The sequence below is a fragment of the Phascolarctos cinereus genome, unplaced genomic scaffold, assembly GCF_003287225.1.
Source record: "Phascolarctos cinereus isolate Bilbo 61053 unplaced genomic scaffold, phaCin_HiC Scaffold_7;HRSCAF=346, whole genome shotgun sequence".
NCBI classification, from domain to species: Eukaryota; Metazoa; Chordata; class Mammalia; order Diprotodontia; family Phascolarctidae; genus Phascolarctos; species Phascolarctos cinereus.
In genome coordinates this window covers 191,174,580-191,318,758 of record NW_027556180.1, presented here as the reverse complement: position 1 = coordinate 191,318,758, position 144,179 = coordinate 191,174,580, and the positions used below count along the sequence as shown (strand labels likewise).

Sequence of the window (144,179 nt, the reverse complement as noted above, 5' to 3'; positions counted from 1 at the left end):
TGAAAGGTGAGGTTTTGTTTTCCAGGTACAGGACAATAATCACCTTAGTAAAGGTGATATAGTAATTCCATTCTTATTGTCCCAATATCTTCAGTTGGGTAAAAAGGAAGCATGCCAAAGATTCAATAGTCTCTGCTATTATAGGTATATTTCAGGAAAACTAGGGGAACATTTGAATCTTGAATAGGTTACCCAGGATCTTTTTCCTATGGTAAATGTGTGTTAAATGTTTAATCATGTGTAAAAGACTTTAAAGTTTGCAAAGTGCCTTACATATATTTGTTCATTTGGGTCTCACAAGAACCATTTGAAGTGATTATTAAAACTAGTTATACTTATTTTCTAGAAGTCAAATCTGAGGATCAGAGGTTAAATAACTATTTTATGATCAAACTGAAAGAAGGCATCAATGGTGGTATAAGAAGTATTCCCAACTTCAAATTAAACACTTTATCTACTATAACATATTCCCAAAGTCCCTCAACTTCCCTGCCTCCTTTGTCACTAGCTAGCTGAGTTGACATTCAGGATTAGATCAGCCAATGATGGTATATATAACAAGCAATTAAATGCATTGCTGGTCAGCCTAATGCTGATGGACAGCTCAGCCAAAGGCACTAATAAAAACAGGCACGGGGAAAGCCAGAGAAAGAGTGGGGTCTTTTCCCTCAAGAGTAAATTTTACTTCAAGGATATTGTACTAGAAATGACAAAATTGTTGTACCCTATATATGTTTTTCATTTAAAAATATGTTCTCTCAGTCACACAAAGTGAAGAGCATTGTGTTTCCTGTTAGAGCTGAATGCAAGAAGTAGCAGTAGTGATGACACTTGGTCCTCTAAGAGTAATAGTAATCTGTTCTAAAGACCTTAACATCCTAGATTCAGTAAAACTACATCTTGCCAAACAGTGAAGATTTAATGTCAAAAGCTGAGAAAAATGAGACAAAAATCTATGCTCTAAAAGAACTTTCTGTTGACACAAGAATGGCAAAGATAGAAAGAAAAGATCCATATACATTAAAATAGTTACAGCACTTTTGATTGTAGCAAAGAACAGGAAACAATAGGTAACCATAAATATAAGAAGTTAGTCAAATTTTAACATAAAAGATATCACTGTGTCATAAGAAAAAAATTAATGGTGATGATTCAGAGAAGTATAAATAGATTTATATGAACTAATGTACAGTGAAATAAACAGAATACTAAAAAAACCATACCTTACAATACGTAAATGGAAAGTAAAGCAAGTATACTTACAAGGGAAGTATAATGATCAAGGATGGCCACAAAGAAGAATTGAGAAAATGTATGTTTTCTCCTTCCTTGCAGAGATAGGAGGTTATAGTTAGGAAAAATTGCATATACTCTTAGAAATGTTCTATACATTGTTTTTTTTTCTGAACTGCTAATTTTATCATTTCCTTTGGAATCTGTTCATTGTATAGGGGGAAGCAGATATATAGAAATGAATGAGATAAAAACAAGATAAAGCAAAAAATGTAAAGAATTAATGTCACAATGGGCCCTTACACAGAGGTATCTAATTGTTAGTTAATGATTTTGTTATCCATTATTATTAGTATTAAAGAAAAAGGTAAGTGTTTACATTATCCCCATTTTACAGATGAGGAAATTAAGGCAGACAGGTTAAGTGACTTGCCCAGGGTTACACAGCTGGTAAGTGTAAGAAGGTAAGATTTGAACTCAACTCTTCCTTACTCCAGGCCCAATAGTCTATTCATCTTACTACAAGCTTCCACAAACAAACTGTAACAATGTGAAGGAAGGGTAAAGTTATCCGGAGTAAAGGAGTTTCAGGACAATTCTTAGAAATCAATATTATTTAATGAAAATTACATGAAATTCTTAGCCATTCATGAGTTTTCTGTGCAGCTGTACTACTCACAGTGTCATCAGTAATCTTACAGATGCTGCTGCTTACAGTGATGATCCCCAATTAAGCAAAAATTATACTCTAAAAGCTAGCAGTGATTTTTGTACTCAATCATTAAATTAAAAGGAAATTATTTTTATAGTAAGAAGAACTATAACATCATAATTTAATCATTCCTGGTTTAATTTTTGTTTAAGTGAAAATTTCATTGGTTATCATCAGTTTGTCATTGGAGACATCTATTTCCCTAGAACAGGCCTGCACAACATAGAGCCCATGGGCCTCTTGCAGCCTGCCAAAAAATTTCGGGCAGCCAGGGAAAAATATAGAGGATGTAATGTAAGTAAAGATGTAATGAATGCATTATCCATGCCCAACTTAACATACCTTCCAATCATCACAATTGTGCCCATCATGGAACTTGGTGGGTGGGTTGTCACTGTGCACTCTCTTGTTTTTCTTGTGGCCTGTGGCAACCAACCATCATCAGTCTGTGCTGAGAAGAGTGAGAGTCATATGTTTTCACTTGTTTTCACTTGTTTTTGGTCAGTACTGGTGTTGAACAGGTACAAAGTGGGTGCAGCCACATGAAGCTGAAACTCACTCTATGATGAGTGATAACAACAAGAGGGCTTCTTCTCCTCCCTCGCTGCATGGCCACCCTCCAAGTTACATGAGCGTCTGGTGCTCTATCCAAGGTCAGAGATTCAATTCCGTATTTCTTTTTTGTATGTGAGCAGTTGCTGTGCAGAATTTTTTGCTTCTAACGTTAAAGGTTTTTTAAAATTAGTGATAAAGAGAAACAGAAGATCAACTCAGAACATAGAGTGTTTAATCCGGAATAGACAAATAGATACTTGTGTACTTACATGCGACAAAATACTGTGCCTTGTTTGCTGAAAAGTGATAGCCATTCTGAAGGAATACAATCTGCATCACCATTTCAAATCAAAACATCCTGACTTAAGCAAATTGTACACCAATTGAAAACAAATTTAAAACATTGAAATTACTGAAAAATCCCAGTGAAAAAATGATTTTCAAGAAAGTAAACTCAGAAAATGAGGCAGCTACTAAGGCTAGTTTTCAGATTTCTAAAGAAATTGATTTCAAACGTGATCATATAGTATGATAAACTGATTGCTGACAACAAGTGAGATACATTCTCTTTACTGAATGTAAACAGTAAGAAAATCTGAAAAAAACATTAAAATTTATACCACTTAGCAAAGTAATTTTTAAACATTAATATGCTTTCATGATAAATAAAAATTTTAAGTAATAAGTATAATTAGTTGATACTAATTGAAATTTTCCTTTTTAATATGATTTATTTACAAAATAGTTTAATCATTAATTGTACTTTTACTTGGAAAGTGAGCCACTAAAAACTCCTCTGTGGCCTGAAAAAGTTTGGCCCATTTTAATCTCGGCCCCTACCTATTACCAAGTTGTGCAGGCCTGCCCTACAATATTCTTAACTCTCTTACTATGGATTAGATATTTCAAGAAAGTAGGCTGGTCACATATCAAAAGTAAATCTAGCAGATGGGTTATATAAGTATAAGTATAAGTACCACCCTGATATCCACACAATTTAAATAATTGGGAAAAAAGAAGGAAACAAAGAAATTAGTGCCTTCAACAACTGAAACAATATCTTGTGGTAGATGTAGAAAAGCATGGACAAGAATCACATAGAGGTAGAAGGTATGGAAGACATGTGATCTAAACTGTTTAAGGGAATAATACCCTTACTGATAATATAATTGATCCAATCATTACTTCAGGTATTGTTAGTGAAATATTTAATTCTACAGGCATTAATCTAGGATAAAATATTGTCAATGGAATACCAGTCATATAAAAAGAAATATTAGGGAAAAAAGGGGGAAAAAATTTGCTATATTAGATGTACCTTGTAGGATATTCTTGTTTAGAAATGAATGATGTTGGGGGTTTCTTTTCAAGGTTTCTAATATTACAGACTTTATTGTATTACATAATGCATTTTGGAGTATACTTTAGTCACATTTTAGGACAGAGACATAATGGAACATTTTGAAAGGATAATGGAGATTCTTAATTGCTTTTCTCAGCCGATCACAAAACAAAAACCTTCATTAATGCCATCACACACACACACACACACACACACACACACACACACACACACACACAAAAATCAGCATTTAAAAGCCAATGTGCATATGTCAATTTCATTTGTATAGTTCTTTTGATCAAAGATAGTTTATCTGTATCTGCCCCGGGCAACTCAATACTGCAGAACAAATAGATGCACTTGGGAAGAGCTGCTGAAATTTTAAATATTTGAATATGTACCTTGAAAGACTGGAGCGAAAGATTGACAGCATCCTTAAAGAATTATGGAGTGAGGCATGCCAAGTATTCAAAACTGATATCTAAGTATTTGACATCGGGAATGAAAGAAGAAAAAAGAAAAGGAGAAAGCAAGGAAAATACAGGACTGGAGAGTTACATAGTTGAGGTGTCTGGAACTATAGTGACTCATTTTTTCTGAATCCTGAGAATGAAGGTAGTGCCCTCACAGAAACAGGAAAGTTCAGAAGATAGTTCAGGGAGACTTAATGGAAGATGAGGAGTAAGCAATACAGCTGAGTTCTTCCCAACAATTACTCCAACAAAGATCTAGGCCGCAGAAGTACTTCAAAAATATAAGGAGAAACCACAGCAAGGCATTTTTTTTTTCTGACCTAGACTTGTGTGTAGTTCTGCAGAAACTGAGCAGAAGGTTCAGACTACACTAGTTCACCACCTGAACTGGGGCCCTTGACTGTGTGCCAGTACAAGAAACAATTGAAGATCTGGTAGCAACTGGGACCAATGCTGCATATGTGCAGGAGGTAGGAATTGATCCCAGCAAGCAGCTGTGTCACTCTAACTCCAGAGCTAGCTTGGATCCAGTGAGGACTGGGAGGAGGAACTACAGCCAGGTTTAGGCAGACCTGCAAGCTGTGTGTTGGGGAAAAGACAGGTCTGTCTGAACCTAAAATAAACACAGAATGATGATATTTTAAACAGTTGGCTCAGTACATAGAATGACTTGTTTTTCACAAGTGTATAGGATCATCACATCCAGTGAATGTGTGTTGCCTGTAGTGGTACCAATTAGGTGTGCACAAGTTATATAGTACTTCAGACTGGCATTCATGTTTTCCATGATCATTATTGAGAATGTTATCTTGGAGGAAAGAGGAATTCTTTAAAGAAAATGAAAAATATGGAGAAGATTAACTGCAATCTGAAATATATTCTAATTATTTTTGTATATTTAGAGAAAGCTTTTATCACTCTAACACATGTTCTGCCTTAAGAAGGAATTCATTTTTACCATTTCCCTAGAAAATGGGGCTTCAAGTCACAAGATTAAAGTATTTAGAGTCCAAAAGGCACCATTGAGGTCACCTAGTCAAATGTTATAAAAAGATATCTTTTTTTAAAAAAGAGAAAATTTAGCCTCAGTGAAGCTAAGGAACTTGGAAACCAAGTTCACAGATTTAGTAAAATGGCAGATCTAGGTGGAATTACACTAATTATTTATTGTTATGGTATTAAAATATTTGCCTTATTATTACATTAGCTTCTTTTTTCTTCTGATATAGGCATTTTTACAGCTCATTCTTTGGAGATCAGGCCATAAATTTTTATAGCACCCCACTATTCTTTTTGTTGTTGTTGTTGTTGTTTTCTTTTTCTTTTTAAATTTCAACATTAACTTCTACAAGATTTTGATTTCCAAATTTTTTCCCCATCTCATTGCTCCCCCCACCCCAATATGGCATGCATTCTGAACAGCCTTTCCCCTAATCTGCCCTCTCTTCTATCTCTCCCCCTTTCTCTTATCCCCTTCCCCTTCAAATTTCCTGTGGGGCGGGATAGATTTCTATATCCCATTTGTTGTATATCTTCCTAGTTGCATATGAAAATATATTTTTTTAACATTTCTTTTTAAAACTTTGGGCTACAAATTTTCTCCATTCCTCCCTCCCCACCCACCCTCACTGAGAAGGCAAGCAACTCAATACAGGTTATATATGTGTAGTTATGCAAAACATTTCCATAGTAGTCATGAGAAAAATTAAGTATATTTGTCTTCATCCTATCCTGGCCCCCCCATTTATTCTATTCTCTCTTTTAACCCTGTCCTTCCTCAGAAGTGTTTGCTTCTGATTACACCATCTCCCAATCTGCCCCTCCTGCTCACTCGTTCCTTCCACCACCACCACCCACATTTTCCTGTAGGGTAAGTTAGATTTCCATACTCAATTGTGTGTGTATGTCATTCCCTCCTTAAGCCAAATCTGATAAGAACAAGATTCACTCATTCCCTCTCCTCTTCCCCCGTTTCACCTCCACTGTAAAAGCCTTTTCTTATTCATTTTATGTGACATAATTTACCCCATTCTGCTTCTCCCTTTCTCCTTCTCCCAGTATAATCCTCTCTCAACCTTTAGTTTTATTCTCCAGATATCACTCCTTCATCATCAATTTACCCAGTGTCCTCTGTTTATCTACCTACCTATCTATCTATCTATCTATCTATCTATATATCTATCTATCTATCTATCTATCTACATACACATATTTTTTCCCTACAACTACCCTAATAATGACAAAGGTCTCGTAAGTTACAAATATCATCTTTTCATAGAGGAATGTAAACAGTTCAACAGTCTCGTATGATTTCTCTTTCCTGTTTACCTCTTCAGGTTTCACTTGAGTCTTGTATTTGAAAGTCAAATACTCTATTCAGTTCTGGTCTTTCATCAAGAATGCTTGAAAGTCCTCTATTTCACTGAATGTCCATTTTTTTCCCCAGAAGGAATATATTTAGTTTTGCTGAGTAGGTGATTCTTGGCTGTAATCATATCTCTTTGCCATCCAGAATATTATATTCCAGGCCCTCCAGGCCCTTGATATAGAAGCTGCTAAATCTTGTGTTATCCTGATTGGGTTTCCACAATACTTGAGTTGTTTCTTTCTGGCTGCTTGTTGTATTTTCTCCATGACCTGGGAACTCTGGAATTTGGTTACAATATTCCTAGGAGTTTTCCTTTGGGGATTTCTTTCAGGAGGTGAACGGTGGATTCTTTCAATTTTTATTTGCTCCTCTGGTTCTAGAATATCAGGGCACTTTTCCTTGATAATTTCTTGAAAGATGATGTCTAGGCTCTTTTTTCATCTTGGCTTTCAGATAGTCCAATAATTTTTAAATTTTCTCTCCTGTGTCTATTTTCCAGGTCAGTTGTTTTTCCAATGAGATATTTCACATTGTTTTCTATTTTTTCATTCTTTTGGATTTGTTTTACAGTGTCTTGATTTCTCATAAAGTCACTAGCTTCCAGTTGTTCTATTCTAATTTTTAAGGAAGTATTTTCTTCAGTAAGCTTTTGGACTTCCTTTTCCATTTGGCCAATTTCGCTTTTGAAGGCCCTTCTTCTCCTCATTGGCTTTTTGGACCTCTTTTGCCATTTGGGTTAGGCTATTTTTTAAGGCGTTATTTTCTCCAGTATGTTTTGGGGTCTCCTTTTCCAAGATGTTGACTTGCTTTTCATGATTTTTTTGCATCATTCTCAGTTTTTCCTCTACTTCTCTTATTTGCTTCTCAAAATCCTTTTTGAGCTCTTCTATGGCCTAGGACCAATTCATATTTTTCTTGGAGGCTTTGGATGTAGGACCTTTGACTTTCTTGTCTTCTTCTGGTTGTATGTTTTGATCTTCTTTTTCACCAAAGAAAGCTTCTATCGTGTGATTTTTTTTTTGCACAGGTTGATCATGATCCAGCCAATTAATAGAGTTATAATCTCTTTGTTAAGATAGGAGTCTGCTTCCAGTGTGGAGAATGTGCAATCCAAAGCTTTGGGGATTTTGTGCAGCTGTTTTCAGAGATACTTCTAGGGCCCTGTAAATTTTCAGTTCTTCCAAAGTGGTTTGATCAAGGGCAAGGTGTTTACTCCTTTCCTGGCCTGTGCTCTGGTCTATAAATGACCACAAACACTCTTTTCTGCCTTAGAAGTGGGAGGAGGATTTTGTCTTCATCACCACTACAAGCACCACCATGCCAGCACTCCCCCATGCCCCAGGAGCACCGCTCAGAACTGTGACCCAGATGCAACCTTGAGCAAAGCAAGAGAATCCTGCCTCAGCACCAGCAATAACATCCCTGCAATCTCCCTCTTATCAGCCACTTGATTCCCCCTCAATCTGTACTCTGGAAGCAGTCACCACTCTGGGGTCATGCTCAGAGTCTAGGGCTGGGAGCAAGCTTCTCTCTACCTCAGTCACAGACATTTCTTACTGACATTCTAGGTTGTCTTTGGTGTTTGTAGGTTCAGAAGTCTGGAAACTGCTAAAGCTGTCCATGATTCAGTCCTCTGAAGGCTGCTCCAGGTTCACTGAGGAATGTTTTACCTGGGCACCCATGCTGACCTGCATTCCTCTCCCTGCCCAGCATGACAGACTTTTCTAATCAACCATCCAGTTTGTCTTGGGCTGGAAATTTGTTTCACTGTCTTTTTGTGGGTTCTGCTGCTCTAGAATTTGTTTAGAACCATTTTTTACAAATATTTTGAGGTTTTTGGGGGAGAGCTCAAGCAAGTCACTGCCTTTACTCTGCCATCTACTCACCCTGCTATTCTTGACAAAGTCATAATTAATAAGTATCAACATCTAGTTTTAAGAACAAGGTCGTGGGAGAATCTGACTCTCCTCTGCATTAGCATAGAAAAATATTTTCCCCAAATACCTAATATATTGAGGAAAGGATTTCCCTTTATAAAAGAGAGAAACTTTCTGGATTCAATATTGTGGTGTCCAGTGTATTATATGCACAGAAGCTTGCTGAATGCAGATTGTTAAATTTTAATTGTGAGCAATGAAACTGAAGAAATTTGTTATCACTTCAAATTAGAGATTTTTGTTTGTTGATTTCTAGATGTAAGAAAGTGTTAATAACGATGATTGTACTTAAAGTTGTGAGTTCACATATTTTTCCCTCGAGAGCCCGTTGTGAAGCATTTATCATAATACCTCTTTCTATATTCTACAAATATTGCTTAAGTTGTGTAGTTCAGTAAAACTCTTAAGGAATTATGTTATCATTAGACTTTAGGCTAACAACAACAGTAACATTAGCTGGTCTCTATGTAGTACTTAATGTTTTGCAAAGTATTTTATATACCACTATCTCATTTAAACTTCTAAACTCCCTGGTATATGGAATAGGCTAACCAGAGGTTTGTATGTGTTTACATGATGAAATCAGACTGCACTTTTCCAAAATGAGTTATTCCTGTTCCAACACCTCTTCCTGGGGACCTACCACTACACAGTTTCTCTGATCTATAAAACAAGTGGATTGGACTAGATTTATTTTCCAACATAAATCTGTTTAGCTGGGTTTTTTTTGTTTTGTTTTCTTTTGGGTTTTTTTTTTGCAATTGGGGTTAAGTGCCTTGCCCAGGGTGACACAGCTAGTAAGTGTCAAATGTTTGGTCTGAGGCTGGATTTGAACTCAGGGCTTCCTGATTTCAGGGCCAGTACTCTATCCACTGCTGCACTTAGCTGCCTCCCCACTTATAAATCTTTGATCCTTTGACTTTAGATACAAACCTTCACCAGGTTTCTAAGTTTCATTAACTGGACAGAAACCTCATTACCACTTCAATAATTATTACAGGATAATTTGAAGAACATGTGAAGTAAAGGGACAATAATTAAGAATGGAGTGTCTAAGGAATGGTCACAAAAAGTAACAGAAAGGAGAAATACTAATGGAGACTAAAACAGAAGAATGATGGGTAGGAAGAGTTGCTAATAAAAGAGGATAAAATGTAGCAATTAATATTTTTATTTGACAACTCATTACTAAGTAAAATATTTGACTTATATTGCAGAAGGGTAACATTGTTTTTAAAGAGCAAATGTGTTCATAAGCTATGCAGAAAAGTAAAAGAGAATTGTATGTTTGCATACATTAACACATTTTATTTTATTTCATTCAACTGTATCTGTCATTTCATCACTGTAAGAAATTCCCAGTGAGGAATCTGTATCTGTCAGGTAGATTAACAACTTTTCTGCAATTTATTAGTCTTAGATAATTGCCAGAGGGCATCAACAGAGTAAGTGATTCTTAAGGTTCATTCAGACTGGGTCAGAGAGAGGATTTGAATTCAGTTCTTCCTGACTCTGAGATTATATCTAAATCTACTATGCTATATTCTCTGTCAATTTTTGTTGCTTCCCACCTCAGTTAACTTAAAACATCCTGCATTAATCATGTGATATTAGGTATTAAATTATGAAAAGCCTGAAAAACACCATTGTATATTGGTAACGCTATAACCCCAGTATCATAAATATTAATTTTTCTACAGGGTAGTGTATGACAGAAGTTGGCAAAACTATCATAAATTTCTTTGAACATTTAAATGAAACTCAAATTTACATAAATTCAGAGTGGAATACAGAGATGCAGTGAAGAGGAAAGACATACACATCATCATCATCATAGTCATAGGCATAGTAGTAGTAGTTGTAATAGATGGTTACAAACTGTCATTTTGCTGTGGAAAACAACAGCAAGAAAATAAGTAACTATGGAGGGTAAAGGGAATGTTCCATTAACCTGCAGGATTTTTAGTAGATTTATGTTTATTTCAGTAACAAGAAACAACTACTGGTGACCAAAAGCAGAATATTCTTTTTTCAAGAGAAGAATGGGCTCAGATTCTCATAATGTAGCGAATAGCTCACTAATGTTCAGACTCTTTAAGAGTCTGCCCAATGTGACAGATGTTCTAATAAACCTTGTGTTTGGCTGAAAGAAGGCTTGGGTCTAATTCTTTTGCGCAGGACCCAGGTGTAATGATTTGGGGGTCCCAGAACCCTAAACCCCTAAATCTCAACATTTTAGTGGCCCATAAGGGTAAACTGCCTAACCCCAAGTTCTTCTCCAGCCAAGGCTGGAAGATATGCAAGCCTCCACTCTTCTTGCTCTGTAGTTGGGGTTGCTCTCCAAGCACCAGGGCTTGGAGGTGCTTTTCAGGCAGACAGTTATGAGGCTGTCTCACATTTATCCTGATGCTCTCAGGCTCTCAGTCCACTGGTTTAGTTTGAGGCCATAGACCTGGGCATGCCTTCTGCAGCATAGAGGACAAGGACTGACACCCTATCTGAAAGCATATGCCCAATTCTGTCAATTCTCTGGGTGCTAGGGAATTGGGAAAAACTGTAGTTGCTTTTTGGTTCTCTGAGGCTTACTTATTCCCTTCCCTCTACACCCCTGAATCCTTCTTCATGCAGGTTATGGGGAAAAGTTGGAACAGCTAAAATTATCTTCGCAGATTCTGGAGGTTTTGTGATTGATCATTAAGGAGTTTTGAAATACTTTCCTATTACTGTGCTTACTCCCTTGCCTTGAGTATCTGTTAACACCTCTCATAGGAGAATAGTTTCACATTTTGCCCCTCACCTTTGATTTTGCCCTCCCCCACATAAGGAAAGGAAGGAGGGGGAAGGGACAGCAGGTACAGCATGGGCCCCTCTGGCAATGGCTTTGATGTCTAGGTCAAGTTTTACCTGAAAGCATTACTCAGGTTCAGCACATCCTGCTGAAGGTAAAGAAGCTAGCCTCCAAACTTAGGCAAGAAGACTCTTTTAAAGTTGTAGTATTAACTGTTAACGATGAGATGTTGATTCTGTGCACAAAGTAATTTGGAAATGCATTTAACAAAACTGAATTCACCTGATTGGTAATGAGTTTATTTCAAGTTTCAAATTGGTGAACTTTTTGTATCAGTTATGGCAAATGGCTTTTTATAATTTGGTTACCTTTAAATAATTTGTCTATTATTGGTAATTATTTTATTTTGTAAACTTGCTAAAAAGTTTGTTTGGTTTTGTCTCGCTGAGAATTTGCAAATATACAGAAATAATCTCTAATGATTGGCTTTTTACACCAGGACAAATTTAAATTTGAGATGTAAATTCCTGGACAAAATTTTTTTCCCCCTTAACCTCTGATTAGCTTCACTATTTGAAACAAAAAAAAATAAAAGCTTGTTATTTGAAATAAAAGCTCATGGGGTTTTGAGTTGTCTGATGGATCATAATCCAATGATAATCAATGATCCACTATCTGAGAGAAATGCCACAAGCTACTCAGAGAATGTGATACTGGTGGGAAGTAGCATGGGGAAAAGCTGAGAGGACAATTTTAGTCCTAGTCTAAGATGGGATCCTCCTGGCTCAGTTTCCTATTGTGTTCCTTTGAAAAGTAAGATTACCATTTTGTGGGTTGGCGGGGAGGGAGGTGGCAGCACCATGAAGGCCTTAGGCACCCTGAGAAAGTATAAGGTAGTTGGAAGCTGCCTGCCTACTCCCAAGAGGCCAGTGCTGCCTCTTTACCTGATATGGATCTTTGCTCCTAATCATGTTGTAGCAAAGAACTAATTCTGGGACTTCATTTCCCAGCTGAAAAAGATAAAGTCTTCTGGAGAAATTTTATACTGTGGACAGGTCTTTGAAAAGTCCCATCTTAGGGTAAAAAACTTTGACATCTGACTGCACTGCAATTCCAGGAGTGAAACCCACAACATATATAGGAAGTACAGGGACCTGACCACTGCTGGTGCCGTCCCTCAGTGCCATGGAGATATGGGAGCCCATCACCGTGCCCAGGCCCAATCCATCTAGATCATGAAAGTAGAAGAAATTCATGCCAGCAAGTGCCACCAGCCTGCAGTCAAGCAGTTTTATGACTCCAAAATCAAGTTCCCTCTGCCCCAGAGTTCTGCATCACCAGCACAAACCACACTTTACTACCAAGAGGCCTAATACATTTTCTGAGGTGCAGAGACAAGGAAGTACCTGTTTTATTTGATCTGCTTAAATAAATTTCTCAATTGGAAACCCAGGAAAAAAAAGAAAAAAAAAGAAGAAAAATAATGTTACCTACCTGGCTATTCCTGAGTCTGGCTACAATGTGGATTTGATATAGCATGGTTGGAAAACTACCTGAATCCAAACAGGGCTAAAGATGTTTTATCCTGCCATATCTGGGCCCTACAGTCTTTTCTGTCAGATTTGTATTTTCCAGACTACAGGCTCCACCTACAGTTGATAGCAAACAGTGGGAACCAACCAATGCCCCCCTATCATTCCCTGGATGCAGCCTGTGCTGGGCTTCAGTCAACCTCTTCTTTGGGGCCCCTTTGAGGCAGGGACAATTCTATGCCCCTTGCCAGCAGGAAGCAGTTTCAGAAGTCAAGACCTTTGCCCGAGGCTATAATTCTATCAACTGGCAACTACAACAGTGAAGGGCTTTCTTTGATTTTATGAACTATAAGGATTGGTTGAAGGAACTTTGGGAATACCTAGTTTGGAGAAGAGAAGACTTGGAAGGCTATCATATATTTCTTCAAGTACTTGAATGGGGAGCATAGTGAAGAACAAGTTTGTTTCAAAAGGGAAAATATATAAGGTGGATGACAATTAGAGCTGCACAAAGGTAGAGTAAGCTACATTGGGAGGAAACAGGTTCAATCAAAGCCTGAATTACCATTTGCAGAAGGTTAAGTCAGCCCAACTGGCCCCTGAATTCTCTTTCTAACCTGAGATTCTGTGCTTGGGATTCTATGATAAAAGAAAGGTGACAATACATGTGTTGGAAAATTCTAAGTGAATTACTACTACTCTCCCAGCTCCTAAAGAAAACCAAAATCTAGAGAGAAGCAATACTGTTTCTAAATCTTCATTAGGATGACCCATAAGCTTTAATTATTCTACAGACTTCTCTACATTTACCATTCTAATTAGCTATTGTCAATTATTCATTAACTTTACTCCTGGATGAGATTCAGGGTAATAGCTGGTATTCCCAAAACAGAGGGTTTTTATCATTTAAATGCAATACATAGTGCAACAATATTGCTTGAAGAACTACTTTGACTGAATAAGTTATTTTTTACTATTTTTAAGTACTGTAACAATAAAGGACATATGAAGAAAGACAGCATTCAGAGAAAAAATGATAACTAGAAGAACATATACAATAATTTTTACATATGTGTATATATATACATGCATATGTGTGTGTGTGTGTGTGTGTGTGTGTATGTATGTATGTATATATGTCCAATAACAGCAATCTCTAGGGCAGGGTGGGGGAGGGTAAAAAAAAATTTACCTACTAATTTTAGTGTATATTTGAAAAGAATAGCAAGTTGTACATAATAGATTTGGAGTTTCAGGTACAATCATCTTTTTTATTGTACTGTATTATAGAAATACTTGTTTTATTCTATAAACACATATTAATGTAATAATAAATACATAATAATAACAAAATGAAATATAAAGGGGACAAACATGTAAACAATATATATACCAGAAAATTTGAAGATAATCTCAAAAGAAAGGAGTATATGCAAAGTGCCTCTGAATATCAGTATTAATAATAATTAATAGTTGTTAATAAACTATATTATTTATTAGTCATTAAAAAGAAAGAGAGAGGTACAGCTAGTTGGCAAAGTGGATAGAGCACCAGCCCTAAAGTCAGGAGGACCTGAGTTCAAATCCAGCCTCAGACCAAACACTTCACACTTACTACCTGTGTGACCCTGGGCGAGTCATTTAACCCCAACTACCTTAAAAAAAAGAAAGAAAGAAAAAGACAAGAATGACTTCTGGGAGCCAAGAGGGTGAAGTAAGCAGTAAGTTGCTCTCGTTTTCCCCTATTGACCTTGAAAAACCGGCAAAATATCTCCCCAGGAAAAATCCTGAAACAGTGGAGCCAGCAGAAAGAAGAGGTGCAACAGTCTTTTAGCTCGAGAGTCTTGGGGATTAACCAGAAAGGTCCCTCCTGCACCAGTCCAGGATTGGAGGCATGATGGCAAGCCAGTAGCAAACCCCATCTCAGCAAACCCAAAGGAGATCGTGATTCCCAAGACCCCCTCCTCCACCCCTTCTTCTCCTTCATAGCCGGACACCAGCAACAGCATGGACATAGAGCAGCCCTAGGCTGAGGCCTTCCTCAGCCCTTTCCACCTGGCACTGTGGCAGCAAGGGGATCTGATGAGAAAGCTGAAAGAAGACAAAGCCTCCCAGGTCAATAGCAGCAGAGCTGTGGTAGAGCTTAAGGCCCATAAGAGGATTTTGGAGGCCAAGGAGTTGGTGCTTCAGCCCAAAGATGACATAATCATCTCTGTTAAACTGGAAGACACCCTCAAGTGGAAGTTCTTCTATTACCAAGAGTTTGCAATTTGCGGGGGGGTCAGCGGTCTGTATGACCTGAGGCTTGTGGGGTGTACCTTGAAAAATAACATCATCCAGCTGTGGTGGCAGCATTTTATCTAAGAGAAGCACATCTTGGAGATTGACTGCATAATGCTCACCCGAGAGCCTGTTCTTAAAACATTCGGCCACATTGACAAATTTGCTGACCTCATGGTGAAAGATGTGAAAAATGGAGAATATCTTCATGCTGATCATCTCTTGAAAGCTCACCTGCAAATGCCTGATAAGAAATGTTCAGCTCAGAAAAAAATCTGATATTGAAAGCATCTTGATCCAGCTGGACAACTACAGGCAGGAATAGCTCTCAGACCTCTTTGTGAACTACAATGTCAAGTCACCCACGACTGTAAATGATCTGCTTCCCCTGCCATGTCATTCAACTTAGTGTTCAAGATTTTCATCAGGCTGGAGGGAACATGCCTGGTAACCTGAGTCTGGAGGTGACCCAGGGGATCTTCTTCAACCTCAGGAAGCTTTTGGAATTCAATCAGGAAAAGCTGCCCTTTGCTGCTACCCAGATTGACAGCTTCTTCCAGAATGAGATCTCCCCTCAGTCAAGACTGATTTGGACCAGAGAATTCACTATGGCAGAGACTGAGCACTTTGTTGACCCCAAGGAGAAACACCACCCCAAGTTTTATTCAGGTCAGTGACCAGCCTCCACACAAGATGAGCCTTGGGAATGTTGTGGAGCATGGTGTGATCAACAATCCTGTTTTGGGGTATTTTATCAGCCAAATCTAACTCTACCTCACCAAGGTTGGGGTGTCCCCAGAGAAGCTTCTATTCAGGCAGCACATGGACAGCAAGATGGCTCATAACACTTGTGGTTGGAATACCAAGGTGAAAATGTCCTATGACTAGATTGAGATAATTGCATGCACCCACCACTCCTGCTATGACCTCTCTTTCCACTTGAAGGCCACCAAAGTCCCACTGGTAGCAGAGAAGCTATTCAAGGAACCCAGAACACTGAATATGGTTCTGTTTGAGTCAAGCAAGGTTACCATTGACAGAACCTACAAGAAGGATGCCGAGCTGATCCTGGACTACCTGGCTGCCTATGATAAGGACTTTGTCACCAAGATGAACAGTCTGCTCAAAGAGATGGGGGAATTTACCATTGAAACAGAAGGGAAACCATTCCATGTGACCAAGAACATGGTTAGCGTGCAAAGATTCCAGAAGACACTACACGTAGAAGAAATTTTTTTCTAATTATCACTAAGTCATCCTCTGATCTTGGCAGAAAAATGTAGATGATGTTTGAACACACATTCTGTGTCAGAGATAGGAGGAACAGAGATCTTTCTTCAGCTTTCCTGTCACCGTCACTTGGTTCAAATGTTCCATCCTCCTGCTGAGCCAGAACCAGGAGTTCAAGCCCTTCCTCAAGGAGTTATCTGAAGTCCTGACCAGGAATGGAGTGTCACACAAGGAAGGTAACTCCTCTGGCTCCATTGGGAAGCTTTACATCAGGATGGATGACATGGGGTTGAATTTGGGATCACCAGTGACTTTGATACTGTGCAGGAGACTCCTCATACCACTATGCTGAGAGACCAGGACTCAATACCCAAGATTCACCCAGAGACCACTGACCTTTCCAAGGTCATCTGGAGTTTGGCCAACAACTAGATCACTTAGTCCCATGTGGAAACCTCACACCCTCTTTTAAGGGGCAGGAGACAGGCAAGAAGGACAAAATGGAAGAGTAAAATTCATGGCATCATCTTGTTCTGCTCACACCAGTAACCCATAAATTTGTATCATGTGACTATCCATACCAAATTGGGGCAGGGTCTTAGCCCCCTCAACACAAATGACAATTAAATTAAAGGCTGTGCACAGCTTTTTGAAAAAAAAAATCCACCTATAACCTCCTGAAAGGAATCTCAAATTGAAAATGCCAAGTAACATAATCAAATTCCAGAATTAGCAGATCAAGGAGAAAATACTGCAAGTATTCAGAAAGAAAAAAAAATAGCTATTGTGGAACCACACTCAGGATTCTGCAGGACCTTGCAGCTTCTACATTAAAAGATCACAGGGCTTGAATTACAATATTCCATAAGGCAAAAGGATCTTGGATAACAACCAAAGATCAACTACACAACAAAATTGAGCAGAATTTTTCAGGGGAGGAAATGGACATTCAATGAAAAAGTGGACTTCCAAAGCTTCCTGATGAAAAGACCAGAGCTCAACAGAAAATTTGATTTTCAAAAAGAAGACTAAAGAGAGACATAAAAAGGTAAACATTAAAGGAAAAAACAATGTTACTGAATAAGGGCAAACTGTTTATGTCCCTACATAGGGACATCCTTATTTCACACCTGATGTTATTGGGAATGCTTCTAGCTTATCCCCATTAATTATAAAATGCTTACTGATGGTTATAGGAAAATACTACTTATTATTTTAAGAAAGACTCCATTTCTTCCTATGCTCTCTGGTATTTTATTTTATTTTATTTTATTTTATTTTTTTTTAGGCAGTTGGGGTTAAGTGCCTTGCCCAGGGTCACACAGCTAGTAAGTGTCAAGTGTTTGGTCTGAGGCCGGATTTGAACTCAGGTTCTCCTGACTTCAAGGCCGGTGTTCTATCCACTGCACCACCTAGCTGCCCCCCTCTAGTATTTTAAATAGGAATGAGTGTGGTATTTTGTCAAAAGCTTTTTCTGCATCTATTGAAATGATCATGTGGTTTCTATAAATTTTGCTGTTGATTATGATCAATTATGCTGATAGTAATCCAAATATTAAACCCACCCCACATTTGTGGTATAAATCTTTCCTGGCTGTAGTGTATCATTCTCATGATAAACTGATGTAGCCCTTTTGCTAATATTTTATTTAAAATTTTAGCTTCTATATATATTGGGGAAATTGATCTATAATTTTCTTTCTCTGTTTTGACTCTTTCCAGTTTAGGTATCAGTAACATATTTGTATCACAAAAAGAATTTAAACTTAATAGGATGCTTATTTCCTGAAATAGTTTATAGAGTATTGGAATTAACTGTTCTTTAAATTTTGAATATAATTCACTTCTAAATCCATCTTTCCTTGAGATTTTTTTTCCTAGAGAGTCCATTTATGATTTGCTCAATTTCTTTTTCTGAAACCGAATTATTTAAGTATTTTACTTCCTTTTCTGTTAAATGAGCAATTTATATTTTTGCAAATATTCATCTATTTCATTCTCAAATTTATTGACATACATTTGGGCAAAATGTTTCATAAGTATTGTTTTAATTTCCTCTTCATTGGTGGTGAATTCAAGCTTTTCATTTTTGATACTGGTAATTTGGTTTTCTTTCTTGTTTTTAACCAAATTAACCAAAGTTTTATCTATTTTACTTGTTTTCTAAATCACTATTGATTAGAGAAATGAAAATCAAATCACCTCTGAGGTACCATATCACGCATATAAGATTGGCTAACATGACAAAATAGGAAAATGATAAATTCTGGAGAAATTTAAAACACTAATGCATTATTTGGGGAGTTTGAACAGATCCAACCATTCTCGAAAGCAATTTGGAACTATGCCCACAGGGCTATACAACTGGACATACGACTTCTAGCAATGTATCCCAAAGAGATCATACAAATGGGAAAAGGACCCACAGGCACAAAAAATATTTAGAGCAGCTCTTTCTGTGGTGGCAAAGAATTGGAAATTGGGGGGATGCCCATCAGTTGGGGAGTGTCTGCACAAGTTGTGGTATATGAATGTAATGAAATACTATCATTCTATAAGGAATGATGAGCAGGCTGACTTCAGAAAAAAATAGAAACACTTCTATGAACTGATGCTGAGTAAAATGAGCAGAACTAGGAGAACATTGTACACACTAACAGCCACATTGCATGATGATTAACCTTGATAAACTTATCTCTTCTTAGAAATGTAATGATCTAAGATACTTCCAAAAGATTTGTGATGGAAAATGCTATCCACATCCAAAGAAGGAATTATGGAGTCTGACTACAGATCAAATCATATTATTTGCTCCCTCTCTTTTGTCTCCCTTCATTCTTGTGGTTTTTCCCATTGGTTCTAGTTCTTCTTTTCAACATGACTAATGTTTAAGTAAGTTTAATGTATATGTAGAGGCTATATCAAATTCCACACCATCTTGGGGTGGTGGAGGGAAGGGATGGCGAAAAATTTGGAACTTAAAGTTTTGTGGACATGAATGTTGAAAACTACAAACAAATAAATAATTGAAAAAAATAAAAGGAGAGAAAAATGAGATAGTGAAGGAAGAATATCTTACTACTCTTAGAAATGTTCTTTTCCGGGGCAGCCAGGTGGCACAGTGGACAAGGCATCAGCCCTGGAGTCAAAAGGGCCTGAGCTCAAATCCTAGCCTCACGCACATGGTACTTACTAGCCATGTGACCATGGGCAAGTTACTTAACCCCAATTGCCTCACAAAAAAAGGTTCTTTTAAAGAATGGAAGAAATATATATTTAGGAGGAAACATAGGGGAGAAATTCATTCCTGAGTAAGGGGGATAGAAAGAAAAAATTGACTTAGAAAAGGAAAGTAATTGGTTTGAAGTATATTCAACAATGGTTAGAAGCTACACCCTCCAAAGAAGAAATAGCTCACTTTGCATCAAAAAATGGTCGTAGGTGTACACAAGTGACATCAAAAGAAGCTCATCTAGAGGTCACTGGCCAGAGGAAAAAGAAACTAATTGTGGGGACTGTTAACTCCTTGTTGAAGTTAACTGAAATGGGCATTTCTCAATATGACAGGATCATATGGTGGTATTTTTTTTTTATTTTTTATTTTTTGCTCTTACAATATTACCTAGGATTTGACAGAAAACATTCTGAGACTTGTCTAACATAATACCTACCACTCAGTCACTTCTAATGATTTATCTGGAGACAAATTATACTTAAAGAAGAATTCTGGAATATATTGCTATGGATTATAAACTTCTGGGCAAGAACCTGATGACATTACATGCACAGGAGGCAGGTTCATCAGTGCTACGTTTAAGAAAGATATTTTGAGAAAAAGGATTAATGTATAGGAATACTATCCTCTTGTTTTTTTTGTCAAATGCTTTTTTAAGCTGAAAATGGAAGGTGATAAAGAAGATTGCCAACGCATATCCATAAAGCCAGATACCTCAGGGAATGTTAGGTATCATAAGGGAAATAGAATATCACTAGAAATAACAAGTTGCTCACAAGAGACAATACCCAAGAAGAGGGTAAAAAAAAATAAATGAAACCATAGCTTCATATGTGCAAGTATCATGTCCACAAATACAGAAAGCATAAATTATGAAAAGGTGAACTACAAATTTTAATTTGAGCAGGAAAATTTTGACCCAAAAGTAAAAAAAGTGACTGTGGGAAGTGATCCATGACAACAATATGTTGATGAAAGATTATATTAACAATATCCCTTTAGGAAATATGGTTGTATATGGAAAAAATGGATAAGAACATGGAATATGTTGAGGGAGAACCAGAGGAAAAATATATATAAATAAAATCCTAATGGAATGATAGTAGGGAACATTTGACCAAAAGGAAGAAAATAATGATGAATTCAGGAAACCTGTCACAGACCTTACAGTAAGGCATGATGTAGTAAATTATATGTGTGTGTGTGTGTGTGTGTGGTGTGTGTGTGTGTATGATCTAGATATCTCTTGGCTAGTAATATTGGTATTTACCTAATCTTACAAGTATTTAGTTTATTATTTAAGAATGAGATAGCTTATATGAAAAAGACATCACTATAACCTATGGTGGAATATATAAATCAACAAGCATTTATGAGATACCTACTATTTACCAGGACATGCTTTAGATAGAAGACTAGCCTTAGAACAAGGACAACTTGGATTTAAGTTCCACCCTTGGTACATCCTGGCTGGGTAACTCATAATTCACTTAAGCTGGCACTGCTCTAGGCAACTCTAATACCATAAGTTGCAGAAAAAGTTATTGTTCTACATTGTTTTGTTATTGGATTTTTTTTTTGTTTTTCACTCACAGAAAGTTCTTTGTACTAATGCAATCACAGGTCTGGTTGCTATCTTTCTCCCTATCTATACTGTGCAAAATTTTGGTAATAAAAATAAAATAATCTCTCCCCTCAAAAACTTACTGTAAAAAAAAAATGGAGTGGGGAGGATAATGAATACATTTCCAATAAATAAAATGCAATTTAAAGATGGTTTTCTTTGTATCATCTATTTGCCTAGCATGTTATCTGACATATAACAAGAAATTAATTCACTGTTTTATTTGATCAATATAGGTAACTCTAATGTAAACAAAATAAATCCAAGTAAATTTATGGGTTTACTATTATCAGAGGAGGTGTATGGCATTATCAGGAAAGGATTCATGAAAAAGATAGAATTTGATCTGAGTTTTGAAGTACTTAGGGAATCTAAGGGGCATAAAATGAGAAGAAAGTTTATTCCAGTTATGTTAGACACCCTGTATAAAGGTAATGCACAGGAAATAGATTGTTGTATGTGAATAAGGGGAGGGTGTATAGCTTGCCTAGAAATGAGAGTGTTTGAGGGTGAGGAATATATAACAAGTCTAAAAATGTAGGGTAGGCTGAGATTGTGAAAGGCTTTAAAACGCTGAATGAAACAGTTTGTATTTTGTTCTAGAAGCAATAGGAAACAGAGGAATGACATGATATGGGAATGATTTAAGACATTACTTTGGGAATAAAACTTCAACTGCTATTTGGGGGATTAACTAGAGAGTATAGAGATTTGTGTCAGACAGAAAAAAAATGAAACCTCTCTTAATAATCCAGTCAAGAGTTGATGAGGCCCTTAACTACAGTCATGACTATGTTACTAGAGACAAGGGGATAAATATGGGAGATTTTGAGGAGGCATAATGGATAAGACGTGGCAAATTATTGTGGCAAAATTATTGCAAAAAGCAAAGGGGGTTTCTGAGATTGAGAGACAAGCTGACTGGAAGCATGATAGTATTCTCAACAGAAATAAGGATCTTTGGAAAAGATTCTTTGAGGATGGAGAAATACGAACATATTTGCTGGAAGTAGGAATGGCCATCTATTAGAGGACCCAATAGATAGAAAGAGATTGAATACTCTATAGAGAAGGGAAATGATTATAGAATCAAATTTTTGGAAGAGAAAAAAAGGTAAATGGATTAAAAAACAAATTAAGGCAAAGTTTTGGCCTTAAAGTAGGAGAGAAGAATTCTGACATCAAATGCCCTCCATTTTCTCTGTAATGTAGGAGATACCAATGTATGATGAAAAAGTAGAGGGAGTACTGTCTAGGGTATAAGTAGAGAAGATATGTGGATATACTGTGTAAAATATGAGAATGAATTGCAGAAGAGTTAAAGGATTGTGTTTTATCAGCAAAGTCCAATTGATATTTGATAGCATTATTTTTAATGGACAAGTTACACATAATAAAGAATAACTGATTTGTATGTAATCACCGTTTTCCATTCTTTACATTGGGAAATATTTATATGTGTGTTTGTCAAGGTAATTATGATAAAAATATTATTCAATGTCTAATAAGTTGAAATTTTATGCTTAAATATAGATTTTAGGAAGCTTGGGAGAAAGCGAACATTTCATCTCTTCTTTTTCATGTCATGAAAAAATTAAAAGCAGTGCATAAATTAATATAAATCCCAGCTTTCAGGAAAACAGATTTGAGAGAGATGAGAAAATGGAGGAATAGGAATAAAAGAATGATAGCAACAAATTCTTTGACTAATACAGATTTTTAAAAAGCATTTCAGAAGACTGAAGAAAAGGCAGGAAGCTGAAGGTGAATGGAAAAGAATAATATGGCTTATAAGAAGAATGCTGAAACAACATAGCCGAGAAAGCAGCAGGTAGCAGAATGATAAGAACAGGAAAAAAAAAAGACATGTCTTTTGTGCTGGAAACAAGACATGAAAGGGGATAATGTGCTATTTGAGATCTATAGGAAAATTAGAAATACTAAATGCTATTTAGTTCATATTTCTGCTTTTCCTTCAACAAGGAAGGACACTTTAAAGATATTTTTCTGGAGATGAAACTAAAAGTGATGAAATGACTTCTTCCAGGGTACACAACAAGTGTCATAGCTGGATCATGAATCTTGGTTTTCTGATTCCAAATATCAGTGTTAAAGAAACTGACTGGTCTCGTACTCCTCTAGGATAACATTGGAGGATCTAATGAATTCATGTCATGAGAGGTATCAAATTAAAACTTGTGTGAAGAAATAAATTGATGACCTTGCTAAAATATAATACCCAGAAATGAACACAATCCCCCTCCCAAAAAATAATTTAATTGGGTCACCGAAAAAATGGGACTATTGATTCTATAATTTTAGGGAAAAAGCCATGACTTACATATAAATTTGTATCATAAAAACATAAAAAGAGAAAGAAAGAGAAAGTGAAGGACATTCATATGGCACCTATTATGTACCAGACACTGCAGCTTCATAAATGTTATCTCATTTGATCTTCACAACAACCCTGAGAAGTGGGCAAAACCTCTCAGTTATAGAGAGTGGAAGAGAGCTGGACTAAACAAGAGACAGAGAGGATCAGTAGAGAAAAGAAATGGCAATTTTGATTACCTAGCATTAAAAGGTTTTCACGAACAAATGTGTTACAGTAAGAGTGAGAAAATAAATAGTAAATCTTTGCCCCAAATATCTGATAAAGGTCTAATATAAGGATGTATAGGAACTTGATACAATTACATAAGAATATGGTCCATTGTGTAATAAATGAATAGTCAAACCATAGGTATAGCAGGACGTTTACAAAGGAGACATTAGAACCATCAATAACCATAGGAAAAATGCTCCAAATTACTGAAGAGAAATGTGAACTAAGAGTACATTGAAGTTCTACCTCATATACATCAAATTGTCAAGGATGAGAAAAGCAAAACAAAAATCTGTGTACTGATGTAGAGAGAGGGGATTAGAACCAAAAGGTCAATTTATACAATGATTACAACATTAAAGAAAAAGCAACCTTGAATGGCCAGAATTCTATTCAATGCAATGATCTTTTCTCTGACTCCATTACTCTAGAGGACCAATGTTGCATCATGCTTCCCACATATTGACTCAGATGTAACTGATCAGAGGAACAGACTCAAACCTACAATGTCTTGATTTATTTTGCTTAAATATCCTAACTTGTTACAAGGAATTGTGTGGGGTTTTTTGGGGGGGGTGTAGAAGATGAGAGGAAATTAGGTATACCTATCACATTCTTCCCCTACCTAAACCAAAAAGAATAAAAACATCAATGAAGCATTTTGGGGGGGGGTTGGGCAGTGGGATTAAGTGACTTGCTAGGGTCACACAGCTTAGTAAATGTTATGTGTCTGAGGCTGGATTTGAACTCAGGTCCTCCTGAATCCAGGGCCAGTGCTCTATCTTCTGTGCTGCCTAGCTTCCCCCAAAGGAGTATTTTTAAAAGTACAGAAGAGATCAGAAGAAGTTCAGATGGTGACAAAGACAAGCAAAACTGCTGGGGCCTAATGTTTTGAGCTGGATACTTAAAAAAAAAAAAGTTATACATAACAAGATTTGTGGTTTCATATGCAAACTCCTCTCCCCTTTTGTGTTTTACTTTGTATATACAAATGATCATGTTTTCTGTTTGTCAAGTTCAAAATAAAAAAAAATTAAATTTTAAGGAGCATGAAATATCACACATACCCTTCACTAGATCCTACCATTTCTTCAAGCTATTTTAGTACTCTCCTCCTTTCACAGCCAATTTTTTTTTAAGTTTTCAGTACTCCTTGCTTCACTTCTACCTGGCTTTCAACCATATCACTCAAACTGAATTGCTCTCTCCAAGGCTGCCAATGATCTGATGGTCTGTTCTCATTCTTCATCCTTTGTCCCCTCTCTGCTGCATTTCACACAGCTAAATGCAGTATTCTGGATACTCACTGTTCTGTAAGTTTTCATATTAATCCAGATTTTCTTCCTAACTAAATGAATATTTCTTTTGAGTGTCCTTAGTTGTCTCAAAATCATAGCTGGCTCATCTGCCTTTTGTGTAACTCAAATGGGATATACTAGAAACATGTGGTAAGCAAACTGATCAAATCAGATTTCATTTCCCCTCAGAAATCTTCCCCTTCTCCTGACTTTCTTAAAACTGTTTAGGGCCCCGCCATCCTCTCAATCACTCAGGCTCATAACCTCAGTGTCATCCCCAACTTCTATCTCATTCATTCCATATAACCAAGGATTTTTTGTTTGTTTGTTTTTCTCGGTTTACCTTCATGACATCTTTCCACTATATCCTTTCTTTCCATTTATAAAACCACCAACATGGTGCAAACTCTCACCAGCAGCTCCTTATTAATTCCAGAACCAAATAGAAAATGTTGTATTTGGCATTTAAACCTCTTCACAATCTGACTCCTCCTGACTTTTCCAGACCTTTGTTTCACGTTGTTCCCTTACCACATGCTTTACAACTCAGCAATATCTGACTTCTGATGTTCCTCATACATACCACTCCATCTCCAAATTCTGTGCCTTTTTACTTACTGTCTCCCACTCCTGAAATGGTCTCTTTTTCCACCTCTGCCTACTTCCTCCCCTGGCTTTCTTCAAGATTCAGCTCAAATACTTGTGTGGAATGTTTCTACCTCCATTATTAAATCAGTATATTCCCTTTGAGGTTACCTTCCATTTACATTGCATACAAGTTTTAATAAGTAGTTTTGTACTTATTGTCTTAAATATTAAAATTTGAGATACTTGAGATAAGAGATTAGGATTTTCACCTTTCTTTTTATCCCTGGAGAATATTATTGTGCCTGGCTCATAGTAAGAGCTTAATAAATCCTACTTGTTTGATTAATTCTAGCTTCATTAAACACCATTTCATCCTTGCCCTTCTTGTTGTTCCTGAAACAAAATGCCCCTGCCTTTGCAGTGGTCCTTTTCATAGCTGCTTCTTAGAATACCTTTCTTCAAGACATATCTGGAGTTCCAACTAAATTAAGAAATTTGTGATTCCCCCCACCCACTTCCAATATCCTTCCTCCTTAGCTTTCTTATACTGCATTCTCTTATATTTATGTTTATTCTCTTTATTTTGCATATACACACATATATACTATTTATAATATTCAGCTGCATATGAAATTATATATTAATAAGTGTATGAATATGTGAAACTCCTAAATGATAACTCAAATTTATGCGTGTCTGCATAAAACTTTTATTTATGCATGTGTATGTATGAATGTAGGTTTTTATGTAGGTGGTTTATGTATACATTCAAACACATGTATTATGAATACCACTACATAATTATATAACAAACCAATACATTATCATACATTTTTTATTAATATAGAGATATACTATTTTACACATGCATACATACATATGTATATGTTTCTATACACATACATGCCCACATATATACATGTGTTTGTATATATTCACACATATATACACAGAATTATATGCTAGTTGTCTTCCCTATTATAAAGTAAACTTAAAGAGTGCGGAATATGCCATCCTTTGTATTTTTACCTCTAGTACCTAACACAGTGCCTGATCTTTAGTGGGAGTATAATAAAAGTTTACTGATGGATTATCTTGGGTATGAAGGAAATACTTTCTGTTACTTGATTTCCAGTGGAAATGAAAATCACCTTGACAGAGAATTGAAGAGCTTCACTTTTTTTCATCAGTCATCATTATTTCATTCCCTGCAAGCAAAATTCTTATCCCTTTTGTGATCATCATTTTCCTTTTGAAACAGTTTTTAAAATTCCTTATTTCTTCCCTTTGTTTCTTGCAATAGTTCCAGGTCATTCTGAGCTTCAGTCTTGCAATTAACATACTTCCCCCTTCCCTCCCAGAATTCCCTCAATACTTCCATTCCTACACATCTATGATGTGAAGTTGAAGGTTTATGATGAGGTGTATGTGCTTGGAAAGTAGTACTTGACCTATTTCCTCGTGTTCTTCCATCTTTTTGCTATGTTCCACAAACTATGTGATCACAGTGGATTGATTATCTGAATTTTTTGTGGTGAAAGTGGGGAGAGTTAGTGCTCTGCTTGAAAGAGGAAAACCTACAAAGTCAGTACTCATAAACCAAATATAGATTCTAGATTTAAATTTTTAATATTTTGCATAATACACTACAGCATCTCATACATTAATTCTATATTAATTCATCATTGTACTTAAAGTCTTAAACAAAGTGTTGGAGAATTTAGAGTTTGGGAATGAATGCCAGGTCTAGGTGTCTGTAGAATAAATACTCTTTCACAGCCAGTGAAGATCATAAAGTCTTTTAGGAGAGATATACCAAACATGTATAAGAAATTGAGGAGACTCATGATACTTGTGGTTCAGGTAGACAGTCACATGGTAGGCAACTTGGTTTAATCTCTTCAATAGATAATTCATACAGTCTCATATTGCCTTTCTGTAGGTTCAAGGAAGGCAGAACCTGAGCTAATTACCCAGTGGGACCGAGGAAGTTAGTATAGGGGTTATAAGTATCTTATAAAGACCATAAATAATTCATTTAAATGAATAAAAATAGTGGCAATATGGTCTCGAGATTTGCTAGTTAATTCACATTAAAGAAGACATGAAAATCAGAGACTACTAATGGTATTTGTCACTATCTTGTCAGCTAAGGAAGAAGGAAAATGGAAGATTTTTTTTAATAGGTAATGATATTCTCTTATATACTCCTGAGTTTTTATGGGTTCCATTAAACACCTGGAATATTGCCAACCTTCCTAAAGAGTATCATAATCACTCGGCAGATTTAATGTTAAAAGAATAGTAGTTATTAATCAAACCATGGTATGAAGTTGGATAGCCTATTGAGCTATTCTATCACGACAAATATGGCAACTAGACAATAAACTGGAATCCGAATTGAAAAAGAAACATGAAAGAAGAATAACAGAACTTTTGGAACTTTCACAGAAGTTTCAATGATTCCTAGTTTTCCCTTGGAAAAAAACTCCATCTTTTCAACACTGATTTCTGTGATTCTTAAAATATTCTTTAAAGAATCAAAATTGTTGGTCAGGTAGAATACAATGGATAAACAAATAGTGGCCATAAATAGGACCTAGTTTATTATAATCATAGAGAATCATGACTAGCAAAGAAAATGAAAGCATGAGAAAATAAAGCTCTCAGAACAGATGGACAATCAGCTTGCTACACTTGCTGCCCAAGTGATGTTAAGAGGAAGATTTTGCACATTGGGTCAACATTTGGTAGAAAATTTGTCACAGAGTGTGAACAAGGCTTATAAAAGGATTAGAACATGATCTGCACTGTTAGAGGGAGTAACCAAACCAGTGAGATCAGAAATTCATTAATAGATTCATAGATTAGCTATCATCCAGAAGAATAAAACTCAGATGGTGGGGAGACTTGGCTATACTATGCCTTATTAACAGTTAAAGGGGACTTGGTAAATTATATAAAGGGTTATTATATGCAAGAAATATCAGACTTGATTTGCTTAGCCCTTGTGAGTAATTCTAGGAATAACAAATGGTAGCAGGAAAAAAAAACACCTTTCTCATAATTACAGTGGAAAAAAGTGTGATGGCCTGGCTCAGAAGGTGGTAAGTGCTCTACAGCTTCAAGCTATGGCTAAAACAATTGTAAAGGGTATTGCAGAATGGATTTCTGCTTACTTGCAATTTGGCTGATATAAGTTTTCAGGTGGCTTCCAATGAACTAGGTTTTTAGAGCATATAAAAATCAAATGTAAATTCATTGCTTTTCCCATTTATCTTGTAGTGGTTTAATTAAATGGCTTTGAACACTGAGTTAACCATCTTAATTGTTGTTCCAATCCAGACACACTTGACTTCAAACTTTGTTTTTAGAAGGGTTATTTCTACCTCTTATGAATAAAATGTTAAATAGTACACCGAGTGGCCATTTAAAATATCTCAGATGTTGCTAAGGCTTCATATTTTAATTTGCTGCAATGCTATGGAAGAAAGACCATGAACTTCTTTCAGAGGTAAAGTTTAAATTACTGTTAGGTTGCTTTAGGGCAAAGTTATAACTGAGAATTGTATTTGAAAAACTGAAAATCTAGGAGATGATGGAATATGTAATATATATTTGCAGTTTTAAATTGATCTCATTTAAATTTGGTTACTCCATTTTAATTTTTCTCTAATCCTCAAATTTAAATTTTATCTCTTTGGAGAACTTGGATGTATACTATGGACAAAAATATGATTAAAATGTATTGAAATATTTCATTAATGCAAGAAACAACATAGAGGGTTTATTTCAAATATCTTTAAGGAGTTCTTAACTAGCATAAGTATATAATAAAAAATACAGAGCACTGGTCTACAGAATAATCAGCTTCAATTCTGATAAACTCTTCATAAACCTGAGATTTTCCAAATGGAATAGAAAAAAAAATTATCCTAGGGATTTAAAGACTACCCCAGAGAAGAAAGCATATTTGGGAGAAAAATAATGTATGTTTTCTTTTCTTTTTGTTCCTTTTTTAAAAATCATCTGATGGTAGAAACTAGGTAAAAGCAGAATGATCACATTTAGCTTTCAGATAATTCCAGTGGTGTAGGTACATTAGCTATCACAATAAATCAAATGAAGAAGTTTGAAGTTCCTGTCATTTATCCTCCCACCCACCCCCCTTTTTTTCTCTAACAGAGCAGTCCAGAATCATTACTCAGTTTGGCTGAAAACTTTCATTCACCGGCTAAACATTTGATGCTTGGATAATATTTTACTCCAATACAAACCATATTACATATGCTTATTCAGATCTCTTGTCAAGCCCCCAATTCTTAAATAATTCATAATTCATTTAAGCTACAATAGCAATAGCACTAATCTGAGGTATCTTTTAGCAGACCAGGGTAATATTTGTAATAGGTCAAATTTATTTTTAGACTTCTTTCATCACTTTCTCTACCAAGGCATTGCTGCTATCCTAAATCTCCCTCTTAGGAACAGATTAATCAGTACTACGTTATTCCACTATATTATACCCTGTTTAAAAATTTCCGTCCTGTTTTATCCATTCTCCATCAATACCACCAAATGAAATATTCCTTCTATCAGACTGGACTCTAGAAGGAAAGCAATCTTACTGCATTGTTTTTAAAATAAAAAAAGTTCTTAAAAAAGTGCAAATAAATAATAGCTCTCAAACTGTCTCAGAAGTATTAGTTTTCAACAGACATTTAACTTAATAAAGTATTATAAAAAACTTTATATTTTATATAAGCATATCTATTTATATGTAAAATATAAATATATTATATAAAGGCATTAGATATAAGTATATAAGTATAAAATAATATAAAACAAAAATAGAAATTGTTAAATTTAATACAAATTAATTATTTCAATATTGCATAGTATAAAACAATTTGAAATTAAGCATGGAAGATATATTTGCAAGTAGGGGGCCCAGATTTGTTGTACCAGCTTTGACAACAAATGTCTTTGCAGTCAACTCTCTGACTAAGGTCTTTCTAACTTCATTTCATAATGTATTCCCTATCTTTACTTCTAAAGCCACAGATTCTGCAAGAATATCGAAGTTACTCACAATAATTCTCTTAACTGTGGGAAAAGATGCAGATGTAAGTAGGCTGCAGCTTAGTGCCATTTGTGAGTAAGATTCAGTTGAAAGTCAGTGATTTCCTGGATGTAGGAAACAAAGGTTGGGTGAGTAGTATATGGTTGAAGAACGAGAAAACAAATGTAATTAAAATAAAGGCATTTCAGGGCAAAACAAATCAGAAAATTTTCAGGAATGAGTGAGCAAACTAGCTGGAAGTTCATATTCCATTCTCAAAATAATTACTGGATGTAGAATGTGTTATTACAAATAAGACACTGGGGCCAGCAGATATTGATGAGAATGTTTCAAGTGAAGAAATGAACTTCTGATTGAGGTTTAAGTCTAAAGATATCTGTCCAAATTGGAAAAAAAGCAACAAAAACAACAACAACAAAAACACTGACAACATTTTATATTACTAGTAAGGACCTGGGATTGCTAAGTTCATTGGTTATCCAAGAAAAGTAACCTAATACATTGAGTGGTAACTGTAAGAAAATAACAGAACATTTGAAATGTAGCTTTGGAAGTAACATTCTACTATTTTTTTTTCCTTTAGCTAGAAAGATAGATTGGATTATAGATACCATAAGATGGGAGAAGATTTATTTTCAGGGTCAGAGAATTACTATTTTTCCCTAGATTTCAGAAGAATCTTCCAGAAGAGGGGGGAGAAAATAGCTTCTTTGAGAGATATGTGAAAAGTACTGAGGCATGAAAGTCTATATTCTGAAAATTTGGAGAGGGACATAAAGGAAATATTTTGGAAATTTTTTTTATGATTTTCATGATAGTATACCTTTTTAAAAAGCAAATAATGAAACTGGTGGGGTAATTGTTTTTCATATATTCCTGAAAAACCAAGACATCAACGTGTTAGAGTAATTATGGTTCCCTCTGTTTAACCAATTAACTTGGTTGACGAGCTATATGACATAGGGGAAAGAGTAATGCATTGAGAGTCATTACACTTTTTGGGCTTAGATCTTTTGTGAATTAGTGGTATGAGCTAGGGCAAGTCACTTCCCCAAAGCAGGGTTTCTCTTTCTTCAGTTAGCAGAAGTGGGGGGGGGGTGGACCTAATGATGTATAAGGCAGTTAGTTTTCATCCCTAAAACCCAACGACTTTGATCCCTCTATACATTTTATCATCAGTATATAATTGTTACAAATTCAAGCATTTTAAATGACGTTTGCAATAGAATATCAAGAATATCATGGACCTTGTATGAGTTACTTCTTCCATTTTTTCACAAATATTAAAAATAAAGCCTTCAAAATTAATGTGACTTTGAAATAAAATGAAATTATATAGTTAAAATATATGAAATGTTGACTTATTGAGTGCCAAAAAAGTTAGAGGAATAAAACAGATAAAGAACATGACATGAATTCAAAAGTGATTTATAATAGCTTCATTCAGTGGTTTTGATATACAGAGTGACAGAGAGAAAAAGAGACACCAAGAAAAGAAATAGAGACAGACATAAAAAAGAGACATGTTGAGACAGAGGCAGAAACAGAACAAACAGAAATATACAGATGTAGAAAGAAGCAAAATCAGATAGAGAGAGAGACAGAGAGGCATAGATACAATCAGAGACAGAGAAACAGTCAGATGAGGGAGGAAGTAGAGAACTTATTCTCATAGGGCTGTTGTGAGGATCAAATGAGAAAATACATGTAAAAGAACTCTACAAACCTTAAAGCACTATGTAAATATTAGTCATTTTAATCATTATTAAGAAATCATTTTAAAACATTTTTTCCAGAGAAATAAGTTCTAGCATATCCATCTTCTGACAAATCAATATTATTTTCATTTTGTATACTCAATTTCTGCCTAACTGAACAACTATGGATAAATATTAATATTTTTAAAAGAGTAACAACAGAAAATTTAATGTATATATTTTAGCTTTCATCTATTTCTTAAGTGTCTGTCAATGTCTGATGAATAATACATCAAATGAATCTTCAAATTTTGAATTTGGAATTTAGATAAGTAAGTTCATAAAAAGCAAGATAGCAATGAACCCAAACTTGGATACAACATAACCTCTCTCCACACATGCATTTTTGATGGTAGTTATATGACATTTTTAAAAATTTGTTCAATCCTAAGCATTTAGTTAAAGAGGTTAGGAATTTAAAAGTGATGCACAACATGTGAAGTTTGGTATAGGGTGAACTTTTGTATATAACGCTCACATAAATAGATGTCATAAATTATTTATGGTAAAATTTTTTTGCCTCTTTCCTGTACATAGTTCTTGTATACTATAAAATGTGGGAGATAAGTTGATTTAAATATGTCAACAGTTTATTGAAATTTTCCTCAAATTAGTCAACTTACATGCTATATCATGTAGAATTAATGTTTTATTTAACTGTTCAGTCTAGATAACCTTGAAACATAAATAAATGCAAATGGGACTAAATGTAGGAGCCAGAAGGATGGTGTTACTCCCATAAAAATGAAGTAATAATTATAATTTGGTTGAAGATAATCTAAACAATTCACAGGGCTCTGATATTCAGGATCATAATTAGTATCCAGATACCAAGGAATCAATAATTAGTAAAGGATGTTTCCTTCTAATAGTGAATATAATTATAAAACCTTACTACTCTCTGCTGGTTCATGTCACAATATAGCATAAATAGCTCCAACATTTCACCTCCGGAGTCCTATCATGATTCCTTCTTCCTGAGGCTCAGGTCTCTCCTTAACACCCATTATAATAAGGGCTATAATCTATAGGGGATAGGTAGCCTCATTTCCCGGTACAGTTACACTCAGATTTGGGTTCCTTTTGTAAACTCACATGCCTCTTCCTCCTTCTGCCCTGAATTTTCTCTTTCTGTAAGAATTCCTACTTATTCCTCTATTGACACTTCTAAAGATTATTATGCTATTTAATAAGCTTTTAAAATCTTTACTTCAATACTTATGCTTATTCTTAGTAATTTTTATATATTATTTCAGGACACTAATAATGATCACAGAATTTAGCATTTTATTTTTTTAATACTACCTTGTCTTTGATTCAGATATTCTTTGGGGGTGTTCATCCCAACAAAATTGTACAAGTCTCCTGAGCAGTCTTATGTTGTCATTTTTACAATGTGCCTAGTATACTGCTAAATATATAGTATGCACAGAAATACCTGTAAATAGATTAGTGAGAAATAGTTCAATTCCATCTCTCTATTTCTATGCAAATGAAACAGTTTTATCTAAACTGATAGATTGAAGAAGTAGCATGAAAAGTCCTCCATTTTCAACAATCTCAAATGCTTTAAAACAATATTTAAAAATACATGTTTGGGACAGAGCCAAGATGGCAGAGTAAAGGCAGGGACTCACTGAGTTCTCCTCCAAAACCCTGCAAATAATTTTCTTTCTCTGTTTTGACTTTTCCCAGTATAGGTATCAGCATCATAGGGTATCATGAAAAGAATTTTAGTAAGATGACTTCTTCAGCTATTTTCCCAAATACTGTATTGGAATTAATTATTCTTAAAATTTTTGATAGAATTCACTTGTAAATCCATCTGGCCCTGGAGATTTTTTCCTGGGGAGTTCATCAATAGCTTGTTCAATTTCTGTAATTTCTAAGATGGGGATATATAAGTATTTTACTTACTTTTCCGTTAATCTGGGTAATTTATACTTTTGTAAATATTCATTTCACTAAGATTTTCAAATTTATTGGCATACAGTTAGGCAAAATGTTCTTAACTATTGTTTTAATTTCCTCTTCTTTGGTGGTGAATTCAAGCTTTTCATTTTTGATAATGATATTTTGGGTTTTTTTTTTAAATTAAATTGACCAAAGGTCTATCTATTTCATTGTTTTGTTTTCCATAAAACCAGCTCTTTGTTTTATTTATTAGTTCGACAGTTTTCTTAATTTCTATTTTCTTAATTTCTCCTTTGGTTTTCAATATTTCTAATTTGGTCTTTAATTAAGGATTTTTAATTTGCTCTTTTTATAGTTTTTTTTTTAGTTGTGTGCCCAATGATTAATCTCTTTTTCTATTTTATTCATGTAAATATTTAGAGATATAAAACTTCCCCTAATAATGGCATTCACTGCATCCCACAAATTTTGGAATGTTTGTCTCATTATTGTCATTCTCTTCAATGAAGTTATTGTTTCTATAATTTGTTGTTCGGCCCAATCACTTTTTTCATATTAGATTATTTCATTTCCAATTACTTTTTAGTCTATGTTTCCATGGCCCTTTATTATATATATTTTATTGCATTATGATCTGAAAAAAATGAATTTAATATTTCTGCCTTTCTGCATTGGATTGTGAGGTTTTTATGCCTTCCTACATGGTCAATTTTTGTGTATCTGCCATGTTCTGCCGGAAAAAAAAAGTATCTTCCTTCCTATCCCCATTCAATTTTCTCCAGAGGTCTATCATACCTAACTTTTCTTACATTCTATTCACCTCCTTAACTTCTTTCTTGTTAATTTTGTAATTACATTTATCTAGTTCAGAGAGGGGGGGTTGAGGTCCCCCACTACTATAGTTTTGCTGTCTATTTCTTCCTGCAACTCCCTCAACTTCTCTAAGAATTTTGATGCCATACTATTTGGTGTATATATATTTAGTAATGATATTACTTCATTGTCTATGGGGCCTTTTAACAGGATATAGTTTCCTTCTTTATCTCTTCTGATAAGATCTATTTTGGGTTTTGCTTTATCTGAGATCAGGATTGCTACCCCTGATTTTTTTACTTTAGCTGAAGCATAACATATTCTGCTCCAGCCTTTTATCTTTATCCTGTGTGGGTCTCTCTGTTTCAAATGTGTTTCCTGCAAACAACATAATGTAGGATTATGGTTTTTAATACATTCTGCTATCTGCTTCCATTTTATGGGAGAGTTCATCCAATTCACATTCACACTTTTGATTACAATCTGTGTCTTTCTCTCTACCCTTCACCCCCACCCACTGGTTATGCTTGTCTTTCTCCTCTCTAGTGATTTGCTTTTGATGACTGCCTCCCTCAGACTGCCTCATTTCTATTAGCCCCTTCCCTTTTCTTCCCCTTTACTCTTACCACTTCTTCCCTCCCTTCTGTCCTCCCTCTTTTTTCTTTCCCCTTTTCCCTCCTACTGTCTATAGGGCAAGTTGGATTTCTATACCTAACTGATTACGTTATTCCTTTCTTGAGCCAAATCTGGTGAGAGTAATGTTCAAACAATGCTCATCTCCCTCCGTTCTTTCCCTCTGCTTATCAGGTTTTTGTGTCTTTTCCTGTAATGTAATTTACCATTGTCTGCCTCCTTTCTTTTTCTCTCAGTAGTTTTCTTAGTTAGATCAGATTAATGCATTTACTTGGATCCATTTAACCCACTTGATTAGATTTTCTTTTTTAGCATTATATCAAAGTCAACTTATATCCACCCCCTTTATGTATGCACTTATAAAATGATATAATAACCATACAGTTCTCAAGAGTTACAAGTGTCATCTTTCCCTGTATGGGTGTAAACAATTTGCCCGTATTAATAACATGTTATATCTTTCTGCCCCATTTCCTTTTTTATGTCTCTCTTGAGCCTTGTATTTGAAGATCAAATTTTCTGTTGAGGTCTATTCTTTTTATCAGCAAGGTTTGGAAGTCACTGATTTCATTGAGTATTCGTCTCCTCCCCTGAAGGATCATGCTCATTTTTGATGGGTAGTAGATCCTTGGTTGTAATTCAAGATCCTTTGCCTTACTGAATATCGTATTCTATGTTCTATGATCTTTTAATTTAGAAGCTGCAAGGTTCTGTCTAATCCTGACTGTGGTTCCATATTTAAATTGTTTCTTTCTGGTTGCTTGCAGTATTTTCTCTTTGACCTGGTAATTTTGGAATTTAGCTACTATATTCCTTGGCATTTTCAAATTGGGATCTCTTTCCAAATGTGATTGGTGGATTTTTTCTATGGCTATTTTACTCTCTGGTTCTAGGATCTCAGGCCAGTTTTCATATATGATTTCCTGAAAGATACTGTCCCCAGCACTTTTTTACATCATGATTTCCAGATAGAACAATAATTTTTAAATTGTCTCTCCTGGATCGATTTTTCAGGTCCACTGTTTTAACAATGAGGCATTCTACATTTTCATCTATTTTTTCATTCTTTTATTTCTCTTTGACTGATTCTTACTCTCTCAGAGTCATTAGCTTTCATTTGCCCAATTCTCTGATTTTTAACAAATTCTTTTCTTCTATTATATTTTGTACCTCCTTCCCCATTTGGCCAATTGTATTTTTCAGGGGCTTGTTTGCTGCAGTGTACTTTTATTTTCAGTTGGCCAATTATATTTTTTAAGGACTTGTTTTCTACAGTTAACTTTTGTCTTTTTGTCCTTTTCCTAGCTATTGACTCTCTCTTACATACTTCTTGTTTCATTTCTAATTTTTCTTCTACCTCTCTCATTTTACTTTTAAAATCCTTCTTGAGCTTTTCCAAGAAGGCTTTTTGGACTTTTGACCAGCTCATATTCCCTTTTAAGGTTTCAGATACGGGATTGTTGACAGTGCTGTACTCTTCAGAATTTCTTCCTTGATCTTCACTGTTCTCATAATATGAATCTATGGTACATTTCTTTTTGCTCATGGTGTTTGCTCATTTCCTGGGCTTTAAAGTGATTGAGCTCCCCTACCGGGGAACAGAGGGCACTGACCTAAGCTTCTTGTATGGGGAACCTAAGCCCTGGTCACTGGCTTTGTGTGTTGTGGCCTCCAATGTTGGCAGTTGGAGGCTGTAGGCAGCTTACCAGATGCTTGGTTGGAATCAGTAACACTCGAACTCCAGGGATAGGATTGGGTAGTGCGGCCTTTGGAGATTTCCTCTTCACCTAGGCCTTTCCTTCCTTTTGTTTTCTTCAGCTCATTTCAGAGAGATGTTGCAGGATGTTTATCAACAAAACAGTTGTCATAGTTGTTGCTGTTGTTGTTGTTGTTGTTTTGATGCTTTTTCTATGTAATACCTTCATACAATTATTAGCATATCTTCGGGAAACCAAAGGTAAATCAGAAGTGCATTTCTTTTCCTTTTTTTTTCTTTTTTGAATAATAGAATTCCAAGAACAAAAATAGATCTCCAACTCATATATACACACACACACACACACATACACACACATATATGTATATGTGTGTATGTATACATATGTACATATGTATACACACATACACATATATATTTATGTATACATGTACATATGTATGTCTATGTATAGGGAAGTGGGTCAGGGAGCTTTTTAGCAAGGCCAACCTGAAAGTCAAAATACTGACCTGCCCTGAGGGGTCTCTGTGCCTCTTACCTCTGGAGAAGATAAGGGGTCCAAAAAGATTCATGACTTCATTCCCTATAGAAAATGTCCCAATATTTCCTGGACAGGAAATGGCAGAGACTCTAATGGTATTTATTCCTCAGTGATTACCCATACCCCAAGAGACAGTCATCCCATAACATTTCTGCTTGTGGTGTTTCAGTGGGGGGAGGTGGGAAGGGGAGAGCTGGTTTGGAAAAACTCAAGGCTACCAATGGTTTCCATTAAAAAGGAGAGGAGCTATACCTCTGATTCTAAACAAAATATTCTTCTCCCTCTGCTCCTGGTGCTTATAAGAAGTGAACTTAGTGTAATTCTTCTCACTCAGGTGAAGTCTAGATCTTACTGGCTGCTGAGGTTGGTGGGGTGTGTGGGTGTGTGGACTCCAATCAACATAATGTTCTAGGTGAGGAGAGCCTTGGGCCAGAGGTACTCTCTTGACAACCTGCCTTGAGACTTAGCTAGCAGTACCTGATGCAAGGGCTTGGTTGGGATTAAAGAGGTCTTGGGCTGTCTTCACCCCAGGGTTTTCTTAGCTGACTGGGAAGACATCCAATAATGTCTCCCCACTCACCTCCAAAGACTCTTCCCCTCTCAGTCTCCTAAGTACCTGGCTTATGATAATCAAGACAAAGAAAATTATACACCAATTTCACTAATGAATAAAGATGCAAAAAATTTAAATAAAATATTAGCAAATACATTATAGCAACTTATCACAAGAATTAGAAAAAAGTATCAGCATAATTGATTATATCAACAAGACACCACATGATCATCTCAATAGATGCGGAAAAAGGTTTGACAAAATACAAAATCCATTCCTATTAAAAACATTAGAGAGCATAGGAATAAGTGGAGTCTTCCTTAAAATAATAACATCTACCTAAAACATTCAGCAAACATCGTATATAATGGGGACAAGCTAGAAGCATTTCCAATAAGATCAGGGGTGAAACAAGGATGTCCATTATCACCACTGTTGTTCAATATCATACTTGAAATATTAGCTTTAGCAATAAGAGGAGAAAAAGAAATTGAAGGTATTACAATAGGTGAAGAAGAAACAAAGCTATCACCTTTGCTGATGACATGGTGATATACTTAGAGAATCCTAGAGAATCAAGTAAAAAACTACTTGAAATAATAAACTTTAGAAAAGTTGGAGGCTATAAAATAAACCTACATAAATCATTGCCATTCTATATATAACCAACAAGGCTAAACATCAAGAGATATAGAAATTCCATTTAAAGTTACTGTAGACATTGTAAAATATTTAGGAGTCTACCTGCCAACACAAAACCAGGACCATATGAACACAATTACAAAACACTGTTTACAAAAATACAATCAGATCTAAATAATTGGAAAAACATCAATTGCTCATGAGTAGGCCGAGCTAATGTAATCAAAATGACAATTCTGCCTAAGCTAATGTACTTACTCCATGCCATGCCAATCAAACTATGAAAAAAAAATTATGGAATTATAAAAAATGATAACAAGTTGCATTTTGAATAATGAAAGGTCCAGAATATCAAAGGAACTAATGAAAAGAAATGCAGAGGAAGGGGGCCTAGTCCTTCCACATCTTAAATTGTATTATAAAGCAGCAATCATCAAAACTGGTTGGTACTGGCTAAGAAATAGGGTGGAGTATCAGTGGAATAGGTTAAGTATGCAAAACACAGTATTCAATGACTATAGTAATCTACTATTTGATAGACACAGGGAGCCCAGCTTCTGGGATAAGAACTCACTCTTTGTCAAAAGAATGCTAGGAAAACTGGAAAAGAGTATGACAGAAACTGGACATAGACCAAAATCTCACACCATATACCAAAATAAAGTCAAAATGGGTTCATGATTTAGATATAAAGGCTGATAATGTTAGCAAACTGGGAGAGCAAGGAATACTTTACCTATAAGATCTATGGAGAACAGAAGAATCCATGAACAAATAGGATAGAGAACGTTATGAAATGCAAAATAAATAACTTTGACTACTTTAAATTGAAAAGTTTTTGCAGAAACAAAGTCAATGCAACCAAGATTAAAAGGAAAGTAGAAAATTAAGAAAGAAATTTTGCAAACAGTGTCTCTGATAAGGGCCTCATTTTTAAAATTTATAGAAAATTAAGTCAAATTTATAAGAATACAAGTCATTCCCTAAATGAGAAATGATCAATGGATATGAACGGACAGTTCTCAGATGAATAAATAAAAGCCATCTACAGACATATGAAAAAATGCTCTGAATAACCATTTATTAGGGAAATACAAATCAAAACAACTCTGAAGTACCACATCACACCTATCAGATTGGCCAACATGATAAAACAGGAAAATGATAAATTTTGGAGATGTGGGAAAATTGCAACACTAATTCATTTTTGGTGGAGTTGTGAAATGATCCAACCATTTGGGAGAGCAATTTGGAACTATGCCCAAAGGGCCACAAAAATGTGCACACCTTTTGAACCAGCAATAGCACTTCTAGGGCTATATCCCAAAGACATCACACAAATGGGAAAAGGACCCACACATAGAAAAATATTTATAGCAGCTTTTTTTGTGGTGGCATAGAACTGTAAGTTGAGAGGATGCTCATCAATTAAGAAATGGCTGAACAAGTTGTGGCATGTGAATGTAATGGAATACTATTGTGCTGTAAGAAATGATGAGCAGGCTGACTTCAGAAAAACCTGGAAAGACTTTAATGAACTAATGCTGACTGAAGTGAGCAAAACCAGGAGAACGTTGTACACAGTAACAGGCACATTTTGCGATGACTAATATTGATAGACTTTACACTTCTCAGAAGTACAAAGATCTAAGACATATCCAAAGGCCTCATGATGGAAAATGATATCCATATCCAAAGAAAGAACTATGGAGTTTGAATGCAAATTGAACAATACTATTTGCTGTTTTTTTCTTCCACTATTTTTTTTTCCTCTTTCTGGTGGTTCCTCCTATTATTCCTAATTCTTAATTACAACATCACTAATGTGAAAATTTGCTTAATACAAATGCACATGTATAGCCTATATCAGATTGCATGCTGGAGGAGGGGAGAGAAGTGTGGAGGGAGGGGGAGAAAATTTAAAACTCAAAAGCTTATGGAAGTGGTTGTTGATAAATAAAAATAAACTAATTAATAAAAAAAAATTCTGAGATATTACCTCATACTTATTAGATTGGCTAATGGTATAGAAAAAGTAAAGGACAAATGTTGGAAAGGATGTGAGAAAAATGAGACGTTAATGTACTGTTGGTAGAGTTGTGAACTGATTCAACCATTTTGTAGAGTAATTTTGAACTATGCCAAAGGGCTGTAAAACCATGCATACCCTTTGACCTAACAATATCACTACTGGTATATATCCCAGAAGAGATAAAAAAGAGGAAAAGGACCTATATGTACAAAAATATCTATAGCATATCTTTACTAGGGGTAAAGAATCAGAAGTTGAGGGGATGCCTATAAATTGGTTAAAGGGGGAAAAATTGTGGTACATGATTATGTTGGAATACTATTGTACTATAAGAAATGATGAGCAGGATGCTCTCAGAAAAGCCTGGAAAGCCTTGCATGGGTTGATGAAAAGTGAAATGTACTGGGTACAAAGTAACAACAATAAAGTAAGATGATCAGCTGTGAATGACAGCTATTCTCACAATGCAATGACCCAAGACAACTCTGAAGGATTGAAGATAAAAAATGCTATCCATCCCCCAGAGAAAGAACTGATGGTGTACAGATTGATTCATCTGGTTTTTTTTTTACTTCTTTAAAAAGTTTTTGTCTATGTTTTCTTTTATAACATGACACTTATGGACATGCTTTGGATGACTACACATGTATAACCTATATTGAATTGCTTGCCTTCTCAATGGTGGGGGTAGTGGGGGAGGGAGGAAGGAGAGAATATGAAACATGAAGTTGTAAAAGCAAATGTTAAATTTTATTTTTACATGGAACTGGAGAAAAAATAAATAATAAATAAATACACAAAATACATGGGAAACATTTTGTCAATCATTTACTATTCATAGCAAATAGATTCTCACCCATCCAATGATATTGCTCACCATTAGCTCTCTTGGTACAGATGTCTATAACTCTTGATATATTATAGACATATCTATGAATCATTCCTTTATACTTTGATTTGTCATGGTGTGTCTGGATGACATACTGGCTTAAAGGCTAAGAGACATATTAAAGATTTCTATAGTCTTAGACATACCTTGAGTATATAGACCAACATTATTGTGAACAATTAACTCCAGATTTCTTCTGGTTTTAGGTATTGCTTATTCTAACAGATTAAATTTACTTATTAAAAGTTGCTTATAAAGCACACTGGTATTATTCAAATCATGCTTCCCAATAGATTTCATATTACATAAGCAAAAGTGTGTTTGAATGAAAAGAAAAAGTATATTTAGCTTGGGCTTGTTTAATAGAAATCACACTTACACATACAAAGATCTTTTATTTTTAAATCCTCACATCTGCTGGTTCCTGAAATCACTATATTCTTTTAGGTCTATATCCTTGCAGATTGTTAAGCCAACTCACTCCAAGACCCATTTATATGCATCAGAGCAAGCAGACAGAGACACAGCTTCTCTAGCTCATGGTTTCTTATAAAGACCCTTTTCTAATTCTTTCACTATTGTTGCTCTCTACCAGACTTATAAACTGTTCTATAGACTGACCTTCCAAGTCCAGGGTCTGTCTAATCAATGACAAGATAGAATAACTTGCTTCCTGAGAGGTACTGCTAGTAGAGAATGTGCTTTTTAATAAGTTTCAAAGTGATAAATTATATCACTCAGGAAGTCATGCTTTATTATGGAACTTAACTTCATGAAATTTAATTTCATTCTGTATTGAAGTATGAACTCTAAGGCCCAGGTAGATTCTCTCTACCTATCAAGAGGCCCCAGCTTTAGGCTTAAGAAATACTTGCACCAAGAAGGGTTACATGAGCAAATTAAAGATTTTTTTTAAACTTTCTAGATCATTATGCCCATGCAAGAATCCTGGGCAAAACCTCTTAACAGAGCTTATGTATAGCTAATGTTTAGGGTCTCCCTAAAAAGGACTAACAGGATCACTTAAAGATGGTGAAGTAAAAGCAGTGATTTTGCTTGAGCTCTCCCCAAAACCTCTCCAAAAACCTGCAAAAATTGGCTCTAAACAAATTCTAGAGCAGCAGAACCCACAAAAAGACAGAGTGAAACAAATTTCCAGCCCAAGACAACGTGGATGGGTGATTGAAAAGGTCTATTGTGCCAGACTGGGAGAGGAATGCAATTCAGCATGGACATTTAGACGAAGACCAGGCCTCAGTGAACTTGGAGCAGACTTGGACTACCTGAGAGCCAAGATCCAAAAAAGAGGCTAGATATCATCTTTCAAGAAATTATCAAGGAAAACTGCCCTGATATTCTAGAACCAGAGTAAAACAGAAATGGAAAGAATCTGCCAACTACCTCCTAAAAGAGATCACAAAAGAAAAACTTCTAGGAATATTATAATCAAATTCAAAAGTTCCCAGGTCAAGGAGAAAATATTGCAAGCCACCATAAAGAAACAATTCAAGTATTGTGGAAACACTATCAGGATAGCACAAGATTTAGCAGCTTCTAAATTAAGGGACCAGAGGGCTTATAACATAATATTCCAGAGATCAAAGGAGATAGGATTACAACAAAGAATAACCTACCCAGCAAAACTGAGTATAATCCATCAAGGGAAAAAATGGATTTTCAGTGAAATAGAGGACTTTGAAGCATTCTTGAGGAAAAGACCAGAGCTGAATAGAAAAGTCAACTTTCAAATACAAGACTCAAGAGAAGCATGAAAAGGGAAACAGGAAAAAGAAATCACGAGACTTATTAAAGTTGAACTGTTTACATTCCTATATGGAAAGATGATATTTGCAACTTATGAGACCTTTGTCAGTGTTAAGGTAGTTAGAAAGAAAAAAAGTTATATGTATAGATAGATAAATGGATAGATAGAGTGCATGGGGTGAGTTGAAGATAAAGAGGTGATAAGTAAAAAATAAAATTAAGGGGTGAGAAAGACAAGGACAAGGAGAAAGGAAGAGGTAGAATGGGGTAAATTATCTCACATAAAACAGATAAGAAAAAGCTTTTTGGAGCAGAAGTGGGGGAAGGTCAGAGGGAATCAACGAATCTTATTCTACTTGGATTTCACTTAAGGAGGGAATACCATACACTCTCAATTGGGTATGGAAATCTATTTTACCCTACAGGAAAATAGGGGAGAAGGAGATAGGAAAGTGAGGGGATGACAGAAGGGAGGACTGATTGGGAGGGGGTAATCAGAAGCGAACAGTTCTGAGGACAGACAGGGTCAAAAGAGAATAGAATACAGGGGGGATGGGATAGGATAAAGAGAAATACAGTTAGTTTTTCACAACATGACTACTAAGGAAGTGTTTTGCATGACTACACATGTATAAGCTATATCGAGTTGTTTGCCTTCTCAATGAGGGTTGATGGAGAGGGAGAAAGGGAGAAAATTTGGAACCCAAAGTTTTAAAAACAAATATTAAAAATTGTTTTCACGTGCAACTGAGGCAATGGGATATCATAATCTATCCTGCCCTATAGGAAAATAGAAGGGGAAGGGGAGAAGGAAGGGGAGAAGGTGATACAAAGGAGGTCAGATTAGGAGAAGGTGAAAGGGTATTCAGAATGCATGATCTCTTGGGGTGGGTAGAGGGGTGAGATGGGGAGAAAATTTGGAATGCAAAATCTTCTGTAAGTGAATGTTGACAAATAAAAAATAAATTAATTAAGAACTAAGGGGGGAAAAAAGACCTAAAAACAAAACAAACAACAACAATCACAACAACAACAACAAAAAACCCAGGATCACTTACTGAAGAGTTACCCACTGTAAAAAATCATAAATATCAGGTATAGTTCAACTGTTTATTTCCTTCATCATAAAAGAAATGCTAAAGATTGATAAATGAGCACATGAAAAAGAATTAAAATGTGATAATCCCTAATTATTATTCTGCTCTCCTCAGAAGTTGTGAATTACAGGAGAATTGTGAGACTTTTGAACAGGCATTTTACCTTCACCACAGATCTTCTGATTACTGAGATATGGTTATCTTCTCCAAGAAGGGTTCAAATGCGGGAAGACCTGAGGCTTCTCAACAAATCCAGACTTCTTAAAATTCTCAGATGGGCACCTGGGCTATATATGTCCATCTAAGAATTTCTATTCAGTAGAATATACGGGGTGTATGGTGCGGGGTAGTGGAGGAGGAAGGACACATGCAAATACAGTAAAATCAATAACTGGACAGAGGATTCTGGGAAGATAGTGAAGCAGGTCAGAATATTCCAAGGTCTCCAGATTTCCCCTAAAAACAAAATAAAATAGTGCCTCAGAGCAAATATAGAGATGTAAAAATAAAGAAGAGCTAGGGCAGAACAGTGATCCTTCTGAGACAACTGGAGAAGAACCAAAGAAAAATGCCAGGACTGAGGTTTGGTCACCATGAAGTGTAAACATCTCCAGATTAGTGCTGATTAAACAGCAAGCTGTGAACACTGGCTTGGAAGGTAGGCTAGGCCCTAGACACAGGAATTTTCATCTTCCAGTAGTTGGGTGTAGGAGTGAGGGAAGATTGAGAGAACCTCCTCTGATAAGAGACACCAAGCTCATCTGCACTGATGGGTAAGGAGAAACTAGCAAATGCCTGCTGAGCACAAAAGCAGTGGGGCAGGGATGCCACTGGCTGTGGGCACTTACAAGAGGGCAGAGTTCTTGGTTTTGGTTCCAGGCCAGAGGAGAGTTGAAGGAGGATCTGTGGCCAAAGCAACCATCTCCCATCCCCAGGATCTGAGGTGATTACAATAATAAGCTGCCACAAATTAAAAAAAAAAAATATATATATATATATATATATATATATGCAGGCAAAGGAGAAAGAACCCAATTATAAAAAAAAACAGTTATTATGGAAATAGAGAAGGCTGGTGTTCAACTTCAGAAGAATATACTGAGGTTAAAAAAAAAAAGCTTTTCCTACCCCAAAGAACAATGTCAAATGGTCACCTACCCAAAGAGAATTCACAGAAAAACTTAAAAAGGATTTTAAAAATCAAATGAGAGATATTGAGGGGGAAAAAAAGAACAATTCAAGAAAAACAAGATTACATACAGTAAGTTAACCAACTGGAAAAGGAGATCCAGAATCTTTTTTTTTTTTTAGTGGATAATTTTTTTATTGTAGGTACAATGGGATATCTGGACAGTTTAGATGATTCCCATTTCATATTCTGGTGCATATCAGACATAGACTTTCTTTTCTCCATCAGGCCAGATCAGTGTGTTGACCTTGGCCCTATCAATGTCATACAGCTTCTTTACTGCCTGCTTGATCTGATGCTTGTTAGTCTTGACATCCACAATGAAGACCAGGGTGTTGTTGTCCTCAGTCTTCTTCATAGCAGACTCAGTGGTCAAGGGAAACTTCATGATGGCTTGTTCTTCCAAGGAGCACTTTTCCGAGGGCAGTTGGGCTGCTGGGGAAGCCTTAGTGTCTTGGGTCACCGGAAAGATGGGAGACATTTGGATCTTCTTTTTGTGGCTATGAACATCCTTTACACTGCCTTCTTGGATTTCAAAGCCATCTTGGGGGAAAGGGAGATCCAGAAACTTAAGGAAGAAAATGACTCCTTGAAAAGTAGAATTTGACAAGGAGAAGCCAGCAAAGTTATAAATGATCAAGAAATAATAAAACAAAATATAAAGAATGAAAAAAAATAGAAGAGAATGTGATATATCTTATAAGAAAAACAACTGACCTAGAGAACAGATAAAGAAAAGGAAACTTAAGAATAATTAGACCATCTGAAAGCTATGATCAAAAAAAGAATCATGATACTAGAAATAATTAAAGAAAATTGTCCTGATGTGTTAGAATATGTAGGGAAAATAGAAATAGGAAAAAAAAATCCACCAATCACCACTGGAAAGAGATCAAGGAAAAGCTACGGGAATATCATAGTCAAATTCTGAAATCTCCAGCTCAAGGAGAAAATATTACAAACAATGAGAAAAAGAAATCACATATGGCAGAGCCACAATTAGAATCACATAAGATCTAGGAATGGCAACACTAAAAGACTGCAGATCTTGGAACACCACATATTGAATAGCAAAAGAACTGGGCTTGCAGCTGAAAATATCACACCTGGCAAAGTTAAGCATAATTCTGCAGCAGCAGGGGAGTGGGGAGGACCTTCATTGAAATCATAGACATTCAGGATATTGTTACAAAAAAAAAATAACATAAGAGAAAATTTAAAGTGCAAGATCCAACAGAAATATAAAGTACACATCAAAGACTAATTGCAAGGGACTCAATAATGACAGACTTTTTAATTTTTATATGAGAAAATGTAAAATGTATGTCTAAGATTGTTATCAATAATTGGGTAGTTAAAAAGAAATAATAAGGTAGATTTGAGTATGATATGATTTTTAAAAAGTAAAACTGTTTAGAAAGAGGTAAAAAGAGTAACTGTCTAATACAAATGAGGTATGAAAGGAAGAACTGACACAGAGAAATTAGATGGGAGAGGAGGACTGGTAGTTCTGGAACCTACTCTCATTGGCAATTGGTTAAAGGGAGAATAATACAAATATATTTAGAAGTGCATAAAAGGTTTCTAAATTAAGAAAGAAATAAAAGGATAAAGGGGTAGGGAGGTGGGAGATGATAAGGAAGGGATTTTTAGAATGAACCCTACTCACATCATATCTGGCTTAAAGAGAGAACAATATATACATTTTGAAGAGAATAAAATTATTTTAAATTTATAAAGAAATAAGAGGGTGAGGGAATAGGATAACAGGGCATATAGAAGGGTATCTAGATGAATGGGAATGGATAAATAGGGACTAATATATCTTTGGAAGGCTGTTAAAGTCTTCTAAATTCAGATAGAAATAAGAGGGTAAGGAGAAATAAAAAAGGAAGGAGGGTAGATTAAGGAATAGGTAGGCAAGGTAGCAGGTAAAAGTAAATTAGAAGAAATTAGGAGGGATAGGAAATAAGAGATATATGCAAACACAAAATAAAAATCAGGAGTAGAATTTATTAGAGAAACAAAAAAAAACAGAGGTAGTAATCAGGATCTTGGGCAAAGTTAAAGCTAAAACAGATTTAATCAAAAGAGAAAAACAGGGAAACTACACTGTATGTCAGTCATATTAAATCAATATTGTTTTAACTATTTAAAATAACTAGACAGGGTCAGCTAGGTGGTCCACTGGATAGAGCTCTGGCCTTGGAGTCAAGAGGACTGAGTTCAAATCTGACCTCAGAATTTGACATTAACTGGCTCTGTGACCCTGGGCAAGTCACTTAACCACAAATGCCTCAGAAAAAAAAGCAAAAATAAAATATAATAAAATAAAACAACTAGGCAGTATAAGATTGGAATACTGCTGTAGTGTAGGAAAGGAGGGGACTTAAAAAAAAATTGAAAGACTTGGACTTATAAAGGAAGATATTATCCACTGTCAGAGAAACAGTACCAACAAGTATGGCAAGGTTTTACATAGATGCATATGAATATATATTTCTATTTGTAAGTATGATTACAGATATCTAAGTATGTATATGTATGTGTATAGGTTTATGTATAAATATGCATATATGTACGTGTGTATATATGTTTGTATCTCTCTATCTTAATTGTGACCTTCTGGGGGTAGGGAAAGGGTAGGGAAGAAGGTAGGAAAAAAGAACAAAGTAAAAAGTGCTCAGTAGAGAACAAAAGAAAACTTACAAGGAAGCAAAGAAAAGATGGACAGCTCTGAACATAATGTGTAGTTTTTAACATATAGGCTTTCTTGAAATGGAAATGTACTGCTGTATAGTTTGAATTCTCTCTTATATTCTACTATGCACACGGCAATGCTTTTTCTTTTTCTTATTTTGCATTTAGGATTCAATATTTAAGCTTATAACTTTTTTTCTTTCCTTTTTATGTATTCAAGTTTAAAATAAATTAATAATAATTTGAAAAAAGAGATAACTGGGGATTTGAGCTTCAGTCTCAGGCTCATCTAGGCAAGTATACCTATTTACTGCCATATTTGTACATCTGGCATTGATAATGGGGAACCAAGAGGACAGCAAATTTATATTCCTTTAATAAAAATCATAGGGATAAACTGCCTACAGCCCAGTTGACATAATCCAAAGAAATGATGAAAAGGGGCTTAAAAAGGATGTAGTCATTCCTTTTAAAGGCTATTAATAGATGACTCAGGGCATTTCTATTTTCCACAGTTGACGCCTTTCCTTACTCTACCATACAGAATAATATACCAGGTCCATGTAAATTAAGCTGCAGCTCTCCTGGCAGCAAACAGACTGTGATCTGAAAACTATAGTACATTAAACGGTTTTCTTTTTTTTTTCTTCCTTGTTCCTTCCTTTTCCACCAGGGAAACCCATCAACAACTCCTAATGTAATGTGTCTTGCTGTCTAATATCTGAGTTATACAACACAATTTCAATCCCATGTTTCCAAAATTCCTGGTTAATGTTATGATAATCTTTTCATTGTCTACATCTTGAAGGCAAGGCATTAAAATAATTAGTTCTTTACTGGTATCCAAAAATCTACATTTCTTTGTGCTACATATTTTCTTTAAGAAATAGCACACATAACTCTATTTTATTGTTTTGAATTAATGGAATCCGTCCACCGATAATCATTAATTATGTGCCTAGTATGTGCCAGAAACTGTGTATATAATTACAAAAAATGAAGTAATCCTTCCTTACTTGCCAAGGCCTTATGTTCTGATAGAAGAGAAAACAGGTACATATAAAAATACATATACAACATAAATACAACATGAATAAATGCAAACATATATGAAGTTGTTAAATATAAGGCAGTTTGGGAATCAGAGAGTTAGCAATTGGGGATTCAGGAGATGTTTTGTGCAGAAGATAGTTCTTGAGTTCTTTCTTAAAGGGAGAGGAAAATTCTGTAAGACACAGGTTCTCTTCTCTGTAAGAAACAGTTTATTCCAGATATAGGGGATGCTAATAGTTAATGCAAAAACTCACAGAAAAACAATAGAGTGTCAGGTGAGAGAAAGAGAAAGAAGGCGGGTTTAAATAGCATAGACTGCAAAAGGGAAAAAATATCCCATGAGCCTACGAAGATGTTGGGAGTCAAGTTTAGTCTTTAAAAGTGAACAGAAGAGATGATATTTATTTCCCTGAGGCAACAGGAGAGCACAGGAGTGGGCTGAGTAGGGAAGTCCCATGATAAGATTTGTGCTGTATTTTGATAACAAGTAGTGATAAGGTTGAGACAGGGATACCATTTAGAAAGCTGTAGAAATCCTTTAATGAGAAGCCTGACCTAAAATGGAGAGAAGAGGTCACATAAAAGAGATGTTATAGAGGTAGAAATTGCAAGATTTGACAAGTGATTGGATAGGCAAGGTAAAGGAGCATAAGGAGTAGAGAAAGGATCAGACAACAGGATTATAAATTGCTTTGTCAAGACATAAAACTCCCACTATGATAATTACCTCCACTGTGGTGGCTCATAACATATCTATGACTTAATCTGTTAAGTCCTGGCAGTTCTTTGGGGCATAGAGATACTAAATTACTGATCTAAGGTCACGTAACTATTAAGTAACAAAATCAGAACCTGAATCTAGATCTTTCTTGTTCTAAACCCTGAAATCTATCTATTAAGCAACTGGCTGCCTCTTTTCCTATATGAACATAGTAAAAACACGTGCTATTTTATTGAGCATGCACATGAATGTAATTAGATTTCCCCCTTATTTCATACTTTTATGGTGAGGATTTTTAAATATAATAATAATTAATAATACCAAATAGCATTTAACTATTGCTATGAGTATTACATATATATTGTTTTATTTGATCCTTACAATAACCCTTTGAGAAATTTATTAAAATATGAGTTAAATTTAATTATTAAAGAGTATGCTGCAAGGAGCTACATGGAATAAGATTTATCCTTGTCTATTTAGATGAAAAGCAGAGTGTAAAAAAGCAGTCAGAAGAAAAGAATTTAAGTGGACTTTATATAAATACATGTACACATACATATTTTTTATTCTAAATACAAAAAAGTTTTCCTATTTTATAATAGTGTGCTAAAACTTGCACCATACCACAAATGCTTTTTTACAAGATAAAAAAAATACAAGCTGATAAGGATAATTTACCAGGTAAATGCCAAGCAAAAACTGGATAAATAAATGTATCTACACAATGGGGTGATATTGATCTTTGGGTGAAATTACTTAGTGAAATAATAAAAGAGTCAAAAATCTATATTTGTTTTTAAGACCTTGAGCCAAAATTCACATCTTTCATCTCCTTTTTAGTCAATGAGCCAAGATTCACATTTTAACTCCCACCTTACATGAGATTCTTGGAACAGACTCCAAGACACTGAAAGCTCTTCATCCTTGGCTTTCTAGCTATGGATTTCTCACTAATCATTAGGATTGCAAATTTATAATCACTGCCAGAATCTTCAGGCAGAAAATTGCACTTTAAGATAGAACTCAGCGAAGCTGGATTTCAGCTAGCTGAGAATGAAGAAATTGCTAAGTTTATGAGGCTTAAGAACAAGCTAATTATATACTATTCTTACTAAATACTTGTGTGATTCAAACATATATCTTTTAAACCTACTCTATTTGTGGGGGCATGATGGAGCAGAGAAAGAATAGACAGATTGTCAAAATAAAAAGGATATACTTACAAAAAGTAGCAGCAGTAATAACAAGAATAAATAGATGATTGTTTGGAAGAATTTATTGTGAGGAACTTAGAGGAGAAAGAAAAGTTTGTCATTCAAGATACACACTATCAACTTCCAATATTGGAAATGGCTCCACCCACTTTTATTCCCAATCCAACAGCCACCTGGCAATCTAGGGACCTTGGCAGACAGTTAAGTGACTGAGTCAAATAAGTTCAGGTCTAGCCAAGAACTCAGCTACTGACTTCTAGTAATGGAGTTAGTTATTTAATAAACAAGCCAACTATTTGCAGGCCTAGGACCTAATGAAAAAGACCTATGACTTAAACAGATCCTTTACTAAGTAAAAAAAAAGCTATGAGAAACATGAGTGACTGGGAGGCTTTTTAAAAACCTATCTATCTATCTATCTATCTATCTATCTATCTATCTGTCTATCTGTTTATCTATCTGTCTATCTGTCATCAATTTGTCTGTCTGTTTATTTGTTTATTTATTTGTACTCTTAGTCATTCTGCCCACATGGGATGATTTCAACAAAAGTAACAAATAAAAAAGATAAGATGGTGAACATCTTAAAAATAAATTTTGAGGAGCAGCTAGGTGACACAGTGGATAGAACACTGGCCCTGGAGTCAGGACGACCTGAGTTCAAATCCAGTGTCAGACCAGATACTTGACACTTAAAAGTTGTGTGACCCTGGGCATGTCACTTAACCTTATTGCCTAGTAAAACCAAACAAACAAAATACATTTGCATAATGATTTTTCAATGCAATTGAATACTGCATAATACTATACATTTTATACAGTTAAAAACATTATAAAAAAAAAGTTCCTTAGGCTTCAAAAGACTACAAAAGGGTTCCATGACAATAAACAATGAAAAACCCCTTCTTTAATTGGTAGTCTTTTTCAAGCAGTTAAAAATGACTGATTTCTACACATACAAATGAGTTTTTCATGTTCTAGTGCCTTTCACCAACTGAAAAACATATGAAAGATGAGTTTTCACAAATTAGATTACCCTGGCAATTTAATATAAAATAATGCTATTTGGATTAAAGAAAATTTCATATTCATATCCTACATGGGATTTTTTCACTCTAAAAGCCAACATTATAGACAAATATAAATGTTGAGAGGACACACAAAAAGCTATCTTATTGTCTTCTCACTTCATACATAGATAAATTCTGTGTAAACATGATGAAAATATGTACCTTTTTCATGAGAAAGATATAGATTTCATAATTATAACTTAAATGGAAGCTCAATTTTATACTAAAAATATTAAGCCAGATATGCTAGAAATATGGATCCTATGCTAAAATAATTTAAGAGATATAGTACATGGGCAATTGGAATTGCATAAGAAGGCAAAAGAGATATTTAAGCAAAATTTAATTTCTTAAAAATCCAACAGAATTATTCAACAAATACATCTTTTTCATGTGGTTAGTACATATTTTGATATCTTACTATTTCATTCAATGGTAAGAAGATTATAATATGAGTCTCTCAATTTAACCAGTGTTAATACCACGGAAAACAAATATTTGAGGAAAAAATATATGAGTGCTTATGAGTGTAGGCATTAGTTTATTAATGAAAGAGTCATATGCTGCCCATAAAACAGTTCATCAAAATGCTTAATTCAAACTAGTATGTTCTTACTCATTGAGGAGAGATTTCTACCAAATCTGCAAATAATAACAAAACCTTCATCTGGGAACATACATTAAGATTGCTAGTTGCCAATGTCCATTCATAAACAATGAATAAGGTAATGAATAGAAAAATTCCTCAATAATTTGATTAGTGTTGTAAATGATTTTTATGACAAAATATTAACTTCTACACCTGGCCCCAATATAAATTAATCAAAACCCAAAAATTACCATTAGCAATATTTCTAAAAGATTCCTTAGCCTAAACATTTTCAATCATCTAGCACAATATGATGGGCAATGAGTGCCTTACACAGACGCAACTGCTTTAGTGCCGAATTATTGTCTTGGACAGTTGCATAATAGATACAACACTGACCTTGTAGGTGTGAAGATCCAAGTTTCAATCTTCAGTAAAACTCTTACTGGCTCTGAAGCCTTAGATAAGTGTCTTCTATGGGGCTCAATATGATCATCTGTTCAAATAGGGTTTGGTACTTGATCCCCTCTATGGCCATTTAATACCGTAAAGCTACGATATTGTAAATAAGATGGCCCATATCCTTACCATATTCTTTGCTTTCAGGCATTTATTCTTCACACTCCCCTCCCCTCACAAACAAAACAAAACCCTTAAACTCTAGCCTTGGGTCTCCTGCTGAGATAGCTGAGGATTGTATTTATTTATTTATTCATTCATTCATTTATTTGTTTGTTTGTTTGTTTATTTTAGGCCATGCTTTGCAGGGCTTCAGGCTTCATGCCATTTTAAGGCTGTCTCTTTGCCAGGCCTCTATCTGGATACCCTATCTCATGATTTCTAGCACTTCTTTGTTTAGTTCTGCCTCTTTACACTGTAAGTCCTTAAAAGCAGGGATTGTTTTGCTAGTTTATATTTGTATCTGCAGGGCTGAGCACAAAGCCTGACAGATAGCAAGTACTTAGTAAATGCTCTCACATTCTCACTGTTGTTGTCTCTCTCTCTCTCTTTAGCAACTGTTCAATCCAATTGCTTCATTTAGTTAACACTATTATTATATCTTTTAAGAAAACATATGGTGGAGCAGAGCCAAAAAGGAAGAGTAAAGTAAAAGCTCACCTGAGCTTTTCCCAGGACCCCTCAAAATACCATTGAAAATGACCCTTAAACAAATTCTAGAACACCAAAACCCACAAAATATGGAGTGAAACAAATTTCCAGTGCAAGAAAACATGAAAACTTGGCAGGAAAGTTCCATCCACCTGGCCACAGCAAACCAGAAGTAGCCCATTGGAGTAACTGAATGAGCAGCAGCTGTGGTTGTGGAAGAAGCTGTTTTGGAGCCCACAGACAGTAAGGGGTCAAACAACTAGACAGGAGATTAAAGGGCATCTATTTGCTAGCCCAGAGGCAGTACTCTGTTGCTTTGCCCATACTCAGATCTGGGTCCTGGGTGGCAGTTCCAGGTTGAGAAGGAGCACTAGCACAGCAGAGCTTGCAGCCACAGTAGAGGAAGAACCCACCTCATAGTTTCAGGGCAGAAAAGAGTGCTTCTGGTCACTCATAAACCAGAGCACAGGCCAGTAAAGTAGTAATTACCTCTCCTTAGATCATACCACTGTGGAAGAGCTGAAAATTACAGATGCCTTAAAATATCTCTGAAAACAGCTGTACAAAACCTTTGAAACTTGAGACAGTGTGCCCTCCACCCTGGAAGCAGAGTCCTACTTTAACAAAGAGTTAAAAGTCAAGTAATTGGATGGGAACATAAGCAAACAAAAGGAAAAAAAATCTATTTAAAGTTATTAGAGTGAAAAGGAAGATCAAAACACATACTCAGAACAAGACAACAAAAGCAAGGCTCTTATATCCAAAGCCTCCAAGAAAAAAAGTGAATTGGTTTTAGGTAATAAAGATATCAAGAAGGATTTTGAAAATCAAATAAGAGAGGTAGAGGAAAAATTGGGAAGAGAAATGAGAATGATGCAAGAAAATCTTTAAAAAAATGAGCCCACAGCTTAGTAAAAGTAAAAAAAAATAATATCCTGAAGAAAATAATCCCTTAAAAAAAGATAGGCCTAATGGTAAAAGAGGTCCAAAAAGCTAATGAGGAGAAGAATGTCTTAAAAAGCAGAATTGGTTAAATGAAAAAGGAGATCCAAAGGCTTAGTGAAGAAAATAATTACTTGAAAATTAGAATGCAGCAAATGAAAATTGATGAATTTATGAGAATTCAAGAAACAATCAAACAAAAACAAAAGAATGAGAAATAGAATACAAACTGAAATATCACATTGGAAAAAACAAATGACCTGGAAAATAGATCCAGTAGAGATAATTTAAAAATTATTGGACTACCTAAAAGCCATGATAAAAAACAGCATAGATGGGGTAGGACCTGAGTTCAAATCTGGCCTCAGACACTTGACACTTACTAGCTGTGTGACCCTGGTCAAGTCACTTAACCCCAGTTGCCTAACCAAAAAGAAAAACAAAAGGAGCATAGGCATCATCTTTCAATAAATTATCCATATTCTAACATTCTAGAACCAGAGGTAAAATTGAAATTGAAAGAATCCACAAATCACCCCAGAAAGATATCCTAAAATGAAAACTACCAAGAATATTTTAGCTAAATTGCAGAGCTCCCAGGTCAAGGAGAAAAAATTGCAAGCGGCCAGAAAGAAACAATTCAAGTACAGTGGCTCTATGATCAGGATAACACAAGATTTAGCAACTTCTACATTAAAGGAGCAGATATTCTGGAGGCCAAAGGAGGTAGGATTAAAACCAAGAATCACTTACCCAGCAAAACTGAGTATGACCCTTCAGGGGAAAATGGACATTCAATGAGATAGAGGACTTTCAAGCATTCTTGAGAAGACCAGAGCTGAATAGAAAATTTGACTTTCAGATACATGACACATAAGAAGCATAAAAAGGTAAAACAGGAAAGGAACTTAATAGAGTTCAACCATTTACATTCCTATATGGGAAGATGGTATTTATAACTCATAAGACTCTTCCCATTATTAGGGTAGTTAGGAGTATTTATAGATAGTGGGAAGAAGTGTGAACTGAATAAAAATGCATGACATCTAAAAAATAAAATAAAATTAAGGGGTAAGAGAGGAATGTAGTGGGAGAAAGAGAAAATGAGAGGTAGAAAGGGGTAAATTCTCTCACATAAAAGAGACAAGAAAAAAGCTTTTGCAGTGGAGGGGAGGGAAGTTGAAGGGGAGTGAATGAACCTTACTGTCATCAGAATTGGCTCAAAGAGGGAATAATATGCACATTCAATTAGGTATAGAAATCTATCTTACTTAACTACAGGAAAGTAGGAGGGGAAGAGGATAAGAGAAGGGCAGGATGTTGATAGAAGAGAGGGCAGATTGGGGGAAAGGGTAGTCAGAAGCAGAACATGTTTGAGGAGGGACAGGTGAAAGGAGAGAATAGAATAAATGGGCAGAATAGGATGGAGGCAAATACAGTAACTGAAATTTTTAAAAAATGAAGCAGGTTCCTCAGATAAAGACCTCATTTCTCAAACATATAGAGAACTGAATCAGATTTATAAAAATTAGAATCATTCTCCAGTTGATAAATGATCAGAAGATATAATCAGTTTTAAGGTGAAGTAATCAAAGCTATCTGTAGTCATACAAAAAATATCTAATTTGTTATTGATTGGAGAAATGCAAATTAAACAATTCTGAGTTACTACCTCATTCCTGTTAGATTGAGTAATGGGACAGAAAGGTAAATGACAAATGGAGGCGATATGGGAAAAGTGAGATATTAATGCACTGTTGGTGGAGTTGTGAACTGATTCAACCATTCTGTAGAGCAATTTGGAACTATACCCAAAGGGCTATAAAACCATGCATACCCTTTGACCTAACAATTATTACTATTAGGTATATATCCCAGGAGAGACAAAAAAGAAGAAAAGGACCTATATGTAGGAAAATATCTATAGCAGATCTTTACTAGGGGTAAGGAATTAGAAGTTGAGGGGATGCCCATAAATTGGGGAGTGGCAGAACAAATTGTGGTAGGTGATTATGTTGAAATACTATTTATTATAAGAATTGATTAGCAGGATACTCTCAGAAAAAGCTGGAAAGACTTGCATGAGTTGATGCAAAGTGAAATGTACTATGTAGAAAGTGACAGAAGTATTGTACGATGATCATCTGTGAATGACGTAGTTATTCTTTACAATACAATAATCCAACACAACCCTGTAGGACTTATGATGAAAAATGCTATCCATTCCTAGAGAAAGAATTGATGGTGTCTGAATACAGATTGAAGCACACTTTTTTTTAACTTTCTTTTTCTTCAGTTTTTTCTTATCTATGTTTCACCACAACACAGAAATTATGAATATGTTTTGCATGACTAAGTGTGTATAATCTATATAGAAGTGTTTGCCTTTTCAATGCAAGGTGGAGTAGAGAAGCATGGAGGGAGTGAATTTGGAACTCAATGTTTTTTAAAAGTATGTTAAAACTGTTTTTATATGCAACTAGGGAAAAACTAAATACTAAATAAAAGCTTTTTAAAAAAAGATGATGCCCCCATACACAAAAAAAGAAAGAAAACACATATAATAGACACCTGGTTGGAAAAAAGCCTCAGTATTTGTCTACCAAACCAAATGCTTTATTTGAGTCAACAAACAATAAACACTGTGGTATTTTCTATTTTCTATACATTTCAGTCAGTTAGGTAAGTATAATGATGTGGTCAGCTATAGAAAAGCAATTATGAAAGCCTGCTTATTCCTTTTTTTTATACTGTTGTTAAAAGTGTCCTCAATGAATTTGTAGTCTCAGATAGATAGATGGATAGATATAGATAGATAGATAGATAGATAGATATAGATATATAGATAGATATAGATGTAGATATATATATAGAGAGAGAGAGACAGAGAGATTTATTTATTTAGCAAAGTAGGTTTCTAGGTAAATACTTATGGATATTCTGAGCCACCAATTTTTGGGGGGTAAGGGAGAAAAATAAAATTTGATTCATTTTACAATCCTCTGAAATCTTCCCTTCTTTGATATACCTTAAAATCAATTCTTCGATGCCCTACAATCAGAGTTTACTCATGCATAGATCTCCACACTGTATGCTTGGTCTAGTCCAGCTTATCTCATCCTTATTTTTTTTAATTATATTTCTACTATATCATTGCTATATATTGAGAATAAATGATGTCTCCATTGTAATTGATAGAGAAAAAAAGTATATTAAAAACCTTACAAGTGTGTTTTTAGAAGGGGGGTCCATTTTTAGTCTATTTATTGTCCTCCTTCCAGTTACCAGCTTAAATATTTAGGGAATTATTTTGCTTAGTTGGATCTGTCACCAATCTCTGTGTAAACTTATTTCTTTCCTCTATTGCTTTTTTGCTATTTTATGATGAAATACTACTACTCATAATCTTCTACCACTATACCCTATAATATCTTATAAGCTAGTTTATATGGATGATTCTCTCAGGTGTCTTATCTCTCTATTTGAAAAGGAAATCAAATATCTGTTGGCTAATGTCATTCCTAGAATTTTGATTTATTCTTTTTGGTGACTGATTCAACTTCCTTAGAAAACAGCAATTTCTATTCTTTTATCTATATCTCAATAATTTTCATTATGAATTTTGAAAAATATTTATCAGGAACACTGTAATATAAAATGACTCATTATCATTTAAATTAACTTTAAATTATATATATATGTATGTATGTATGTATGTATGTATGTATGTATGTATTATCCTAGGATTCAGGTGAACAATGAAACTAACTTTCCTAATCCTTTTTTTTTCTGCTTCTCCAAGGAAGAATTATTGACATTTAATGACAAGTGCAACTTCATTTTGTCTTTTGATTAAAAAAAAATGAGTCTCAACTTTGATATGATCTAGTTCCTTAAATAATATGTAAACTCCTTTGTTATTGGACAAGGTACTTAGATTTAAATCGTTAGTGGCTATAAATAATCTTTAAAAACTGCTATTCATAGCAACATTTTCCAGCACTCTGCTTGTCAATGATGGAGAATTGAAGGCAAACTATATAGGACTCAAGGCCATTTATTTATGAAAGCGCATATATGACTGTGGCCAAAATTTATTTCCACTAATTTTGCAGCCTGCTAATTGATGATGAGCCTCTTTGTATAATTAGATAAAATTCTTCCAAAAGAGTCATAGCCTATTGCTAAGATCATACTTGAAGGCTGTGATTGTGGTAGAAGTTGCTTGACTTTGTCCTTCACAGGCATAACTATTGAAAGACATTTATTGAACATTATTTAAAAATTGGAAATTGGTTTTATGTCAGTGGCCAATTTGAGATTATTTCATCCTTTTAAGCTCTTAACAACTTCTCAAATCCAAACCCACTTGCTTGCTTTTCAGGCTTTTTCTCAAATTATTGTTGATCTCAAGTACTTATTCAAGTTATAGGTTCAGTAGGGCTAACTCAATAGGCTATCCATCTAAATGTATGTCACAAATTTTGGAAAAATACATTATCATCCACTCTTTAATTATTTGAATAATTTAAGAACTGGCAATTCATGAGATTGTCACTGTTGCAGAACACAATTTAATACAGTAAATGGTCATCTTTAAAATATGCATTACTTTGCTACCAAACTATTAATGAATCTTCCCAGGAAATGATTTCTTACAACTGATATACCTGCTGACAGGTTCATTCTGCACATGATAATTACATTACTTATTTTACTCATTATTTATTTTACTAAATAAAGTTTATATCACACAATCTGGCATTCAAGGCTTCCTGAACTGTAAGGATTACCTACTTCTTAATCTTATTCTGTGATACTTCTCTGTGTGTACATATGTTTCAGGGGAATTACATCACATAATTTTTTACCTGTACACATTTGCTCATACCATTCCTCATGCCAGGAATTCCATACCCATTCCAAGCACAAGTGCCATGTACAAATCCCACTTATCCTTCCAGGAAGAGTTAAAATATTAACTTCTCCATAAATCCTTCCCTGTTAACCTTAGTTAGAAGTCGTATTTCACTCAATACTAAATATCACTTTGTATATCCCTTACGGCATGTGGTAGTTTATATCTTGCATTTTATTTGTGTACCGGTCTTTCTCCCCCCTTGCCTACAAATTCTTGTAGTGAAAATGTTTGGCATCCTACTCATGGCCTTGCACAAAGTAGATGCTCAATGAATATTTGTTTAAAATAGTTTAAATTGTGAGATAGAGCCAAGTTGGCAGAGAGACTTACCTGAACTCTTCCAAATTCCCTTCCATATACATTTAAAATAATAACTAAAAAAAAATTCTGGAGTGGAAGAACCCATAAAAGGTCAAAGTGAAACAATTTTCCAGACCAGAACAACTTACAAGGTTGGCAGGAAAGGTCTGTTACAATGAGATGAGAGTGGAGTTCAGTGCAGTGCAGGCTGAACTGGAGCAGAAAAGGATGCAGCAAAACGGGAACAGGCCTTGGGAATGACTGAATTAGTAACAATAGTGACTGGTTTTAGAGGTCTTCCTCACAAATAGTAAGGAGGTTGGAGAAATGGTCAGAAGGAGATTACAGGGATCACTTTGCTGGCATTGGGGACAGGACTGTATTCTTTTGCCTATACTCAGATCAAAGTCACAGTCCTATGTGGCAGTTCCAGGGTGAGAAGGAGCAGTAGCACACTAGAGATTTGTGGCTGCAGGGGAATGGAGAGATGCTGATCACAGTTCCAGGGCAGAAAAGTATGCTTGTGGTCACTCACAGACCAGAGCACAGGTCAGGAGTAAAAAACACACCTCTCCTTCAATCTTACCATCTTGAAAGAACTGATTACTGATAAGTACCAAGAAGTATCACTGAAAACAGCTACACAAAACCCCTGAAGTTTGAGAGAGTACACCTTTATCCTGGAAGAAAAGCCCCAATTAAGGAAAGAGTTAAAAGTAAAAATGGGAAAAAAATGAGTGAACAATAAAAAAAATTCCGAGTATAAAAAGTTATGATGGTGAAAAAGAAGATCCAAACACACACTCAGAATAAGACACCAAACGGAAAACACCTACATACAAAGCCTTAAATTAAAAATCAAGTAAGAGAGGTGGAGGAAAAAATTAAGAAGAGAAATAAGAATGATGCAAGAAAATTATGAAAAAAAAGGAATGCAGGAAAAAGAAAACTACTGAAGAAAATAACACCTTAAAAAAGAGAATGGTACAAATGGTAAAAGAGGCACAAAAATCCAGTGAGAAGAATGCCTTGAAAACAGGATTTGCCAAATGAAAAAGATGGCCAAAAATTCAGTGAAGAAAACAACTCCATAAAAAGTAAAATTGGCCAAATGGAAAAGGAGGTAAAAAAGGTCTTTGAAGTAAATAATTGCTTCAAAATTAAAATTGAGCAAGTGGAAGCTAATGCCATTATGTAACATCAGGAAACAATAAAACAAAAGCAAAAGAATAAAAAAATGGAAGACAATATGAAGCATATCATTGGAAAAACAACTGGCATGGAAAAAAGATCCAGGAGAAATAAATTAAATATTATTAGACTACCTGAAACCATGATAAAAAAAAACAACCTTAGACATCATCTTTCGAGAATTTCAAGGAAAACTGCCCAGAGAGCAAAGTATAAACTGAAATATCACCTCCTGAAAGAGATCCCAAAATGGAAACTCCCAGTAATATTTTGCCAAATTCCAGAGCTCCAGAGTCAAGGAGAAAATATTGCAAGCAGCCAGAAAGAAACAATTCAAGTAACTTAGAGCCAGAGGTATAATAACACAAGATTTAGCAGTTTCTGCATTACATGATCAGAGGTCTTAGAATATGATATTCCTGAGGGCAAAGGAGCTAGGGTTACAACAAATAGTCATCTATTCAGCAAAAATAAATATAGTCTTTCAGGGGGAAAACTGGATATTCAGTGACATAGAGGACTTTCAAGCATTCTTGATGAAAAGATCAGAGCTAAATAAAAAATATGACTTTCAAACATAAAGCTGGAGAGGACTATGAAAAGGTAAATGGGAAAGGGACTTAATAGAGTTAAACTGTTTACATTCCTACATGGCAAGATGATACTTTCATCTCATAAAAACTTTCTAATTATTAAGGCAGTTATAAGGAATATAAATTGACAGAGAGCACAAGAATGAGTTGAATATGATAGGTTGATATCTAAAAAAGTAAAACTAAGAAGTGAGAAAGAGGAATGCACTGGGAGAATGTGAAAGAGAGAAATAGGAATGGGACAAAGCATTTCACAAAGAAGAGGTAAGAAATAATTTTTACGTTGAAGGGGAAGATGGGGGAGACGGCAGGGAATTCTTAAAACTTACTGTAATTGGAGTTGGTTCAAAGAGGGAATAACATACACACTTAACCGAGTATAAAAACCTATATTAACCTACAAGTAAGTAGATGGCGAAGGGATAAGAGAAGGTAGGTGGAGCTGATAGAAAGAAGGGAAGGTTGGGAGATGCAGCAGTCAGAAGCAAAACAATTTTTGGGAGGGACAAGGTGAAAAGAAAGAGAGAATAAAGGGGTGGGAAGGGTAAAGTGAAATACAGTTAGCAATCATAAATGTGAAAAAAAATGAAGGGTTCATTTTTCAAGCATATAGAGAACTGAGTCAAATTTATAAAAATAAGAGCCATTCCCCAATTGATAAATGATCAAGAAATACGATCAGTTTTCAGATGAAGTACTCCAAGGTATCTGTAGCCATATAAAAATAAAATACTCTTACTCACTATTGATTGGAGAAACGCAAGTTAAAACAATTCTGAGGTACTACCTCACACCTTTTATACTGGCTAATATGACAGAAAATGAAAATGATGGGATGAGGGAAAATTGAGGAACAAATGCATTGTTGGTGAAGTTGTGAATTGATTCAACCATTAACCTATACATACAAAAATATTTATAGTAGCTCTTTTCTGGTGGCAAAGAATGGTAAATTGAGAATATGGCTGAACAATTTGCAGTATATGATTGTGATGGAATACCATTTTGCTATAAGAAATGATGAGAAGGATGCTCTCAGAAAAGTCTTAGACAGATTTACGTGAACTGCTGCAAAGTAAAATGAATAGAACCAGGAGAAACTTGTACACAGTAACAGCAATATTATGAGATGATCAACTATGAATGACTTAGGTAATCCAGCAGTACAATGTTACAAGAGAACTTTGAAGGACTTGTGACAAAAAATGCTATCTATCCCCAGAGAAAGACCTGATGGAGTCTGAATACAGACTTTTCTTGTGCTTTTGTCTATATATTTATACAACATGACTAATATAAAAATGTTTTACATGACTGCATATATATAAACTGTATCAAAGTGCTTGACTTCTCAGAGAGGGGAGCAGGGAGAGAGGGAGAGGATTTGGAAATCAAAAAAAAATTATAATTAATGTTAATTTTTTTATGTAATTAGGGAAAAATAAAATATTAAATAATAAATAAAGAAAAAAGTTCAAATTTATATAACACTTTAATCTGTTAAAATGTTTTCTTCATAACCCTGTACATGGGTAGCACAAGTTTTATTATGCTCATTTCCCAGATGAATAGTACTTGTAGTAAATATCTACAGTGGGATTCACAACCAAATCTCCTCATTTCAAGGCCAAATCTCTATCCATTACACCAAGATATGTGCATAAAATGTGCTGAATTAATGAGCAGATAGATGTATGCATTTTTTTTATTCTGAGAATTAGCACCTTACCTAATTCAGTATTATTTGTAAAAAACTAGATGAGAAAATTGTCATGTATATCAACCAAATCATCTATATAGATATTAAGTAAAATAGAACTCAGAGTTGATTCCTCTACATAAATGTATTTTTTCACCAATCTGTTTGCACTCTTCCTAACTAGGTTAGGCACAATTATAGAGCTAATTTATCAATCACTTTAAAGTCTTTCATACTTTCTTACCTTATCAATGGAAATGACATATGAGACAAATCCAAAAACCTCTGTGAAATCAAGAGACAGCTCCACTACTGCTTTGTCCTTGTGTATACATTTTTGTTGTCACATCCTCATATGCTTATATGCTCTGACAATAAATCTAGATAAGAATCCAAATATCACAAGACAGTGAAAAGAAAGTTAAGAGAAAATACTTTTCTTTCCTTTATCTTTATTTGCTAATTTGTTGTGAGTCTTCTAGTTTTTTCACTGTTAGTAACATTTGATGTTGAAATTCCTCATTTAAATGTAAATGTGAAGCTAAACAAAATAAAATATATGCAGAGATATCATGTTTACAAAATGGTAATGATACTTGTGAGGTAGTTATGATAGTAAAAGTAGTGCATGAAGGAGGTATTATGTGACAGGCCATGTGACTTAGTGGTAAGATAAAAGGCCTAGAAGTCAGAAAGTTCTTGTTTCAAGTCCTTCTCCTAACAAATACTGTTACATATGATCCTGGTCAAGTGAATTAACCTCTCTCAGTGTCCTTGGCAACTCTCCAAGACCATAAATAATAAAGAAAGTACTGATCTGCAGTAGAAGAGGGAATTCCTACCAAAAACTTCCTAGATTGCTGAAAAAAAATAAAGGTTAAGTTGGATATAAGTAATCTAACATATTGCCCAGTTAAATTCCACAGATGATGCTCTTCATGGGAAAGGTTTATGATAGTATGTTCTATCCAACAGAGGGGAGGCTTCTGACAAAAATGGCTATTTTCCAACAAGAGAAGGTAGTACATAAGGATGTAAAGCTATTCTCCTCAGTAAATTGCCTGTTTGAAGGTTACAAGAGGACAGAAGGCAAGTACAAATGCATTAAGTACCTTTTATGTGCCCACCATTAGGCTAAGTACTTTACAGATCTGATCCTCACAACAACTCAGTGAAGTACCTGTTATTATAGCCAAATTTTACAGTTGAGGAAATGAGACCAGACAAAAGTCAAATGACTTGCCTATAGTTACATAACTAATAAATGTTTGAGAATGAATTTGAACCCAGGTTTTTCTGACTACAGGCTCAGTGCTCTATACCCACAATTGATCCATGTAGTTACCACTGACAGACAATTCATTGTAGAGAAAACTTCTCACCCTAAATACTCTTAGAAGTAACTCAGAGGAATCAAGGATGCCTGTAGTACTTTTCCTTAATATCTTAAGTGAAACATTTGGATGAACAGAGAGCCTCAGAATGTGGCACTGGGCAATATGACTACCTGAATTATTTCCTCAGATGCATGGGGTGTGATATTTTAGTTAAAGTAATGATAAAAACAAAGGGTTAAAGGTGAGGAAACGTAGAATATATTTGGAGAATATCAAACAGTTCAATTCATCTGACTGACCTAAAGTCGCCATAGCATCAAGTTTCAATGTCTGATTTTTCAGAAGATATCTTTATTGAATGCATCCTGGGGTATGAATGTAACAAATTCTAGAGCAGCAGAACCTTCAAATAGACAGAGTAAGGCAGATTTCTAGCCCAACAGAACTTGGAAAATAGACAGGAAAGGTCTGCTGTACCTTCCTGAGAGAAGAGTGGCCAGTGCCCTGCCCCAGATTGTCAGAGTAAGCCTCAGGGGACTGAAACACTGGAAACATCAATGGTTTCCAGTATTTTTAGCCCACAGACTCCATAGACAAATTTAGAAGGTCAGTGGGAGGGGTCTGTTGGAACTGGGTGAGTGAAAAGCCCACTCCTGCTAAGGGCAGTAGGGCATGTCAATACATGCCAACCTCAGTAAACCAGAAGCAGACCCTGGGAGTGACTGAATCTGTAGCAGCAGAAGCAGCAATGGCAGCAGCTGCTCCTGGAGCTATTGGTCCACAGACTGGATGTTTGAAAGTCACCTAATTCTGGGAGTCAAGATGGTGGAGTTAAGAGTAAGGTGCTCTCACCCTCCCTTATTGACCTTGAAAAACTCAGAGAATACTGGCCCAGAAAAAATTCTGAAATAAGAGAGTCAGCAGAAAGGCTAGATACAGCAGTCTTTTAACTCATGAGGATAGGGGGATTATCGGGAAAGGCACCTCTCACTGTGACTGAAGGGAACCATTACAGGATGAAAAGCATCCCAGCAAGCCAGTGGCAACCCCATCTTAGAAAATCAGTAACCAGGTCCCAAGGCTCCAGTAAAAGAAGTCTGGGACAGTGGCCCCTGTGTAACAGAAGCAGAGACTAACTTTAAAAGCCAGGGAAAAAAAGCAAACAACACAAGCAAACAGCAACATGGAAAAACAGTGACAAATGATTAGTGTCCCTTGATGACATGGAATATCAAAACACAAATTCAGGAGAGCATAACATTGTCAATATGCCCATATCTGAAAACTCTGAGGGGATTATGAACTGGTATCAAGCCCAAAAAGCTATCTTGGAATAGCTCAAGAAGGATTTTACAAGTCAAATAAATGTCAAAGAAAAATTGAAGAATTCCATTTAAAAAGCTAATGACTCTATGAGACATCAAGAATCAGTCAAACAAAATTAAAAGAATGAAGAAATAGAAAAAAATATAAAACACTTTACTGGAAAAACAAATGACCTGGAAAATAGATCCAGGAGAGATAACTTAAGAATTATTGCACTATCTGAAAGCCATTGATGGAAAAAAAAAAGACCCTGGAAAGCATCTTTCAGGAGATCATCAAGGAAAACTACCCTGGCTCCCTAGAATCAGAGGGTAAAATAGTCATTGAAAGAATCCATCAATCACCTCCTGAAAGAGATCCCAAATTGAAAATGTCAAAGACTATTGTAGCCAAATTCCAGAATTATCAGGTCAAGGAGAAAATCTTTCAAGCAGCCAGAAAGAAACAATTCAAATATTGTGGAAACATAGTCAGGATTACGCAGGACCTTGTAGCTTCTAAATTAAAAGATTAGAGGAGTAAGAATGTGATATTCTGTAAAACATAGGAACCTGGATTACAACCAAGTAACAGCTACCCTGCAAAAATGAGCGTAACTTTTCAAAGGAAGAGATAAATATTCAGTACAATAGGGGACTTCCAGACTTTCCTGATGAAAAGACCAGAGCTCAATGGAAAATTTGATGTTCAAATATAAGACTCAACAGAGGCATAAAAAGGTAAATAGGAAAGGGAAAAAATGTTATTCACTAAGGTTGAACTGTTTACATCCCCATATGGGAAGATGATACTTATAACGCTTGAGAATGGTATCTTTATTATGACATTTAGAAGGCATACACACAGAAAGAGGCAGTGGGTTTAAGTTGACTTTGATGTTTTGATAAAAAAAACCTAATGAAGTAGTGAAAAGGAACTGTAATGGAAGAAGAAGAAAGGAGGAGGCAGAAATGAGTAAATTATATCACATGAAGAAGCACAAAGACATATTACAGTAGAGGAAAAGAAGGGAGGGAGATAATAATCACATCTGGCTCAAAAAGGGAATAACATACTTAGGTATAGAAATCTAACTTGTCATATAGGCAGTAGGAGTGGAAAGGGGGATGAAAACGGAAAGGAAGATAGGAGGGAGGGAAGAAGTAGTAAGAGAAAAGTGAAAGAAAAGAGGAGGCTGATAGAAGGGAGAGCAAATTGAGGGAGTCAGTGGTCAAAAGCAAAATTCTAGTGAGAAGAGAAAGGGAGAAAAGGAGAGAGAAAAACATAACCAAGGAGGGGGGATAGGATGGAAAGAAAGATGCAGATAGTAATCACAATTGTGCATGTGAATGGGATGAACTGTCACATTAAATGGAAGTGAATAGCATAATGGATTAAAAATCATAATCCTACAATATGATGTTTACAAGAAACACATTTGAAACAAAGTGATACACACAGGATAAAAAGCAAAGGCAGCAATCTTGATCTGAGAAAAAGCAAAAGCAAAAATAAATCTTATTGAAAGAGTTAGGGAACGAAACTAAATCATGCTAAAAGGGACCATAAGCAATGAAACGATACTAAACATATATGTACCATGTGGTATGTCAAGATTCATATAGGAAAAGTTCAGGGAATTATAGGAGGAAATAGATAGTAAAATAATGCTAGTGGGGAATTGCAACCTCTCCCTCTCTGAACTATATAAATCTAACTACAAAATGAAAAAGAAAGAAGTTAAGGAGGAGAATAGAATTCTAGAAAACTTAGATATGGTAAACTTCTGGAGAAAATTGAATGGGAATAGAAAGAAATATACTTTTTCTCATTGGTACATGGCACCTACACAAAAATTGACTATGTACAAAGGCATAAGAATCTCCCAATCCAATGCAGAAAGGCACAAATATTAAATTCATCCTTTTCAGATCATGATGCAATAAAAATTATATGTAATAAAGGGCCATGGAAATACAGACTAAAAATTAGTTGGAAACTACATAATCTAATCCTGAATGTCAACTTATTCACGGGCCAAACAAAAAAATCATAGACAAAATAAATAACTTCATTCAAGAGAATGAATGAGACAACATACCAAATCTTATTTCACACCACAAAAACAGTTATTAGGGGAAGTTTTATATCTCTAAATGCTTACATGAATAAAACAGAGAAAGAGGAGAAGAATGGATTGGGTATGCAACTAAAAAAGCTAGAAAAAGAACCAATTAAAAATCCCCAATTAAATACCAAATTATAAATAATGAAAACCAAGGGAGAGATTAATAAAATTGAAATTGAGAAAACTATTGAACTAATAAATGAAAGTAAGAGCTAGTTTCATGAAAAATAAAAATAATAATAGATAAACCATTGTTCAATTAAAAAAAAAAGAAAACCAAATTACCAGTATAAAAAAAATGAAAGGGATGAATTCAACACCAATGAAGAGGAAATTAAAACAATAATTAGGAAATATTTTGCCCAACTGTATGACAAGTAATTTGACAATCTTAGTGAAATGGTTGAATATTAGTAAAAATATAAGTGGCCCAGATTAACAGAAGATGAAGTAAAATACTTAATTAAATAACCTCATCTCAGAAAAAGAAATCACACAAGCCATTAATGAATTCCCTAAGAAAAAATCTCCAGGGTCAGATGCTTTTACAAATGAATTCTATCAAACACTTAAAGAAAAATTAATTCCAATACCAAGTAGACTATTTGGGAAAATAGGTGAAGAATGAGTCTTCTGAAATTCTTTTTATGATACAAATATGGTACTGATACCTAAACTAGGAAAAGTCAAAACAGAGAAATAAAATTAGAGACCAATGTCCCTAAAGAATATAGATGCAAAAATTTTAAATAAAATATTAGCAAAAAAATTACATCAACTTATCATGAAATAATGCATTATGACCAAGTAGGACATATACAAGGAACACAGAGCTAATACAATATTAGGAAAACTATATCAGCATAATTGATCACATCAACAACAAAGCCAATAGAAACCACATGATTATCTCAATAGATGCAGAAAAAAGCTTTTGACAAAATACAACACCCATTCATATTGAAAGCACTATAAAGGTCAGGAATAAATGGAGTCTTCATGAAATGACAATGAGCATCATCTACCTAAAACCTTCAGTAAGCATTATATGTAATGTGGATAAGCTAGAAAGATTTCCAATAAGATCGGGGTGAAATAAGGATGTCCATTATCACCACAGTTCTTCAATATGACAGTAGAAACGTTAGCTTAGGAATAAGAGCAGAAAAAGAAATTGAAGGTATTGGAATAGGCAAAGAAAAAACAAAGCTTTCCCTCTTTGCAGATGACATGATGATATACTTAGAGAATCCTAGAGAATCAAGTAAAAACAACATGACTTGTGTGAAATATGTATAATAGGAATGTATATGTAAAGCTTATATCAGATATAAGCAAATATTTCTATTAAAATAGTGAATAATAGCAGCAACAATGAATTTGTGTTTCACTGCTGCTCTTATCAAGAAGGCTTCTATCGTATCTCTATTACAGATGATGCCTGCTGATATATATATATATATATATATATATATATATATATATATATATATATTATATATATATATAAAATAGATAGATATAGATATAGATATATACTATTTATTTTAAGGAAAGATCCATTTATTCTTTTACACTGTAGTGTTTTTTAAGAGGAATTGATGCAGTATTTTGTCAAAAGCTTTTTTCTGCATCTATTGAAATAATTATATGCTTTCTATTGTTTTTGTTATAGAAATGGTCAATTATACTAATAGCTTTCCTAATATTGAACCAGCCATGCATTCCTGATATAAATTCTACCTACTCATAGTGTATTATCCTCATGATAAATTGTTCTAATCTCTGCTAATATTTTATTTGAACAATTTGCATCAATATTCATTAGGAAAATTGATCTATAATTTTCTTGCTCTATTTTTGTTCCTCCTGTTTCAGGTATCCGCACCATATTTGTTTTGTAAAAGGAATTTGGAAGTAATCTTTTTTTTTGCCTATTTTTCAAAATAGTTTGAATGTTAAAGAAACTAATTGTTCCTTAAGTGTTTAATAGAATTCACATGTACATCCATATGACCCTGGAGATTTTTTTCTTATGAGGGTCATTGATGGATTATTCAATCTTTTTTTTCTAAAATGGGCTCATATAAATGTTTTATTTCCTCTCCTGTCAATCTGGACAATTTACATTTTTATAAATATTCACCCATTTCATTTAGATTGTCAGAATTATCGGCATACAATTGAGAAAAATAGTAACTAATTGCTGCTTTAATTTCTTCTTCATTTGCAGTAAATTCACTCTCTTTTCATTTTAGATAATGGTTATTTGGTTTTCTTTTTTCAATCACATGAAACAATGGTTTCTCTATTTTATTTTTTTTTCTTGGTTATATACATACATATATATATGTATATGTATGCATATATATGTAAAATCTATTTTAGTTTTCTTTATTGCTTCAATAGCAGTTTTACTTTCAATTTTATTAATCACTCCTTTGATTTTCTGAATTTCTGCTTTGGTATTTAAATGGGTATTTTTAATTTGTTCTTTTTCCAGGCTTTTAAATTACATGACCAATTTATTGATCTGTTTTTTCTCTATTTTATCCATGTAATTACCTAGTCATGTGAAATTTCCACTAAATACTGCTTTGGCTGCATCCCATAAATTTTGGTATATTGTCTCATAATTGCCCACTCTTTGATAAAGTTTTTCATTGTTTCTATGATTTGATGTTTGACATGCTCATTCTTTAGGATTAGATTTTTTAGTTTCCAATTAAAAATAATTTTTGATCTATCTTTCTATGATACTTTATTGCATGTAATTTTTATTGCATCATGATATGAAAATAATGTATTTAATATTTCTGCCCTTCTTCATCTGATTGTTAGGTTTTTGTTCCCCAATATACAGTCAGTTTTTGTGTTGGTGCAATGTACTGCTGAGAAAAAGGAATAATCGTTTACATCCCCATTCAATTTTCTCCAGGTTTCTACCATATTTAACTTTTCTAAAAATTTATTCATTTTCTTAACTGCTTTCTAATTTTGTGGTTAGATATATCTAATTCTGAAAGGGGGAGGTTGAAGTCCCCCACTAGTATAGTTTTTCTATTTCTTCCTGTAACTTGCTTAGCTTCTCCTCTAAGAATTTGGATGCTATACCACTTGGTGCATATATATTTTGTATTGAAATTACTTTGTTTTCTATGGCATTCTTTTAGCAAGATGTATTTTCCTTTTAATTAGATCCTTTTATTTTTAATCCTCTTAGTCAGATTTTTTTTTGCTTTGTCTGAGACCAGTATTGCTACTCTTGCTTTCTTCTTCTTCTTCTTCTTCTTCTTCTTCTTCTTCTTCTTCTTCTCATAATATTTTTAAAAATTTATTTTAGTTTTCAACATTTACTTCCACAAGATTTTGAGTTTCAAATTTTCCATATTGCCCTCCCCCCACCCAAGATGGCATGCATTCTGAATATCTCTTCCCCTAGTCTGCCTTGCCTTCTATCTCTCTTCCCCCCTTCCCCTTCTACTTTCTTGTAGGGCAAGAAAGATAGATTTCTGTACCCCATTTCCTGTATTTCTTATTTCCCAGTTGCAGGTGAAAACAGTTTTTTTAAACACGTTTTTAAAACTTTGGGTTCCAAATTTTCCCCTTCCTCCCTCCCCACCCATCCTCATTGAAAAGGCAAGCAACTCAATATAGGTTATACATGTGCAGTTATGCAAAACACTTCCACAGTAGCCATGTTGTGAAAAATTAACTCTTTTTCCCTTAATCCTATCCTGCCCCCCATTTATTCTATTCTTTCTTTTGACCCTGTCCTCCTCAGAAGTTTTGCTTCTGATTACCCCTTTCCCAATCTGCCCTCCTCTCTATCATCCCCTGCTCTCTTGTCCCCTTCTCCCCTATTTTCCTGTAGGGTAAGACAGATTTCCATACCCAATTGAATGTGTATGTTATTCCCTCCTTAAGCCAAATCCTATGAGAATAAGATTCACTCATTCCCTCTCACCTTCCCCTGTTTCCCCTCCACTGTAAGAGCCTTTTCTTTTCTGTTTTTTTGTGATAATTTACCCCATTCTACCTCTCCCTTTCTCTTCTCCAGTATAATCCTCTCTCATCCCTTAATTTTATTCTCCAGATATGACCCCTTAATCTTCAACTCACCCTGTGCTCTATCTATCTATCTATCTATCTATCTATCTATCTATATCTATCTATCTAACATACATATAATTTTTTCCCTCCAACTACCCTAATACTGACAAAGGTCTCATGAGTTATAAATATCATCTTTCCATGCAGGAATGTAAACAGTTCAACCTTAATAAGTCTCTTATGATTTCTCTTTCCTGTTTACCTCTTCATGTTCCACTTGAGTCTTGTATTTGAAAGTCAAATTTTCTATTCAGCTCTGGTCTTTTCATCAAGAATGCTTGAAAGTCCTCTATTTCACTGAATGACCATTTTTCCCCTGAAGGATTATACTCAGTTTTGCTGGGTAGGTGATTCTTGGTTGTAATCCTATCTCCTTTGCCCTCCAGAATATTATATTCCATGCCCTGTGGTCCTTTAATGTAGAAGCTGCTAAATCTTGTGTTATCCTGATTGTGTTTCCACAATACTTGAATTGTTTCTTTCTGGCTGCTTGCAATATTTTCTCCTTGACCTGAAAACTCTGGAATTTGGCTACAATATTCCTAGGAGTTTTCCTTTGGGGATCTCTTTCAGGAGAGATCAGTGGATTCTTTCAATTTCTATTTTGCCCTCTGGTTCTAAATATCAGGGCAGTTTTCCTTGATAATTTCTTGAAAGATGATGTCTAGGCTCTTTTTGATCATGGCTTTCAGATAGTCCAATAATTTCTAAATCCTCTTCCTAAATCTATTTTCCAGGTCAGTTGTTTTTCCAATGAGATATTTCACATTGTTTTTTAATTTTTCATTCTTTTTGATTTGTTTTACTGTATCGTGATTTCTCATAAATTCACTCGCTTCCAATTGTTCTGTTCTAATTTTTAAGGAAGCATTTTCTTCAGTAAGCTTTTGGACTTCCCTTTCCATTGGTCAGTTTTGTTTTTTAGGGCATTCTTCTCATTGGCTTTTTGGACCCCTTTTGCCATTTGGGTTAGTCTATTTTTTTGAGTTGTTTTTTTCTTCAGTATTTCTTTTTGGGTCTCCTTTAGCAAGCTGTTGACTTCTTTTTCATGAGTTTCTTACATCACTCTCATTTCTCTTCCCAGGTTTTCCTCTACTTCCCTTATTTGTTTCTAAAAATCCTTTTTGAGTCCTTCCAAGGCCTGGGATTGATTCATGTTTCTTTGAGGCTTTGGATGTAGGAGCTTTGACTTTGTTGTCTTCTTCTGGTTGTATTTTTTGATCTTCTTTGTTACCAAAAAGAAGATTCTATGGTCTGACACATCTTGCGAGGTGTGTTCATGATCCCAGCCAATTACTTGAGTTTTAAACTCTTTATTAAGGTAGAGGTCTGCTTCCAATGTGGAGAATGTACTGTCCTACACTTTGGAGGGTTGTGCAGACATACTTCTAGGGATCTGTAAATTTTCTGTTCTTCCAAGGTGGTATGATAAAGAGCAAGGTGTTTACTCCTTTCCTGGCCTGTGCTGTGGTCTACAAGTGACTACAAGCATTCTTTTCTGTCTTGGAACTGTGAGGAAGATTTCCTCTCCACCACCACTACAAGCTCCACCATGCCAACATTCTTTCTCGCCCCAGGACAGTCGCCCCAGAACGGTGACCCAGATCCATACACGGGCAAAGCAAGAGATTCCTGCCTCAGCACTGGCAAAGAGATCCCTGCAATCCCCCTCTGATCAGCCACTGGATTCTCCCTCAGTCTATGGGCCAGAAGCTCAGGAGGCAGCTGCCCCCCCCGTGATGCTCTTGGGGAATGTTCCTGAGACTCTGTCTTCCTCTCTCAGCACCGCAGAAATAGACTTTTCCCACTGACCTTCTATGTTATGGATTGAAGAGTCTGGAAACCACCACAGCTGCCTGAGATTCAGTCCTCTGAGGCCTGCTCCAGGTTTGCTGCAGCCTGCGCACTCATTATGCTCCACTCTTAATCAGGTGTGACAGACCTTTCCTACTGACCTTCTAAGTTGTCTTTGGTGTCAGGGGTCTGAGAGATCTGGAAACCACTACTGCTTCCAGTGGTTCAGTTACCCTGAGCCTGCACTAAGTTTGCTGGGGCTGAGTCTACACTGGTGCAGCCTGTGCTGGAGCAGCCTTGCTCCTTTCTTACCTTTGTACACCCTGCCTACCTTCCAAATTGTCTTGGGCTGGAAATTTGTTTCACTCTATCTTTTTGTTGCCTGTGCTGCTCTAGAATTTGCTTAGAGTCATTTTTAAAAGGTATTTAGAGGGATTTGGGAGAGAGTTTAGGTGAGTCCCTGCCTTTACTCTGCCATCTTGGCTGTGCTTCCCAAGATATAATTCTTAAGAATTACATCGTCCCATATAGGGATGTAAATTGTTTAATCTTATTGAATACCATGGTTTTTTTCTTTCCTGTTTAACTTTTTATGCTTCTCTTGAGTCTTGTATTTGAAGATCACATTATATTTTCAGCTGTGGTCTTTCCATCAGGAAAGTTTGAAAGTCCCCCATTCTCTTGAATGTCTATCTCTTCCCCTGAAAATTATGCTCAATTTTGCTGGGCAGTTGATTCTTGGTTGTAATCCATGCCCTTTCGCCTCCTGGAATATGATATTCTATGCCTTTATATCCTTTAATATAGAAGCTGCTAAGTCCTGTGTAATCCTAACTGTAGCTCCTTGATATTTGAATTGTTTCTTTCTGGTTGCTTGCAATATTTTCTCCTTGACCAGATACTTCTATAATTTGGCTACAATACTCCTTGGAGTTTTCACTTTGGGATGTCTTTCAGGAGGTGATCAATGGATTCTTTGAATATGTTACCCTCTGGTTCGATGATATCAGGGCAGTTTTCCTTGCTAATTACTCTTTTTTTCTTCATGGCTTTCAGGTAATCCAATGATTCTTAAATTATCTGTCCTTGATCTATTTTCCAGGTAAGTTGTTTTTCCAATGAGATATTTTCCATTTTCTATTTTTTAATTTTTTTCCTATTTTTTCATTCTATTTTTTCATTCTTTTGATTGTGTTTGATTCTTGGTGTCTCATAAAGTCATTAGCTTCAACTTACCCAATTTTAATTTTTAAGGAATCATTTTCTTCAGTTAGCTTTGTAGCACCTTTTCCATTTGGCTAATTCTTCTTTACAAGGAGTTTTTTTCTTCCATCAGTTTCTGTTCTTTCTTTTCCAAGCTTTTTTGTTAATAATTCTGTTACATAACTCTCATTTATTTTTTTTCTAATTTTTCTTCTACCTCTCTTACGTGATTTTTAAAATTCTTTGTTATCTTTTCCAAGTGGACTTTTGTTCTTGAGACCAATTCACCTTCCCCTTTGAGGCTTTGCATGTGGGCATTTTGACATTGTTTACCTCTTTTGAGTTAGTGTTTCGATCTTCTGACACCTTCTACTAGCTTTATATGGTGTGGGCTCTTTTCTATTTTTTGCTCATTTTAACTTATTTCTTTACTTTTAAGGTAGTGCTCTGCACCATGTGTGCAGGAGGCACTGTTCAAAGCTTCTTGCACTGGAGTTTAGGGATCTGGTCACTGGCTTTCTGTTTCAGAGCCTCTGGGGCTGATGATTTGCCCCCTGGACTTGGGTGGCCTGCCCTGGTCATGCTTGTTGTGTCCTGGGTTCTGGGGCTGGCTAGTTCCATTGCCTGCTGTGCTGGGGCTGGACAACTCACAGCTAGCCTACTGTGTCATTAGTCAACTTAGAACCATGGGGCTTCATTTCCCGATCTGTACTGTCTATGAGCCTCCTGCTAACTTGTCTGTACACCATGTGCAGTGGACTGCACTCTCCTTTTTCCCAAGTGAGACAGATCTTTCCTGAAGACCTTCTAAGTTATCTTGAGCTGGAAAATTGTTTCACTCCATCTTTTTATGGATTCTGTCATTCCATAATTCTTTTAGTGGCTTGATTTAACATTGTTTCTGAGGGAAACTAGAGAGAGCCCAATCAACTTCCTGGCTTCCCTCTGCTATCTTGGCTCCACCTGCAATTGTTAAACATTTATCAGTGTGCTCTTGTATTGCTCTGTTAGCAACCTCTCAGCTCAGCAAGAGTGTAGAAGAATGCTCAGGGAATAAAATCACACTGAGGCCTGGTGATTGAAGACTAATAATAATAATAACATCAATTATATTTATGATAATTACTATCATATATGTAATTCTACAAAGTTTTCAAAGTGTTATACAAACAGTACTTCATTTGAGCCTCACATCACCATAAGGAAAGCTCCTTAAAAAAACCCACACACAGTCAATGTGATCTAGTGAGATTTTAGCAGTGCCAGAATTGACCTATTAGCCTTAGGGATGTAAATAGCTGAGATAACCTGCTCCCAATAGATTTTTCTTTTAAACAAGCAAAACTCCATACTTCAGCTAATCAGCATTTATTCATACTACGGTTGAAAGCTAATGTATAACTTCTTTACCATGCTGTTTGCACTTGGGAAATTTCCTTCAGCCCAAGGCACCAGGCACCTAATCAGAGTTTATTGGTAAATTTCCTCAAGGAATCAAGGTTAGACCTCCTAAGGTATTCTCTTTACATTTGTGCTCAACTCTCTTCTCCATTGCTATAAAGCTAAGTGAACAATAAATTTAACAAATTAAGTTTAGAATGAATTATCTAGATAATAGCTTGTTTCAGAGGATCTCAAAAAAGCAGGTTGGTAGCTTAGTCAAAACGGTGTTATATCTGGAGTAAAGAAGACCAAAGAGCAAATCTGGCCTCAGATACTTAGCTATAAGACATTGGGCAAGTCCCTTAACTTATACTTGTCTCAGTAAAATAACATTAATAGCTGATTTGCAAAAAGTCCTAGTACAGTAATTCACACATACTTGGTGCTATATAAATGCTTATTACCTTTTCCTCAATATGTAATACTTTTGTGTGAGTGTGTGTGTGTATGAGTAATGAAATACATAACCAGATTCATGGCTATACTCATATAAAGATGAAACTATAACACTGATTTTGTGTTCTGTCATTCTGATAATATCAACTATACATCATTATTTTAGCCTACTAAGTATATCTTTAAGACCATTAAAGAGTCCATGAGCTATTATTTAAGAAAGATTATTACATTTTCAAAAATAATTAAACATTTTGATTTGAAAATCAAGTTGAAACCAAATATCAAAGGAAAATCTGAGGAAATTATAGAAATCTGAATTCTTTAAAACATCTCTGGATGCATTGCAAATGGAAAATTGTGCATAGAAATTATTTTAATGATAGTTTTTAGTTGAAATAATTGTTGCTTAGCTTCTTTTTTTGTTGTTGTTGTTCCATGAGTGATTTGCTTTATGCCTGTAGTCATTGATCTTCACTCTTGTATTTTCTTTATAATTTCCACCTTGATATACCAAAGGCACTTCTTCAAGACAATTAATTAATAAAAAAAATCATAAAAGCATTGTGCTTTATTAATGTGTTTGGGGAAGCAAGTGGATTTTTTCCATTTTATTTTGTTTGTATGGGTCCTTTATTTTTCTCTTCCATTTTAGTTGTTAACCTTCTAAATCTATATGTATTTTTTCAATCATCAAAAAAATACCTATATATGCATATATATATACACAAATATATATGTGTGTGTGTGTGTGTGTGCGCGCGTGTGTGCATATTTAAAAAAAGTTTTAAAAGTGTTCACAAAAGCAAGGCAGTTCTTAACATTTTATATTTTTAGAACTGGCAGTTGAATTCCTGTATTTTGGACTTCAGAAAAGCAATTTTATTGTATATCTAAACAATTTTCTATACAACAGAACATAGTAGCAAGTCATACCAGTGAGTATTAAGAATTGAATAGTAAGGACAGATTTTAGCTCCTCACATTGGTGCTGTTTTCTAAGAAATGTTATCAACAACTTGAGATGTGTTACCACTGAATTTTCATTTTCATTTTTGTTGTTTTATCTAAGAAAAAAAAGAAAAAAAAACACTTGGTATTCTTTCAATATTGCATGGACTCTCTGAGACTAACAAGACAGTTTTTTTTTCTTACTGATTATACTATTTACTTCTTTAAGCAGCTTCTTTGCTCAGTTGTTCCATCTTGTTGCAATGTTTAACAGTGGTAATATTAGGGGAAAAAAATCTTTCGTTTTTGCCTGTGTGTTATAATGAAGGTCAAAATCCGTCCATAGGTACTCTTAAATAAGGCATATTTCTTGCACTTTGCCCCCTTCAGACATAGCGAAAATTCCTCATGAGTGTCTTCTGTTTCAAAAAAAAAAAAATACCCAGGCTCAAAAATACTTGAAATAAGGGGTTTGGTGGTTTAGTAAATAACACTTCTGACCCTTAACCCTAGAGAACAGGGCTTAAATTCAAACCACCAGAGCAAGTGAAAAGAAATTTTTACTTTAACAGTTATTCTCAATATTCTAGAACAGAGAAAGAGAGGTTTAAACTTTTTTTGAAACTCTACCAATCCCTGGAGAAGGTGGTTACTGCATTTGAAGCTGTCTGTTGTATAATCCGTGAATTGTTTATTCGATTTCTACCTGTGAATTGGGATCTTGGAGCCTTATTGCTTTTTGCAACAATTTTTGAAAAACTCAAAATTAAAAGGAAAAAAAGAAGTGAATGCTATTTATACTTTTCAATAGGATATTTCTTTAAATAATAAAATTATTTTCTCTTCTTACAGTCTCCCCACACCAAAAAAATAAAAAGGGGGGAAAAGAAAAATAAAGAACTACTGCTTAATACATACACATACAGACACACACACATATATACACATATACAGATACGCACACACGCATAGATAATTGTTAACAAATAAATTCCCATTTTGGTCATGTCCACAAAATGTATGACTTTATCTGCATCTTGAGTTCATCATCTCTATATTAGGAAGTAGGAAGTAGTACTTTTCATCATTAGTCCTCTGAAATCATGGTTGGGAATTGTGGCAATCAGCATTTTTAAGACTTGCAAAATTATTCAATCTCACACTGTTTTATTGTAAAAATTGTTCTTCAAGTTCTACTATTTCACTTTGTATCAATAGCTACAAAAGTTTTCAATTATTTTTTTCTGAAACTAACTCTTTCATAATTTCTTGCCACAAAATAACTATTTCATTAAATTTGTATACCATAATTTTTCAATCATTCTTTAATTGATAGATATCCTTTAATTTCCAGTTCTTTGCTACCACAAAAGAGTTACCATCAAATTTTTGTACATATGGGTGCTTCCCCTCTTACACTGATAAAGGCTATGCATAGTTTCATAATTTTTAGTCATTGAACAAAATTGCTTTGCAGAATGTTTAGATCAATTTGTAGCTCCAAAAAGAAAGGCCTGTTTTCCTCCAGCCACTCCAATATTTGCCATTTCCCTCTTTCACAAATTTTGTAACTTGAAAATAGAATTTGAGTTGTTTCTATTTGTACTTTTTTAAAGTGGTTTGGAGCAGTTACTCATACAACTGTAGACAGTTTTAATTTCTTCCCTTAAGAGCCACTTGTTATTATCCTTTGACAACTTCTCAACTAGAGAATGGTTTATTCTTATAGATTTGAAAGAGTTCCTTGCTATATAATCCCACTCTCCATTACCCACTTCCCTTCTAATTTTATCTACATTTATTTTATTTGTGCAAAGAAGTGTTTCCTCAAACTTTATGTAGCCAAAACTATACATTTTAACTACAATGAAACAGCTTATCTCTTTTTTAGTCATTATTTGGTCAATATTCCTCTCCATATTTATGAAAAATAATTTCTTCCTTGCTTATTTGATTTATTTTGCCACTCTTCATTTTTAATTCATGTATTCATCTGAAAGCAATATTGATATGTAGTATGAGATGTGGACCTTTACCTAGTTTTTGCCAAGCTGCTTTGCACTTTTCCCAGTACTTGTCCAACTGGAGTTATTATCTCAATAGCTAAGATCTTTGGATTTATCAAACAGTACCCTGGTATTTCTAGCACTATATCAAATAGTATTGGACCATAATGTCTTATTTTACTATTAGAAAAGCCTCTACTTTGTTATTACATATAATGCTAGATTTTAGATAGGTACAACTTGTCATATTAATTTAAGATTCATTTATCTCTATATTTTTTAATATTTTTAATGGAAATATGTGTTGTATCTTGACAAAACTCCCCTCCTTCCAAAAAAGATAGAATCTTACAATGTTTATTGTCCTTGTTATTAACATAATCTTTTATGGTGACTATTTTTTCTACTCTTGGACCAACATCATATTTCTGAGTCATAGTATCTACTCTTTGAATTTTCTAGCCCCTTTATTACTATTTTATTTAAAATATTTATATCTGCTAATATAAGATATTGGCATAGTTTTCATTTTGTTTTGATTCTGTTTCATTTATGTTTCAAGACTGTACTTATATAGGAAAAATGAAAATCTTTTTTCATATTTTTTGTTTATGAAATATAATTAATTATTCTTTGAGTGTTTAATAAACCTTATACATTCATCTAGTCTAGTTTTTGTTTTTCCTCTGGGAGTTCATATATGGATTATTTAACTTCTTTTTTCTTGAATTGGATTGTTTTCTATTTCTTATTCTATTAATTTAGGCATTTTAGGTTTACATATATTTACACAGAGGCAAATTTATTAACTGCATTTTAAGTTGTGTTTGTTGTTATGTAGCTCAGCAAACTATTTTCCAATGATATCCTTTATTGCCCTGTTTATTTATATGAATTATCCTTTTCCATTTTTTGATGCTGATAATTTGGTTTTACTATTTCTATTTTTCAAATCAAATGACTTAATAGTTGATACATTATATTTTAAAATAGTTCCTAGTTTTATTATTTTTTAATTCAATTCAATGTAGTTTTTGCTTTTAATTTTGTTAATCTGTTTTATGATTTTTGAGATTCCTAGTTTAGCTTTTTTAAATTGTTGTTTTTCTAATTTTTTAGTTGCATACCTAATTCATTGATCTGTTTTTTCTTTCATTTTTTTTTGGGGGGGGAGCAATTTGGGTTAAGTGACTTGCCCAGGGTCACACAGCTAGTAAGTATCAAGTGTTTGGTTTGAGGCTGGATTTGAACTCAGGTCCTCCTGACTTCAGGACCAGTGCTCTATCCACTGCGCCACCTAACTGCCCCTTTTTCTTTCATTTCTTGATGAAAATGTTTGTTACTAAATAGTTTTCAGAGACTTAAATTTTCCCCTAAGGACTTCTTTATGATCTAAAACTTTTGATATGTTATCTCATTGTTGTCTGTCAAAAAAATAATTCATTTGAATCCCTATTTTATTTCAATCATTATTAATCAATTAGATATGATTCTATGGGGTAATGATAATAAGTTAAGTATATCAGGCCCTAAAGCTGTGAGCTGCAGGCTGTTAAGTTCACTTGTTTAATCATAGAAAGCTAGCTAGAGGACCACTACCCTTGTTTTTCCTTGTCACGATGAAGCCCAGTGTGGCAGAGGTGATTCAACTACATGAAAAATCCTTCAATTTATTTTTGTACTTTTGGATCATTCTTTCTTGTCCAATACAAGCAGATGACCATCTTATGACCATGTTATGATCACTTGATGTCCCCTCCACCCCACCTTCAAGAGCAAGGTCTGTCAACCACTGCAATTGTATATTTCACCATGCCTATTTTTGCATATCTGGATATCAAACTTTATAAATACAATGCCATGGAAGAAGGAGGTATCTCAGATAGTGAGGAAGATCTGAGGTCCACTTCAGTAGAGGGGATCAAGGACTCTTTACTAAATGACTATTGGCTCAGAGCTCTACCTGTCTCTTTTATTGTAGGTTGGACAATTTTAATCCCTACACATCACTGACTTGAATGAAAATATCTTTTTTCTATGAATTGTTCTTCAACCCCTTTGATTTTTAAGATAAATTACTCATTTTCCAATTAGTTTTAATTTTTAGTGGCCTTTTATGGAATACATGAAATAATTTTTATTGTATTTTGATCAATAAAAGCTGACTTTTGTTTATTTTTCTGCATTTGCTTGTGATGTTTATGAGACTAAATATATAGTCATTTTTTGTAAAGATCCCACATAGAGCAGAGATTAAGCAAATTGTTTCTAGTCCCAAAAAGTAATTGCCAAAGGTATAGCATATCTTTCTTTAAAACTGCTTAAAATGTATCATGTGTTAAAAGGAATAATCACTTATCTTTTATTAGTGAATTAGTTATAAACCTCTAGAATGACAGATCTCTTATTCAACCTTAAAGCAAAAATAGGTCTTTAAAATTAGAATCTATCAAGACTAAGTTAGTAGAAAATGTCTTTAAGTAACATAACTAAATCCCCAAAGTACCATAAAATCAAAATAAATTCCTAATCACCACAAAATTTCTAGTTGCCACCTATTTTTAGTCAAAAAGTATTTACAAAGGGGAGGAGATTAAGTTTTTCTAAGCCAAAAATCATACTATATCCAATTAAGTTAGTTTTATCACAATAACAAAGTTTACTAGTCCTTTAAAATTTACTCAGAACCTTTTTCTTCCTTTTCTCTTTAAATATATTTTATATATATATATATAGATAGATATATATATATATCTATCTATATATATATCTATATCTCCTTAGATAAGCAGGCTTGATACAGCCTCATTTTGTGCAAGGATTCCATTGAATTCAGTAGTAATTCCACAACACAGACAACTTGCATAGGGTTGATAAGAATTTATGATACATGGTTCTAAGAATCCTTGTAGATTTACAAATGAGATTTGATAAGGTGTTTTTTTTTGTATAATTATCAATTTTCCTTTTAAAATACCTATGTAAATACTTGATTAAAACAATAACTCTAAATAATAGTTAATAATCTCATAATTTTCAGCAGTGATAGCCAAATAATTTTAGATGAACTTCCTCTTAAATAGAGACAATACTTCCAAGTTCTTAAATAACAGTACTTCAGAATATTACCAACACAAGGTTAACAGAGCTAACAGAATTACCTGACAGCTTCCATAACCCATTCATTTTTTTAAACGGTGCAACTCTTAATCAAACAACATCTAGATTATAAGAGAAATTGCTTGTCTAATAAAATAATGGATACAATTATTTATCAGATTACACAATAAGAAAATTTAGAAATGATACCCTAAATAATATTATGATATTGAAAATATGAAACAAAGCCTATTAACAATCAAGTGAACTTAATTTACCTGAATATGCTTCCAAATTACCTTATAAAAGAAATCATTCATCCCAATCATATTGGCATTGTATGCTAATCACACATAAAAAACAAATAAAGTTATCAAGCATGAAGCAATTACATCTAATTAAAGAGATAACATTCACTTACTACTATGTCAACCTCTGTGCCAAGCACTATACGGTCTCGTGGACCTCATAACAACCCTGGTGGGGTTTCTATTACTATCCCTTTACAGAACAGTCAATTTAGGTAAATAGAATTTTCTTAATGCCAAGTAACAAATGTCTTTTACATTAGGTTCTGATTTACCATAATTATCCTGATAGGAGAACACTGTCAGATCGTATTTCCTTCAGGACAGATTTTGGCTTAAATCAAATCAAATACAGATTTATAATTGCTAATGGTAACATTTTAATTTCTAAGACTCAATGCTCTTAGCACTTTAAAAGAAAAAGATTTTATATAAATTCGTAGAAAGTTTTACAAAACAGTTTAAATTCACACTTGTCATCATCAGGTTAGCTTAAAATATGCTGGGCTAAAATATCCTAAGAGTCTTAAGTTGACCTGCTGCTTTTGGCCCAGACAAAGACACCTAAAGTATTTGTTTTAATGTTGGCAGGACATGACAGTTTCTTGGGGGCAGAAACCTCTGGAGCTTTCACAGTGTTACTTAAGTAATAAATAACTGAACAGCACAAGGAAACATTTAAGACTTTATATAATAATCACAAATCACAATAACCAATATCTTTGCCATATCCAATACTTATGTAGTGTTAGATTTAGTAAGGCCTTCCTACAGATTTATCCTGAAAGGTGGGTGAACAAAATTAACTGGATGATTTTCTACCCTTGCCCCTATAAGTAAGGATATATAAAACATAGCTAATTAAAGAGTGATTTCTAAAAATCATTTCCTTTACAATTTCTAGTTCCTAACTGAAGTCAAATCACTACACTTTAACCATTTAAGCATGGGGCTAGATCCTGAAACCTTAAAATACTGACATTCCTAACTCAGTTACTAATCTCCTACTGATTATTATTTTATTTACATAAATCTTTTAACAGTTAAATCCATAACCCCAAAAAATTTAAAAATCAACATTTCTAACACTCTTTCTAATAGAGTAAATTATCAGATTTATGTTAGGCATTATCTTTATACATGTTACAAATCACATAATTGGGGTAACTTGGCTTAAAACCACTCGGCTAACAAGTTTACTGATTTAGTAGTATAAGCAAATAAATTACACTTAAAATGAGACCACAATAAATTCAATTACACCTGGTACTATTTTCCAAATATTATCATACAGAACATCAATTTAATAATTTATTTTGTTTAGTATTATATTTTACACAAGGGTTATTTATTTCAAGTATTTTATATTGTAGAATTTACTATTTTCAGCTCATCTACTACCAAAGATTTTAAAGTGACAGTATATAACAAAAAGGACTTGAAACACATGATGTACTCTGTTTTCATTCTCCCTAGCCCTCTATAACTTTGTCTATTGACTTTCAAATCAAACCACAGAATTTTCGTTCTCAATATTTCTACTTAAAGTTGAACTTCCTCACGTCCTCCCAACATGCTTAAACCATCTGAAGCTGGTATAAGAACACCCAGAACAACTATCCACTGACAGGAAGTGCTTGGAGCATGCGGGCTTGCTGCTGCCCTCCTGCTTTTTATGCAGGGTATGTCCCTCATTTGTCCCAAGACCTTCTTATCTGCCTTCCATATTTTCACTCACACCTTCATTTCTCTTTCTAAATCTTTCAAATGCGTTACTCAATTTTTCCAACTTTCCCTTACATTTCAAACATGTTCCAGACTGTACTACTATTGTTAAATCAGTGTTTTATTAAAACCCTACTTTCCTGAGCTATGGAGTTAATTTCAACTCGGGGGATTCTCTTCATTCATCTTCATATCACAAAATTCAGGTGTTCTCAAGATCAAAGAGTTCCAAGTCTCTTTCTCCCAAAAGGAAATAATAGGAACCTGCATTATCTATCTCAATATAGGAAGAAGTTTGTGGGACAAATCCTTAAAAAAAAATCTTTTGAGATGTTTTAAGTGATTGCAAACACTTTTAGGAGACATGCAGTGGCTTATGTTCCTGTTGAAACATAAGAATAGTGATTCTGGCTCTTCCCAAACCCTGTTAACAGATTACAAAAGGCTTGACTGCCTAATCAACATAGTTTTTACAAATAAAAAATCATACTCCCACTCCTTTTTGTCCTACTTCTCTTCACCTTTTAGAATCAGGAGAGGGTTAACACAATAATTTGCAAATCAAGAGAGGTATTATTTCTCTCACACCCTTCACCAACATTACCTATTTAAAAAAAAAACAGCTTTTACAATGTTATACATTTTAAACAAATTACTGAAATCCTAAAGTGATTATCTTCAAGGCTATGACATAAAAGTCCTAATCAAAGTGTCTTACAAGACAAAAAAAAAAAAAACTTATTTTTTGCAGTTTTAAACACATTGACCTGAGGTCAAACGTATTTGGGAGGGCACAGAGTTCTCCAGATTTAATTTAAACATAATTTACAAACTTTAGCTTTGGGACCCAATTAAACCTGAATTTATCTAATTTAGTAGTAGCAAAAAATCTTACCTTTCAGGCCTGGCCATCTTCAGACCTCTCTATCTAGATCTTTATCAGTAGAAAGCTGCAGCTAGAGCTTAATCTCCCCTCCCCCCCAAAAAAAAAACTTGGCATTTTTATTCAGAGAGAGAAATTCCTTCTCTGATTCCACCTCCCAAAACTAGGAGAGTCTTATCCTGCTTTTTCAGATCCCTTACTTAACAAACTAATCTTAGAAAACCTCACACAAATGGACATATAGACAAACAGAACAGAGCCTTAGTGATCAAGAAAGTGAAAATTTGTTAAGATTAAAAACTACTTTCTTTTCTTGCTTTAACATTTCACTTAGTTTGCTCATTTTACCTGACACCAAGTATCCTTTTAACATACCTCTGCCTGAAAACATTATAAATATGGCCTCTTAAGGCCCTCTTGGTCAGTCTTACACACCTCTACCCTTTAATTCCTTCCCCCCCCCACACACAGCTTAACTTATATTTAACCCCAAAAGCTTGAAAGCGAGGATTATAGCTTTAGAGATTCTCTCACAGAGTACTGTTCTTTCTGTATCTCTCCTTTTGAAACTCTAGCCCTACAAGAAATTTCGATTATATTGTTGGAACTTTGGCAGCTTACCAAGCAATTGGTTACATAAGCTGAATACCTGTTATGCCCCATATTACTCAGGTGGCCCTTTAACTGTGTACACAGGTTTCCTCTCTCACCCATATAGCTTCCTTCAGAGGTTCTTTTTTTCAAAGAACCTCTTTGTCTCCCTGGGAAAGTGAAAATTAAAGACAAAAAAAAAAGCTGCAGCACAAACACTAAAAGAACAGATATATAGACAAACGTATGCTTACCGAGGTAAAGTTTACTTACCAATAAAAGGGAGAGTCACATCATGGTCTGAGTCCAAACACAGAACTCTTCTTGTGGAGAAACTCCATGTGGGCCCAACTGAGAGGAGCTCCTTGTTAAGAATCTAGAGTGAAAGGCTCTGATCCCTTCATGGTTAGTGGTAACTGTCACATTTTAAAAGGTTCAAGAGACAGTTTCTGGGTAATTTAATCATTTTATTAATAAGTCCAACAGGTTATTAAGAAAAGAATAGTCTTTTGGTGATCTATCTTAGACCACAGATAATCGTGACTGAGGGATTTGCAGTTTACACACCTTTTAAAACAGTAGGTCCTTCATCAAACAGCAATCAAATCTAATTGGTTAAAGTGAATGGAGGTGGGCTATATCAAAATGAAATGCTGAGAAGCTGACCACCCCATAGCTTTAGGCCATCAATTCAAAGAATATGTAAAGCACCCAAGCTCATCAGCAGCATTGCCCTTAACAACTGAATTTAAAGTCAGGATAAGTCCGGACTTTAAAGGAAGGGCAGGGGAGCTCTGAATCTCCCCAGGCTATTGGTTATTAATAATCATCTCTCACAATACAAACGATTTTTTCTTTTTTTTCCTTTTTTTCATAAGCTGGCATTTATCATTTAAGTTGAAGAACAGATTATGAAGGAAGAGAGTCCAAGGTGGAGCTCACAGGGAGCAAGAAGAAGGGAGGAGACAGGGAGATGAGAGAGTCTCCTCTGTGTTTCCTCTAGATGAGATTGATCCTGATTTCTAAGCCTTGGTCCAGGGCACACAATGAAGCACATGATAAGATGATGTTCTAGGGGCTACAGGTTTATGAAATTTCAAGGGTTGGCCCAAGTTACACATCCAAGCAGAGGTGGAGGCTGGCATTATCCCTGCATCAGCGTCACTGCTTCCTTTTAGGAATTGAAGCATAATGATAAGTTCCAACCCACTTATTTCAGCTCTTATGAAACATTCTTGTAGTTAAAATCTTAGTGCTAAAGAATTCTTTCATCACCTTTCTAACTTCTTGTACTTTCCTTCTAGATTATTTGAATATGCATCAAACTTGTAAGCTGCCTGCTCTAGAGCTGCTGCTTGCTCCTTAATTAAAGTGATCTGATCCAGATAAGCCTGAAGTGCTCCATATTTCTGGTTTGCGTCCTTCAGATTTCTACTTATGTTTACTGCAATATCTTTAATTTCTAGATACTCTAAGCTAGTCAGTTAGTTCATATTTCCCAGAAGTTTATAGTGTTCACTGGTGGCTGTCAGCTTAACTGTCAGGTACATGACTGTTTTGAAGAACATGTCCTGGCACAGCTTCAGTGGGCTACCTGGACTCCTTGGCTGTCTCCACCATCGCATTATCTAGGCCAGGGAAGGGAAAAAGAGAAAGAATGAGTAAGAGAGAGGGGAGAGGAAGAGAGGGAAGGGGAGAAAAAGGGAAGGGTGGAAAGCTGGAGAAGGAGGTAAGGGGAGACTACAAATGATTTTTCCTAGGTTCATTCAGTGTGCTGGGATCAGAAACTAGATCTTTATGAATCCAATGTTCTTTCCAGTATAAAAAAGAGAGGGAGACCCACTTAGTTTTCAACTCCCTCTGGAGGAATAAGAGTCTACTTACTTCTGTTTTTTTTTTTTACTTCTCCTCCTCCAGAGGAGGAAGAGAAGTGGATTCTTACAGGAGCCAAAAGACTCAATCTAAGAATGATAAACAAAGTTGACTGACGCACTCGGAAAAATAACATAAAAAAGTGAAACATGTTGAGGCCTCTACTTCACAAATCTGGAACTGATGGTCAATTTTTCTTTAGAGAAAAATGCACATCTTTACCCTTCTTAGAATTATGGAAATATTCTACTGCTGTTGCTTCTAGTGCCTTCAGACATCTTCTAAAACCAAAGAATTAAAGAATCTTACAAATGGAAGAAAACTCAAAGTTCCAAGCTATTTCTAACCAAAAATTATCTTCTATAATATCCTTTCCATCTCCTTGTCTAACAGTGTTTGTTTAACCTTCATTTGAAGACCTCAAATGATGGGAAGATTACATCCTTTAAAAGCATCCAATTCAACTTTAATCATTATAAGTATTGAGATCTGTCCTGGTTTTAACTAATGTTAGAGGTCCTAGTTTCAAATGAGATGCATTAATTGTCTGTGCATTCATTGATTACGAAGGTCCAAAGACCTCTCCATTGATATCATCAGGAAACAGATAGAATGTATAGATTATCCACTGGCAATTTTTTGTTCTTACCACACATTCAGCTCATCTTCTGTTTCAACAATACATTTCTTTGGTGATAGCCTTTGTTCTACTTTTTCTTTGATGTTCCATCTTTCTTATGTATTGCAGCCTAATGATAAGCACCACCCACATATTGCTTTCTGAATAACAATAATTTTTAATTCTTCAGAGACTGTTGTGTCATGCTTCATTTTCAGATAAGGCTGAATCTAGATCTAAGCCACTTTGAACCTCTGCTTTCAATTCTGCCCTCTGGGGCCAAATGGAATAAGTCCATTCCCTCTCTACATGACAGTCTTTAAGATAATCCAAATGCTCCCTTTATAATAAAAAACTTCACCAGATGAACCCCAGTTGGAGTCTTTACTCTGTACTCAAACTTTATAACTAGGCCCTGAAAATGTCCTTCCAGAAATAGAAAGTGTTCATAAAATCCTTTGATAAATAAAGAATTCAATTTTAACTTTGGTGTTTTTAAACACTCATTGAGTTTCTACTGTTTTTTTAAACTTTTTTTCTTTTTAGTTCAATATTCTGAGGAATTCTGAAGTTAAAATTTTGTATTCCACGAGAGTGATAAAAAGTTCAATTACTCATTGAAGTACTTAAAATCCCAATGGCTTTTAAGAACTAACATAACATCTAAAATCAGCTAAACTGTAATTTAAATCTCAAAAATTTGTAATCTGTAGTCTAGTATTTAAAATATGACACTGAAATGCAAAAGACAATGAGGATGCACTATGCACATAAGCTTTGGGGTTTATTACATAACCTAATATTCAATTTTTTTCTTGATTGGCCTAATATTATTGACTGTTATGAGATTTTAAAAATTTAGAATGTAGCCAATTAGTAGTTAAATACATGCATAAAATATTATAGAAGCAAGATGATACAGTGGATAGTGTATTTTTGGAGTTATAAATAGATGAATTCTATTTTATCCTTGATATTCTGTGACCCCTAATACCTGTTATTATCTCTGAGCCTCAAGTAATCACTTAAAACTTATATACTAAGACTGTACTGGTGGAGGAGTGTCCAACACTCATGAAATCAAAATCGTCACATACTCATGTTTGGAATATCATCATTCAATAAATTCTTCCTCCAAAGTCTCTTCTTTGTGTGTAGAATTTGAAGGCCAATAAGGCACAAACTCTGACAAGTCTTAGCAAACTAGAAAAGTCTGAAGATATATTATGTATCTGTGACCTGAAGATTAGCCTAACTTTGAAATGTTTCTTGACCATAAGACTGGTTACTAAATGATGATATTTTCAGACATTCAGCAATACCTGGATGCAATATACTTATGTATACAAGGGGTAGGATTTCTATTGATGGAGGGTACATTCATATCATTGAAATGAAAGATATAGAAAAAAAAATATGTGGAAGAAATTATCATTTCCATATCTATGAAAGCCTCAGATGATACTCAACTGAATTTATTGGAGTGAATTCAAATTAGAAAAGAAAACCACCATGCTAATATGAAATATTACTGAATGTTTATTTCTCTTGGTAATTTTGGATCAAAAAGCATGGCAAATATTAATAATTGTCAAAATTCATTTTACTGATAGAATCAATGTTCTCTTATAATATCATTCACCATAAAAAAAGTATTTTACATACATGTGAAACATATATATGTATATATACATATATATAGGGAGTGTGTGTGTGTGTGATGCCATATCTACATTTCCACAAAGACTATGGTAGTCTAACTATCGAATCCTCTTTACAGAAATAAAAAAGACCTAAATAATTGGAGAAAAACTAATTGCTTGAGGATTGGATGAGCCAATATAATAAAAAGCAAAATATCACCTGAATTGACTTAGTACTGTACCAATCAGACTTTCAAAATGTCATTTTTTAGACATAAAATGAAACTGAATTTCATATGCAGGAACAAAAAAGTCAAGAATCTCAATGATAATTTTTTTTCAATGGTAATGAAAGGGAGTCTATCAGTAACATGTCTTAAAGAGTAATCATTGAAATCATGATACTTAAAGAGATGAATCAGTGAAACAGATTAAAAACACAACACATGAAAGCAAACAAAAACATTAGTAAACTGTTTGATAAATCTAAGGACCTCATTTATTGGGGGAAAGACCAATTTTTTGAGAAAAAAAAATTCAATAGGAAACTTAAACAGCAATTTGTTAGAAATTTGGAGGAATATTAAAAGACCTAAGCAGAGTACCTCTATTTTGTTGAGTGGTTTCTATACAAGGAATTTGTGTCAGAATGCAGATAAAAATCACTTAAGATGAGATGTGGATGAGTGAGGATTCACACCACTGGAAAGAAAAGACATTGATAAGATGACAGATGAATTGCTGAATTATGCATGAAAAATTCTGGATTGAAACTCAGGAGACCTTGGTTCTAGACTACCTATTGTGCTTATTAAGCCTGTGGCATAAGACAAAGCTATTATCTTCTCTGGGACTCAGCTGCCTCATTTGAAAAATAATGTAGTTGGATGAGATGACCACTAAGATTCCCTCCAGTTCTAGTATTATACCATGCCATAACAATCTGAATATTTGAAGTATAGTCAAAAGATATTCAAATTATAGTCAAAAGATGTTTAAGCTATCTCTGGCATTTAGTAGTTATGACCATGGGATCATTTAACTGCTCTGAGATTCAGTTTCTTAAATTGTAGAAGTAAAAAAAAAATCCTGTTCTAGTTATCTCACAGGACTCTCATGAGGATCCAAAGATAATATATGGGAAAACTCATTCCAGTTTACAAAGTGCTATACAAATTTGACTAGTGTTTCTTGATTAGGTAATTACATGAACAATTATTTAATTTTCATATCATTAGTAATAATCTACTCCAGCAATCTAACTACTCAAGGGAAAAATATCTAAATGAAAAGTGAACAGGTTAGATTTAGTGAATTATAAATGGGACCTCAGAAGTAATCTAATTGTATCTCTAAATTATCTCTTACAAGTAGTCAATAAATCTTTGCCTGAAGATTTCTAGGGAAGGAAAATTCACTATCTCCAAAGAAATTAATTCCATATGTATGGATCTATGATTATTAGGAAGGGTTATCTTCCTTTATACTGAAGTATATGTATCTCCTTTTAACTTCTAGCAGAATCTTCAGAATGTTGTTTTTGTTTTTGTGACTAAGAATTCCTTAAGCTTCTTTCCCATAAAACCTCTCAAATGTTCAAAGACAGTCCCCATGTATCTCAAGTAGAGTGCTTTGAAATATTTTCACTTCAGATAGTTAAGAAGAATGTAGATGTGGTAATAGGATATCACATATGGAAGTTTTGTCATAGTTGTCATCATGCTGGGAAAGATGGAAGCCCAAAGACTTTGATTGTTGACTGCATAGGGTATTTGGGTGGTAGAAGGGTACAACAGCAAAAGATCCTTAGGGTAGCAGCTTAATGGTGATTGTGGTGGAGTACCTAGAAAGGACCATGATGTTCAGGAATTATTGTTCCATATGGCACATTTCATCCTGGGAAGGAAATCCTGAAAGATTGCAGCCTCACTAATATAACTATCTTGATATGAATAAACTCAGTGTTAAGTTATGTGTCTTTGTACCCTTTAAAACTTACTGTCCCAGGCTGAAAATCCTCAGACCAATCATCCAATCTTCACATAAAACGGATTAACAATCCTAGTCCTATCCACTTCAGAATGTTTAAGATTGTCACTGTTCTTCCTAAAATGTAACACTCAGAATTGAACATGTTAGTGTAGGTATGGTCTGAATAAAATAAAGTGTTATGAGATTATCAGTCATCTCTCTCATTCTTTATTCCATGTCTCTATTGATTGAAATTTGGATGTAAGAATGAGGTGCAACAGATGAAAAGCCAGATGACTGCAGTGATAACCCATAAAATATTAGGAGATTTAAAAGAAGAATGGATACCCTATAGAAAATATTGTGAAGATACCAACAAGAGTCAAGCAGAATGACAAGTGATGGATGGGTTATCATGAGTAATACTGAAGAAAATACATTTATCAATGAGCTTGCCTTGTTGAAGTATTGAAGAATGATTTCATCAGTTTTTCCACATGCCACATTATGCTTGACACTCATATTGAGTTTATAATCCATGAAAAGACCAGGGTCTTTGATTTTGCCTCATATGACCTATTTTTTTAAACTGAGTATAAGACATCACACTTACTGTTATGAAGTATCATTTGATTAAATCAAGCTTATGATTGCACTCAGAGCAGAGTATTTTGGATCTTCATATTATCCAATCTCTTACATTTTTGCTATCTGAAAATACAATTGTGTCATTATTTTCTTTATGCAAGTCATTAATAAAAATGTTGAGCAGAGCATGGCCAAGAAGAGTTCTTCTTGGTAACATTCCACTGAGATCTTTCTCTAAGTTGGCATTTATATATTAATCAAAACCCATTGTATCTGGATGTTTAACCAGTCTGACTACATTTTCATCCCTTCTATCATCCAGTCCAGATCTCTCTATTTGGCCCATGGGAACTATAATAGAAATTTTGGCAAATGTCTTGAGCACATCAAAGTATACTTTGTCTGCTGCACTTCCCTTATTTCCAATCAATTAGTCCTATTAAAACAAGAAACGGGGTTACTTTGGCAATTATCATTACATTTTAACCTGTAAAAATGAATCTGGAATTACAATTTATATTTGTTACCTAAAAAGAGCTATATCTAAAAAAAAATCTATTAATATGAATTGCATAGTCTGCTTTATATATTAAGACTAAATAATTACATTCTCAATTCTTCAGAATATTATATTTTAGATCTATTTAAAAATATGTACACAGTAAGTAAATAGTAAGATAACATAATTTTAAAGGAATATATTATATTGAAAATATGTAACAACAAAAAAGGAAATAAGTGGGATTTTTTGTAGAAAAACAACTTTCCTACAGATAAGCATTTACAAGAAAATAGTGAAAACTTACACCATTACAAACATGGAATTGTTTCCTATAAAAATAATTATCCCTTTCATAGGTAATAGGTACCCACAAATATGTTCTACTCTTTTTTATTTTTTATGCATTGTTGAATTTCATTTCATTTTATCATCTGCATATTGTTGCTTTTCTTCCTGGGGAAACTGTGCCTTTGAGGATATATGAGGATAAGTTTTTATTTTTAAATGAATAACTTAAATATTTCTTTTTGACAATAATTAGTAGCCAATGGTAAGTACTGCCTCTAATATATATGGGGTTTATGACCATGGGAAAATAATTCAACCTGTCAGTCTTCTAGGCCAGAAGTATCAAACTCAGAGCCCACTTGGGGCATATATCTTGAAAAACTCCTACGTGCTCCCAAACCAGATTAAAATGTAACTGGGAAGTGTTTAGTAAAATATTTAATACAACAAAGTGCAATAGAGATAATGTCAATTTGTAGTTTTCTAAGTCAATATGGTGCCAGAAGGGATGTATTTCTGTGTGTTTGACACTACTCTTCTAGGCTACTCTTTAAGAATATTAGTTGCAGGGGAGCTAGGTGGTACAGTGGATACAGCAGTGGCCCTGGAGTCAGGAGGACATGAGTTCAAATCTAGCCTCAGTCACTTGACACTTACTAGCTGTTTTATCCTGGGCAAGTCACTTAACCCGATTGCCTAGCCAAAAAAAAAAAGTTTCAGAGAAACTACCAACCTTTATTGTTTGATGACAAGGAATTTATATCTCTGGAAGTTCCATATGCCCTAGGCCAACATTTACTTGGATGAAGACATATGGTATTTTGATCAATGTGAAGATGACTAAAAGCTGGAATGGAGTACTAACTTGTCCTAAAAGATCCAAAGAGTCTAGAATATTGATTTGAATCTTTTAAAAAAGATGAAATTTAATAAAGCACAGATGTAGCCACAGTTTTACCCAAGTAGGTTTGACAGTTCCAGAAGGATAGACCTTTCTTTGCTGCTTGTACGTATAGAAACAATTCCTGTCTGATCAGGAATAATAATGTATAATAATAAAATAATACAATAATGTTAGTCCAAACTTGTAGGGAAACATAACTACTTATTGACACAAACATTTTGTTAGAAGCGTAAGAGAATAATGAAGCAATGAAAGAGGAGGCAAGGAATTTGAATGGTAAGCAGAAGTCCCCGAGAGCATAAACATTTGGGTAGGAACTAGTACCCCATTATGTCTCTTGATTCCATAATCTGCACAACTGTATACTCCCTATATAAACCCTGGCTCGACCTCTGATGGGTGCTGCTTGATTTGGATGTGAATATCCCTGGCAGCCGCGCGCTAATATGATAAAGTCCACAATTTAAAATTAGCCTGGGTGGTCAACTCGCTAATTTCTTGGTATAACAATCTATATTATTATTATTTCTTCTGTGAGACTGCAGCACAGTCTACAATTTACAACTTCCATTTGATCACAGTCCTTTTCTAATGAGAAGCTTATTGCATCTGTTTAACACTGCTAGTGTTTTGTTGTGAAAGATCTTCTGTATCAATTAATTATACTAATATCCCTAAACAAGGTAAATTGTTGAAGATGATGGAAATTGGCTGATGAATGCATTGGTGACTTCAGAAATATGTTGAAATCTATCTTCTAGCTGTCCTAATGAGTAAGAAAGACTACCCAGTATGTGATTGGATTTTAATGACTACAAGGTCAGAGACTTTCTAAGGTACAAATATGCTTCCAAGGTAATTAGTGGCAAATGGAACATGCATCTGAAAATAAGGAACCATAATGGATATTATTTTACTGGGCAGGGGGGAAGGAGAGATGGATAAAGAACTAGAAAAGCCCATCAAATGAAAAGCTTAATAGGTAATTTCATTGTGACTGGTTTTGGAACTTAAAATTATCTCTAAAGCTATATACATCATCTATTTTACATTGCATGAGGATTAGACAAATTGTAGTTATTTAAAATGCACGAAATATTTGATTACAATAGGATCTTGGATTATTAAAAAAAAAAACCCTGCATTTACCAGTGTATAAACTGGTCTATTGAATCAACATATGCTCATAGAAGGAGTGTCTTGGGAGAAATTGGTGAAATTACCTGGTCTAAAGTGATTGTGGGAATGAAAAATATACCTGCTGCTGACAGATAAGGCAATATATGCATAACTCACCAAAATCAAGGCATGTTCACTACTTAAATTAATTTGCTACTGCTTCAATACCACAGACTGCAGAAAATTAAGAAGTGTTAGGGAATATTAGAGAAGTGTGTCACTTGTAAAAGGACCTTTGACTTGTTATCCAGTTATAAAGCAAGGGGTAGGTTAATAAAAGAGAATGAGTGCCATTTAAATGAAATTGGAGGAGTTGGAGAAATACATGATATTGATTTTTTAAAAATTAGGAACAACATGCTCAATCAGACTTATTTCTTACAGAAGTTGTGCTTTTTAGTCTTGATACAATATACTAATGCATTTGAGAAGTAGCCTGGCTTAGTGAATAAAGCACTGGACTTAGAAAAAGAAAAACCTGATTAGAGTGAACACAGCAGAGTGAGATGAAAGATTTTTGCCTAGCTCTCTCAATATACTTCCTCTGCAACATACTAGAGAACACGGCAGTCTGGATTCTGATTAAGAAAGGCTAAAAAAAGTCACAGTGAGTTATTTTTTTTCCCAGCTCAGGGCAGCATAAAAGAAAAGTGAGATTGGCTTAGGGTCTTGCCAGGAGTACAGTGTGCCATGTGGTGGTAGCTGTACTGGGGACCAGAATTAAGGTAACTGATATAGAACATCCTGTCCTGACAGGAAGTACCAGGATAGGAAGAGACCTAAAGAGATCCCTGAACTTCCACTGGAAGTGGAAACAAGTACCATGATGTACCTCTGTCACCCATTACTGGTTCCAGGTGGCTAAACCAGAGTGTAGACAAGTGACTGTCACCCAATGTCACCCTGCCTGTCACCCCTCATTGTGCACAAAACAAATTATAGAAAATTACCTGTGTGGCACTAAGCAGAGAACAGTAACCATATTGTAACCTTTAGCTCAACACTTGAATACATAATGTAAAAATGAAGGGACAAGATGAATGCCAAAGGGGAGTTGGACAATTACTCTGATTCTGCAGAACCTGTCAGTGAGCTAACAACTGAGACCAGCAACAATCTACTGAAACTCAAATACACATAAGCACCAGATTCAAATCTAGGTAAAAAATTTGCAAGTTTCAGATTGCAGTGGGAAGGGAATAAACAGACTTCTTTCCAGATCACAATACTTTTGAAAACCTGAAAACTTACAGGCCCTGGACTAAGCACTGATTGAACACAGCAAAAGCTCAAGACGGATATCTCACTTCCAGAAGTGAGTAGAACTCAACACTAACATAAGTTCCAAAGTCCAAAAGTAGGCTGGAAGAATGAACTAACAACAACAACAACAACAACAAAAGAACCTAAAGAACATAAAAGGTTACTAGGATGACAGAGAAAAAAAGGTAAAGACACAAACATAGAAGACTACATCTTGAAAATTTCTATGAGCAAACCCTCAAAAAAATGTAGATTAGAAATGAGTCCAACAAAAGAGCTAAAGCAAGAGATGAAGAGATAAAAAGGATTAAAAACCAAATAAGAGTGGTAGAAGAAAAAAGGAAAAAGAAAGATAAAAGAAATGAGCTATCCAAAAAAAATTATGAAAATAGAATTGTTTGTTAAAAGAGATATAAAACCTTTCTGAAGAAATTATAATTGGCAAAATGGAAACTAATCACTGTGATGGGGGCAGGGCCCAAGCCAAGATCTTCACCCTTTGCCCCAAAGGGAATCTGACTCACAGGTCCCAGACCCTCATCTCCCTTTGAAAGCCTCAGCCTTACCTTTCAATCTTATTCAGATCTGGCTCCCTTTTGGCTATAGACCCCAGCAAGGCCTTCCTTATCAACTCCCCTTATCTCCTTTTGAAAGTCCTGGCCCCACCTTGGTTTTGTGCAGATGCCTTTCAAACTTCTGCCTTCCTGTTCCCTCCATAATCTATTCCTATTGTCTATTCAATCTCTCTGACCTCCCCAATTAGAATTCTTACTTACACCCATTTCCCAACCCCCTTCTCTGGCCACCCAAAGTTACTTTAGTATTTAAGATCCACCTTGGCCCTCATTCAGATGCTGAGAATCTCACTCTCAAAAGGCTGAGAACTTTTCATGCCTGCTAGTCTTTATGGGTGTCACCTGGTCAATGTGATTTATCACTAATAAACGTTTCCTCTGGCTGAAGATTTGAGTTGAATTCATTCAGCAGGGCCCGGTACTGTGATCTTGGGGTCACAGCACCCCAAAACCACTAGACCTCTTCAACTGCATGAGACATTAAGAAATAATAACAATGTAGTCAAAAGATGAAAAAATGGAAATAGTGATATTGGACAGAAAATTTAAAAAAAAATTGATCTTGGAAATATATCAGGGAGAGATAATTTAAGAATTATTGGTCTACATAAAAGCCATGCACAAAAACTAAAAAAAAAAGACTAATTGTATTTCAAGAAATTATAAAGAAAAACTGTCTAGTTATTTTAAATAGAGAAGACAAAGCAAAAATATAAAGAATATACTGCTCACCACCTGAAAGAAAGCCCAAAATGAAAACTCTCAGGAAAATTGTAGCCAAAATCCAGAGGACTAAGTTCAAGGAAAAAATATTACAAGTAGCCAAGAAGAAATAGTACAAATATAATAGATCCACAGTTAGGGACACAGAAAATTTCAAAGCTACCCATATAAATTAATGTAAGGCTTGGAGTATATTATTCCAAAGCTAGAATTACAAGAAGAATAATCTATCCTGCAAAACTGAATATAATCCCAAAGGAGAGGGAAAAGAAACATATTTAATGAAATAAAGGACTTCAAGCATTCCTGATTTAAAAAAAAAAAGCAGAGATGTATAGACAATTTAAATTCAAACACTGAAGTTAAGAAAAGCATACAGGAGTAATAATCAATATGGACCAAACAAAGGGAAATTATTTGCATTTTTACATGGGGATATGTAACCACTCAGAACTTTTTCTTTACAAGGATTCTTAGAGATATTGTAATTATGTAGAGAACTGAGATGTGATTCTATTTTGTTGGAATGAACCCAAGAAAAGAATGGAAGATTGAGGAAGAAAAATATAGTAGGAAAGGTGTGATATGAGAAAAAGAGTAAGGGGAAAATATCTCACATAAATAGGATATGAAAGGAACAGTTTATAAAGTGGAAAGGGTAGTCCGGGAGGCTACTCTCAAAACTCACCTTCATTTGAATTGGTTAAAATAGGAAGAATACACATACACATATTTGGTTACTATTTTCTTTTTTTACTTAAGAGAGAAGTAGGGGGGAAAGGGGTTAAGAGAAAAGGAGGAGAAGATTCAGAGGGAGACCAGATTAAGAGAGGAAGTGGTCAGAAGCAAACCATACTCTTAAAGGTGAGGCAGAGCTAAAAAAAAGAGGACAATTAGAACATGATGGAGGGGATTATACAGTTACTGATTGTGATGGTGAATGTGAATAAGATGAACTAAGAAAAGGATAGCAGATTGTAAATCAAAATCTAACAATAGGTTGTTTAAAAGAAACACAAAAATCAGAAAGATACCTATAAAGTATATAAAGGCCTGGAGCAGAATCTACTCTTAAAAAATTTAAATAAATTTAAAATTAAAAAAAATAAATGCAGGTGAAACACACAATTTCAGGCAAAGGAAAGTAAAAAAACTAAAAGAGATAAACAGGAAAACTACATTTTACTGAAATACGTAGACAATAAATTAACATAACTACTGAACACATATGAACTGAATATAATGACACAGCATATGAACTCAAAGGAAAAGTTAAGTGTTATAGAGAGGAAGAGACAGTAGAAGTATAATGGAGGGAGACTGTAATTGGCCTCTCACAGATGAGAATAAACCTATATATAAAATAAACAAGAAAGAAGCTAAAGAAACTAATTGAATTTAAAATAGCTAGATAAGATAAACCTCTATAGAATATTGAATGGTAATAAAAAGGAGTATAGGTATTTTTTAGCTGTGTGAGGTACCTTCAAAAAAAATTGACCATCTATTAAGTCATAGACTTCTCACAAATAAATGCAGAAAAGCAGAAAAATTAAATACATGATGAAATAAAATTTGCTTTCAATAAATACTTTTTAAAGTATAGATTAAAAATTAATTGGACACTAAACAAAATTAATTCTACAGAATAGATGGATCTCAAACAAATCATTGAAACCATCAAAAACTACATTAAAGTTAGTGGCAACAATGAAACAACATAACCAAAATTTGTGGGATGCAATCAAAGCAATAATTAGGGGACAATTTATATCTTTAAAAACCTATGTGAATAAAAGAAAGAAAAAATAATGGATCAATGAATTTGTCATGCAACTGAGAAAGTTAGAAAAACAACAAATTATCACTCCCTAATTAAGAAACAAAATAGAAATTCTGAAAATCAAAGAAGACATTTTTAAAGTTGAAATAAAAAAAATCAAATGAAACTAGGAGCTGTTTTTAATCCCGTGATTTTGATACCATATTGGCTAACAATTAAAATAAGATAAGAAAGCTAAATTGTCATTATTAAAAATTTTTAAATGTAAATTCTCAACCAATGTGTGTGATGAAATAAAAACTCTATTTGGAAGTATTTGTCCAACTGTATTCCAATAAAACTAAGTACAAAAAATAAGTCTTAGTGCAATTCATGAATATTCACAAAACATAAATTCCCCAGATTAAAAGAATAGGAAATAGAATATTTAAATAATCCCACCAAAGTAATTGAAAAACTTTAAGTGAACTCCCTAAAAGAAAACCCAGAACTAAATGGGTTTATAAGTAAATTCTCTACAAACATTTAAAGAAGGTAAAGAAGGAATACTACCAAATTCCTTCTATGACACAAATATGGAAGAGTCAAAAACTGAAAAGAAAAATTATAAATTAATTCCTCTAATGAATATTGAGGCAAAAATTTAAATAAAACACAAGCAAAGGTATTACAGAAATATGTTAGAATAATCATACACTACAACCATGCTGGATTTATGCCAGGAGTGTTGAGCAGGTTCAATATTAGGAAAATTATAAGTGTAATTAGAAGTATTAACAACAAACTCCACAAAATGATATTAGATGCAGAAATGACCAATCATTAAATCAATAGATGCAGAAAAAAAGTTTTTAAAACAAGAATGAAGAAGAAGAAAGTAATGAAATAAAAGAAGCTTTAATAAGATAAGTGGGGCATATCTTTAAACAAGAAAAATAATTATCTGCAATGAGATTATGCTGGAAAGCTTTCTAATAAGATCAGGGTGGAGCAAGAATGTCCATTAATACCATTACATTCCAATATTATACTAGAAATCCTAGCTATTATAATGACAAAAACTGAATAAATAAGCAAAATCTATGAGAAAGCAAAACTATCACTTTTTATAAATAATATGATGGTTTATTAAGTGAAAACTAATGAGCCAACAGAAAATGATTGAAACAATAAGCAAGCTAAGCAAAGTTGCAGGATTTAACATAAATCCACACACAAGTCAGCAATATTTCTATGTATTACCAACAAAATCCAACAGGAAGAGCTAGAGAATTTCTATTTAAAATAACTGCAGATAATATAATATAGTTGGGAGTCTACCTGCCAAGATGCACAGGAGCTTTATGAAAATATTTCAAAAATACTCTTCACAGAAACAGAGATCTAAATAATTGGAAAAATGTTAATTGCTCATGGGTAGGCCATGCTAATATAATAACATCTAAATTAATTTACTTATTTAATGCCATTCACATACAACTACCAAATAATTATTTTATAGAAGTAGAAATAATTATAACAAAATTCATTTGGATGAAGGAACAGTCAAGAATATTAAGGGAATCAATTAAATAAAAACAGGAAGGAAGAGTGAGTAATAGCAGCAAAATTCTAATCATCAGATCAATTTGGTACTGTGTAAGAAACAGAGAGGTCTATCAGTGGAAAAAAATTAGGTATTCAGTACACAGAAGAAAATGAGTACAGTAATGTAGTATATGATAACCTAAAGGATACCAAATATTGGTGTAAAAATACACTATTTGACCAAAGTTTTTTTGTTGGGGGGGGCATTGGAATGTAGTCTGACAGAATCTAGATTAAACCAACATGTCACACCCTATATCAAGGTAAACTTAAAATAGTTATGTGATTTTTAGATAGTGATAGTATAAGCAAATTAGTGGAAGATGGAAGAAATCACCTGTTTGATCTATGCATAAGGGAAGAGTTTATGACCAAATATGAAATACAGAGTTTGACAGGAAGTACAAGGAATAATTTTGATTAGATAAAATTAATATGTTTTTGGACAAATATACTAATGAAGTTAAAATTAGAAGGAAAGTAGTAAACTGAGGGCAGGGGGCAATCTTGCAGCAAGATGATAAATGTGTCGTTACTAAATTTTATAGTGAACTGAGGATATAAAGAGACACTTTTCACAAGAAGAAATGAAAGCTATCAGTAGTCACACAAAATGCTTTAAGTCACTAATAATTAGTGAAATGCAAATCAAAACAACTCTGAGGTTCTGAACTACTATCAAATTGGATAAGAAATTAAAAAATGAGAACGATAAATAATGGAGAGAACATGGGAAAACAGGTACATTACTGCACTGCTGATTGACTAGTGAACTACTCCAATTATTCTGCAAAGCAATTTTTAACAATGTCTATAAAGCTATTAAACTGTACATTACTTTTACTAAGTCTATAATTCCCTAAAGATCAAATAAAGAGCAAAAGGGTTACATGTAAAAACAAAATGAAGAATTGAAAATTGAGGGGACCCAGATTAATTGGGCAATGACTGAACAAGTTATGGTATGTTAATGTGACATAACATTATTGTATTGTAAGAAGTTGTTAGAGTTAGAAGGGTTTAAGTTTTCACAGGTTGAATAATTCAGAGATTTAAAGAACAACAGCTCCAGGAAGTAGTACACTGTAGGTGGGCTCGGGCTTAGCCAATTAAAAGTAAGTTGATGGTTCCATAAAGACCCCAAAATCAAGATAAGGGTCAAGCCAGCTCAGACCAATTAGGGTCAACCTGAGGACACCTGAAAAATGTTAGTGTGCCTGCTTAATGAGCTTCATTACTATTTATGTGACACACCCTGCATAAAATTAGAGCCTCATTAAGGAGTCATGGGAGGTATAACCAAGAGAGGGGGAACATACTTGAGCATATCAAGGGGAAACATGTAAGAAAAGGTGTAACCTGGGAAGGGATGGACCAATCCCAGCCTGGGAGGTTTCGCGCCAAATTCAACTGCATAAAAGCACACTTGCCCTTGCACTCAGGGCCCACCCCTCCTGAAGAGAGGTGGAGCCCGCTTCTGGCCAGAAATGTCTAAATCCTCTGAACTTTTTTATAATAATTTTTCTTGATACTAAATTTTTGGTGTCAAGCCTATTTCTAATAAAGTGATGAAAGGGATGGTATCAGGAAAAAAAAAACAAAAAAAAAGAACAACTGGGAATACCTGTAAGTGATGCAATGTGAAGAGACCAGATTTGGGAGAACATTTTACAGTAATAGCAATGTTGTAAAGATAATCAACTTTTAAAGACTCAGTAAGTCTAATCAATGCAATGATCAACAATAACTCCAAAGATTCATTATCCAATCCACTTCCAAAAGGAGAACTGATAGTCTCAGAGTACAGATTAAAGCATGTTTTCTCCTATTCCTTTTTCTTGATTTTTTTTGGGGGGCGATATATGGCTGATATGGATATTTGTTTTGCATATGTACACTTTTTTATAATGGCTTTATTTTTCTTTTCTTCTCAATGGATAAGAGAGGGAAAATGAGAGGGGTAGAATTTGGAACTGAAAATAAATTTAGTTTAATTTAAAAAAAAAGAAAAAAGACCTGGGTTGAAATCCCAACTCAAAATATTAGTATGTGACTTTTGTTAAGTTGATTCACTTCCTTGTATCTATTTTTCTATGATATTATAAATAATTCCTGTATCTTTTATCTTCATTAGACTATTTAACTTACCATAATTATTAGGGAGGAAAATAAGTAACAATAATGAAAGTAAGATCATAGGTTGATGTCTTTTTTTTAAGAGATAAGAATTTTCTCAGGGAAATTGAGACATGGCACTAAAAAATATACTTGTTATGACATAAAAAATTGATAGAATATACCATGTACTGTGATTGTAAACAGTCTCTAATTACATTCCAAAAGTCATTTGGAAATTAGAGCAAAAGGAATGGTGAACATGCTCACAGAAAAACAACCAAACACATACACACACACACACACACACACACACACACACACACAAAACCAATTTAAATTATGTAGAAAAATGTGTACAATATAGCTTTTATCACTATCTAAACTACTCTCTTCAATATTACTAATGTCCTCTTCATCTTCATATACAATAATGCTTTTAGTTCTCATTTGTTCTTTTTGGAATCTATTACATTTAATCATTTTACTCCATTGCCATATCTCCTCTTTTTGCAGATTTTGTAACTCTAAACTCTCATATGTTTCCTTCCTACTTTTTCAAACATTTTGCTGTTTCTTTTGTTGACTCCTAATTCTCCTTCTATCTCCTAAACATGATTATTTACCTAAATCTTTTTCTATCTCCTTACTTTTCTCCTTCTTCTCTTCCATTTTGTAATGTCATCTATTCTTGTTATTTTAATTGTCACTATGCTGGTGAGGGTTAAAATGTCTTTCCTCTCTATTTGTGTCCGGTAGAATTCTGCTTCTCTCATTAACAATTTCACTGCTACTAGATCATTCCTTTTCATGTTTTCCATGCTATTGTGCTCTTTAAAACCTAGGTCCTACTATTCCATCAGAAACCCAACTGCTGCATCCTTGACCACCAATTACATGTCTAGTTGTTCTACCTCTTTTCATTTCCATGTACCTCACTGGGATAGGAGAATGAGGAGTCAGAATATTCTTTGGTATTTCTACTTCCAGGTCCTCTCTTTTTATAAGCATTTAGCAATCTCATATTTTAATGGTCTTTATCATTTTACATAATTTTTCAAGTTTGTTACTATGATCTTCAGATGTTCAGTTCACTTTCCTTTCTTTTTAAATAAGTTTGCACATTGCTAACAAGCTTCCTCTATTCCACAACTGCTACTGTGATACTTGGTGATTTCAAGGTGTGATGCATGTTTATGCCTTATAATATTTTGACCTCCCAATTAGTCAATGTTCTTAACTCCTTTTTCTGTCTTTACTACATGTGTGCTACACATAGTATATCCCTCATAGATACACATTACATCCCACCATTCATTCAACAAACTTATTAAAAGCTTTTTATGTGCCACACAAAGTGATAATAACTAAGTAAGCAAATAAAAGAAAAACAGACCAATAACATTTTGCACTCTGAAATTTCCATGTCTAATCATAATTTCTTTCTACTTTACTCTTCCTTATTTTTTTTAATTTTTCTCATCACAATCTTTGTCCTGTTTCTTCCAATCTATTCACCATACCTACTCTGCCATCAAAATCCTCTTATGACATAGTTTCATAATTAGCTATGTCAAATAAACATTATTCTACAACCGTGCTGGGTTTATCTACTTATTGCTCTATGATACAGGCCATGCCAATCCTTAATGTTATCCATGCCATCTCTCTTCTCTATTACTACAGTGTACTTATCCAGTTCACTAGAAAATTATTTTATAACTCAATTTTATTCCTTTTGGATTGCTTCTCCTTTCTGTGTTTTAAATGTGCCAAAATACTAAATCTGCTGGCCTTTTTCTTTTTGAGTCATCATTCAACAGGACCTCAATGTAATTTTTTTTGACATCCCCATCTTTCTAAATACTCTTTCCTTCCTTGGCACTAAAAACACTTTTTTCTTCTCTGATTTTAATAGCCTCCTTTGATGTATTATCATCCGCATCTCTTCCTGAATTTATCCTGGTTCCATCTTGGACTATGTTTTCTACACTACACTCTTCTATTGTTGGTCTCATTTACAAAGAATCATAAAATCATATAAATGAATAGATAGCAGAAAACTCAAAGATTATGGTCACAATTAATCATCTTCATTCCAAATAAATGTTTGAAATTACAAAAATTCATTAATGCTTATTGACAATGAAAAACTAAGCCACAGTAACTATGATACTTTCTGAGGAGGTTGATACTCAATATGTTTAAACATGAAACATTTTTGTGTGTGTGGAATTAAAAGCAATCTAAGCTCTGCACTGTGTCAGCAGTTCCTTTACTTCTACATTGTCTGGCCGGTGGGGACACGAATTAGGCTTATTCTAAAGATGGTCATGTTTTCCCAAGAGTTAAGGAAAAGTCTTTCTTCATATGCAAATGAGGAAATACAGGAACTCCTGACCTCTCAAAATAAATGAAGTTATTTTCAAAACTGGAAATGCCCACCTCAGGATCATTGTTCTGTCATGTGTGTTCAGAGGGGAAAAGAAACAAACAAGTTAAAGAGGTTTCCAGTGGCCTGAGATCTATTCTCAGGATTGCTTAGGCAGCATATTTGCAAACAGCCATGTATGAGTAACTACCATAGTTACCAAAAAGAAAAGGGCACCATCCTTCCCCTCACAGAATTTTTTTTTCCAACAGAGAGCCTCTACAGAGTATGAAGACAAGTGACTGGAATGAAATATCAGGGGGCAGAGGCCCTCTTTTAAAATTCTAGTGAGTGAGTCATTCTTCCTAGCTTTGTGGCCAATTTTCTTTTATATAGTCTCTTGCTTCTGCTGTAAACACTGAGGCAATGTTGTGTCATCTCAAAACACATTCCTGGTCTCTATTCAGTAAAATCCATTTACTTCCTATTGCCTTCAGGAGAAAATACAAAATAGTCAGTTTGGCACTTAAAGACCTTCATAACTTAATTCTTTTCTATCTTTCTAGTTTTCTTACACCTTACTCCCTGACATATACTCTTAAATAAAGTGACTCTGGTCTCCTGGTTGTTTACTCTCATTTCTGGTCTGGGCATTTGCTCTGGCCATCCCTAATTCCTGGAATGATTTCCCTCCTCTGCTCTATCAATATCTATAGCTTTTTTTTTTAAAGTAACAACTAAAATTATACTTTCTACAGAAATCCTATCCCAACCTCTCATAAATCAAGTGCCTTCCCCTAGTTAATTATTTCCTATTTATCCTGTTTATAGCTTACTTTGAATATATTTCTTTGTGTGTTGTCCTCCTCATTTGATTGTAAGTTCTTTGAGGCCAAGGATCACTTTTTTGCCTCTTTTTGTATGTCCAGTGTTGAGAATAGTGCCTGGCACATAATAGGAACTAAATTAATGTTTATTGATTGAATGATTCTATGTGCAAGCTTACATAGGATTTATCACTTTATTTTCTAGTCAAAAGGATGTGAAAAGACATCTCTTGAAATGTTAAATCCTTTGGGTAATAAAATAAATGAAAATTAAAATATTTCTGAGATTACACAATAAGCTCATTAAATTGGTTAAAGTAGCAAAAACCTCTCAAAGTTTAATTTTTATGTGATTGTGGTAAAATACTCATTAATGTAATTCTGGACAAACTGATTCAGTAGTTTTAAATGTGAGTAAATAGTAGTACCATTTAAGAAGGTGAGTTAGGAAGCCAACCACACACTATTATTACTTTTTTGGAAGTGAATAATTTCTTTTTAAAATTTTTAAAATTTTATTTGTTTGTTTTTAGTCTTCAACATTCACTGCTACAAGATTTTGAGTTCTAAATTTTCTGTCCATCTCTCCCTTCCCCTGACCCCAAGGCAGCATATAAATTGGTATGGTCTCAACATGTACATTCATATTTAACCTATTTTCACTTCAGTAATTTTGTAAAGAAGAATTAGAACCAAAGAGAGAAACCACAAGAAAGAAGAAACAAAGAGACAGAGAGAGAGAGAGAGAGAGAGAGAGAGAGAGAGAGAGAGAGAAAGGGGGGGAGCAAATAACATGCTTTGATCTACATTTAGACACCATAGTTCTTTTTCTAGATGTATACAACATTTTCCATCATGAGTTCTTTGGAGTTGTCTTAGATCCTTGCCTTGCTAAGAAGAGATAAGTCTATCAAAGTTAGTCATCACACAATGTGGCTGTTACTGTGTACAGTGCTCTCCTGGTTCTTCTCACTTCAGTCAGCATGAGTTCATATAAGTCTTTCCAGGATTTTCTGAAGTCAACCTGTTCATCTTCTCTAATAGTACAATAGTATTCCATTGTATACGTATACCACAACTCTTTCAGCCATTCCCTAAATGATGGGCATCCCCTCAATTTCCAATTCTTTGACACTACAAAAAGCTGTTATAAATATTTTTATACATGTGGGTCCTTTTCCCATTTATATGGTGTCTTTGGGACACAGACCTAGTAGTGGTATTGCTGGATCAAAGAGGATACATGGTTTTATATTCCTTTTGCCGTAGTTCCAAATTGCTCTCCTGCATGGTTGGATAAGTTCACAAAACCACCAAAAATGCATTAGTGTTCCAATTTTCCTACATCTCCAACATTTATCATTTTCCTGTTTTGTCACATTGGCCAATCTGATATGTGTGATACGGTACCTAAAAGTTGTTTTGAATTGCACTTCTCTAATCAATAGTGATTTAGAGCGTTTTTTTTATATGACTATAAATGGCTTTAATTTCTCCATTTGAAAACTGCCTGTTCATATCCTTTGACCATTTATCAATTCAGGAATGATTTGTATTCTTACAAATTTGATTGAATTTTGTATGTATTTTAGAAATGAGGTCCTTATTAGAGACACCGGTGGTAAAATTTCTTTCCCAGTTTTCTACTTCCATCCTCATCTTTGTTTCATTGGCTTTGTTTGTGCAAAAACTTTCAATTTAATGTAATCAAAATTATCCATTTTACATTTCATAATGTTCTCTATCTCCTATTTGGTCATAAATTCTTCCATTTTCCTTAAATCTGACAGGTAAACCATTCCTTTCTTTCCCAGTTTGCTTATAGTATCAACCTTTGTATCTAAATTGTGTAGCCATTTTGACTTTATTTTGGTATACGACATAAGATGTTGGTCTATGCCTAGTATCTACCATACTAGTTTCCAGTTTTCCCAACACTTTTTGTCAAATAGTGAGTTCTTATTCCAGAATCTGGAGTCTTTTGCTTTATCAAACAGTAGATTACTATAGTCATTGACTACAATGTCTTCTGTACCTGATATATTCTACTGATCCATCACTCTATTTCTTACCCAGTACCAAGTAGTTTTGATGCTTGTTGTTTATAATGCAATTTAAGATCTGGTATGGCTAGGTCATCCTTTCTGGCATTTCTTTTTATTATTTTCCTTCATATTCTGGACCTTTTATTTTTCCTGATGAATTTTGTTATTTTTTTCTCCCTCTATAAAATACTTTTTTTTTCATAATTTTATTTGGATGGCACTGAATAAGTAAATTAATTTAGGTAGAATTGTAATTTTATTATATTACATTGGCTTACCCATGAGCAACTGATATTTTTCCAATTATTCATACCTCACTTGATTTGTGTGAGAATCCCAAATATGTTATAATGTCTACAATAACTTTAAATGGAAAGTCTTTTTATCTCTTGCAATTGGGCTTTGTTAGTAATATAGTGAATTCCAATTATTCATGTGGGTTTATTTTACATCCTGCAACTTTGCTAAAGTTGTTCATTATTTCACAAACTTTTCTACCTGATTCTCTAGGATTCTCTAAGTATATCATCATGTCATCTGCAAAAGTGATAGGTTTGTTTCTTCTTTGCCTATTATAATTATTTCAATTTCTTTTTCTTCTCTTATTGCTAAAGCTAATGTTTCTAGTACCCTATTGAATAATAGTGGGGATAATGGACATCCTTGGTTAATCCCTGATCTTTTTGGAAATGCTTCTAGCTTATTCCCATTACATATAATGCTCGCTGATGATTTTAGGTAAATGCTATTCATCATTTCAAGGAAGATTCCATTTATTCCTATGTTCTCTAGTGGTTTAACAGGAAAGAGTGTTGTATTTTGTCATAAGCCTAAAAAATCTTAAATTTATAATTCCATGATAAGCATTTGTCAAGTGATGAATTACCAATCAGAAGTCATTTATTAAGTACATCCTGTATGACACATGTGAAAATTGAACAAATTTTTATTCAAAAAGACCTTGCATACTATTGAGGGAAAAAAACAAGACATTCATAAGCACACACAGAATTAGTATTAAAGGAACAAATGCAAATAATTACAAGATAATTAAATCTAAAGCAGCTCATGAGGGAATAATAAAAAGTGGAGAGAATCATGAAAAACTACATAGAGAAGTCGTACAGTGAGTAGGAAAACATGAAGATGAGAAAAAGACTTTTTTGAGAGAAACAGAAAGAAAGCCAGGTTGGTTGGATTGCACAGTGAGAGAGGAGTAATGACTAATTACTAGCCCAGAAAGTCTGGAAAGACAGGCTGGGGAAAGGTTGTGAAGTGTTTTAAAAACCAAACAGAAATTTATATTTGATTATAGAGGAACCACTAGAGACAAATTTATTTAAATATGCTATCAATTGACATCAATCCATATGTTACAATGTTTCAATGATGTTCCTCAGTTTCACAAATGATGTTTGACAAAGTTTAAATGAAAAAAAAAGACAATTAATTTCCTCTTCATGGTGAGGTTTTCCACATGCTCCTATTTCATAAATAGCATCTTTTTAATTGTATCCGGTCTCAAGCAATAAAACATCTTAGCAAAAATCATGTGAAAACAGTGGATGAAAACTGCATAATGTAGTTTATTGTACAGTCTATTGGATTATTTCATATACCTATGGACTCAAACTTGGGTCAACACACACATACCTACACACATGTCTTGAACATGAAGCCTGGAAAATAAATAGGTCCAAGAAATCAGTGGAAAAGAGAGAGAATGATGGATCAGATTTTATAGGTTGTAAGGTGTTTTAAAAGCCTTTCAACAATATCCCTACAGATGCTCTCCTTTTTCAATTCAACATTTTCCACATGATATATATGTCTTTTCATCTTGGACTTGACAATCTGAGAAGACTCTGTAGGGCAGAAATAGAAATGAGGGGATTCTTACATAATACGCGAAGTTACTTTAAACCTGATTCAGTTATTGAGCACAGGCTACGGTTTGTAGGCAACTGAATGGCAGCTCATCAACAAACAAGAATTTGCCTATACCTAGTTTCTGCCATGCTGTTTTCCAGTTTTCCTAAGAGTTTTTATCAAATAGTGAGTTCTTATTTCAAAAGCTTGGGTCTTTGGGTTTACCAGCACTAAATAACTGTGATCACTTATTGTTCGCCTAATCTATTCCACTAATCCAACACACTATTTCTTACCCAGTATCAGATTGTTTTGAAGATTACCACTTTATAATACAGTGTGAGGTATGGTAGAGCTGGCCACCTGCCTTCACACTTTTTTTTTCACTGATTCCTTTGATATTCTTGACCTTTTCTTTTTCCATATGAATTTTGTCGTATTTTTTCTAGGTCTGTAAAATATTTATGGTAGCTTGATTGGTATGGTACTAACATCTCATCATAAACAAGTTTTCACACTCAAACACTACTGTACTTCAGAATATCTTTCCCCATAATATTTAGTCTCTCTTTAATCTTCAGTCACTCCCTGTCTATTGCTTCTTTCCATGTAGAGAAATTCCTATGTCTTCACTATCTTCAAAAAATAAATAATAAATCACCTTGATTGATTCATCCGTCCCTGCTAGCTGTGGCTAAACTCCTTGAGAAGACCATCTACATTTTGTTTCTCATCTTCATTTCATATCACTCACTTCTTAACCTAATATAGTCTAGTTTCTGACTTCATCATGCAAGTGAATCTACCCTTTCCAAAGTTGCCAGTGATCTCTAAATAGTCAAATCTAATGACCTTTTTCCTTAATGCCCATCCTTCTGGACCTCTCTGTAACCTCTTCTGCTGCAATCTCTTCTTCTTTATACTTTCTCTCTCTATCTCTAGTTTAGAGTAGAGACCTCTGTTAGATCTGTCTTCGATTTCCTTTGCTGGATGTTCATCCATGGTATGACTATTAATTGTGAATCACATTCTCCTGGGTCCTTTTCTTCTATATTATTTCATTCCATCATCTTCTATAGATTCAATTATCATCTCTGTGTTGATGATGATTTGAGAACTACTTATGCAGTCCTAAATTCTCTCCCAACTTCCTGTCTTATGTTTCAAACTGCTTATTGGGCATCTCAAACTTAATGTCCCATAGAAATTTCAAACGCAACTTGTCTAAAGTTTAACTCATTGTATTCCCTCCTCCTAGAAGCCTTCCCCTCTTAACTTTTCTCAAGGGTACCACCAACTGCCCAGTCACTCTGTCTCTAAATCTAATTGACTTCCTCAAATCTTCATTCTCCCTCAATTCTTTTTAGCAGTTACTTGCTAAATCCTGTTGATCCTACCTTCAGAACATTTCTCTCAAACATGCTGTTCTCTCCTCTGACACTTTAAGCAGTGTTGTTCAAGTCTTCATAGCTTCTTGACTGTACTACTGCAATGATCTTCTGATTGGTCTCCTTTACTCAAATCTCTTTCAGCTTCACTAATTTATCTAAATGGTCTTCGTAAAGTATAGGTTTTACGTTCTCACTTTCCTTTTCATAAAATCCAATGGCTCCTTATCACCTTTAGAATCAAGCATAAAATCATCTGTTTTACATTCAAAGTGCTTCATAATAACCCCCTATTCTACCTTTCCTGTACTGTCACCCTTGTTTTCTCCTCATCTCATACACTCTTAAATCCAGTGGGAGTGGCCCCCTTAATGTTCCTAATACAAGACACTCCATCTCCTGACTCTCAACATTTTCACTGGCTCTTCCCCTTGACTACAATTCTTTCCCTCTCCTCATCTATGTGTCCTGAGATTACTGATCACATATTTGTTGTTTTATTTTGCTTTTATTTGTCACAATACCTAATTACTTGTAGAGAGACAAATTGACTGAATCGTCACACATAAAGGCTTACTTCAGTCATTGCACTCTCACTCAAATGAAGCCAAAGAGAAAAAAAGATGTCTCACTTTGGCTATTTAGTGCCTTTTTGAAAGCACTCTGAGTTCCATCTCAGCAGCCAACCAAAAAGCACATAGAAGGTATAATGCAGGAGAAAAAAAAACATACATAGGATATGTCACATTCTACCATCCATGCATCCATGTTGGCAGTTGCACTAAATTGAATATGATATGCATGCTTGTATGGGTTAAGTTCTCTTTCTGTAATTCTTCTATCTATGTATCTATGTATCTATCTATCTATGTGTATATGTGTGTGTGTGTGTATGTATATATATATATACATACATACATACATACATACATACATACATACATACATATTCTTTTTAGTAGAGAAAACATATTTTTGATTCCATCTTTCTCTTTCTATACCTCCAATAAACCACTTTGTCCCTCTTGATATCCTCTCCTTCCTGCCTTTCTCTTTCCAAACTCCATATTTCTGGCTCATTTTTTGCCTAAGTTTTCAGGCTACAATATTTCAGTTTTCTGGCAATTTTGCCCACAAGTTGCCTGTTACCACAAAAGTGGAAAATCAATGAAATTTATCTGAAGAGGATGCTTTCTTTAACTATAAAGTATTTAATTTCTTTGATGCATGAGTCCCCCTGAAGTATGCAATGAAGATAGAGCCTACATACCCATTAAAAAGTCTGCTGTAATAAGTCAAGTATCAGGAATAGACTTTCATTAGAACACTGTGAATGTTTTCCTTCTAACAGGGCCTGGATATCATAATGTCCTTGGTTCCAAGTAGAAACATGTCAGTGAATCCCTTCCTTGCTACTAGCAGTGCATTTTTGGAGGTGTCCTCTGAAGGCTCAAATAATTGAGATTTGACTGCATGCTTTAGTTTAGTTTTAAACTGCCAGTAACTGATCTTGTATAGAGAGTTTGAGGCTTACCTATGATACTGGTTTTAGCCACTCTTGTACTACCATAGTTGAATGCTGCCCTTGCAATCTCTTCAAGATGACTGCTGCCTCTTTCTTCACCATGCCTTGAAAATCTTAAGTTATGCCTGGCAGCCTTTCCTTAAATGAAACAAATAAAAAAAAGCCCTAATACTTTCAGTATTTACTGGCTAAACTAATTCTATTTTGAAGACTTTTTAGTCCTAGCTAGTTATCTTAAGTATCATAAATTTAGAGCTGAAAAGGACTTTAGATACCACCTGGTCCAACTCCCATTTTTCTGATGGGAGAAATGAGATCCAAGGTCAAACAGGTCATTAAATAGAAGAACTAAGTTGCAATCCAAACTTTCTAACTCTGAAGCCAGAACTCTTTCTGTGGTATCATACCACCTCCATAACTCTTGTTATCCTTATTTTAACTAAAATTATCTATTATTTTAAAATCTAAAAGTAGAAATTAGGGAGTATTTCAAATAATATCAAGAGTAATGCATATTTAATATTTTTAAACTTTACATATCCGTTTGAGCTTAAAAAGAACAGCTCTTCAAATTTTAATGCAAATACTTTCTATGTTCCAGCTTGCTGGAGGATATAACATTAAAAAAAAATCTAATTCCTAAATTACAATTACTTCTTTAACTTGAGCATATTTATATATGAATTTATATATTTTTGTGTATAAATTAAACTGAATAATTTAATTAAACTGGATAATTCAAATATTAAATGAAAACTGAGTAATATCAACTCATTGAAATGAATGTGTCTGATTGCTTACTTTTCATTCTCACATTTCAAAAAATAGCATGTAGATATTTTAAAGTCATATTTATTATAGATTTTTTTCTATAAAATGATAGTTCTATGAACATGTCATAAAAATATGCATGTGATAGGGAAAACTTTATTAATGTTTTGGGAAAATGTGGGTGGAAAAATATGATATTACTAACAGGATTTTTCCAGTAACAAATATCATTGTATCATCTAGAATGTTCTATATATTCATACTCACATTCCAACTCATATGTGTAAATAAAATCATTAGGTCTATTTAATCTCATTTTTATTTATGTATGTTGAAAATTAATTTTTGAAAAAAATGAGACAAGTAGCTTTACTAGATCAAGTGTAGTCAAGAGAGATTTGTGCTAAAGCCAATACAATTTTGAGGTCATTGTTGTGTAGTCATTCAATTATGTCTTACTCTTTGTGATCCCATGTACCATACTGTCCATGGGGTTTTCTTGGCAAAGAGATTGAAATAATTTGCCATTTCCTTCTTCAGTGAATTAAAGCAAACAGAAGTAACTTACAGAGGGTCACAACTAGGGTCTTTTTGACTCCAGGATCAGTGTTCTATCCACTGAACCACCTAGCTGCCTCCATTTGAGGTCACTAAGGGCATCTAAAAAGGGGAAGGACAACAGGAACTTTTTTTTTAGGGGGCAACTCATACTCATACTTTGTTGGTACCAAAAAATAAAATGTCCAAAAGAATGTTAATAATTACCAACACATATGCTTACTTCCCTAACTACACAAAAATTTTGTCACAGATTCACGTATACATAGAATTCTTTATGGGAATGGGAATGCGAAGATAACGCATAATGTTTAACAAATTATGCTTCAGAGTAGATCACATCTTTATAAATAGAACATTGTTTGAATGATGTAGAGAATTTAAGATTTCATTGACTCTACTATTTCTTGACTATGAAAATGTATTTTATTTAGTAGAACAAAAAATTGTGTTAAAGGTTCTCTACAACAAGGTGTTTCCAATGTAATTATCAAAGTCATATAGAACTGAAAGATGTAACAACAGGAATACCATTGTTTTATTGCCCCTGATTATTAATACCATCCATGGCAAAAAGGGAGCAACTATATGCTCATCAAAGGTGTTTACTATTGTGAAAAAGAAACTGGAAACCTTCCTGGGCCAAGAAACCAAATTTTATTAAGAGAAACCAATGTGAAGTCTACAGTCCACCCATTTTAGTCTGAGAACCCAAGATACAAAATTCACTTATTTATTCATTAATTATGTATGGTACAAAAACGTCTTCTGGAAATTGATTAATGTGGAGCACAAGATTCCATTTTACAGGTCTTTATGTCCTAACTTTGTGTTGTTTTTTCATTTGTTTGTTTTTTATTTTGTTTTTGTTTTTGTTTTTTTTCCCCTATGGCCTCCTAACTTTATAGGGCTTTCTTACTTGACCATTTTAAAGCAAAGTATGATTATTATACTTGCATACTTAAGAGTCACACTTTATACTGATTGAATTTATACTCTTAAGGTTAACTGACATAGTCATTCACCGGGGACAGCATTATAGTTCCACTTACACAGATTTTCACCTGGAACTTTACTCTCACTATAAATCCCACAATTACTTCTTATCTTATTAAAATGATTGTATCTGTTAAATGATTAAGTATCAAAGCAATGTAAAAAAATCAAGACATTGGTTATTGATCTTTCCTGTTTCATTGTTATCATGGAGTATTTGTAGCACACACTCTAAATGGAAAAGGAATTCCTGCTGCACAGTGATGAACTCTTGTTTATAATTGGCTGACATCTTCAAACCTTAGAACATTTCAGCACCTCTTAAAGGAAATATGTAACCACTTGCAAGAATTAAACTTAATTACAGACAGACAGACACACACACACATTTTAGTTTTTCTGAATTATTATGTGTAAATAGATTGACATTGCATGGAAATGATTAATCCATACATTTATCTTTGACAGACATTGTACAGGTACAATGAGCTGGCTCAACTTTGAAAAAAGGGAAAGAAAGTGGGCTTATACTTGACTTAGAAAATTTTGCAACATTTCTAGTGAACTTAAGCTTCTCCCTGGAATAATGGGCAAAATCTTTAACATCAACATTCCTTTTAGTAAAGTTACATGACTATAAATCATGGAATATAACCATTTCTAAAGAATTAAGTTATTGCTTTTGATTAATGAAATTCAAATTAAAACAATTCTGAGTACACCTCACACATATTACATTTTCTAATATGACAGAAAAGGAAAATGATAAGTGATAGAGAAGATGTGGGAAAGTTAGAAGCACAAATGCATTGTTGCTGGAGTTGTGAACTGATCCAACTATTCTGGAGAATAATTTGGAACTATGTTCAATGTACTATAAAACCATGTAGACCCTTTGACCCAGCAGTACTACTACTAGATCTGTATCAAAAGGAGATAATAAAAAAGGGAATAAGACCATATGTTCAAAAATATTTATAGCAGCTCTTTTTGTGGTGGCAAAGAATTGAAAATGGAGGGGAAGCCCATCATTTGGGGAGTGGCCAAATAAGTTGTGGTATATGAATGTAATGGAATACTTTTGCTCTATAAGAAGTGATGCACAGGTTGTTTTAAAAAAATACCCAGAAAAACTTATATGAACTGATACTGAGTGAAGTGAGCAAAGGCAGAACATTGTACATAGTAACAGCAATATTGTGCAATGATTAACTAAGATCCATGAGAATTCCAAGAGACTTGTGATAACAAAAGCTAATCACATCCAGAAAAAAGAATTAGGGAGTCTGAGTGCAGATCAAAGAATAATATTTTCACTTTGTTTTTTTTCTCCTTTCTACTGGCTTTTTTCCCTTTTGTTGTGATTCTTCTGTCACAACATAATGAATGTGGAAATATGTTTAACATGATTGTAAGAATTAAAGTTGCTGGTAACCCATAGTTGTGAATAATTAAGAGAAAGGCTGTAACATATAACTAATCAAGAATTGTGAAAGAGTCCTAAAGGATATGATCAGAAAGATCTATAAGTGGAAATGAAGTTGGTCAGTCATGTAGAGGCTAAGGGAATGTTGTTGGATAGGCTATGTGCTCCATTGTAACTCATGCAAGATCAAGAGATTGAAATAAATTAGGTTACTCTCCCATGAATTTGCCAAAAGTAATGAGAATGCCTTTCACAGAATGAGGTGACAAACTTTACTCTTGGATTGAGTATCCTTATTCACACTAATTAGATTAGAGCTTGATCAAAATATTAAAACATTTGAAAAGCAATTATAGCTATATCTTTTATTTTTGTAGGTCTTAAAATACTTCTCCATTTAACGTTAAGACTTTAGGAATACTCTTTGTAGTAACAAAAACCTGGAAATATAATAGGTACCTCTTGATTACTATATGGCTGAACAATTTATGTTATGTGGAGATAATATAACATTATTTTGCTTTAAGAAACTGTGAATATGAGGAATTCAGAAAAATGTGAATAAAAAAATCCTCTTGATTTTCCATGGCAGCAATACCTACATTACATAAAATTTGTTCAGCACATTAAGTATATATTTTGATCCCAGGAAGGCTCCCCAAAATCTAGGTCTAAGTTTACCTTTCTAGCCTTAATTTCTTCTTCACATAAGCTGTGTTCCAGACAAACCTGATTACTCTAAATTCTCAGATCTTATCCTTTCCCTCTATGTCTCCCTAGGACTCTCCACACCTACCCATACTCATCTCTGTCAGCTAAAATCCCTCCATTGAAAATGCAAATCAGGTGCCAATTCCTCTTTAAAGTCTTTCTCGTATCTCAATCAGGAAGTGATTTCTAAAACTTTGTATTTTTAATAATATTTTGCCAGTAATTTTTCTTTACATTGAACCCATTTTCTGTTGAATTGTAATGAATTAGCCAAGAGGAGATTCAGAGCTAGTCTTCGGATGTATGAATCTCATATTTAAATAATGCTAATGAACCATTTCTAAAATTATTAAATTATATAAATGATAATGGCAGTTTGTCATGGGGCCATGTCTCAGTGCCAGCAGGCCAGGTGAAAGTCTGTTCTAGGCTGGTCAAAAGATCCGTGACTCTTTTGATGATTGCATTTATTAACTACCTGGGCATCAAAATTCTTGCTATCCTTTTAACTCCAGAGTTATGTAAACAATTATACAAATTTTGTCTTAACTGCCAGAACTGAATTTTTGTTAAGCATCCATTTATGTCCTGGTACTACATGGGACTAGGTACAATTAAGGATCCTTCATGTCCTATGTATTTTACTTAGTTTTATTTTCTTAATAGTTATATTTATTTATCTTCATAGCTTCTGTGATGACTTTTCTCTCTATCAGCTGGGCTTTGAATATTTCTTATCTGCGTAGCCAATTCATGGTGGGAAAGCCTGGTTAATGCCTCAAACAATTCACTTCTTTGTTTGACTATGGCCTCAAATAGCCGTCTCATAGTCAGACCACTACTGTAATTTATTCCCAGTTATAACATCTTATCCCTGTCTTTTGGAAAAGGAAATACATGTATGGTAACTGTTAGAAATAGGCTTGACACCAAAAATTTAGTATCAAGAAAATTTATTACAGAGAAAGTCCAGAGGATTTAGACATTTCTGGCCAGAAGTGGGCTCCACCCCTCTTCAGGAGGGGTGGGCCCTGTGTACAAGGGCAAGTGTGCTTTTATGCAGTTGAATTCAGCCTCCCAGGCCAGGATTGGTCCATCCCTTCCCAGGTTACACCTTTTCTTACATGTTTCCCCTTGATATGCTCAAGTATGTTCCCCCTCTCTTGGTCATACCTCCCATGACTCCTTAATGAGGCTCTAATTTTATGCAGGGTGTGTCACATAAATAGTAATGAAGCTCATTAAGCAGGCACACTAACATTTTTCAGGTGTCCTCAGGTTGACCCCAACTGGTCTGAGCTGGCTTGACCCTTATCTTGATTTTGGGGTCTTCTTGGAACAATCCACTTACTTCCTATTGGTCAAGCCCAGCCCACCTACAGTGTACCACTTCCTGGGACCTTTGTTCTTTAAATCTCTGCATTATTCTCTTTCTCTGTGGAAATTTAACCTTTATCTGACTCTCACAGTAACCTATGCATTAATTCCTGTAATTACCAATAAGATTTGAATAATAAAATCCTCAATGTTTCTAACCTCCTTACTAGCAAGGATCTTATCTGTTATATCCAAGGAAATCAGTTCTGTCTGCAACGTCTGTTCCATGTAGGATGACTAATTTTACCTGTATTAGATACACCCCAGTCTTGATTTCCCCAATATTATTATTATGTAGTAGAAGCAATTTTTTTTTTATTCAGTAGTGTACAAATCTGCTGCTGGGAAACCAGCATCCTATTTGTTACCCACTGGTTCTGGAAAACAGGTTAGCCTACACAGTCAAACACAGTCTATATGCTGCCAATTTCCTCAGTAGTGGCAGATGCTATCTGTGGTCTTTTCCAGCATAGTCAACCTTATCCAGAGGGAAAGTACATAAACATTTGGTAGATTTTAGTTTCTCTGAATTCCAGAGCTACTGACTTCAATGAAGTTCTTGGGATGATAGTTTCCTATTATGTACTTCAGAAAGCCTAAAGAGCATTTATGTACTATGGTCCATCTCCTATTTTGATCTTCTTGATAGCTGGTACTCCTTATGTGAACAAACCTCTACAGAGTAATTAGTGTGTCTTAATTCATTGCCATAAAGCCAAAAGAAGGTAGGTTGCAGACTATTAGTAGAACAGTCAAAAACTCCAATCGCCCTCATGAATAACTCTGCTCTTTCTCTCATATTTCATTCATAAGAGCAGGAATAGAAGTCCACATAACCTTTGACTACCATTAACAATTTTTAAATTTGATTTAACAAAACATGACAAAACAAATTTTCTTTCTTTGAAGTTCATGTACACCAACTTTTACCAATGATGAAACCTGTTGTTTATTGATTTAAAAACAACAACAACAACAACAACTCTAATTTCCACCGTGAGTTTGGCTTCTTAATCTTCTCCCTCACTCTCAGTGTTAAAAATCAATCAGTCTCCTAGAACTGAAGTGCCTAAAATGCATACAATAGTTACTGTGCTAATTTCTGGGAGTACAAAGAAAGAGAAAAATTATTCCTTGCTCTCATGGCTCTTACAATGCAAAAAAAAATGTACAAACAAGATACATATAGGTATATTATGGGTTAATCTATGATTTCATTTTGTCTACCCGCTTTTTAACCAGACATATCTTCTACACCATATACAAACAGTTGTCATTCTTCTTCTGTCTGAACATCCCCAGAGATGAGGAAGCCATCTCAATTACATATTTAAACAGCTCTAAATTTTAGAAAATTCTTTCTCATATCAAGCTGAAATCTTGCTCTCTGCAAATACTATCTCTTGCTTTAGGCAATGAAGGCAAGCTTAATGCTTACCCTATATGAAGGATTTTAAATGTTAAAAATATTTTTTTCCTTTCCCAACATATGCCATCTTCTCTTCACCAGGATACACATTTCCAGTTCCATCAACTGATCATTGTATGACATGGTTTCAACTCCTTTTAATTTGTTCTAGTTCATCTATATCTTTCCCAAAATGGTTCCCAGAATAGAGCACAGTACCCAATTATTACCTAGCCAAGAAAGAGCAAAGGGAATTTAATTGCCCTTTTCTGGATACTGGCAATATAAATGTAATTTCATTGGTTATTTTTTCTCCATTTCATGTTGTATGCAGCCAAAAATAATAAATTCAAATATCAAGAATCTACAGTCAGCATTACACAGAAATTAGCACCTTCTACCTTAATGGAACCAGTAGCTTGGAATATTATATTCCAGCAGGCAAAAGAACATGGATTGCAACCAAAATAAACTACCCAGAAAACTGAGCAAAATCCTTCAGTTGAAAACATGTATATTCAATGAAATAGGGGACTTTTAGTTATTCTTGATGAAAAAACCAGTGCTGGACAGAAAATTTGATTTTGAAGTACAAGACTCAAGAAAAGCATTAAAAAGGTAAAGAGGGAAGAAAAAAATGTTATTCAATAAGGTTAAACATCCCTACACAGGAAAGATGATACTTTTTACTCTTGAGAACTGTATCTTTATTACAACATTTAGAAGGGGTTTACATAGATATAGGTTGTGGGAATAAGTTGACTTTCATGTGCTGATATAAGAAAACTTCAAGGGGTGAAAAAATGATTGTACAAGGAGAAGAGGAAAAGGGGTATAAGGTAAATTATATTAAATGAAGAGGCAGATAAGATTTATTATAGTACAGGGAAAGAAGTAAGGGGGATGGAGATTCTTTGTATCATCAGATTTGGCTCAAAGAGGAAGTAATATACACGCTCAATTGGCTATAGAAATTTATCTTATCCTATACAAGAACAGGAGGATAAAGAGGAAAGAAAAGGGAGTGGAATGGATGCAAGAGAGGGTAAAAGTGATAGGGGAAAATGAAAAAATGGAGGGGAGCTGATAAAAGGGATGTAGGATTAAGGGAAGTGATGGTTGGAAGTAAAACTCTGTTGAGGAGGGACAAGGTGAAAGAGAGAGAAAAGCATAAATGGGACAGGAGATAGGGTGGACAGAAATACACAGTAATCATAACTTGAATATCAATGAGATGAGTTCTCTCATCAAATGGAAGAGGATAGAAAAGTAGATTAAAAATAGAATCCTATTGTATTTTATTTACTAAATAACACTTTCAAAGCAGAAAGATATGTATAGAGTAAAGGTAAAAGGCTAGTGCAGAATATATTATGCTTCAGTTGAAGTTAAAAAGATAAAAAGAGCAGAGGTAGAAATGCTGATCTCAGAAAAAGCAAAAGGAAAAATAGATCTAATGAAAAAAAAGATAAGGAAATTAAATTCTGCTAAAAGAAACCATAGACAATGAAGTAATATTATTACTAAACATATATGGGCCAAGTGGAATAACATTCAAATTCTTAGTGTAGAAGGTAAATGGGTTCAAGGAAGAAGTAGATAGCAAAACTATACTAGTGGGGGACCTCAACCTTCCCCTCTCAGAACTGGACAAATATAACAAAAAAAATCAAATAAAATAAACAGGAAAGAAGAAGTTAAGGAAGCAAACAAATTAGGTATGGTAGACCTTTGGTGAAAATTGAATGGGGATAGAAAGGAATATAGCCTTTGCTTTGTAGTACATGGCACCAACACAAAAATTGACCATGTATTAGGGCATGTAAAGCTTTTACAATCCAGTGCAGAAAGGCGGAAATATTAAATGCATCTTTTTCAGCTCATGATACAAGAAAAATTACACATTATAAAGGGCCATGGAAAGACAGACTAAAAATTAACTGGAAACTAAATAATCTAATCCTAAAGAATGACTGGATGAAACAACAAATCAAATGAATAATTAATAATTACATCAAAGAGAATAACAATAATGAGACAACACAACAAAACTCATCAGATGCAGGCAAAGCAGTTCTTAGGGGAAATTTAATATCTCTAAATTCTTACATGAATAAAATAGAGAATAAGGAGATCAATAAATTGAACACGCAAATAAAAACAACTAGAAAATGAACAAATTAAAGATTCCCAATTAAATACAAAATCATAAATTTGGAAAATCAAAGGAGAGATGAATAGAACTGAACATAAGCAAACTACTGAACTGTTAAATAAAACTAAGAACTGGTTTTATGAGGAAATCAATAAGATATATAAATCTTTCATTGATTTGACTAAAAAAAAAAAAAGAAAACCAAATTACCAGTATCAAAAAAGAAAAGGGTGAATTCACTGCCAATGAAGAGGGAATTAAAACAGTAATTAAGAGCTATTTTGTCCAACTGTATGCCAATAAATCTGACAATCTAAGTGAAATGGATGAATATTTACAAAAAATATAAATTGCCCAGATTAACAGAAGAGGAAACAAAATAGATAACCCCACTTTAGAAAAATGATTGAAAAACTAATCAATGAAGTCCCTAAGAAAATAATCTTCAGAGCCAAATGGGTTTACAGTGAATTCTACCAAACATTTGAAGAACAATTAATTCTAATATGATATAAACTATGTGGAAAAATAAGCAAAATAGAAGTCCTGAAAATTATTTTTATGAGTCAAATATGGAACTAATCCCTCAACTTGGAAAAGCCAAAAGAAAGAAAATTGTAGACCAATTTCCCTAATGAATATAGTGCAAAATTTTAAATATTATCAATGGGACTACAGAAATTTATCAGTAGGATAATACACTGTGACCAGGTGGGATTTATAGCAGGAATGTGGTTTTGGTTCAATATTAGGAACACTGTCATTCTAATTGTCCATATCAAAAAAAAAAAACCTAACAGCAATCGTATGATTATCTCAAAAGATGCAGAAAAATCTTTTTAACAGAATACATAAATCATTCTTATTAAAAATGCTAGAGAGCATAGGAATAAGTGGAGTTTTTCTTAAAATGATAAGTAGTATCTATGTAAAACCGTCAGTGACATTGTATGCAATAGGGTTAACAATCCTTCACAATAATTTCAGGAGTGCAGCACAGATTCCCATTATCACCTCTATTTTTTTTTATGTATTGTACTAGAAATATTAGCTTCACTAATAAGATAAAAAAAAGAAAGCTTATGAATTAGGAGAGGGAACAAGGAAACAAAAATATCACTCTTTGCAGATATTATGATGGTCCACTTAAAGAATCCTAGAGAATCAATTGGAAAAAACTACTTAAAATATTGAACAACTTTAGCAAAGTTGTAGGATACAAAATAAATCCATGTACATCATCGACATTTCTATATACTACCCTTAAATCCCAGCTTCAAAAGATAGAAAGAAATTCTATTTAAAATAACTGTAGACAATATAAAATGTTTAAGAGTTTACCTGCAAAGACAAATCCAGGAGCTGAATGAATGCAATTACAGAACCCTTTTCACACAAAGTCAAATCTGAATAACTAGAAAAACATCAATTGCTCATGGGAAGTACGAACTAATATAATAAACATTTTTTCCCTAAATTAATTCACTTATTCAGTGACATTCCAATAAAACTACTAAAATTTATTTTATAGAGGTAGAAAAATTCACCAAAAATATCTAGAAGGACAAAAGGTAAAATATCAAAGGAATTAATGGAGAAAAATGCAAAGGAGGGTGGCCTAGCCATAGCAGATCTGTAACTATAATACAAAGAAACAGTCATCAAAACCATTTCATACTGGCTAAGAAAAAGTATTGAATCAGTGGAATAGATTGAATACAGAAGACACAATAATCAATGACTGTAATAATCCACTGTTAAATCCAAACACCCCAGTTTCTAGGAAAAGAACTCATTATTTGACAAAAAACTACTGGGAAAACTTTAAAACAGTATGTCAGAAACTAGGCATAGACCAACATCTTACACCATATTGCAACATGAAGTCAAAATGAGTATATGATTTAGTTATAAAGGGTGATACATAGACAAATTAGGAGAGAAAGAAAGAGTTTCCTTCTCAGATGTATGGAGAAGGGAAGAACTTATGACCAAAGAAGAGATAGAGAACATAATGAGATGTAATATGGATAATTTTGATTCCATTAATTTAAAAGGTTTTTGGACAAAGAAAGCCACTGCAGCCATGCTTAGAAGGAAAGCAGAAAGTTGGGAAACAACTTTTATAGTAAATGCGTCCAATAAAGTTCTAATTTCTTTTTCTCTTTTCTTATTTTCATATAATCTTTTAATAATTTTTATTTACTTACTTATTTTTAGTTTTCAACATTCACTTTTATAAAATTGTGAGTTCTAAAGTTTATATTTTCCTTCCTCTCCCCTCTCTGCTCCTCAAGACAGCATGCAGTCTGATGCAAGTTATACAATCATGTTAAATATATTTCCATATTGGACATGTTGTGAAAGAAGTATCAGAATAAAAGGGAAAAACTAAGAGAAAGGAAAAAAAAACAGAGAGAGAGTAATAGAGAGAGAGAGAGAGAGAGAGAGAGAGAGAGAGAGAGGGGAAATAGTATACTTCTATCTTCTTTCAGACTCTATAGTTCTTTCTCTGGATGTGTAACACATTTTCCTTCATGATTTTTTTTGAATTGTCTTTGATCACTGCATTGCTGAGAAGAAGTAAGTTTATCAAAGTTGGTCATCACACAACATTGTTGTTACTGTGTATAATATTCTCCTGCTTCTTCTCACTTCAGTCAACATCTGCTCATGTAAGTCTTTCCAGATTTTTCTGAAATTATGTATATACATATATATTTTTATTTATATATGCACACTACGTATGTCTGTCTATACAAACATATGTGTATATATACACATACACACATATACACATGCATATATATATATACATATGTGTCAATGAATGTGTATGTATATGTTTATATATAATATAGATAGAACTGAGTCAAATTTATAAGAAGACAAGTAATTCACTGATTGATAAATGGTCAAAGGATTTGAACAGGCAATTTTAGGCTGCAGCAATTAGAGTTATGTATAGTTATGTGAAAAAATGCTCTAAATCAGTATTAATTAGAGAAATGCAAATTAAAACAATTCTGAGATACTAACTTACACCTAACACCTTGGTTAACATGACAGAAAAGGAAAATTTTGGGCACTGGAGAAGGTACAGGAAAATTGGAATACTAATGCATTGTCGGTGGTATTGTCCACTGATCCAAACATTTCAGAAACCAATTTGGAACTATACCCAAAGGGCCATAAAACTGTGCATACCCTTTGATCCAGAAGTCCCATTACTATGTCTATATCCCAAAGAGATCATTAAAAAGAAAAAAAAGTACTCACATGTAACAAAAATGTGTATAACACCTCTTTTTTTTGGTGGCAAAGAATTTGAAATTGGGGAGATAATCAGCATTTGGGCATGGCTGAAAAAATTGTGGCATATAAATGTAATGGAATTCTATTGTTTCCTAAGAAATGATGAGCAGCCAGATTTCAGAAAGACTGGGAAAGTCTTACATAAACTGATGCTGAGTGAAGTGAGCAGAATCAAGAGAACATTATACACAGTAACAACATTATTGTGTGATGACCAACTTTGACAGACTCAGATCTTCTCAGCAATGACAATTCCAAAAGACTTATGATGAAAAATAGTGTCCATATCCAGAGAAAGAACTATGGAGTCTGAATGTAGAATGAAACATACAATTTTTTTCTCTTAATTTTTTTTCCCTTTTGATTCTTCTTTTACAATATGAGCAATGTGGAAATATGTTTAATATGATTATACATGCACAACTTATATCATATTGCATACCAGGTTGTGGAGGAGGGCAGGGGAATGGGGGAGCAAGAGAAGGGGAAAATTTAGAACTGAACATCTTATCAAAGTGAATATTGAAAACATTCTCTACTTGTAATTGAAAAATAAATTAATATTAGAAAATGAAAGAGTATTTTGACATGATTTGATTTTTCTTAATCCATGATGGGTCATAGTCTTTGCAACTTCCTTTCCTAAATTCATCATAATCAGTCCATTCAATAACCCTTTCCATACTTTTACCATAAATCCATACATGCTCATTAGCCAATAATTTCAAGAAAATACTTTTTTGTTTTTCAATTTAATAGAATGTTGTCCATTTCCAGTCCTGCAGCAATTGTTATCTTCTACTGTCACAAGGGTTGAATAATCAAAATCACAAATCTGTTTTCCCTTAGTTTAATAACTAAAACTTAGAGATTTGGTAGGCCCTCTTTTAGTATCTCCTCTTTTTCTTAGGTTTCAATTTCCTGTTAAATATTTTTGTTTAATCTTTTCCAGTACAAAGATCCCCTTAGCAGATAAAACAAAAGTGAAATGGGATTTGAATAATTTCATCTTTTCTCTGTTGTCCATATCACTGCCTAGTAGACCTCAAATAGCTTTTTTATCCTTTCTTTGATCTCTGCTTTTTCTTCATTCTTTTTACAAATACTGTTTTTATTTGTATTTAGCATTCCTCCCAAAGTGGAGCTTACTCTGGGATTTAACATTCCTATTAGTATTCCTATAGGACTCTCTCATTTATTTTTATTCAGTCTCAGTAACTTGTCCTTTCTTCAATTTTCTGTAAGTGTGTCTTTAAATCTTACTTCATGTACATCCAAAGAGATGTTTTCTGTAGTTCACATGTTTTTCATCATTAGAATTCTTTGTATTTTTATCACCAGAATTTTATTTTCTCATGTCCTCTCATACTTTTGAGGTGACTTCTCTAAATCTTTGTAATGCAATTCTAGTTCTTCTTTCTCTGAACTATTTGAAATTTCCCATCCCAGAATCTATGGCTATATGTGAAATTTTGCCCAGCCTTCCTAAAATAACCTGACACAAACTTTTGCAGCGATGTTGTGGCATCCTTCCAATCTACTGTTCTCTTCTATTTCAATCACAAAAAAAATAAAAATAAAAAAAGGATCCAGGGATAGTAGCGGATTGAGTATAGCAAGAATAGCCTCATTCCACTAGGTATCTAAAATATCCATTTCCACTTTCTAGAGACTGTCTTCTTTGTAACTGTTTGCCTGGCTTGAACCCCAAAACTGAAGAATTCATAACAATGAACACCTGAATACCCAGAATAACATAGTCTCCTGAAGACTTCTACCTTGCTAGGGGGACCAGCTCACTTGATTGCTAACTTCAAATATTCCCTAAATCAGTAGTAACCTGCCCATGTTCCTCTGCAAATTTCTGGACTTGATAGAAATATGGACTTGGTCTTATCATCTGGTTATCACCAGCTGGTTAAACATGACACTTGGACTAATTGTCACCACCATAGAATTTGGCTGTGAGACCTTACTGGGATACATAAATAATATAGGAATGTGTAACTAGTTAAATAATCTATACATTGGAAATAAAAGTGATATTCTCAGGGTTTAAAACTTTTATACCAGATCCCTAAACAACCTTCGGAACTATTTGTCAATGCAAATGTTGTATTTTTTTTCTTTTAGTGGCTCCCTGAAGCCTCTCTAGTTTAGACAGCTGTATAGAGGGTCATGTTCAAGGATGTAGATCCCCTATGTGATGGCTTTTTCCCAGAATCTTTTTCTCCGTTCAGGAGCCGGAAGAAAGTGAGAATTACTTGTTTTCTTTCTCAAAATTGGAGTCCAGAAGACAATAATCTCTGTCTTTAAGTTTTCACCATTTCTACCCTTCATACAGGCATGAAACATCAAGTAATCAACTCTCATCAGTTAGGAGATTCCCATGTAAAGGAACTTTGAGAAGAAAGATAAATATGTGTATATATGTTTGTATGTGTATGTATATATATTTGTTTGTGTGTATGTGTGTGTATATATATATATATATATAAATATTCATATTTAATTCAATATACATTTATGTATCCTATTCTTCAAAGTCCATTTACATGGCCTAATCATTTCAATAAATTATTGAGAATTTATTAATTTTCTGCCGTGTGCCAGGTACTATGCTGGTGTAGAGATAAAAAATATTTTGAGTGAAAAGATTCCTACTAACAAGGGATTGTGATCTATATTTATATATGTGCATGCTGTCTGAACAGCTTGGTTCCATAGTGGAAAAATGCTAGGTCTGGAGTCAGGAAGACTCATCTTCTTGAGTTCAAATGTGGCCTCACACGTTTACTAATTCTGTGACCCTGGGGAAGTCACTTAACCATATTTGCCTCAGTTTCATCATCTGTAAAATGAATTGGAGAAGGAAATGGCAAACCACTTCAGTATCTTTGCCAAGAAAACAACAAATGGAATCACAAAGTGTCACAATTGATTTAAACAACTGAGTAATAGTAGCATGTTTTCTCCCTTGATGGAATATAAGATCTGTGAAGGCAGGGAGTATTTAATTATTATTATTATTGTTTTTGTTCTAGTCATTCCTAGCACTTAATTCAGTGCCTATCACATAGTAGGAAATTGATATTTGTTGAATGACTTATTTATTTAAGAAAAAGACTTTCATATTTATCTTTATGTCACTAACACCAAGAATACTTCTTTACATTTAATAGATGATTAATAAATTCTTAGTGAATTGAACTGAAAGAAGACATGCCATAAAATATTAATATTATTTTTTTCAATTTTGTTCTAGGAATTTAAATATTAAGCAAAGCAAATCAGTGTCATGAGAAACATCACAGAATGAAGAAAAGTGGAAAAAACTATAAAATTAAATTTAGCCCTTTTTAAAATTTAAACTATTACATTTTTTCATTAAAGAAGTCTATTCCTATGTCAGCATTATTCACAGACTTGAAAGAGTGGTTTTCTAATAAACTTACCCCAGCCTAGGTCAGTTTGAATGCCTTGAAAGAGAATGCTTTTAATCAATAAAGTCACTTTAAAAATTAATCTTCTGACTTTCAGAGCTTTAACAGAGTCTGCTACTAAATTTTACTCCATCTTCCTACCTACTACTCTGAAAATGAGAGAAATACTCTTTTACTCCTTCCCACCTAGAGTAGAGAAACTTTTCTCACCTTTTTACACATCCACCAATTACTGTTAGACAGCTTCTTTTGTTTATTTCCTAATTCAGGAAAGGTCCTTGGGTGTTTTAATGAGAAGGCCCAGATGATGATTAGCATTGTTTGTTCATTTGTTTGTTTTTTTCTTTTATTTTTTTCCCAACAGAATATATATATTTTTTAATTAGAGTACTAGGCAGCAGAGCCTGTAGAGCACTATATTTGAAGTCAGGAAAACCTGAGTTCAAATGCTGCCTCAAACACTTACTAGCTATGTTATCCTAGATAAATCATTTAACACTGTTTCCATCAGTTTCCTGAACAGTAAAATGAGCTGGAGAAGGAAATTACAAATCACTTTGTATCTTTGCCCAGAAAACAAAGTTGGACATGACTGAACAACAACAAAAGCAACAATAAATTGTAATTAAAGTATGTACATGTTTTGGATAATTCTATTGCCAACTTATTAGACTATAGCACTATATAAATTTTATATGCACTGTGAAATAAAAAAAATCATGTTAATTGCTTTGTTGCAATAATAATTATTGCAGTGTTCTGGAATAAAACTTAGAATATCTTTGAAGTATGTTTCTAATAAAAAATCTAAAACTAAAACAGACTCTTATAACATGGGTTCTTTGTTCATATGCTAGACTCCCCAATATATTCCCATTTGTCAAATTACGAAAAGGTTTAAGAGAAGACCTCAGCTACCAGCTGAAAATTTATTTATTTATAAATTTATTTTAAATATATATTTTATATTTATTAAATATTTCCAAATTATGGAACTCTGCCAAAAGGGCAATCAAACTGTGTGTACCATTTTATTTGGATTGGAAAATGTTATCCACATCCAGAGAAAGATCTATGGAGTCTGCATATTGAAGCATACTATTTTCACTTTGTGTGTGTGTGTGTGTGTGTGTGTCTTTTCCCTTTTCTTCTTTACTTTTCTTTCACAGTATGACTAATGTGGAAATATGTTTACATGATTGCTTATGTATAACCTATAACAAATTGCTTGTCATCTTTAGAAGGGGGGATGGGAAGGAGGGAAGGAGAATAAATTTGAAATTCAAAATCTTATTAAAAATGAATGTTGAAAACTATTTTTGCATGTAACTTGAAAAGTAAAAGTCAATTTACAAAAATAAAAATAAAAATTCTCCAAATGACATGAATTTAACATTTATTTCTGAAAATTTTGAATATCTACTTATATCCCTTTCCCCATCTATTGAGAGAAAGCAAGGAATATGATAATTATAGATGTGAACATATTCAAAACATATTTCCATGTTAGCCACTTGGGAAAAGAAAACAAACATACAAATAAAACAATAAGATAAAGTAAAAATATGCTTCAATCTGCACTCAGAGTTCTTCAGTCTCTCTCTCTCTCTCTCTCTCTCTCTCTCTCTCTCTCTCTCTCCTTGGAGGTGAATAGCAATTTTCATTGTGATTTTCATTACAGATTCTTTGGAATTTTCTTGCATTTTTGTCTTGAATAGAGTAGGTAACTCTTTTATAGTTGATTATTCTTACTATAACTGTGTACAATATTTTCCGACTTCTATTCACTTCATTTTGCAAGAGTTTTTCTCAGTCTTCTCATGTTTTTTTTTTTCTGGAACCATCTTGCTTTCCACTTCTTAGAGCACAACGGTATTCCATTATAATCACATGCCACGATTTGTTCAGCCACTATACAATTCATGAGCATCCTTTCAGTTTCCAATTCTTTGCCACTACAAAAAGAGCAGCTATAAATATTTCTTTCCACACAAGAAGTCCTTTCACCTCTTATTTGATCACCTTGGGATTTAGCCTAGTAATATTCCTGGGAAAAAATGGTATGCATAGCTTTCATAAAATTTTGGGCATAGTTACCAAATTGTTCTCCTGAATGGTTGGATAGGTTCACAACTCCACCCACAGTATGTTAGTGTCCCAATTTTTCCACATCCCTTCCAGTATTTTTTGTATTATTAGTCAAGCTGATAGGTGTGAAGTCGTTCCTTAGACTTGTTTTAATTTGTATTTCTCTAATCCAGAGTGATTAAAACCATTTTTATGTGACTATTGATAGTCTTCATTTTTTTTCCTGACAACTGCCTATTCAGATCCCTTGACCATTTGTCAGTTGGGTAGTGGCTTTTGTATTTTATAAAGTCTCTGTTACTATGTATTTGTGAAATGAGGCCTTTATCAGATAAACTTGTAAAAATTCCAACCCTCCATCTCCTGTTTCCTGTTTTCCTTCTAATTTTGACTGCGTCAAGTTTTGTTTGTGAAAAAAAAATACTTTTAAAAATTATGTAATGAAAATTACCCATTTTTACTTCTAGTGATCCTCTCTATCTCTTGTTTAGTCATAAATTCTGCCCTTATCCATAGATCAGGCAGGTATGTTTCCCTGATGTTCTAATTTTCTTTTGTATAATTCTATATTTCTTTATGTATAAATCATCTATCCACTTTCACTTTATCTTAGCAAATAGCATAAGATGCTTGCATATATCTAGTTTCTGCCAAACTACTTTATACTTTGACAGTAATTTTGGTCAGTTAATGAGTTCTTACCCCAAAGAACTTAGGTCTTTGGATTTATCAAACATGAGATTACTATGATCACTTATTCCTGTGTATCCTATTCCTATTCAACTGATCCACTACTCTATTTCTTAATAGCAGATTGTTTCCAAGATTACTGCTTTATACTATGGTTTGATATTTGATACTGGTAGGTACTCCTCCTTCACATTGTTTTTCATTGATTTCCTTGATATTCTTGAACTTTTATTCTTCCAGATAAATTTTGTCACTATTTTTTCCACCTGTATAAAATAATTTCTGGTATTTTGATTTTATGGCATTCAAAAAGTAAATTAACAGGTGTAATTGTCATCTTTACTTTGCTAGTTTGATCCACCTATGAGCAATGCACATATCTCCAAATGTTTAATTCTGTCTTCGTTTGAAAGTTCTTTTGTGATTATGTTCATATAGTCCCTGGGTTTTTCTTGGCCTGTAGACTCCAAAGAATTTTATATTGTCTGAAGTTATTTTAAATGAAATTTCTCTATCCCTTATTGCTGGTTTTTGCTGGTGGCATATAGAAATCCTGGTATAGGTTTATTTCATATCCTGCAAACTTGAAGTTGTTTATTTTTTTCAACTAGTTTTTTTTTTAAGTTGGTTCTCTAGGGTTCTTCAATCATAGCCTCATATCAACTGCCAAAAGTGATAGTTTTGTTTCCTCCTTGTCTATTTGCATCCCTTCTATTTTTCTTCTTATTGCTATAGTTAACATTTATAGTACAATATTGAATAATAGTGGTAACAGTGGACATCCTATTAGGAAGGCTTCAAGTTTATACTCATTAAAGATAATGCTGGCTCCTGGTTTTAGATAGGTACTACTTTTTGTTTGAAGAAAGGCTCCATTTGTTTTTCTTTTTTCTAGTGCTTAATTAACATAAATGCATTGTATTTTCTGTAAATGTTTTTCTGCATTTATTTATATAATGATGTGTATTTTGTTGTTTTTACTACTGAAATGGTCAATTATGTTTATAGTTTTCCTAATATTGAATCAGCCCTTTGTTCCTAGTATAAATCCCACCTGGCATAGTATATGATCTTTGTGATATCCTACTGAAATTTCCTTGCCAGTATTTTATTCAGAATTTTTGCATCAATATCAATTAAGATAATTGGCCTAAAGATTTTTTTTTTTTTTCTGTCTGGTTTGGTTAGATAAATCATAATTGTATCATAAAAGGAATTTGGTGGGACTCCTTTAAACTTTTTTTTTCCAAATAGCTTATAGCATTAGGAATAATAATCCCTTAAATGTTTGAGAAACTCATCTTGTCCTGGAAATTATATTCTTAACGATCTCACTGATGGCTTGTTCAATTTCATTTTCTAAGATAGAGTTATTGAAGTATTTCCTCTTTGAAATGAGAGATCTGGAATTTGGCAATAATATTGTAGAGAGTTTTCATTTTGAGATATCTTTCAAGAGTGATTAGCGGATGCTTTCAACTTCTATTTTACCCTCTGGATCTATGATATGAGGGTAGTTTCCCTTTATAATTTCTTGAAATATGTTTCTTGGCTCTTTGATCATGGCTTTCAGGTAGACCATTTAATTTTTGAACTATCTTTCCTTCATTTATTTTCCAGGTCAATTGATTTATGAGATATCTCATATTTTTTTCTATTATTTTTTAATTCTTTTGAATTTGTTTTAGTGTTTCTTGATTTCTCATGGAATCATTTACCTTTTGCTTGCCTACATCTAATTATTAGAGCATTATTTTCTCTTTTGAACCTATTTTTGGCATTTGGTCAATTCTGCTTTTTAAGGAATTATTTCATCAATGATTTTTTTTTTAGGCAGAACATGCAAAAGAATGGGTGAAATAATATTCTAGCCCTAGACAAATTAGAAAGTTGGCAGAAAATCACACCAAGTTGAAAGTGAAATGCAATGCAGTACAGATTGTACCAGCACAGGATGGGTCTCAGCAAACCAGGAGAGAGCCTTGAGAGTGACAGAATATTACTGGAAGTGGCTGCTTCTGAATCTCTCAGCCCACACATCATAAGAGGGTTTGAAAACTGGTCAAAAGGAGATTTGGGGAGTCCCATTGCTGGTACTGGAAACAGGAATCTTGTATTGCCAATACTAGGGTCTGGGTCACAGTCCTCGGTGTCAGTCCTAGGTGAGGAGAAGCACTAGCACAGCAGAGGTTGTGGTTTCTTGGGAGGGAGAAACATGGTCACAATTCCAGGGCAGAAAAGATTACTTCTGGTCACTCCCAGACTGTAGCATAGGCCAGGAGAAGAGCAAATACAACTTTCCTTAGATCATACCACTTGGAGAGTATGTGGGAAAATTAAGACACTAATACATTGTGAAGTTGTATACTGATTCAACCAATTTGTTGAACAGTTTGGAACTATGGCCAAAGGGCTATAAAACATGCATACCCTTTGACCAACCAATACCACTACAAGGTCTGTATCCCAAAGAGATATAAAAGAAGAAAAAGATGCATATGAACAAAAATATTTATTTATTTATTGTTTATGGTGGCAAAGAACTGGAAATTGAGAAGCTCTTTGTAAATTGGGAAATGACTGAACAAGTTGTGGGATATGATTGTGCTGGAACACTATTGTGCTATAAGAAATGATGAACAGGATACTGCCAGGAAAAAAAAAACCTGGAGAAACATATAAACTGATACAAAGTGAAATGAGCAGAACCAGGAAAGCATTATACATAGTAACAGCAACATTGTACAGTGATGAACTGTGAATAAATTAGCTACTCTCAGCAATACAATCATCCAAGACAATCCTGAAGGACTTATGATGAAAAACACTATTCATCTCCAGAGAAACAACTGATGGAGATTAAATGCAGATTGAAACACACATTTTCTTAACTTCATTTTTTTTACTAATTTATTTTGATTTATTGATAATGACTTCCATAAGCTTTTGAGTTTTAAATTTTTTCTCCCTCTCTCTTCCCACCTCCCTCCTCAAGATGGCATACAATGTGACATAGACTATGCATGTAGAGTCCTATTAAACATATTTTCATATCAGTCATGTTGTAAGAAGGAATTAGAACCAATAGGAAGAACCACAAGAAAGAGAAAACAAAACAAAACAGAAGAAAAAAATAGCAAATAGTAGGCTTCGATCTGCATTCAAACTTCATAGCTCTGTCTTTGGATATGGATAGCATTTTCCATCATGAGACCTTTGGAGATGTCTTAGATGCTTGCATTGCTGACAAGGGCTAAGTCTATCAAGGTTAGTCGTTGTGCAACATGGCTATACTTTATTGTTTTTTGTTTCTTTTTTTTGCCTGTGTTTTCTTGCACAGCATGATTAACATGGAAATATATATTGCATGACTGTACATGTAAAACATATATCATATTGCTTGTCTTCTCAAAGGAGAGGGGGGAGAAGAGCAACAGAGGGAGAGAATTTGGAAATTAAAATTAAAAATAAGATTAAAATTATTTTACATGTAATTGGATTAAACACTAAATTATACGTACATACATACATATATATGTATATATATGTGTGTGTGTGTGTGTGTGTATAATATATATATATATATATATATATATAAACAATAAGACAACAGACCAAAATCTGTGCAATATAACCAAAGCAAAACTTAAGGGGAGATGTATATCTCTAAACACTTACATCAATAAAAGAAAGAGCTGACCAACAAATTGGACATGCAACTTAAAAAACAAACACCTAGAGAGAAAATCTTAAATATCTAATTAGAATTAGGAATAGGACCTTGTGAAAATCAAAAGAGCAATTAATAAAATTTAAAGTAAAATAAAATTGAATTACCTAAGAATCAAGTTTAATTGACCTCTGCCTTCTATGAATCACATAATCAATCCTTTAGAATAGAAATGTGCTCATCTTGTTTTAAAGGTTGACTAGTTTATCCTACTAATTTAATAGTACTCTCAAAGACCATGAAATAAAAAAAAATGACTTGCTTATAAGGTAGAGAAAAAAATGAAAGTAGAAGCAGGAAAAAATATATCTGATGGTGTATCAGGCTATCTGGACATAACATCTGGAAGTCCTGATTACTTGTGGAACTATTTGTTAGACAAATCTTTGTAACTCCTCTCTCCTCCCCATATTCCTTCATAGGAAGGGAAGGAAGACTTTCCTTCCCCTCCACTTTCCAATATTCTTCAAGTGGTGTAGACTGAAAGTCATCACTATCTCCTAATCATTTGGGGCTCTTATTGCAGTCTGTTTTAAATCCTAAAAAAGAAGTTCAATCAACATACTAAAATCTTACTCTTGTTGTTACATTATTGTTATTGGTTCATAAATTAAAGCTAAAAGGATACAAAGAGTATATATGCTCCATCCCACCCATCTTGCCAATAAAGCAAAGTGTTAGAGCATCGAGTTCAATTAATTTTCCCATTATCACATGACTAATGAACCTCTGAGGCAGTATTTGGACCTAGGTCTTCCTAAATACAAGTGTAATGGACACAAATTAGCCTGTCCCCATAGCAACTTATTCATTTCTTCCCTTTGCTCCATGCCTAGCCCACTTCTTTTACATGTATCAAATAATTTTTATGATCTCAAAATAGACAGGGGAAAATTATTGTTGGAGGAAACAAATTAAGGTGGGTTTTTGTGCTCATTGTTTTTTTATGGTCAATAAATGATTCCTCCTTTTTTGGTAGAAATAATGTAAAATATTTTATTTTCCCATCTCTCAGTATCTTCTTTCCTTGAATACAGCTTGAGAATACATCATTCCATATCCTCAAAAATGAATCATCTCCAATGTGGCTCTCTTGTGTTTATTTTGGATCTGGTCAAACTACTTTTCCTGTCTTTAGTCTTTTTAGTGACATTTATATTTCCTCATATGGCACTGTGATATTAGGGTCAAAATATGGTGATCTCATTGTCTATAACAAAGAAAATAATTTTCTATAGATATATTCTATGAGCGATGTTAAAATATAAATAAGGAGAAATCTACATCAATTTATTTTTCATTAATGCCAAGGTGTATGTCTCATACAAAATCCAAACATAAGAATTAATTCTTTCCATTGCCAGCTTTTCCAAATTTTCTTATTCACAGGTTCCACTGAACTAATTGTTCTGAGTCCTAGACTTGTATAAAGTCTTTTGAGTGAATTTAACAATAATTCAAAATATATCAGTTTAAACATCTATAGTGAAAAAAGGAAAGAAATGCTTATTGTTCAAAGTATAACATGCAGATAGGCAAATGACTTCACAGAATCTTGGGACTAGAAGAAATTTCAGGTTTTAGGAAACACTAATGCCTTAACCTGAACAGGAATGTCTGTTGGATTACAACTCATCACCTAGACCATATTTGAAGGATCTGAGTACTTGGAAAATGCTTTTTTTTTTTCTGTTTTCCTGAAGAAGGTACATATGTGTATCTTTGGATATTAGCATATTTTTTTAACATCTGTTTAATAAAGTCTTGCCTTTCTGAAACTTTGACTTGCTGATTCTAATTCTGGTTACTGGGATAATTATAACAAGACTAATACCCATTACCTGGGACAGTCTTTTAATTTTAGAGTTATCCACCCTACTGCCACCCAAGTCTTCTTTTATCCCTGGTATATAGGACTGGATGCTTCTCATCTTTACCTTATCATTTGCTTTCTTTGAATTAACTCCATTTTGAAATGACTTTTAAAAATATAGTGTCATCAGTTCTGTAGTTGTTTTGCTTACTCTAGTCATGTCTGAGTTCTTGGCAGAGATACTGAAGTGGCTTGCCATATCCTTCTCCAGCTCATTTTGCAGATGAGGAAACTGAGGCAAGCAAGGTTAAATGTCTTGCCCAGAGTCACACAACTAGTAAGTATCTGAAGCCAGATTTGATGTCAGGAAGTTGAGTCTTCCTGACTACAAGTCTAGCACTCTATCCAATGTGCTAACTAGCTGCCCTAAAAAATGTAGCACCACATTGCAAATAATAACTAACAAGGACAGGAGACATGCATATTGTCACCTTACTTGCTCTGGAAACTATGTAATCTAAATTTTCAATGGATTATTTTTCATGCCATGACAAACATTATTTACAGTTTACTAAACTACAAAGGTATATTACAAACAAATATTTCTTAAGCCATCTCTCGCTATCCCACACTTAGGTAGTTAATTTTTAAGCTAAAAAAAGTAGGACTTTGCCTTTATCTCTACCTCTAAAAGTTCATCATATTCAGTTTGACTTATCATTATAGTCTGCCAAGATATTTTTGGATCTGTTGGAATTCCTCTGGGCTTAATCTTATTTTCAGATTTGTCAACTTGACATTTATGCTTACGCCCAGATTATCAATTCAAATGTTGACTAACACAAAGAAAAGTATAGATCCCTAGGTTACTCCATTAAAAAACTTCCTTCCTTCTAAGAATGATTTACTAATAACTCTTATTTGCATTCTTTGAAAAGTTTTAATCTACCTAATAATACTATAACCTAGTCTACATTTGTCTTTCCTGAATACTTATTATGATGTAGAGGAGACTCTACATCATGATTTCTAGGTAATTATGCCCTTTTTAAGGCTTTGACAATAGAGTGCAAACTCTGGTAGGTCCTATCAATCTTGAAAGGATTTTAGTAACACCAAAATATCAGTTTGGACCTACTAACAAAAATCTCAGTACATAGAGGCTTTTCTTCCTTAGTAGTTTGGCCATCAGGTGATGAATTTCTTATGTTGACACATAATAAAAGAACAAAATTGTTCTTTCCTGTATGTGGTTTCCCATATTTTCTGCCTAGAACTATTAAGGAGCTTGGAAATGTTGCAAAGAATTTTGAGAAGTACATATTATTATAGACTCCTATAAATATTAGCTTAAATGAGATGTTGAATGACTTACCCAAAGTCTCACAGCCAGTATGGCAGAGGCAAGACTTAAACTCAGATCTTTCTGACTCCAAATCCATTTCTTTCAATCAACTATATATTAATCTTCATTTTTTTTCTAAGCTATAGTCTGCCACCATAACTATATCAAGGAATCCTTCCAACCAAGGGGAATGAAAACTCTTGGGATAAACATTTCCATTAGCAGATGTTTGATTGTGGATTAAAGGTAAGAGGTCAAACAGAAAACAAAGTTTTATTAGCATTCTAAGGGAATAATTTTTTTGTTCTTCAGTCAGATATGACTGACCTGATTTGAGGTTTTCTTGACAAAGATTGTGGAGTAGGTTGCTATTTCCTCCTCCAGCTCATTTTAAAGATGAAGAAACTGAGACAAACAGGAATAAATGACCTGCCTAAAGTCACATAGCTAGTAAATGTCTGAGATCAGATTTGAACTCGGATTTTCCTGGCTCCTGGCCTTGTACTTGCTCCACTGCACTACTAAGACAGGTGTCTTAGTTGCACCTAGACTCTTAAAGGACACTATTGCTGAATTGCAGTTTCAGTGTTCTAATCCTATAGACTTTTTTAAATATTCAGTCCTCTTAAGAGTATGCAGCCACTCAGTAACGTTCCATAGCAGCTTAGAGGAGGTAAGTAGTAATAGCTAGCTAATACCCATATAGTGCTTTTTATGTGCTAAGCATTGTGCTCCACACTTTATAATTATTATCTCATTTGATATACAATAGCACTGTGAGGTTATTGATATCCTCATTTTGCCATTTCCTTCTCCAGCTCATTTTACAAATTAGGAAACTGAAGTATACAGAGATTAAGTGACCTGCCCAGGGTTATATAGCTAGCAATTATCTGAGTATGGATTTGAACTCTGGTTTTCCTCCCTTCAGGCCAAGTGCTCAATCCACTGTACCACTTAGCTTCCCCAAAGTAAAGGATTTCATGGGAGAAGAAAAGGTAGGGAATCAGTCAATCAATAAATATTTATTAATATCTGCCTACATGTGAAGCACTGTGCTAAATGCTGATGACACAAAGAAATGAAAAAGACAATCCTGGCTTAATGTTCTAATGGAGGATGGATAAAATCATGTGTACAGGATATACTGGAGATAATCAAGAGAGATTGAAAAGGGATTGGAAAGGGTTTCCTGTAGAAGGTGGGTCTTGAAGAATACCATAAAATTGATGAGATGAGGAGATAGGCAGAGAGATTATTCCTGGCATGGGGGACAGACAGTGAAAATGCCCAGAATAGGGAAACAAGTGTCTTATTGGAGGAACAGCAAAAAGGTCAGTGTGCTAGGGGGAAACATTCTTTCCTATTTTTCTAGGCTAGATTATAAGTTACTTCAGAGCAAGAATTATAACTTAAAACACTATTTCTCTTAAATTTCTTATTAGTAATAAACATTAAATTCAGAAATTAGAACAAAAAAGTAAGATCTAATCTTAGACAGACATGCTCTGTCTTTTTTATTTCATTTTTTATTTGTTTTTGCTTTTGGCTGGGTGAGATAACTATGATTAAACAGACAGTAGCTTCCCCTTCTCAAGGGAAAGTTTGAGTCACTGTACCTTAACAGATGCAAACAGAAGCTTGGAGGACTTTGAAGAGATAAGCCAGAAGATAGTAGTAAGGAACAATGTCCAGTGATATTCTCACTATATCACACCGATTCTCATATCCATTGTTCTCCTCTCAGGAGTAAAGAAAATGAAAGATCAAGTGCTGGGACTAAGGCCAAAAAAAATGAGTGGCAGATATAAGACTAAAAGTCATGTATTCTGATTTCAAGTGCTATGATCTCCTTAAAATTCTTATAATGTTAGAGCACTCCCTCACTTTCCCCACCCAAAACCCTGAAATAGAAGACTTGTTAGCAATAAGGACATATTGAAAAAATGCCTGATTGAATTGGTAATGTTTGCCTAGCAGATTCAACTAATCAACAACCATTTATTAAGCATCCACTAAAGCGCTCATCACTTTGCTAATCACTGGGGATTTAAAAAAAAAGTAAGAATCAATGTGAAGGACAATATATATATAGAATTCATAATGGCATATATAAAATGTATACACAATGATTGCTGGGTGAGAGGTACTAGCAGCTGAGGGTATCAGGGAATATTTTATGTAAGAAGGTGACATTTGCGTTGAGTCTTCTTTTTGGGGGATGGAAAAATTATTTTTAACAGCAATAAAAAATCAATTATCTTGAAAATATTATTTGGAAGAATACAATCAAATTCATTGATGAACAACAGTTCATATAATTTTTCAATGTTTTTTTCTTGAGATGCAAACAGTGCATTATTACAATGTTTCAAATGACCCAACAATGCCGCTTCAGTTTTTCAAAAAGGCTACTGGTATATCCATTTGATTGCAAAGGATTTTCCACCACTGCTGGAGAAATCCACTCCCAAGAAGTATATGTCATATCTCACAAATCATCTTTTCCTAAGTCATCAAGTTCTACATCAGTGAGGTCAACGTCATATTCAATGGGAAGCTCACCATCTTTGCCATCCCAGGGGCTACAGTGCTTATTTTAGGGAAAACACTACCACCTACTGGTGCTGTGGAGCCACGACCAACAGAAGCTCATTAATTCCTTGCTCACTGAAAGATCCTTTCAAAAGAGCAAATTTAACCTTCTTTTTATTGACAACTGCCATTGCAGGGTACCCAAAACCTCCAATTCCCAATGTAGTTTCAAGCTTGTGCTGAGCTCCAGCTTCTGTCCACAGCCATCCCCACAATTCTCTTTTGTATTTTACTGCCAACTTTAGTAGAATTTCTTAGTAAGAATTCCTGCCTGCTGTACCAGTATGAAGGATATGAAGCAATACA

General features: G+C 34.2%; 3 pseudogenes; 1 reads left to right on the top strand and 2 right to left on the bottom strand.

Annotated features, from left to right (window-relative positions):
* The first annotated feature begins 14,947 nt into the window (after nucleotides 1–14,947).
* On the top strand, nucleotides 14,948–16,962 carry LOC110202271 (glycine--tRNA ligase pseudogene; annotated as a pseudogene).
* Nucleotides 16,963–46,626: 29,664 nt separating this feature from the next.
* LOC110202269 (large ribosomal subunit protein uL23 pseudogene) lies at nucleotides 46,627–121,519 on the bottom strand (annotated as a pseudogene).
* A 22,250-nt stretch (nucleotides 121,520–143,769) lies between these two features.
* Nucleotides 143,770–144,179, bottom strand: part of LOC110202274 (protein disulfide-isomerase A6 pseudogene) — a 1,286-nt pseudogene continuing 876 nt past the window's right edge.